General features: G+C 45.6%; 4 protein-coding genes across 4 annotated transcripts; all 4 read right to left on the bottom strand.

Annotated features, from left to right (window-relative positions):
• Positions 1–3,933: 3,933 nt before the first annotated feature.
• LOC133341958 (basal cell adhesion molecule-like) lies at positions 3,934–37,410 on the bottom strand. The gene is made up of 16 exons (XM_061550797.1): positions 37,333–37,410; positions 35,439–35,569; positions 32,824–33,043; positions 31,107–31,171; positions 29,877–29,961; positions 27,176–27,343; positions 25,540–25,661; positions 22,677–22,845; positions 21,804–21,919; positions 20,384–20,525; positions 19,110–19,234; positions 18,583–18,724; positions 18,369–18,474; positions 10,473–10,531; positions 7,692–7,778; positions 3,934–5,643 (listed from the first exon to the last, which is right to left on the bottom strand). The coding sequence occupies exons 1-15, from the start codon at positions 37,397–37,399 to the stop codon at positions 7,711–7,713; spliced, it is 1,785 nt and encodes a 594-aa protein (XP_061406781.1). The 5' UTR covers positions 37,400–37,410; the 3' UTR covers positions 3,934–5,643; positions 7,692–7,710.
• Positions 37,411–38,722: 1,312 nt separating this feature from the next.
• LOC133342019 (basal cell adhesion molecule-like) lies at positions 38,723–61,346 on the bottom strand. The gene is made up of 12 exons (XM_061550886.1): positions 61,033–61,346; positions 58,699–58,847; positions 57,342–57,552; positions 54,882–54,958; positions 53,439–53,520; positions 51,726–51,899; positions 49,792–49,913; positions 48,774–48,936; positions 47,053–47,171; positions 44,619–44,754; positions 43,348–43,504; positions 38,723–42,470 (listed from the first exon to the last, which is right to left on the bottom strand). The coding sequence occupies exons 1-12, from the start codon at positions 61,082–61,084 to the stop codon at positions 42,383–42,385; spliced, it is 1,530 nt and encodes a 509-aa protein (XP_061406870.1). The 5' UTR covers positions 61,085–61,346; the 3' UTR covers positions 38,723–42,382.
• A 6,239-nt stretch (positions 61,347–67,585) lies between these two features.
• On the bottom strand, positions 67,586–86,487 carry LOC133342018 (basal cell adhesion molecule-like). Its single transcript, XM_061550885.1, has 11 exons — positions 86,353–86,487; positions 81,072–81,214; positions 79,771–79,987; positions 78,166–78,233; positions 77,541–77,625; positions 76,777–76,953; positions 75,096–75,223; positions 73,662–73,809; positions 72,006–72,108; positions 70,134–70,191; positions 67,586–69,704 (listed from the first exon to the last, which is right to left on the bottom strand). Exons 1-11 carry the CDS (start codon positions 86,396–86,398, stop codon positions 69,693–69,695), a joined length of 1,185 nt encoding a protein of 394 aa, XP_061406869.1. The 5' UTR covers positions 86,399–86,487; the 3' UTR covers positions 67,586–69,692.
• Positions 86,488–90,916: 4,429 nt separating this feature from the next.
• On the bottom strand, positions 90,917–100,654 carry LOC133342017 (alpha-tocopherol transfer protein-like). The gene is made up of 5 exons (XM_061550883.1): positions 100,354–100,654; positions 96,207–96,340; positions 95,217–95,410; positions 94,439–94,549; positions 90,917–92,940 (listed from the first exon to the last, which is right to left on the bottom strand). Exons 1-5 carry the CDS (start codon positions 100,584–100,586, stop codon positions 92,665–92,667), a joined length of 948 nt encoding a protein of 315 aa, XP_061406867.1. The 5' UTR covers positions 100,587–100,654; the 3' UTR covers positions 90,917–92,664.
• Positions 100,655–121,996: the final 21,342 nt, after the last annotated feature.

The following is a 121,996-nucleotide window of genomic DNA, read 5'->3' as shown; positions in this document are numbered from 1 at the left end:
AATCACTGAACCGGAATTTATAGCTTGAAAGCGTTTAGCGCGGGGCCCTTGAAAGTGCGGGGCCCGTAGCTACTACTACACGTGTAGTAGTAGCTACTACACGTGTAGTAGTAGCTACTACACATGTAGCTACTTTTGCTACTCGATAATCCAGCACTGCCCACCACCCCAACCAACAGAACATCGAGCCCTGTGTTTCGCGTGAAGCCCACGCTGGTGTTTGGTGATAGTCGAGTCGAACGGTAGAGAGATCGCTGTCGCTGTAGTTATCACGGCGCCGAAATGCGCTCTAGAGGTCAATGCACTCGGGTTTGATTCATTGACCCCGGCCTGACATCAGTGGCGAGTGATATTGAACCAACACCAATGTCTTCGCCCCACACCCATCTCAGCAACCTCCACTGACCCGCGTAAGGGGGTATGGTCAAATAATCCCTACGACCAAATAATCCCCATGGCCATGTTTGTTGTAGTACGGAGTTAGGCTGAAGGTTTTAATCTAAGATGTCCTGTGGTTGTTGTTGTTTGACTTGCATCCCACTGGGATTTTTGCACACAGCGTTGGTGTAAGGTGCTTTTTCTGGAAGACTTTCCTGTTTTTTCCTGGATTTTTCTGTTTGCGCATAGTCACTTTAAGATCGAAAGACAGACGCTGTCTTTCCGACAGACCTGTTCTTCACCTGAAGACGGCTGCTTGCGTTGTGGCCGAAACGTCGTGAGAATTGTATTTTATAATGCTTTATTTTTATTATTTTATTATTTCCCTTCTACGTGACTTTACCGAAAGAACCAAGAAGATGAATCCCTGCAGTCACGAACGCTTTGAATCGAAATCACTTTAAGATGTTTTCTTGTTCATGTTTTTTGTTTTTGTTTGTTGCGGTTGTGCCCGATTCAAGAGCCGAATGGCTCACAGGGCTATACCATAATCTTAGTTTTTTTCGGTAAAGTCACGTAGGTAAAAAATAAGTGAAAACAACTCAATTAAATCACAAATACATTTTTAAAAATACAAAATGAGAACAATTAAATTAAAACACGACGTTTCGGAAGCAACACAAGCCTCCGTCTTCAGGTGGAATCGCCACAGCAAAATTACTGTAGTGAATAAAGAGGGCTATACCAAATAAATGAAACTGAACGTAGCCTGAGGCCTTCATCCAGCAGTTGACTCGTAAATTGTGAATCATTAATTTATTGTGGAAGGTATTTAACATTAACACTACATAGTAACGAATGCAACGAATGAGACAGTTAATTTACAATTGATCTTTAACTTTGTTTTTATTTGAGCTATTCATGAAATTATTTCACCAAAATATTCTTTAAATCCTAGCGACTATAAAACAAAACGTCGCAATATCTTGGCATTTTGTTACATTAAATCAGATTAGTTTTAGTGCTCCATCGCAGTTTTTTGTAATAAGTATCAAGAAATCACCATTAATGACATTGCCAATGAAGTGCAATGCATATCATAGGCATAATACTTGTAGGAACCTCTTGGTTACACCAGCCCATAGGGGATTATTGTTTCCGTCCGTCCGTCCTGCATCCAAAAATGGGAGGGGTGGGGCTGGGTGGAGAGGGGAGGGTGGGGAGGGGCTGGGTGGGGTGGGGCTGGGTGGGGAGGGGCAGGGTGGGGAGGGTGGGGAGGGGCTGGGTGGGGAGGGGCTGGGTGGGGAGGGTGAGGAGGGGGAGGGTGGGGCTGGGTGAGGAGTGGCTGGGTGGGGAGGGTGGGGTGGGGCTGGGTAGGGAGGGGCTGGGTGGGGAGGGTGGGATGGAGCTGGGTGGGGAGGGGCTGGTCACCCCGTGGTGCCCTTATAAAACTCAACGTTTAACCTACTCACGCCGGCTTGTGGCCGCCCTCACAGTCGGGCATATTTGCGGAATACACCACGCCGCCGTTGACCCTGGCCATTGACCGAGCAACCCGACGTTCCTACCAGCTCCCTCCGCAGTAGGAATGTGTTCTAATGAGGACAAGTTCAAATTGAGCGGCAACATTATTTATTTTTCATCGTTCATCATAATCTTGTATCCATAAAACCACCGCTATATAAAATCACGTACGTGACATATCACAAAAATGAAGAATGGAACCCTCCTGTAAACATAAATTCGGTACATTCATTTCAAAGATGTTGGATTTATAAGTGTAACGAAATGGACTTTACCTCAGAAAGCCATGTCTGACAACAGAGCTGTTACAGATTTTATTCTTAAAAAAAGTCTTAACATTAATGACATTACCTCACCACAATGCCTTGCATCTGTAATTACAATCGGTCAGTTGCAACTTTTATCTAAATAACAACCCAATACAATTTGTGCGTGGATTGTACTGCCATTTACACTTATTACAGACGTGAATGGCTGCGGCCTAGCAGCATTCAGCCGAAATTATTAAACAACTTGTCTTTTTCACAACTCACAGTCAAGCCTTCATGCCTGATGATCATCATCACTCACATATGAATTCAATCACGCGTATATTCCATGCATCTACCGATGGGTCAACATGCTGCCACACGGGATGTTGAAGCGCGCCGCTGGATAAATCACAAACATTTGCCGCTGCCGCTTTAGGTCCCATATCTAGATCAGCAATATCGATCGATCCTTCGTTTCTCAATCCGCTTGTCTTGGTGAGGGTCGCGGCGCCAGCGTGTTGAGTAGTGGCGGTCCAGACCTCCCATCTCCTGGCGACAGACTCCCCAAGCTCATCCTGGCCAGCCGAGCGACACAGCCCAGCCACCAAACCATGTCCTGGGGTCTATGCCCAGCATTGTGACATTTTCAATGAGGGGCCGTCCATAAATGACGTCACACGATTTTTGACGATTTTTGAACCCCCCCCCCCCTCTCGTCACACGGCGTCACAAAAAGTCAGACCCCCCCCCTCAAATATGACGTCACAAAGCTCTGCCCCACCCCCCCCCCAAAACCATATTTCCATTTTGAAAATAAAACATGCTTCGAATCGCTTTAAACTATTGTCATTGTAGTGCGTATTTAATGTGGCGCTGCACTCTGATGTTGTAGGAGTGTTGTTATAACAATTAATATTGTTATAACAATTCTATATTTATTTAAAGTTGCGCATTTTGATGTGACGTCACATTTCTCAACCCCCCCCCCCTCGTCACACATCGTAACAAATGTCTGACCCCCCCCCCTAGGTGAGTGACGTCATTTATGGACGGCCCCTGACCAAAAATGTGCCCAACTCATACGCATATAAAGAGAGTAATGTAAATTAAAAAACCGATGAATACACGGAGAAATATAATCGCAAATGTACTGTACTTTGCCAATCATAATAACATTTTCATATTTTGTTAAAACTAGTTCAAATTCATTATCAATGCATTGTAGACAAGACGTGTTAAAGCTGCTGGAGGGTTGTCAAGCTCAGACTCTAATTTATGATTCAAAATATTAATCGATAGTCATTTGGAATTTGTCATGGGCAGGCTTTGTTCACTCTGAGAACAGTGCAGAAGAGCAGAAAACCAGTCAAGCGGGAAGGCAGCCATAACTGGCGCCAACGGTTTCCCAAGCTCTGCGGTCCTATATTGAGATGTTTTTGCCAAATCCCAATTAACCGGTCTCTCTCCCCGTGGGGAGGTAACCGGAGCACCCAGAGTAAACCCACACGTGCGAGGAGGAGAATTGTTGAATTGTTAAATAAAACATTACCAAGGGATTCTTCTGGAAGGGCGACAACATTTCAGCAGAGGGTCATAGCGAATATCGTAATTTAATAGATTTTCAAAATACAAATAAATACATATACTGTACTACGCGGAGGGTGGGGGGGGGATGACGTCAGCAGGCACATTGCGTAACGCTGCCGCATGCGGGTGACACACACAAATGTGACGTCACCGCTCCCTTGCTGTGCAAAATATATCCATTATTGCGCCCCCCCCCCCCCCCAAAATACAAAAGTCAATTTTTATACTTTTTGCATTGTGTACAGTCTGAAAGCTACCCACATGCCAAATTTCAAGTTTGTTGCATGTCGGTAAGTATGCTAAACATTTCGAACAGATGCACATATTCACAATTTTTCCTTTTATAGAAATAGATTAGAGTACTGACATAGAAATGTTTTAATCACTCATTTTATACTTGCATCATAAAAACTGCTTCCAAAATATCTGGCCAGCATGGAAGAGCAGCTCAAATACCCTCGAGTGGGGCTCTGGACCTCCCTCTAAGATGTGGAGGCCCTTGTGCGAGTGATGGAGTGAGTAATTGCAGGGCTGTATCTTCACCCTTAATAAAAAAAAATTGACCCGTAAAAACAAAGTTTCTCACTATAAATCCTTTATATGCGTGGCGGCTAGAGTCCTCTCATCCTCTGGCTTGAGATGGCTGCCACATATGGGTCAGATGATTGCCTGCCACCATTAAGCAATTGGTAATGAAATATAATTAATTTTTTCCTAAAAAGTGTAAAATTTTGGAAAAATTTTTTCACGAAAATAAAGTGTCACGCACAACGAGTCTGTGTGCAAAATGTCAGCTCGATTGGATCACGGGAAGTGGGTTAAAAAACGACCGAAAGATTTGCACGGTCGTAAGCGCGCAAGCAAGCAAGCAAGTGAACTTAATATAAAGGATTTAAAAAGGCCTTCTTCTGCATTTGACTACTTGACTCAAACCTGTTCCTACACCGATTGGGACGGATTCTGATTTACCAGAGCTTAATTTGCTAACAATTTCCACCGACAAAGCACACATTCTGCACTCGCTCTCGTCGAGAGAGAACTTGCCTCTCGAGGTGCGAGGAGGAAGCACAGACGAGCAGGAAGGCAGCCACGTGATAAACCGGCCACAACAACTGCCCAAGTTCTGTGGTCCTACATATATATGTAAAATGGTATCATTGGCCAATAAAACGTTTTTAAACTGATGTTTGTGTTTAGTTTGTTGTCCTTCCCCCGCACCTTCGATTAGCACGGTTGGTTACGTACGGTGCGAAAGAAGTTCAACATATATACAATTCATGAGTGTTGACATGTTGGAGGAAACCACGAAATAAAAGGCTTAGATTGAGGATAAGCATACATACATTTCCTGAGAATATACCCATCTTTGTTATACATTTCAGAATTATCGTAAAAAGTTCATCTTAATGGGCAAGATACATTACGTTTTTATGTGTTTAAAATTACAAGCCACGTCTGAGATTGGGCAAGGTTGAGTTTGGTGTTATTCACACTGTTGCTATGCACATGGTGGGTTAACCCATTATTTAAGCAGGTGGCTTCTGATAGCTTCACTCGCAATGTTCCTTGAATGCCCAATGAAGAGTTCACATACGAACCTGCCCGTGTTCTTTGTTTCCGTTAACATCTCATTGGCTTGCTGCTTGCTGAAGCCAATGCATGAAGGGAACTCCACTTTGAAACATCGCTCTTCCCAAAACTATTTTTGTCCTCCCACCACCGCCCCCCCCCCCCCCAGTCTGGGCTGCACGAGCCTTTGCCTGGATCTTCAGAATACTAAACAACCCCAGTGAACACTTGATTAAAGAAAGACCGATTACAGTGATAGGTCCTTCGCGAACACCGCTGCCATGCCCGGCGCTGACGAACGCCGCCGAGTGCAGTTGCCTGGGAACGTCCTCAACTGTTGGGACATTTGCAGCAGGTTAATATCACTGGTAAATAAAAAAAAGAAATTCTGGCCTGGACTTTTGCAGCTGTTCTAGACTAATTTCAGGGTGCCGATTCCAAATCTGATCTCAGATTTGCTCTATCATTTTTATGCTGTCGGCATACCCCATTTTCATTGATTTTACCCGAAATTAACTCTGTCACTTATGATTGCAAGTTGTTGCGAGTCAGTGACTGCTTTAGTGTTAAAATATGGTGCTGTAATTTTAGGACAGTGTGTTTATAATATCATTTTATGTAGATATCCACATTTATTTGATATTTTTCTTCTGCAGTTTTTATTGAAAATGCAATATTTCATATTTCAAAAACCAGATGTGATAGACAAAAACTGATGCCAGATTTGGAATCAGCACCCAAAAATTACATTAGAACAGTTGGAATACCTTATGCCAGAGAAAGTGTGTTGACAAGTGTAATAGCAATATTATACGCTGGCGGTCCCCTGCCAAAACATCAATGTCAGTCGCGAATGGTTCAACTGGGACGGCGAGCGGCTCACTATGGGGAAGTTACGAGTTGAAATCCTGCTAGGGGATTCACTCAACCCATCATCCCTGCAGGGTCCACAATATAGCTACTACTTTGTGGGGGAAGTCAACATTGGTTTTCCTATAGACTCGCCCCCCCCCCCCCCCCCCACCACAAATTAGGAATGTGGAATTGCCACCGCCGGCTCAGGACCGTAGAATCAGGAGGTGCGCACCGCTTCAATGCTCATTCGAGCAGGAAATCACCTTTTTAAAATCCTTTATATTAAGTTCGCTTGCTTGCTTGCTTACGTGCTTGCTTGCTTGCTTACGACCGTGCGAACCTTTCGGTCGTTTTTTAACCCACTTCCCGTGATCCAATCGAGCTGACATTTTGCACACAGACTCGTTGTGCGAGACAATTAATGTTCGTGAAATATTTTTTCCAAAATTTTACACTGTTTAGGGAAAGCAAATTAAATATTTAATTACCAATTGTTTAATACTGCAGACAATCATCTGACCCATAGGTGGCAGCCATCTCAAGTCAGAGGACGAGAGGACCCTAGCCGCCACGCATATAAAGGATTTAGAGTGAAAAACTTTGTTTTTACGGGTTATACTTATTGTTGTTGACTTTCTGAACGTACGCCGGGAGATGCGCTGACACAAGGTCAAGTCGAGGTCGGTGGCGAGCGGCGTGGCGAGCGCTGCTCAGTCGAGGACAACAAACTCGGCCACGTGCGGTAAAGCGAAGGGGCTCGCCGAAAGTTTGAGGCAGCGCTGTGTGGAAGGGGGCTCTACACCCCCTCATCAAGTGCGTACCGTGGGTGGGGTGGGGGGGGGGTTCACATCACGCTGCTGTGCTGTCCCTCCTGGGCTCGTGGCCTGACTCGGGGAGGCGGGGGGTCAACGGTCATCTGCGCAACTAGCGTCTTCTGGTGTTGTTTTTAGACTCAAGTGAAGCCATTCGCTCGGACACCCTTGTGAAAACCCTGGTCTCTAAAAACCAAATAAAAACACATTCCTGTGGAGAGAGCTGGTAGGAACGTTGGGTTGCTCGGTCAATGGCCAGGGTCAACGGCGGCGTGGTGTATTCCGCAAATATGCCTGACTGTGCGGGCGGGCACAAGCCGGCGTGAGTAGGTTAAACGTTGAGTTTTATAAGGGCACCACGGGTTGACCAGCCCCTCCCCTCCCCACCCAGCCCCACCCCTCCCACCCCCCACCTAGCCCCATCCTCCCCACCCAGCCCCTCCCCACCCTCCCCACCCAGCCCCTCCCCTCCCCACCCACCCCTCCCCACCCAGCCCCACCTTCCCCACCCAGCCCCTCCCCACCCTCCTCTCCCCACCCAGCCCCTCCCTCCCCACCCAGCTCCTCCCTGCACGACGGACGGACACAATAATCCCCTGTGGGCTGGTGTAACCAGAGGTTCCTACCAGTAGGATGCATGTATATACCGTAGCTCTTGTTCACCGCAATAATAGTAGAATGTGATTTTAAATCGCACGTGATGTGTAATACTTACAGCAAACACCGCTTTTCCGCTATAGGGAGGATACTATAATAGCGGGGTAGGCAAAGTCGCACTCGTCACCCTCGTGCCCATCGTCATCTGAGAGAGAGAGAGGGAGGCAAACGAAAGCCGAGTCAGTCAGGAGAGAACGACGGAACTTGAATGCATTTCAAAACGTCCCGATCCAACAGGGTCAACTCAAGGCGTTGAAGCTCGCAATCGGATCGGGGACTCTGCGCGTGGAGCATTTCTTCTCTCGAACTTTAGCCACGCAGCTACTGCAATCCAGTTTAATTGTGCAATTAATATTCAATCCAGTCGAATTGTACCATCAATATCCAATCCAGTCGAATTGTACCATCACTATTCAATTTAATCCAGTTGAATTGTACCATCAATATTCAATCCAGTCGAATTGTACCATCACTATTCAATTTAATCCAGTTGAATTGTACCATCAATATTCAATCCAGTTTAATTGTGCATGCAATATCCAATCCAGTCGAATTGTACCATCACTATTCAATTAAATCCAGTTGAATTGTACTATCAATATTCAATCCAGTCGAATTGTACCATCACTATTCAATTAAATCCAGTTGAATTGTACCATCAATATTCAAACCAGTTTAATTGTATCATCAATATTCAATCCAGTTGATTTGTATCATCAATTTTCAATCCAGTTGAATTGTGCAATCAACATCCAATCCAGTTGAATTGTGCCATCAATATCAAATCCAGTTGAATTGTACCATCAATATCCAATCCAGTTGAATTGTGCAATCAATATACAATTAAACGAATGGGAATACTACAAATTTAATCAACGGGGGAATGGGGGGGGAAGCCGACATTAGCAGCGATTCACACAATTCCTGTGCGGCTAACGGCTCAACCACTCTCGCAAACCGACTCAACGCTAATCTGGTCTGCATGCGCCGTGCGCCATTCACGGCTCGTCTTTGGAGCCCCCCCCCCCCCCCCATGTGCCTGGGACCTCGTGTGCCGCACGGCCACTAATAACAAAAACGGAGCGGATGTGTGCATGCATTGCTTGCTCCATTCAGTCTGTGACCCGCATGACAAGAGTGGACGGATTTCACGCCATGAGTAACATTACATCAGACAGATCAAGTCGGCTATGTTACCCATCTGTTTTCAAAACCCCACAGTAAACATTTTATTTAACAGCTTTCAGATGTAATGTATCCGCAGCATGCCGCATACCAAGGCCGTAATTATAATATAAATTGGGGGGGGGACATCCCCCCCAATATTCAAATATGCCTAAAATGCCCCCCCCCCCCAATATATTGCTATAAAAAAAGAATAATTGCAATGCATTGTAAATTAAAACAACACTTTGCTAAACCTTGGCCACAATATCTGGACTTGTCTTCATATAAATCAACGCATAGATTTATGTTAAAATGATTGTGGTTATGGTTGTACTTTATGAATCTCTAATATCTGTCATTACATACAATGAAACAAGAAAAGGTAAAAAAGAAAAAACAGAGCAATGCAATAAAATACACTATTCGACATTATTGTAAAAAATAAATAAATAAAGACCATCCCATGTGTTAGTGAATTGTTTTTATATTTTAGGCAGGAAATTACTTTTCAAATTTAGATATTTTGCTGGGTTGGGATCCCCAGACCCCCAGGAAGATTTGGTCCCCCCCAATGTTGACTCCATGGCTACGGCCTTGCTGCATACACATGTATCTTTCATAATGTACAGTCCTCCGTCAATCCACTGCTGGACAAAGATGTCCCCACGCCATGCCGGCTTTGTGTGGGTGTTCGACCATACTAGGCCACGCTTTCAGCGCTAGAACGAGGCGACCTAGGACCGGTCCAGAGATCAGTCACCCGCTGCTGTCAGCCGTGGTCGGGAATCGAACTCAGGCCGCCGGGGTTCACAGGGCAAGCGTGCTAAAGCCCACGCGCCACCGCTCCCCATATTCCTTGATGGGAACCGACAGCTCTCTGGGGTCAACGTCACTGCGTCGAACTAGGCCGCACACGTGTGTGTGTTGAACTTATTTCGCACGAGTCCGTAGCGTGGTTGGCTACGGAATGCTGCGCTGCAACAGCGCAGCATTTCGAGTAATGCAAAAGATGAAGAAGGCACAATGCACGGAGAGATGTACATGCATGGAGTGACATGAAGAGACAGAACAGTGAATGCACAGATCACGAAATGAAAGACACATCCTGAAACATCAGATTGACAATTGCGAAAAGTAACTGGGGTGAGTTGAAGGAGAGAACGCATCCAAGAGGGTGACCACTGTGGAGATGGATCGATTATATCAGTCCACGTGCAGGATGATGTATGTATGCATGCATGTGGAACTTCTCTTCCACCGTACGTAGCCAACCGTGCGAATCAGAGGTGCGGGAGAAGGACGATAAACTAAACACACTTCGGAAGAAATTAGTTTTCAGTCTAGATTTAAAAGTGCTATAGTTCTAGTGGCTTCCTTATTTCGGAAGAACGTTCCAGACGGCCGCAGAAGCGCATCTGAAAGCGCGCGATGCGGCGACCGTCTTTGTTCGACGGATAGCCAAAAGCCGCTGCGGCGAGGATGACCGCAGTTCGCGTGATGATGGTTTATTGTCCTTGACGAGATCAGCAAGGTTATTGTGGTTAATTTGTGACAAGCGCTTTGTGCGTAATGAGTGCAAAAAGTGTAATCGTGGCAGCATCTGTCACGGTGTGTGGAAGGCCTTCATCCAGCAGTGGCTAGACAATGGCTGATCAGGATGATGGCAACTTACCCATCTCTGCCAGTCCCAGCATTACCGTGTGGAGATTGGTGCCATTCATTCCATTGTGTCTGTGCAAAAAAGTACATGTAACACATTCACGTGTCAATTCCCACGTGTGTTACTCAGACATCGGCTGGCGGCCATGGGAATCGCGAACCTTCCGGAGAAAACATCTTTTCTGATTCCTCAAGGCAGGGCGAGTACAAAACCAGGGCAAGTGACCGGAGGCCATGACTTTTATAGTGCAAAGTTAGCAATGCCGCTCTACTAAAGGTGGCACAGAGGAGCTAAAGGCAGGTCTGAGCTTGAGCGAGAGCGTGTCTGGGAATATCTGGGAGTTCCAGGCGTGGCCTGCGAGGTGGGCCTGGAGATGGCGGCACAGCAATGGGTAGTCGAAGCCACCTGTGTGGAACATTGACCGACAGCCACCTCGTGCGCAAGGTTGGGTTTTCTCCGTGATGATGGGTACCAACTTAGTAATCATTGGAAAGATGTTATTAACCATGCAAAAAATAGCGTGCTTCAGCCGCACCGACCCTCACAAAAATAATATTCAGGGCCTACCTTGGCTCCTCCCACCCTCAACCAGTTTATATACAAGTACTGTGTTCTTGGAATGTCTCTTACTTGATACAGCTATCGTGCTGTGGCGGTTCCACCTGAAGACGGAAGCTTGTGTTGCCTCCGAAACGTCGTGATTTTTATTTTATTTTTATTTTACTTTCATTAATTTTAATTTCTAACCTACGTGACTTTACCGAAAAACCTAAGAATAATGACAATTGTCTCGAAAGAGTCTTGAGACTTAGTGAGGCATTGCTGGATAAAGACCATCGTTGTAGATTCTCTTTTGTCACTCCGCTGTTTGATATAGGGGCTCTCTACACCACGCTGGTAATTATTTTACCAGACGCTGTCTTTCCGACAGACCTGCTTTTCACCTGAGGACGGCTGCTTGCGTTGTGGCCGAAACGTCGTGAGAATTATTTTATAATGTTTTATTTCTATTATTTTATTATTTCCCTTCTACGTGACTTTACCGAAAGAACCAAGAAGATGAAACCCTGCAGTCATGAAAGCTTTAAATCGAAATTTTTCTTACCATACTTTACCAGACTGGACACTGGTTGGTGTGGATCGGTGTACAAAGTGAATGATTATTACTGTACTTCATATTACTCTGAGACGTGTTTTTGGATTGTACTGCGTGTTGTCCGTGATGTCCGACGTTTCACTCCAGCACCCAAAGAGTGAAGCGAGCGAGTTCCTGGGGAAGCTCCCAGCATATCGAGGGAAACGTCAGACATCGCGCTGAACTGCACGCGGTGCAAGCCGAGAGCAAGATAACAGCGCTACGCAACCGCAAAAAATAACCTACGCAGTAGCATTGTTACTTGTATTTTGGTAGATGTTTAAAAAACATATTTAGCAGTTATTTACCCAAATACGTATTTCTAAAGCACATTGTGTGGTATGCAAAGGTGAAACCCATTGAAAACAGCTCGTGCTAAAAAATCCACTTCATTCTCCATTTGTGCACTCCATGGTTCTTTCGGTAAAGTCACGTAGAAAGAAAATAAATAAAATAATAGAATACGACGTTTCGATTGCAACACAAGCAATCGTCATCGGTTTGTCAAATTTCACACTTAACTTCCAATTTAGCAATCTTTGGAGAACGTAATCAACCAGGCTATGCGTTGACTGTGTGTTAGCCGACTCTCTGTGTTGTATTGTAATACATTTTCAAAAATTTGCCAAGTTTGTTCTCTCAAACGGCCTATTTCTCTCTCTAAAATTTACCAGGCTCTCATAGGTCCATTCGCTCTTTCTCTCCCCCTGCCGCCGCGGGGTGGATTTCCACACAACTCTCTCATTGACATGCTAACTTCTCTGCTCCAGCAGACCCACCTCTCTCTCTGCCCCACCCCCTCTCTCTCTATTTAAGGCCTCGACACAGAGGCATTGGGTCTCTGTGTGTCTATGGTGTGTGTCTCTCTCTGTGTGTCTCTGTGCTGTCTCTCTCTGCTTGTGTGTCTGTCTGTGTGTCTCCGTGTCTGTGTTTTGTTTCTCTCTCAAATTTAGTTATACCTGATGACGGTTGCTTGTGTTGCAATCGAAACATCGTATTCCATTACTAAATTAACTTTCTTTCTACGTGACTTTACCGAAAGAACCAAATAGTAATTCCTGCAGTCACGAAAGCTTCAAATTAAGTATTTCTTCATTTGTGTTGATGAGTATTTGCAAAACAACACAGGCGATGCATTTCGTGATTGCATGCAGTGTGTATTGGACATGTTTGGCATGAAATAAATATGTTTGACCAGTACAAGTACACACATCATCATCTCTGCTCAGTTTGAAATTGCACAAGGCACGTGCCACTCACTCCAAGCTGAGCGTAAGCTGAGCTCCATTCTTTCTTTCTGCATATAAATACGAATATTGCTTAGTCCGTCGGCCTATTGGCTTTCCAGACCAACAATAATGAATCAGCATTTGTTGATCAAGAAAACAAAGCGTGGACAACTTTTTCCCTTCTGGGTCTCATCAGCAGATTCAGGTTTGTTAAACAAGTGCCAGCTGGATTAACTTTGTGTTATTGGGAAGAACACTCCGTCTGAATGATGCAACGTCATTCAACAGCAAAAGAATACTGTACGCTAACCCCATTGACGCAGGGTTTGCTTTGCTTAAACAAACACCGCTTTATAATCAGAGATATGATATCGTATTGGCACTCGACATGTATTGCTACAGAAGGTTATTGCATCGAACCTGGACCCAAAGAGTGACTAACATAGCATTAAGTTAAAGGTTGCACATAGAAGAAGAGCTGATGATGCGGACAGCGATGAGAAGGACACGTGTGTAGACAACAGGAAAATTAAAAGTGTTTTGTTCAGTAATATGGAAGGAACCAGAAATAGAGGAAAACCTAACAGAGAATGGCTTGAGGGCAGCATAAGAAGAGGTCGGTGCCAAGAAGGTGTGGAACTGATTGAGCAGATTGGCACAAGACAGAGGGAAGTGAAATTAAAAAAAACATGACGAAACGTGCAGCGGACATGGATCGTGACGATGCCGATTAATCTTGATCTGGAATGTCAATAGGGCTGCTGGATTAAAGCATGTTTGTTTGGAGTTTGCGTGTTCTCCCTGTGGTCGTGTGGATTTATCTCCGGGTCCTCCGGTTTTTCCCTTCACATTTTTGAATCAACGTGCGTTTAAAGGAGTAGTGCTTGACTTTTACTGTAGCCTCGCGTCCCTTTGGTTGTCAATCATAAAAAAGTATAACCCGTAAAAACAAAGTGTTTCACTATAAATCCTTTATATGCGTGGCGGCTAGAGTCCTCTGGTCCTCTGGCTTGAGATGGCTGCCACCTATGGGCCAGATGATTGTCTGACAGTATTAAGCAATTGGTAATTAAATATTTAATTTGTTTTCCCTAAACAGTGTAAAATTTGGAAATTCTTTTTTCACGAACATTAATTGTCTCGCACAACGAGTCTGTGTGCAAAATGTCAGCTCGATTGGATCACGGGAAGTGGGTTAAAAAACGACCGAAAGATTTGCACGGTCGTAAGCAAGCAAGCAAGCACGCAAGCACGCAAGCAAGCAAGCAAACTTAATATAAAGGGTTTTAAAAAATGCTAATAAATAGATAGGTTTGGTGAAACAAAGTAGTTGTACTTACGTGCCCGTTCTTAATTTGTGTTTTCGATTATTTACTTTCTAAACAATCTGGCCGTGTCTCGCCACCCCCAGAAAGGGCATCTCGCACCCTCAGGCGATGCGTGCACCCCCAGGTTAAAACCCGCCGGTTTAGAGTTGTCATGGGCGGCCAGGACTCTTCTGAAAAAATAAAGAGCTGTACAGCTCAGTAGGCCTTTACCTTATCAAATAAAAGTACTTTATTAAATGTTGTTATTCTGCTGTAAAGTTCAACGTGAGGCCCACGATGGCTTTCTCGCTCCAGCACTCTGCCCTGCGCGTCCTCGTGTCGCCCCCTTGTGGTATTGAATCGTAGACTACAATATCACTAACAATTTTTTTTGTTCCTGCGTAGTAAGTGTTATTTCCTAATTGCTTATGCCTAAAAAGTACAGAAAATGGCTATTATTACCCACAAACTTTGCTTTGTGACCAGGACAGTAATATTTTGAAATTTACCTATTTTCAATTAGAAAACGTGGTGTGCATTTGTGTCATTCCTTCACATAAAGTCCTGGTCACAAAAACAACATTTGTGGGGCATAACAGCCATTTTCTGTACTTTTGAGGCACATGCAATTAGGAAATAACACTTACTACCCAGTAACAAAAATCGTGTTACATAGTGTTATCTCCCCAGCGTTGGACAAAAATAAAACCGCTAAATGGATCAAGAAGTGTGGCCGGTGATACTCTGGGCACCGAGAGGTCCTGTCATTCCCCGTGCACTTTGCTAGCCGGTGTCACGCACCCGTGCGGCGCGTGAGTTTAACCGACCCCCACTGGAATAGAAATGACATCGTGATTTGTCTCTGGAAATAGAACTTGACCCAGTTTAACACGTAGTAGTCGGAGGGCTATCGCGACCGATACTATCCATGATAGAGGTTTTTGGGGTTAGATCGGGTAAATATAAATGTGTTATTAAACCCGCCACCATAATGTGCGTGCATCGCGCATGCGCGTTATGCATGCACATTGTTGGTTAACTGAATAACCGAACCAATAACAGAGATACATTGTAATTTATGTGAATGCATTAACCCCCCCCCCCCCTCTTCTCTTCGCACCTGCTTGGCTCACAGTTTTACCCCTCTATTTAAGACAAGAGCATTTCTCCACAACTCTGGCTGTCGCCTGATGAGGCTGGTTGTAATTACGGGCGAAACGTCACTGTATCCGTATGGTAAATGTCGTGGAGTTTACTCTCCAACACACCGGTGTGCTGAACTAGTAAGGAATTAGCGTGTTCTGTTTACGTGACAACCTTTACTGATTGGCTGTGTCGGGTGGTGGCGGGTTTAACGACACATTTATAATAAAATAATAAAAATAAAACATAATAAAATAATTCTCACGACGTTTCGGCCACAACACCGAAACGTCGTGAGAATTATTTGATTATGTTTTATTTTTATTATTTTATTATTTACATTCTACGTGACTTTACCGAAAGAACCAAGAAGATGAATCCCTGCAGTCACGAAAGCTTTAAATCGAAATTTGACACATTTATATTTTTGTCATCTAACCCAAAAAACCTCTATTATGGACAATTTGACCCAAGGTGACAATTGGAGATTCCCCCCCCCCCCCGACTGCATGTTAAGGACTCCGATTCCACCATTGAACCCCGCGTGCTGCCGTGTAGGCCTTCATAGGTGCTCGCTAAAGAGCCGTCGTCGTCCCAGCAGCAGAGGTGGATCTAGGCCTGGGACGATCCCGAAACTCCCAAGAGGTTAATATTTTTTTTCGCACAGGGCCCTACAATAATATACAGACGTTCGATGTATTTTCATTGGTGAATATCAAACACCAATTTTCATGGTCTCAATGGCAAACGGGGTGGTGGTGGGGGGGGGCATCACCCCCCATTGCCCTCAATCACAGCGGTTTGTTAGAGGCTATTGGGGTATATGAGTGTTGGTTGTTTTTTGTGTGTGTGTGCGAGTACACCACACGTACTGCCCGTGCGTTACCGACCCACGCGGTGGAGCATGGTCAAGCAACCTCCGCCGGCCCACTGGGCAATCTCACCAACCGTCAGTGGATTGACAAAGGGGCTGTATATGTACGCAATGCCGTATATGCGCTACGACATTTCTATTCCACGGAATAACTTAACGAGTTGAGTGTGAAGCGTATGTTGTTTTGGACGCGCTAACAAGCGGACAACTGCCAAACGCTGTCCTCTCCACGGCTCTTTAAATGACCACGTTGTGACGTTTACTCACATTGCATTGCGACTCTTGAATTATTATATATTTTTAGACAATTTGATGAAAAAAAATGTCCCTCCTTGTTATTTTGGTTGCCGACCCCGGTACTAGACCGAGCAACTATCTTCACACAAAAAAATACAATAACTTATATGGACACTTGCTTTACTCAGCGACGTGTGTATAATTTACGAGCGCTTTTATAGGGCTCATTGTGCCTGCTCCGTGGGTGTGCGGTGGTGAATTGTCTCGCCGTGTTTTCTTGGTGAATAGTGTATTTGATTACACTGTACCCACGATTGTTAATATTCAGGTGCCCTTTGGAGAAAAAAATGGGGGCCTTGTATGCCGGAGTGCTTTCACCCCGCTAAACAATTGGTATTTAGTCTGGATGTTCTCCCAATTTTGGGATTATATCGAAAAACGTAGGAAAATCAGGCCTAAATATGAAATTTTGGGTTATCCGAATGTCATGTTTTTGTTTCATTCGGATTTATCAGAACAACCAGGAAATGACGTCGCGAATATGACATCACTTCTTGATTCTCCCGCCAAATACATTGTTACGTGGTATCGGGCGACGTCGCTTCTGCTGGCATGCAGGCCCGTAAATTTGTAGCACCATGCAAGTGATGAGAACGTCCAAGAAAGATAAAAGAAAACACAATAGTCCCTACAAATAAAAAATAATAAAAAATAAATAAAAATAACTCATCCCTAAGTGTGAGATGTACATGCTGTGAAGAAGGGTCATTACCCGAAACGTCACCCATTACCATTTTTTTTACTTTTAAGGCCATAGGGTTATTGACGAATCGTGCTTGTGCATCATTGCCAATACAGCAGCAGCATCAAACACTTTGCCTGATCTGTAGGTATCTTTATTTTAATATACACTGGTAGAATGTTTTCAGAAACGTAATTAAAAGGACATTGATTGAACCCACCCCGTGACAATTGTGTCCATCAAAACGTAAAAACTGTGAAATCAAATCCAAAATTATTCCCAAGTTATATTCAGTGTCAATTTGCTAAGGGGCCATTCATAAATGACGTCACGCGATTTTGGACGATTTTTGACCCCCCCCCCGCCCCCTTCGTCACACGGCGTCACAAAAAGTCAGACCCCCCCCTTAAATATGACGTCACAAAGCTCTGCCCCCCCCCCAAAAAAAAAACATGCTTCAAATCGCTTTAAACTATTGTCATTGTAGTGAGTATTTAATGTGGCACTGCACTCTGATGTTGTAGGAGAAAACATTTATTTAAAAGTCTATTTAATAAAGTAGAACGCGTTGTCTATATTTATTTAAAGTTGCGAATTTTTATGTGACGTCACATTTCTCAAACCCCCCCCCCCCTCGTCACACATCGTCACAAATGTCTGACCCCCTCCCCCCCCCCAGGTGCGTGACGTCATTTATGGACGGCCCCTAAATATGTCATCTTTGTTTCTCCAAATGTGATGCATTCTCGCCAAGTGGATTTTACTTGATTATGTGGTCTACAATGGAGCACTATATGAGTCTAAATCTTTTAGTGGGATCACGAATAAATACAACTGGATCAAATGACAGAGCATCGTTTGTATGAGGAAGAGCCCCATTGGGTCCGCATGGAGTTTAGCAAAGTCAACAGTGGGATGGAAAGGCAGCTTACAGTTAAATTTTGCGATATTTCTGGTGCACAGGACATTTCGTGCGCTTGCTCAAAGAAGTTAATGTTTCTATCATTCTATTCGCAAGCACGGGCCCAGTGTCCAACATAATGACCAAGAGTTTGACAGTTACACAGCGGTCCATATTCTTTCCAATAAAATGTGACCTTTATGCACCAGAATATATGCTGAGAATGAAATGTTTTGAATTGTGTCTCATATTTGGGATTTTTTTTTTAGCAATCGAATGATTAAAGACGGCCCACGTGTCGCAATGCAGTGCTCTGATCACGACCACTCATTCACTTTACCTTCTATAACGATGCCTCCTTTTTCGCCACATGATGAACGCAACGGATCCTATTATGAGTAGTGCTGCAGCGACAGCCAGAACGATTATATACGCATCTTCTGCTGCTGTGGAAAGCATGACATCGTACGGTTATGATGCGCATGTGAAACGGTAACAACAATAACAACAATGCAAGCGTTCTTACAGGTGGGATGCACTTGCTCACTGCTCACCTGACGGATGTTGCAAATGAAAAACTTTCACCGCTGCCCCATACTGGTTCGATGCGTTGCACGTGACGTACCGCAGGTCATCTGCTACCCTGACCTTCAGTTCGCTTGTGAGCTTGTTGTCTTTTATGCTCTCGGTGTTGCTCTGTCAACAAGGAAAAAAACACAGAGCTATCACGCACCTCTCGCATCAACTCAACACGCGCATTTGGTAAACAAGGCCGACTCTGCCGTTGAGACCCAGAAGGTCAAAACCTGTCCAGAGTTTGCTCGCTTAACATATGCTGCTGATGCTTGGAATCAAACACATTTGAAAGATCGACTTAAAGCTTTCGTGACTGCAGCAATTCATATTATTTGGGTCTTTCGGTAAAGTCACGTAGATAGGTTCAAAGAAAATAACAAAAAACTACGACGTTTCGATCGCAACACAAGCGATCGTCATCAGGAGGATGGCGATCGCTTGTGTTACCGAAAGACCCAAAGAATAAACATTTTAAAGATGTAAACAGAAGGACGAGGGGGCGTACAGGCCTTCCAGCGTGGCTCCACTTGATGTTGGGCTTGGGGAAGCCGACTGCTTCGCACACCAGGGAGAGGGCACTTCCCTCATTCTGGAGGTACACGTCCTCATCACGCAGGATGTGAGGCTTTCCTGTGGTCGTGCACACACACACACACAAAATAAAGATGCCCCTATCGCTACTAGTACGCCGCAATGGCGAGATCTTAACTACCTCGCCTGGTATGCAGGAGGTCGTGGATTCGATCCCGACCCTGTGTTTAGAGTATTCGGTTACGATAAATGTCTACATGATAAGCCACCATATTGAGCTATAATTTGTGGCCAGGTCGATTCTAAAAAAGAGCAATAGAGCTCAGTGGCCCTTAACTGGTAAAATAAAAATAATATTCTTAGGTTTTTTCGGTAAAGTCACGTAGGTAAAAAAATTAAAATTAATAAAAGTAAAATTAAAATAAAATAAAAATCACGACTGGTCCACCTGAAGACGGAAGCTTGTGTTGCTTCCGAAACGTCGTGATTTTTATTTTACTTTTATTAATTTGAATTTTTTACCTACATGACTTTACCAAAAAAACCTAAGAATATGAATCCTTGCAGCGATTACATTTCTTCACGACACGACCATCAGCCATGATTGTGCCACTGCTGGATCAAGGCCTCACCCAGCCATTAACATCTGCCACGATGTGATTCCATGATTCAATTTCACAACATGTATATTGTTATGCTGAGCACAGGCCCAAAGGTCCAACATGTCAAATGGCCGGAAACAAAAAGCACCGTCAAATTTGTGACTCGACTGATGAGAACCCAGAAGGGCAACACCGGTCCAGAGTTTGCTTACTTATTGTCCTTCCCCCGCACCTTCGATTAGCGCGGTTGGCTATGTATGGCGTGAAAGAAGTGTTACATACATGTAGTACATAATCGTCTGGAAAGCCAATAGGCTGATGGGATAAAACACATTTCAATTTACATGTCGAGATATACAGGATGGAGTTCTGCTTATATTTTTACCCAGAATGCAACACAAAAAACACCCATAATGTAAAGGTAACACATTCTTTGGTGATACTACGTTGGCAGTGGTACACAAGCAAAAATAAAACTTTATTTAAACATTTGTCAAAAATACGGCCTTAAAATTAAAGGTACTGTATATAATAAGCGGCATTTTGGGCCTCGGTCCTTCTTTATAGCAGATGATAACGAGATTGTGTGATACCTTGCTATTGTCACTGCCGTTGGCCACCTTGCTATTGTTACTGCCAGTTGTACCTTGTACGAGCACGCTGACGCTCTCGCTGGCGGTGATGTGCGGGTGAGCCAGCAGCCAGGCATTGCAGGTGTAGACGCCAGCATCGCTGAACTGTGCACTCTCTATGACGACCTTTGTCGAGTGTGACACAGTCGTGCCATCCTGAACGACGACGACGACAACAACAACAACAACACCCGAGAAGACAAACGTCAACAACCATGAACGCTTAAATTTCGATTTAAAGCTTTCGTGACTGCAGGGATTCATCTTCTTGGTTCTTTTGGTAAGGTCACGTAGAAGGGAAATAATAAAAGAATAAAAATAAAACATAATAAAATACAATTCTCACGACGTTTCGGCCACAACGCAAGCAGCCGTCCTCAGGTGAAGAACAGGGCTGACAGAAAGACAGCGTCTGAATGAACGCTTTTGTAGCGAGAGGCGCGGGTGAGGGACTTGGGTGGCTTGGAGGTAACAGTGCAAAGCTGGCACCGCTGGGGTCCTCGGTTAGTGCAATGAATTTATGGTCTCAGCCCGGTAACCAACGACTTTCGTAAAAAAAAAAACGTAATGAAAATTTGAAATTCTGAACTGCATTTGGCTAAATTGCAGCTCATGCGACGAACATTCCTCTCGGTGGCAGTGCGGGTGGGAAAGTGCTGCCCTCTACTGGACCAGAAGTCAGATGAAGGGATCCCAGAGGTAGCTCTGGGATATTCGCTTCCGTGGGACGGTCTCACACACGAAGAGTCGCACTGCTCTGTGAGAGATCTCAAAGGTTACTTCATTCCCGCGATGAGACACCAAGAGCACAATTGGGATACAATTCGGAAAAATTGCAACATTAATAAAAAAATATGGTGCAGGTATAAACCAAGGGTGGCATAGCTCTGCCTATAATCATTTGAGAAAGGGACTTATGTCTGAGGAACTTTATCTTTGCATAAAAAACCATACCGTATTCTCCAGAGTATACGATGCACCTTTGTTGCCTGTAATTTGAAGGAAAGCCTTTTGGGCGCTGCGTCTTGTGATCCAGTAGGCAAGCGGAGTGTGTGTGATGCACCTTTGTTGCCTGTAATTTAAAGGAAAGCCTTTTGGGCGCTGCGTCTTGTGATCCAGTAGGCAAGCGGAGTGTGTGTGATGCACCTTTGTTGCCTGTAATTTGAAGGAAAGCCTTTTGGGCGCTGCGTCTTGTGATCCAGTAGGCAAGCGGAGTGTGTGTGATGCACCTTTGTTGCCTGTAATTTAAAGGAAAGCCTTTTGGGCGCTGCGTCTTGTGATCCAGTAGGCAAGCGGAGTGTGTGTGATGCACCTTTGTTGCCTGTAATTTGAAGGAACGCCTTTTGGGCGCTGCGTCTTGTGATCCAGTAGGCAAGCGGAGTGTGTGTGAGACCAGGTTTGTATAACTGTATTGACACCAGGCAAAAGTTCGACCTTGATCCAGCGGTACGAGAGAGGTCCAGAGCCCGAACTCTGGCAGGTGACGTGAACCCTGACCCCAGCCCTCACGGTCAGCGGTCCGAAGGGAACCAGATTCAGCGGATCAATATCTGAAGCAGGGGTCAGACACAATACGACGACTACGTTAGTAACCTAGCAAATGATGGCATCTTCCTGCTAAGAGAAGCATTTGGCCAGAGATAATTATTTACATTTGGTGGCCATGAGCCAGTGATGGAAAGTCCACCACCGGTGTCGTGAGTTTCAATAAAAAACCATCACCGTTGGACTTTCCACAATCCGTACACATTTTTATTTTTAACAAACATGGAGCAATGAGAATGGGGCTCATGTGACTCTTAGCTGAGATTGGATCTTGTGAGCTTTCAATTGTGACTTGACCAGGAATTGAACGTGTCCGACGGGACATCTTACTGAGGATACGAAGCGATGCGGTTATGTTCGCATGAAGGTAAAAGGTAGATGGCTATTGCTTGGGGAGGCCTTCATCCACCAGTGGATTGATCATGGCTGATGATGCTTCTAGATTTGAAGCTTTCGTGACTGCAAGGATTCATATTCTTAGGTTTTTTCGGTAAAATCACGTAGGTAAAATTTTTTTTAATTAATAAAAGTAAAATAAAAATAAAATAAAAATCACGACGTTTCGGAGGCAACACAAGCTTCCTGTCTTCAGGTGGAACCGTCACAGCACGGTAGCTGTATCAAGTGTTTTTTATTGTACTTTTATAAAAAAAAAATTTTTACCTACGTGACTTTACCGAAAAAACCTAAGAATATGCTGACGATGCTGTTAAAGAGTCTTTGCAGTAAGCGGAGCACAGGGGGAGGGCGAGGCGAGCTCACAGTTGATGGTGACGTTGATGGGCGAGGACATGGCACTGTGCCCCGTGCACTTCCCGGTGGCATTCGCCCTGCAGATGTAGAGTCCGTTCATGTCAGCCGAGACTCCGCGCAGCATCAGGAGCCCGCCCCGCACCTTACCCGCCACCTCCGCCCTGCCATCCGCAAATACCTGGGCATTGGAGGCACCGGGGGAACAGAAGGGCATGGGGGGGGGGAGGGCACAGGGGAAACAAAGGGGCATAAGGGACAGGGGGCATGGGGGGGACAGAGGGCACGGGAGGCACGGGGGGAAAGAGGGCATGGAGGGGGGGGGGGAAGAGGGCAAGGGGGGTGGGTAGAGATGGTACAGGGACCAAGTGAGAAGTGAGGGCACCACACATCTCCATTGGCAGCCGTGACGGTCAGCCGCTGTTGACTTAAAACATTTGATCAGCCAAGTACTACCATATTCTATGAACCATAAGACAAGACAAGACAAAGATCCCCCGTGTAGCCTCAACAGACTTTCGGGGCAAGTGATGTGAGCGAGCACCGATGAAGGCTGCCACAGCACACACGAGGGGTGGCCCACCTTTGTCTCTGTTGTGGTGACCTTTATAAATTGCACCAGGTACTCATGTGAGGCTGAGTCGACCTAGGGGAGGCCCAGGATCGGTTCAGATAAGACACTCCTTCACCTGCATTTCTCTAAGCAACAGGCGGGGGTGTGTCTTTATAATCCATGTAGGTGTGTGTGTGTAACTCATTGACACCGTGCACATGTTTGGGTTGTGTATTAGTGTCCGCAGCATACTTTTAATCTGGAATCTGTGCGTCAGGAGATCACTCCAATATGTCTGTCTAGGCCAGTCGGCAAACTGCAGGCTCCGGATCCACACGCGGCTCTTTGAGGACTGCTTCGTGATGATAGTTATTTATGATCACCGTTTCGTATTCACATTCATTTCTGCGGCTCTTGAAATATTGACAGTTGTTTTACCGAATTTGAAAAAAAAATGTCTCTTTCTTGTTATTTTCCCCCTGGTTTAGGCAATCGCCCCTCCCCGGTCCAGCACGTGTGCCACCCAGCGCAACCGTTTTTGCTGAATTATATCGACAACAACAACAACATTTTCCCTGCTATCTTCTCTTCTGGACTTAAAAAAAAAATATATACATATACATCAAAGTAATCCACCATTTAATCAATCGGCGTTTTTTCATGGTGTCACGATTTCTTCGAAAGTCCAATGCTCATTTCCCAGCTGGCAGCCATGGGAACTCAACTGTCCGTTTAGTTGAACACGTAAGCTTTCGCGACCAATATTACCCATACTAATTGGCTGCGTCGGGTGGTGGCGGGTTTAACGACACATTTATATTTACGCGATCTTATATTCTTAGGTTTTTTCGGTAAAGTCACGTAGGTAAAACATTAAAATTAATAAAAGTAAAATCAAATAAAATCACGACGTTTCGGAGGCAACACAAGTCTCCGTCATCCGTTGCCTCCGAAACGTCGTGATTTTTATTTTATTTTACTTTTATTAATTTTAATGTTTTACCTACGTGACTTTACCGAAAAAAACCTAAGAATATGAATCCTTGCAGTCACGAAAGCTTCAAATCTAGAATTGACACGATCTTGCTCCGAAACCTCCTCTATTATGAACTGTCCATTGCGGGAAGGCCGTCTCAGCGGTGAGAAGATTCGCATCGGTGCCACCAACCAAGCCGGGTTTCTTTTTCTTCTTTCCAATGCTTTACCACCACAGCGTAAAAGAGGTGGCAAGGAAAACAAAAAGTGCCCGTCCGCATGGGACGTTGCTCAGAAAAAAGAAAAGAAGGCCAGGAATTGCGGCAGACGCCGGCGCGGCCAGAGGCAATCAAACGCGGCGTCGCGAAGCGCACCCCTTGTGGTGTTTCGTCAACCCTTGAGCATTTCAAACAATCTCAACCCCCACACGGTAATTCACACAGACGACCGGCCCGCACATTAAAAACGTCTGCCCAAGCCCGAGCGGTGGGCACGAGCACAAATAACGAAAAGGTCGCCGCAATCGTCAATAACACTTCGCCGTGGGAAAAAAAAAAAGACAACATGTTTCAAAAGGCGACGGTGTTTTTGGCCACGGCGCTTCTTCGTGGCGGAGAGTTGCTACGAAGAGGGGGAACATTCGGCCTCGAAATCCATTTGAGTGGCATCAAGATTGGATGGGAAGCACAACTGTCGGAAATCAGAATCTTTATTTATACTAGAGGAATCCGATGAGCTATGCAGCTCTTTTTCACATGTGTCCCAGTAGGGATGGGTCAGAAAGTTACAAATTGTAACTTGCATATCCAGGTGGCTTGTTCGTGGCCACATGCCAGATTAGAAGACACACCACCAACTTTTTAGCAGAAATTCATCAGAAAAAAAAAGATTGCATCTTTAAATACTGAGAATATGATAACACAGCAGCGAACCCCAACACGTGTCAACCACAGTATCAGCAAGTGCAGCAGTTGTGCGGTACGTGCGTCACCAACGGCATGTTTAACATGTGCAACACTAGCATGTGCCTTTTGTGCAGCATGTGCAGCAGCATTTTCAGTATGTGCAGCACAAGCAGTACATGCAGCAGCTTGTGCAGTCCATGCAGCACTAGAAGCATGTGTAGCAGCATGTGCATTCATTGCAGCAGTAGCAGCATGTGCAGCATGTGCAGTATGTGCAATAGTAGCAGCACGTGCAGCAGCTTGTGCAGTCCGTGCAGCAGTAGCAGCAAGTGCAGCAGCATGTGCAGCACTAGAAGCACATGCAGCAGCATGTGCAGTCAGTGCAGCTGGTGCGGAAAGTGCAGCCCGTACAGCGTCCGTAGCAAGTGCAGCAGCAACTCACCCTGAAGAAGCTGTAGTTGGGCGGGGGGTTTGCATCGGTAGTGCATTTGAGCATGACGTCATCCCTCTCCTTGATGGCCACCGTCGGTGACGCGACAGACAGCACGACTCTGTCCGGTGGGTCTGCCCCACGGGGAACACGCGTTCGCACAGAGTCCCATGGGGCCACAGGACGTATTTTGACTTCGTTTCTCACGCGATTTTCTCTGGCTTGGAGTGAGGATTTTTGTCAAAAATATCAACATTTTTTTGGAAACAATATTTCCTGAGCACAAGGCCCAAAACTGCCAGCAGCGAAGGGCACTGTGGAAAGATGTAACGGTTTAAGAGTTGACGCGTTAAATTTCGATTTGAAGCTTTCGTGACTGCAGGGATTCATCTTCTTGGTTCTTTCGGTGAAGTCACGTAGAAGGGAAGTAATAAAATAATAAAAATAAAACATAATTAAATAATTACATTTCTATTTTAAGCTTTCGTGACTGCAGGGATTCATCTTCTTGGTTCTTTCGGTAAAGTCTCGTAGAAGGGAAGTAATAAAATAATAAAAATAAAACATAACAAAATAAAATAATTCTCACGACGTTTCGGCTACAATGCAAGCAGCCGTCTTCAGCTGAAGAATTATTTTATTTTATTTTGTTTTATTTTTATTATTTTATTACTTCCCTTCTACGTGACTTTACCGAAAGAACCAAGAAGATGAAGTTGACGCGTTACTTGAATAGAGCAAGGTTACGGCCAGAGCTTGGGAGCAGGGCGAGGGAGGAAACGCGCCGAGAAGCGGTGCGTGACCTGCCCTGGGTGGTGGCGGAAGGCAGCATGGACGAGACGAAACACTCAGTTTGGTGAATCCGTGGATTATCGACAACTTTTTCGTATTCTTGGTTCTTTTGGTAAAGTCACGTGGGTAGAAAATAAAAATAAAATAATAATAAATAAATATTTATAAAGCAAAAAACCACGACGCTTCTCCGCCTGATGAAGACCGCTTATGTTGCGATCAAAACGTCGTGTTTTTTTGCTTTAACATTTTATTTATTTATTTATTATTATTTTTTTATGTCTAATTTTTTATTCACGTGACTTTACCAAAAGAACCAAGAATATGAATTCCTGCAGTCACGAAAGTTTTAAGTCAAAATTTATTCAACTTTTTCTTCTTCTGTACGGCTGATGTAGACGCAGAGCAATGACTACTATGTCACATTCAGGTCGTCAAGCCAGATAACCGCATCAGGAGCAGCGGAGTGGTGCATCGTCGCTGTGATGTCTCCGTGTTTCTGGATCGGGGCATTGCATCGTTACACGTTGTACGGTCTGTTCTGGATGACCAGAGTCGCACACTACTACTGGAGAGTTTTCATTTTCTATTTGTGCATCAGGTTTCTGCATCCGCCATGGTTTAGTGGATGCGGTTTAGGGTGGACCATTAGTTTCGTGGACGATCAAAACCATTACCGGCGTAAGGCACTACAACTAGAATACAAGGTACACATTTCCATAATTATCCGCCTTTCCGTAACAATTTCTTGTCCTTCCCTAGCACGGTTGGCTACGTACGGTGCGAAAGAAGTTGAACATACGCACTCTATATTATTCTATCCTAAATTCCAAATTTGGTTACAGGCGATACTCACAGTGCAGATTGATCTTCACGCCGTCCGACTGGATGGACTTTGCCTCTGCGTCGGCCCTGTACGACACGGCGCAGTGGTACGTAGCGCCGCGGTCCGGCCTGGTGACCACGTACACCAGCTTGGAGGACAGCGTGTACAGCCCATTGGCTTGCAGACTCATGCTCATCGCTGCGAAGACAGGGGCGGTGGGTAAGGCATGCCTGGAACAAAGCCAAACCCCCCCGCATTCTTAACTTTGGAGCTTTCGTGACTGCAGGAATTATTCTTTGGTTCTTTCGGTAAAGTCACGTATAAAGAAAAAATAATAAATTAAATAATTATGTAATTAATAATTGTTAAATAATTATTTAATTTATTATTTTTTCTTTATACGTGACTTTACCGAAAGAACCAAAGAATAATACCCCCCCGCATTCACCCGCCCATTCATCGTTCGTGTTCCATCCTCCCCCCAGATCTAGACCGTACCAACTGCAACAGAGACACAATGAGACGGGGGGGGGGGTAACTCATTGCGGGGACAAAGCGAAACCTGTCCGCACACACCCGCCCGTTCACTTTTCGTATTCCATCCTCCCCCCAGATCTGGACCGTACCAACTGAGCCTGACACACAATGGACTGACACATGCATTTTTAACTGATGGGTTTACCGACGCATTCATATTTACGCGATCTAAGCCAAAACAAGCCTATATTATGGATGAGAGTGGTCGTAAAAGCCTACGTGTTAAACTGACATTAATTTAGTTTTATGTTCATTTAAATTGATAAATCAACGTTAGATATATATTTATGTATATTCGCAGAATTTCCACACAATTTTTCGATTTAAAGCTTTCGTGACTGCAGGGATTCATCTTCTTGGTTCTTTCGGTATAGTCACGTAGAAGGAAGTAATAAAATAAAAAAATAAAACATAATAAGATGAATTCCACACAATTGTACTTGTGTTTTTCTTCCACGTACACTTTGGGAGATCCAGAGCATGACGGACAGACACTTGCGAATGATATTGATAGATATGCAGTATTCCCTCGTTATTCACGAACTTGCTTTCCGCGATTTTTGGCTATTCGGGAATCGCATTTGGAACGCTACACGACTGCATCGAAAGAGAGAGAGAAATAAAGTGATGAGAGAATGTGATGAGACAAAGTGATGGGATATAGTGATGAGAGATCAATTGGTGAGATAAAGCTTCGTGGTTCTTTCGGTAAAGTCACGTAGAAAAAAAAAACTAATTTAATAATAGAATACGACGTTTCGATTGCGATTGCGTTTCCATTATTTTTCTTTCTACGTGACTTTACCGAAAGAACCAAAAAGTAATCCCTGCAGTGACGAAGCCTCCAAATCTAGATTAAGCTTATTTAGGTAATTCACTAAGAATATACATTTTCGTAGGCCAATATCATTATCAGTGAAAATGTACTATTCACGAGAATATCCGCCACATATTCCTCGCGAGTAATTAGGGAACGACGTGGATGCTACTCGCCGCTACACTTGTCCTTGGCTCCTCCCACAGCGACGTTCCGGCTCGTTTACCACCCCCTGACACCGCTGATATCCTGCATTTAAACACGAGCACACGCTGGCCTGTGATAAAAATGTTTATTCTCCTCTTCCACCTCCAACCCAGCTTTAATAGACGCTCCAAGCCTGGGGTGTTTCAGTCAGACTCTGTCTTCTCGACAGACCTGTTCTTCACCTGAGGACGGCTGCTTGCGTTGTGGCCGAAACGTCGTGAGAATTGTATTTTATTATGTTTTATTTTTATTATTTTATTATTTCCATTCTACGTGACTTTACCGAAAGAACCAAGAAGATGTATTTTCCTGTTTTTTTTATTTTGCTCGTTTACCCAGGAAAGCCTCACTGAATCTCTACTTTATTTTTTTGTCAGGAGAGTACTGCCAAGTTTCCACTATGGGGGGGCAATGTTGCTGCTGCTATGTGTAATCCCAACTGAGTGATGTTAAAGTAACGTTTCAACATTGACACATTACACACGAAGGCAATGACATGGTGAAGTCCACGGTTCTAGGTTTTGACTAAAACTTCCACGGGTTACCATTGACTAGGCTAAGATTCTGACTGAAATAAAACAAGAATAATTTAAACTTGTAATGCGAACAGTGTGGCTCTCTCTCTTTCTCTCTCGAAGAAGCCAGAGAACGACTCTCAGAGGCACGAGGTGTAACCAACAGAGAGGCGGGAAGGCAGTCACGTGGTGAGCTGACGCCAAACAATTGCCCAAGCTCTGCGGTCCTCTATATATTAAGGTGTTATCTGCCGATTAATGGGTGTTTACAATGTGGGGAGAAAAACAGAGTACCAAGAGAATACCCCACGCGTGCGAGGAGGAAACACTCGATCCCATGCGGATGACGGAAACAGGTGGAGTCCACATTTTTGTTGTGCTGCGAAGGATTCTCCTGGCGAGCCAGGGTATGGCGGGCACATCCTCGACGCCCACCAAAAAGTAAATGTCACAACATTCGTGCAACCTCCCGAAACACTCGTCCCCAGAGTTGCCAGGTCACAGGCCACGTGTGCGCGCAGCCGTCGCCGCACCGGCCAAGTGCCGACGACATTAACGCCGAAACACCGATGCAAACTGAGGATGTCACCAGAACTACCTCTGTGCTCCGATCCACCCAGCCAGGGCGGCGTTGTTACGAACCGAACCTCGGTACCTGTGATGCTCTTGAGTTCTATTCCGTTTTTGTACCAGCCGATTTGCAGTTGTGGGTAGCTGTTCTTGGTCTGACACGTAGTGACCTGTTTAACGAAACGGCCACACCGGGTGATAATGTAATACGAACTCGCAGTCGGAACGTGAAATGTTATATCTGGGAAAACACTGCTGAGCAAACAGCCTCCCACATTTGTGTTGACGAAGATCTATCCCCTTCCCCCAATTCAATTCTTTGGTAGGGGTTGGGGGCGGGGGCAGTGTGAATTATTACAATGAATGTCTCTTTAAACAGAAATAAACTAGAATTACATCACTATGTCACTTTTATTCGAATGCCGACTCTTGAGCAATGGCGGTACCATAAACGCGTTTTACGTGAAGCACTTCCACAGCGTGGCCTTGAGCACGTGCAAGTCACCTGACCCTCAACTCCACAAGTGAAATGATCCCATTATTGCCCATTATAAAACATGAGAACGATGATGATGATGAAGATGAGATCGATGATGAGAATTCAGATGAAATTCATGATATTAAATTAGAACTCGAAAATAACTTGATAATTCTCATGCGCAGACGTGTTTTTTTTTTGTCACGAGGTAAATAAATCGGAAATTTAATAAATAAACACTCACAATTTTACATCAAACTGGTTTCCTGCTCATCAATGGAAGGCGGTGCTCATATCAACAAATACACTCCTGAGGAAGTGCTGGAAATTCAACATTGATACGGTGGACACCGATGAATCTATTACCATTTAAAAAAAAATATTTTACCAGGTAAGGCCCACTGAGCTGTACAGCTCTTTTTCAGAAGCGACTTGACCCACACATGATAGCCCAACGAAGTGGCTTATCACGTGGAAATGTATAGCAGCCAAATACTCTAAACACGTGTCGATTCTAAATTTGGAGAAGTAAACCAGATAGCTCGGAGAAAAATCCACGTGACCACGGGGAGAGAGAGAGACACGCAAACTCCAAATATACAGGCAAACATGTTCGTGCAAACCCACGACCTCCTTCATACCAGGCGTGGTAGTTAACATCTTTCCAACGTGGCACCCCTAGCTAGTCTATAAATGTAAGTTGTGCAGACGAATCAGATTGCATGCGCAAAGGTTTTGAGGGCATAGCAGTGCAAGCAAGACACACGTGCACACACGCGTACGCAGCTATTGATAAGGAACGATGCAGGAATAATGATGCGGGCAGGAGTGTTTTACCAATGCTGTCTTGTTGTTTAATGCAATCGGTTCGGGGTTGGCAGTTATTTCCAGGTCTCCAAGTGCTGAAATAGACCATGACCACACACGGTTATCTTGTGTTTGTAATGGATGCAAACAACCCTTATGTGTCGATTTAAAGCTTTCGTGACTGCAGGGATTCATCTTCGTGGTTCTTTCGGTAAAGTCACAGTAGAAGGGAAATAATAAAATAAAATAAACATAATAAAAAGAAAAAATATTTTTTATTTTAATAAAAAATATTTTTTTATTTTAATAAAATAGTAGAAAGAAAACATAATAAAAATAAAAAATATTTTTATTTTAATAAAAAATAGATTTATTTATGTTTTATTTTTATTATTTTATTATTTCCCTTCTACGTGACTTTACCGAAAGAACCACGAAGATGAACCCTTATGTGCCCCCTCTCCTAACCGAAGTGGCACAGTTCCCGGGAGAAACCTGGCACCGTTGGCCACAGGAAACATTCCTCATTCCATTGAGAAGAGGCAAACGGATGGATTGCAAAGCGTGCGCCAGGTCTCGTTGTTATTGCGGCAGTGTCAAAAGTACGGCAATGAAATCCGTCGAAAGTGTCATTTAAAATGTCGAATGAAAACGAGTTTAGGTTTTGATGGACCTCAAAGAGTTAACCGGCACACTCACTTCCCCAAAGGCAAATAAAAGGTTGGGATGACCTTGGCTGAATATCTCCAAATATCAAGCAACATACTTAATCATAAAGCCAGTATTGCCCAATTACAAAATGGTCCCATAGGCGCTATCATCGTGCCTGAGTGATGACTAGACTTAAATAAGACCACCACGACTCCGTGACGCTGCTTTATCGAAAGTGGGAAAAAGCCCGTCTCAAACTAAGAGGTGATTCATAAGAATTAATAAGAAATGTTTTACGGGTTAGACTGCGTAAATATGAAGGTGTCGTTAACCCACCACCATCCGACACAGCCAATTAGTAATGGTTGTCACGTAAACAAAACGTGCTAATTAATGACTACATCAGCACACCGGTGTGTTGGAGAGTAAATCCACAAAATGTACAATTCCAGTACGACGTTTCGCTGGCAATTTCAACCAGCTTCATCAGGCGTTTGCCAGAATTGTGAAGAAGTCCTCCTGTTTAGGTGTTACAGAGAGCAATGGTGATGTCATCGCTGTGAACCAATCAGGCACGAATACTGGAGGAGGGTTATTGCAGTCATATAAATTACAATGGTTCGTATTAATCTGTACCTATAATCGGTTGGGTTAGTCACAGATACTTATCAACATACAGTGGAATGCTTTTGTGTGTTTAAATGTTGTTTGTTGTCCTTCCCCCGCACACACAGCTTAGCATGGCTGGCTACGTACGGTGCGAAGAAAGTTCAACATTCATTATGTCAATCTGAAAATGCATGCATTAACGGCTGCCTGAATTCTGCCTGTCGCCTAATGATGTTAGTTGTCATTACCGACGTAGCGTCCTACTCGAATTGTAAACGTCGTGCGCTTTCTCTCCAACACACCGGCGTGCTGTACAAGCAACGAATTGGCACGTTCCATTCACGTGACAAACCTCGCTGATTGGCTGTGTCGGATGGTGGCGGGTTTCACGACACATTTATATTAACGCGATCTAACCCCCCCAAACCCCCCCCCCCCCCCCTTATGATGGCCCCGTTAAGTGAACGGTTCAAGGATGACGCCTTACAGAAGACTCGGACGCTGGCGGCACCCGCGCCCCTCTCCCCGGCGCTGTCCGTCATCTGGCAGACGAAGGTGCGCTCGTCCCGGAGGCCCGCGCCCTCCACCACCAGCGTCGACGTTCCGGGCTTGAGGCTCGCGCGCTCCACGTAGTCAGGCGCGTCCACGGGGGGACGGAAATTGTTCCTGCGGTACAGGATGGGGACTCGGCCGCGGGCATTGTCCACCTGCAGGGAGAAAGGTGGACGTGGGCGGCAGGGAGGGAGGGATGGATGGATGGATTTGCGCAAAATAAATGAACGACATCGCCTGCCCGGACAGATTTGTTTTTGTTGTTGTTGATCCGGAGCACTTCACACGCGCTCAGTGACTCGCATCGCTTCTCACATGCACACACACACACACACGAAGGTCAGACCCCCTGTGTGACACAAGGCGAGTGGGCATTAGGAGGCTTCCGGTAGGGGACGATGGGTTGCTCGGTGTAATCCAGATTAAATAATCTGCGGATACTTTTTTTACACGTACACAAAGATTCGGCACATTTTGAACAATGAAGCTGGCGAATAACGGCCGACTCGTTTCGCTTGACACCGTGGGATCTTTAACGTCCACTGCGAAGCGGACGGCACCTCTCTTTCCATCTGATACTCACCACAGTAATAACCAGGGTGAGCTGCTGGGGACTGAACCACGAGCCTCAGCAACATATTCGTGGGCAATCAATAGAGGTTGTCTTTTTGCACAAAACGCTAAGCGGTGGTGCACTCGTATGAGAAGATGGCAGGGGAAACAGCAACGGTGAGGCCTGGAACATAGGTAAATCTCATGATCGGAGTGACAGAGTTGCATTTACCACATCTGATCATTTTACTAAAAGCGAACCGGTTGATTATAAGATCGACCTCTGTGCATAAAAGCCTTCACATAAAGGATGTCAATTGCACTGCCAACACTCACTCAATTGTATTATGTTGTGATTCTGTGACACAGGCATTATTCTTAAAATAAAATAATTATACAATTGGAATGGCTACAGGGTCACCCTGGTTGAGATGGCAAATGTATTTTTAATGCCCGTAATTTTCTTTCATTCACTCGTAAACATATCAAAGCAAAGGGAGGCCACAGAGGACGGAGATTTGCAGATATGCAAGAGCGAATGAGGTGAGTGAGATATGGACACCATCGAGAATACATCAATTTAATGCTTATTCAAACCATTATTCGTAAAAGGCTCCCCATACCGTGTCGGTTATGGGGGTTGTTTGACCATACTTCACCAGGCTGGTCAGTGTGGGTTGGTCAAGCGGAATGGGTCGGGACTGGTTGATTTATTGCCCACCACTGATGCTAACCGTGGCTATAAATTTAACTCGGTCTGCCAGGTGCGTAGTGCAATGTGCTAACTGCTAATTCACCCCTCCACGCTCATCAAATATTATGAAATTAAAATCCAAAAGTGGTTTCTCCCGTTTATGGGTCTGAGCCAGTGATGGAAATTCCAAAGTCCTATGGCGTGAGTAAGAACAGACGCTGCTGACTTCCTACAAAATGCAACTCATTTAATTTACCAGAAGGGAAACAAGGGCTGGGCTGAGTCAACCCCTAACTGCTAAAACACTGCGCCAAACCAGGCAGATCAAACATGATAAGGATTCAATACATCCACATTTAAGAGGGGAATCTAATTAAATACTACATTAATAACAATACTGAAATGCCAATTATTGTGGTAAGAAAGTCGAAGTAATTCTGAAGATGCAAATTTTAAAAATCCAAAAACTAATTCTGACCGTTCGATGGCAAGAACATTTGCATGAAAGGGAATCATCACCATCATCGGCCATGGTCAATCCACTGCTGGATGAAAGCCTCCGCAAGTCACCGCACCTCTCACAATCCTTCGGTATAATAATCCACCCAGCACTTTCGCACGAACCGATAAAACAAAAGTCAATAAAGATTCTTAAATCCTGTATGACGCTTCTTCAACTGTCAGTCAGCGAAGGCATCTTGGAGTGAGCTGCCGAGATAAACAGTACACTTTCACCAAGAGATAAATAGATGATGATCGGCGTCAAAGAGAGATACGCAAAGAGGTGAGATACCTGGAGGCACGGGGCACATTGGGTTAGCGCTCACGGGTACACGACCCCACGTGATTAAATACAACACGATGTCGTGACGTCATGTGGCCCACCAACACATTATACAAAATGTTTCTGTGTGGCCTGCTGGAAAATGTAACTTAATAACCCTGCTTCACGGGATGGTACGTGTGGAACCTATCTTTGCCCACGTGCCAAAGGGGGATGGCCGGCAACTACCTGGTGTGGCAAATGCGAGTGGCAAGCACCGTGGGCAGTGTCCACCAGTGGGCAATGTCCACCAGTGAGTAGAAAGTTTAGCTTAGAAAGAGTTTCATAACATCTGCGTGTGATCCACGGTGCTGACGGGGCGTGTGTAGCCACCACCGCCCAGCGATTAAAAAGCTCTACGGTAAAATCACTTTCGGTAATTCGTCACCGTGGCTGGGTACCGAGAAGGCAATATTTATATTTTTTTTGGTTTGGGCCAACGGCGCAGGGACTTGTCTGGTGGTCTTTGGGCTGGGCTTACGAAGAACCACTCGAGCACGGCTTCGAATGCGGCTTCCTTGCCGTCGGCCCGCTTGCACGGCACCTCCAGCGTCTGCCCCAGCTGCACGTGCACGGTGGCTGGCACGTCCAGCTGCAGGCTCCCTGCTGCTCCTGCCGGAATACGTGCAGCAGCACCATGCTACGTATTAGTCAAAGACCCATCCCTACGCCTCTCCCCCCCTTCATAGCTTTGGCAGAAGCTCAATAGACAAAGGTAACGATCCCCTGTGTAGCCTTGACAGAGTGTTGGGGCAAGTGCTGTGAGCGAGTAGCACCTACGAAGGCCGGTACGGCACACGATGACCGGCACCAAGCCAGTCCGCCTTCGTCTCCTGAGTGGCGCGATGTCTACACACCGCACCAGGTTCTCATTTGAGGCTGAATCGAACCCAAGGGAGGCCCAGGGCAGGTTCAGATGATCGTCACTGGTGTTGGCCGTGAGCGTGACTCAGGTTGGTAGTGCAGTGCGCTAGCCGGTACTCTACCGCTCACCACAATGTGACAAGCTGCTGGCAATTGCCTCAACACAGAATTCATGATAATTGGTTTTTCACCCTTCTATCTGGCAACAAAACTGACACCTTTTTACAAGGAGTCATGTTTGCATAGACCACAATACCTGCAGTCATAATGCAAACAAAAAACATAACTCTGATAACGTGCACTGTCCTTGAAGTTGATTGGTCCACACCCAAGACAGCTTTCCTTAGAGCCTAGTCTCACATGGGTTGGACCAGATGACGCCAAAAGGCGCACAACTCAAAGACAGAATTCCTGTCGTGTCCTATCTAGCGAGCGAGGGACTAAGGTCAAGAGCGGCTAGCAGCGATGCACGCACACACCGCGTGTCTCGCCATTCTCAGCCATGGTCAATTGACTGCTGGATGAAGGCCTCCTCAAGCAGTCGCCACCCCCTCACGACCCGGCTATGTGACCGCCTGGCTGGCCGATTTCATTGCTCCATCTCTGCGCTGAGCGTCCTCTCGAATGCGTTCCATTCCTTGGCTGCCGCTCCGTTATTACTCTTGACCCATCGTTCATCATCCCTCGTGTCCTGTTCAAGGCCCGCTTCACCTCCACTGTGCCTACTTCCTATCGACTGCTCATCGCACATTGAGGTGAAGACGCCGACTTGCATCAACCGTGGCGACTGCGACTCAAGACAACAGTGTACTTGCGTATCAAATACAGTGCTGCACTTGATATTTGAACAACACAAATACCGCGCTGTTGATGTGTGTCCTAATGCCGTGCCGCTGTCGTGATGGCAGCAACGCACGGGTGACAATTAGCGACGCATTCGTCAGTAGCACTGCGTGGTCTCAAAATGAAAACAAAAAAATAGGCGGCATTGCGGACAATGGCTCTTGCATTGTGAAGTTGCACGCCTGTTCACACCGTCAAACAAGAGGCAAGATAGATAGTACATACACTACTAACACAAACACGCGTTTTACTTTTAGCGAGGCAACATCCTTTATGAAAAAAATACATCACAATACCGTACAGCGTAAATTTTTTTTTAGATTTGGACATTATCAGAATTTTCGTTCTATAATTGTACTTTACGTCTACATTGATCTTCTTTGGCTTATTATAAAGGTGTTAGTACGAGTATCACACCACGCCACGGCAACAACAATACAACAATACCCAGCTGCCGAAGCGCATGAACAACACGACATAACAACACCGCTAAGATCGTGTTGTTTCAGTGTGGCACCCAACATCGATCACTTACAGCCACTGTGTGCCTATTTACCAAACGGAGTGCCTTTAAAAGAGAAACATATAGATACACAGGCGACGTTTCGGGCAATGGTTCCTTCTCCACAGCACAACGGAGAATGTATCACCGCCAGTGGCATACACACCTGTCACGCATAGTGGCAGGACGAGCAGCGATATGATCCTCGTTGCCGCTGCGCGCGCTGCAGCCATACCTGAGTAATCCCGCACCGCTCACGGTGAATATTGAATAGGCACTGACCCTCCACCCCCCGCTTCCCGCTCCCTCGGTCAGGAGACACGTGAAGCCCGCAACATCACATGGCTCGCATTGAGTGGCCACGCGCGACATGAATATTCATTGTTACGTTCAGCGCGTGTCAGTGGGGGGAGGGGAGGGGCACGGGGCAGGTGCACCTGTGGTGTGCAGGGCCCTCTGGGCAACAGTGCAATGGTACACAATGGAAGGATCTCGAAATTTCCACCGGTGGGTGGTAACGGTGGTCCCAGATATGTCAAGGTTTTTAATAAGGACCCCTTTATGTTAAAAAACTGGCACTGTTCGCACACGTTACGTAGGATGGATAAGAACAGGAGAATTAAAAGTGTGCTGTTTGGAAAAACGGAAGGGACCGGACAGAGAGGAAGAACCCGAACAGGGAATGGCTTCATGCCAACATAAGAAGAGATTGGTGCCAGAACGATGTGGCGACGACTTGAGCAAATTGACACAAGACAGAGAGGAAAGTGGAAACCAACTGACGAAATGTGCAGTGTACACCTACCGGCTATATGCCCATGGATCGTGATGATGATGATATTAATCCATATATATCATTCAATGTACTTTGGTTAATATCCATAGGTTTAGCACGGAGGTGACTTGTTGATAATTCTTAGTTTTTGGTCAATAATTAAACATTTATGCTCATTGCATAACGATTATGGGATATGTTGGCAATAATGACACATGTTGAGCGGATATTTAATATATTGTTGAAAGTATAATAAAAATGTAGGGATGAAACATAACAAATATCAAGCCATAGAAATGTTTTATAATCCCGATATTACAGTAATTTTCCATCTCGGGAGTCCAGTGTGATGCACCCGATGATGCCTTTCACATCATCATCCATTGTCAATCCGCTGCTGGATGAATACCTGCCCAAGCCAGCGCCACCTCTCCGCTATCCTTGTGATGTAATAACATCAGTACACGAATCGATTTCTTCACTCCGATATCCTCAGTCGAACTCCTCTCGAACACATTACATCCCTTAACTGTCTCTTCGTTGTTATCCTTGACCATCAATCAATCAATCTTTCCACCTGGGGTAATTTACGTGTGAATGGAAAGTTCCAATTTGAAATGAATGTCGGTGGTTGGTTTGTGTGGACAGATATGGACCAGGGATGGGCCCTGGGGCCTACTCAGCTTGCCCATCGCGGACGCAAACAAAAACATTGTTGATTAGGCTGGGGCAGGGGATACACGGAGACTTCAACAAAATCAGACGTGACAGAGAATATGGTGACAGATGCATATTTATTCACTTCGTTGAAAATAACGGCACGTGCTCATTATGCAGTACAAAATAAGAATGTGACGGTGTTTACTCCGTCGCAAGTTTTCGCACTTACGAGCGAAAAAAAGATCGCCAAAGGAGGAAGAGACATCCGATGTGAATACTCATACTCCTTGGTTTTTTTCCGGTAAAGTCACGTAGGTAAAACAAAAAATAAAATACATTAAAACAAAATAAATTATTTTATTTATTGGTTTACCTACGTGACTTTAAACCAAAGAGTATGAATCCTTGCAATCACGAAAGCTTCAAATCTAGAATCCGACGTAAACTATCTCTAAAAGTACAGTGCTTAATTAAAATATTTACTCAAGCAAGCTCCATTGGTTTTCAAGACTCTTTTTGTTGCGTTTGGTGATGACTCCAGGATACCTGGAACACCCACCGTAAATACCCCGGCGAAAAACATTAAAACGGTAGAAAAGTTGCTCTCCATATTTGCCCCGTAGGCTTTCGCGAACCAATATTATCCGTAATAAAGGTTGTTTTTTTTCGAGGGTTATAATGGCGTAAATATAAATGCGTCGTGAAACCCGAATATAATGAACGTAGCACTCGAATAGTAAATATTGTGGATTTACTCTCCAACAAACCGTTGTGCTGAAGTAGTGACTAATTGGCATGTTTTGTTTTCGTCACAAAGTTTATTAACTACTGGCTGTATTGGGCGGTGGCGGGTTTAACGACACATTAACCTCTATTATCGATAACCGACGTTTCGCTCCACGTGCTGGGAGCCTCTCCCCCAGCTTCGTCCTGAAGAAGCTCCCAGCACGTGCAGCGAAACGTCGGACATCGTGCCGAGCAAATCAAATGCGCGGCACGACCCGAAAACGCACATCGGAGATCTGCACAGCACAACCACGTGAACTCACGACCAACGGTGCAGCCGCAGAATAGTTTAGAAAATAACAAAGCAATTCTAAGTGAATAGCAGTACGAGCAAATACTGTGGATCTGCTCACGTTAATGGTGCTGGTGCCCAAGACCGGTGATGGTAATTTTAAGACATGAGCAGTCAAATCCGGTATGATGATGAGACATATTATGCTCCTGAGAGTAAGACGCACCCCAGGCTTATGCCCTGTTCAATTAAATTATACCAATCTGGTCGCATGCCAGAGGTCGCAATCGGGTACCCGATACCCGTACCCTACCCGATACCCGGCTACCCGTACTCGGCCGGGTACGGGTACGGGTAGCCGTTTGCGACCCTGGTGCGGCCGGGTACGGGTAGGCCGTGAGTCACTGGTGACTCACCGTTTGTCACTCATTTCGGGTAGGGTACGGGTAGGATACGGCTACCTGTACCCGGCCGGGTACGGGTACCCATTTGCGACCCTGATGCGGCCGGGTACGGGTACGGGTAAGGAATCAAAACCCGTTTGCGACCTCTGACACATGCACAGACACACACGCAAATGCCTACTGCCAATGTTGAGTATTTCATTGTGCTCAAGTATCGCAAACATTAATTTAAAACAACAAAAATAGAATAAGGAACACAGTATGTACAGTCTTACAATGGCAATTATTCCTGGCAGAAGCACAACAAACGCACCGGATGTCTTGGAAGATATAAGGGTACCCACACTTTACCCCATCACAATCGACCTGCCCATCGATTGTGGTTTGTACTCATTTACACTGCTGGCTAAATAGAGAGGCGGGGAGGGAGGGAGGGAGCAGGGATTCAAGAAACGTTCCCATAGTTGCAACTGCCGCGCCCGGAGATCGACCGCACATCCCCCGATTAGCACGGTTGGCTTAGGTACGGCGCGAAAGAAGTCCTTCATTGCAAGGCCACCGTGCGGCCCCTAGTGGCCTTAGGTGCGGCCCCTGACAGTACACAACACGTGACAACACACCCCAAGGACAAAGATCCCCCGTATAGCCTTAACAGACTGTAGGGGCAAGTGCTGTTAGCGAGCACCTATGAAGGCCGGCACGGCGCACAGGGGGGTGGGTGACCAACACCACGCCCGGCCGCCTTTGTCTCCCCAATGGCGATATTTACACACCGCACCAGGTACTCAATTTGAGGCTGAGTCGACCTAGGGGAGGCCCAGGACCTGTTCAGATAATCGTCACTGGCGTTGGCCGTGAGCGGGAATCGAACCCGGATTGCCAGGTTCGTAGGGCAGCGCGCTAACAGCTGCACCACCGCTCCCCACGACAACATAACGCCACCACCATCGTCATCATCATCGATCTGTCACAAACCCCAATGGTTTCAAATGGTGTGGCGGCCCTCGCACTTTCGATGCCTTTCGGCGAAAGCCAACATCCACCACCAGTGGCGGATGAAGCTAGTGCGAGGCCTGTAGCGTTTTTTATTAACGGGCCCTAAATAAAATAAAATACGTAAATATTAAAACACATACATTTATGTAACTTGCATCGTAAAGTAATTGTATTTTTCCATTTGCTATACAGCCAGATAATACGACAAATCGCTAACCGATAACACCCAGTCGTTCATAAAAGTTGCAGGTGGTATAGTACTATAGTAATAGAGCAAGTGCAGAATCACTGAATCGAAATTGATAGCTTGAAAGCATTTAGCGCGGAGCCCTTGAAAGTGCGGGGCCCGTAGCTACTACATATGTCGCTACTTTTGCTACTCGGATAATTCGGCACTCTGAAATATCGTGAAGAACACCGACACACATACAGACCGTACGAACCGGCGACGTCAAGATTGCAAGTCCGGTGTGACACGTTGGCTTTCGCGACCAACACACCGGCGTGCTGTACTAGTGACGAATTGGCCACCTTCTGTTTACGCGACACCAGCAAAAAGACGCCTTCCAAGTGTCACCACACCTCGTTGACGATTGCAGAATGTGGCCACCACAAGCAAATTGCGTCTCGCAAATGTCACAGCAATACGAGCAGAAAAGGTGGCCCTCCTTCAGTGCCGTGGGGATGTTGTTTGTATTTTTGTCAGGCGCACCTTGATGGCAGTCAATTGCCGTTATTAGCACGCTTGTTCACCCAGAAATGCCTCACTGAGTCTCAAACTGGTTCGTTAATTTCCCCCCCAGGAGGGCCCTGCCAGGTCAGGGAGTCGTCAGCCTTCGACTCTGCAACCGCACGCGGTCTGCCTCCTCGAGGACTTTGCCTCGTGGCCAGTCGATTATGGAGGAGGCCACCGACTCGTGGAAATATTTATGTTTTTTTAATTTACTGAATTAGAAATGAATGTATCTTGTCGTTATTTCGGTTGCCGACCCCTATGCGAGGTTTTCACGGCAGGAGGGTAATGGCTGCTGCTGCTGTGATGGTTTTATCAAATTGAGGTTTTCAAATTTTTGGGGCAAAACGTGGTTGTTTTTTTCACCACGACGACGCATTGCATCCGGTGTATAACGAAGCATCGAATCGCCGATTAAAATCGACCCTTACGCCCACGAAGCACGCGTGGAATCAAGCGTGTTGACCATCGATTGTTGTTTATTTTGTGTCTAAGTTCTATATCACCCACGCGGCCTAGTTTAGGCGTCGCAATGCCACACTCATGATGAATTATTCCAAAGAGACGAACGCCCCTGAATTGTAACGACGAGCGAGTCATCGAAGGCCCAACGATGACGCTTGCCGCTGTTTAGTGCGCGTGGTCTTGAGGGATGTTCACCGCGACGCCGTTACCAGCAGCCTCCTTGCCGTTGCTGCTTTCGGGTTTCACTTCGTGCCTACGGAAAATAGAAACGCGTGAAAAAAGAGCCACGCTTATGTGCGTGCGTGTGCGTGTGCTTTTTGTTGTTATCAAAAATATCTCATCGTATCTTATACAGATTTATATAGCGCCTTGTTCCAAGGTGCTTTACACCGATTAGAACATTGCACGTAAGATTGTGGGTAGTGGTTGAGCTAAATAATGGAGTGAATAAAAGTGGTGGTGTAGTTGTGGTAACAGGAGAACAGGTGGGAGTGGTTAGGGTAGGGGTAGTGGTTGGGGTAGTGATAGGGGTTGGGGTAGTGATAGGGGTTGGGGTAGTGGTTGGGGTTGGGGTAGTTATAGGGGCTAGGGTAGTGGTAGGGGTTGGGGTAGTGATAGTTATAGGGGTAGCGACAGGGGTAGTGATAGGGGTAGTGATAGGGGTTGGGGTAGTGGTTGGGGTTGGGGTAGGAGTTGGGGTAGTGACAGGGGCTGGGGTAGTGATAGTTATAGGGGTAGCGACAGGGGTAGTGATAGGGGTTGTGGTAGGACTGGTCGTAGCTGCAAGGTGGGGGCAGAGAGTAGCAGCAGGATGGATATCGGGAGAAGAGATGGATTGTAAGGTAGGCACGGCAGCAGGCTCTGGTGAAGATGCTTGCTCTGTATGCTGCAGTGGGAGTTGGTTCCAGTGAAGGGGAGTTAGAAGGGAGAAAGAACGAGTGAGTGAGACTGGGCGCAGGGCGAGGGAGGCACAGAGAGGGACCGTAGAGATGAAATATGGCAGAACCTGTGCATAAAATAAGGTCACAGTTCAAACCGTGCATCGGTAATTCTTTGTTCATTTCGCTACAAAACGCTGCGCGAGGATTGTATAGTCCGACTAAAGACTTTGACTTTATTGATTAACTTACATTGTTGAAGCAACTTCCGAGCTTTTTTTCCGAGAGCATTTTTTGCAGCAGACGACGGCGATTATGATGGAAGCCACCAAAACAATGAGTGCTCCCCCGGCAATAGCTGATGCTTCTTTCCACATATCTTTCAGCCAAGACAAACGATCCACTGATTCTGAAAATAATAACGCATTTGGAGGAAGAGAACCCCCCAGAGAATACACGGAAATTTAATTTAATTAATTCTTACAGACAAAGCCCAGAACTGCCAGAGATGTCCGTGTCCTCAGCAGATGACGCAAATGAAGTGAACAAAGGCTGGAGCTATGTGAATGTTAAATGCTGTACTCATACTGGTTGGAACCTCCTGGTTACACCAGCCCACAGGGGATTATTCTGTCCGTCCGTCGTGCATCCAAAAATGGGAGGGGTGGGGCTGGGTGGAGAGGGGAGGGTGAGGAGGGGCTGGGTAGGGAGGGTGGGGAGGGGCTGGGTGGGGAGGGGAGGGTGGGGAGGGGCTGGGTGGGAAGGGTGGAGCTGGGTGGGGATGGGAGGGGTGGGGCTGGGTGGGGAGCGGCTGGTCACCCCGTGGTGCCCTTAAACGTTTAACCTACTCACGCCGGCTTGTGCCCGCCCTCACAGTCGGTCATATTTGCGGAATACACCACGCCGCCATTGACCCTGGCAATTGACCGAGCAACCCAACGTTCCTACTAGCTCCCTCCGCAGGAATGTGTTAAATGGGGTTGGGCCAAGCATCCTAATATAGGTCCACAGAGCTTGGGTAATTATTGTTATCAGTGCTGGCTGCCTCTCCGCTTGTCTGTGAGTTTTCAGTGCCAGTCTGAGTCGTCACCTTTCTCTTCCTGAGAGTGAACGAACACTGTGCGTGTTACACATTCTAAATTGTCACCATTATCACATTATTCAATCTTGACTTAAAGCTTTCGTGACTGCAGGAATTCATACTCTTTGGGTGTTTCGGTAAAGGCACATAGATAGGTGCAAAGAACATGATCATATGAATTTTGATTTAAAGCTTTCGTGACTGCAGGGATTCATATTCTTTGTTCTTTAGGTAAAGTCACGTAGAAGGGAAATAATATGAATATGAAACAATAAAAATTCTCACGACGTTTCGACTGCAACACAAGAAATCATCATCAGGTGTGAAATCCACAGAAAGAAAATTTTCTTTCCCTTTTACGTGACTTTACCGAAAAAAGCAAGAATATGATCACGTGTTAACAATGGAAATGCTGCCAAGGTAAGTATAATGGTGGACTTACGTTTTTGGAAGATAAGGCCTTTTGCTGTCCCAATGGAGTTCCTCGCGATGCAAGTAGTGACTCCTGCACTCTCTGCTGATTCCGAAATCACGATTGTATCCATGACCGTCGTTTCATTGATCACTTTAGCTGTTGTCTGTATATGCGGAGAGCACAGGTTCTCTGATGACCCTCCAGTCTCACGCAATCGATTTAACGAGTCCTCTTTATCATCATCGCAATCATCATCATCATGTACTGCTTCATTTATACCGCACCTCCCATGCAGTATCTCGAGGCACCAGGACAAGGGGTCTTTAAGATAACTACTCAGTAAAGAAGCGATCGCAGACCAAACACGGAAGACGCAATGGTGCACGACAAACAAAACACAACAGTGAAATGCTAAACTGTGCACGAGGGGTGACGACCGGTGGACAAGACCGGTGACAGAATGGCAGCCGAATGAGAGGGACGTGCCTCAGGGGACAAGCGCCGCGGACGTGGATTATCGAGATCAGCTCACGCGCAGAAGCGAGATGGGGCGCGAGAGATTGCACCAACGTGGGGAGGCCGTCATCCAGCAGGGAATCGGTTTAACCACTGTCAGAGCAGTCCCCAATTCGTTCAATATCACTGGCCAACAAATTTTGTTTTTTTTTCTGGCCTAGACTTTTGCAGCTGTTTTAGACTAATTTCAGGGTGCCGATTCCAAATCTGGTCTCGGATTTGCTCTATCACATCTAATTTTATGCTATCGACATACCCCATTTTCATTGATTTTACCCGAAATTAACTCTGTCACTTATGATTGCAAGTTGTTGCGAGTCAGTGACAGCTTTAGTGTTAATATTTGGTGCTGCATTTTTAGGATAGTGTGTTTATAATATAATTTTATGTAGATATCCAAATTTATTTAATATTTTTCTTCTGCAGTTTTTATTGAAAATGCAATATTTGATATCTCAAAAACCTGATGTGATAGACAAAAAAACTGATGCCAGATTTGGAATCAGCACCCCAAAATTACCTTAAGACCGTTGGAATACCTTATGCCAGAAACGTGTGTTGACCAGTGTATTTAAATGCAGTGTTGTGCATATTTGTTACGGCGTATTTGTGTTGACATCTGACCACCGGTACGTTTTATACGAGCTGACATCGTCTCCTCATCACTCTTCTATTGCTACTTTCATGATTACTGTTCCTATTAACTTCACTCGTTAAGCTAAAACTCAAACTAAACTATGCTTTAATTTGGCCAAATAAGACCCACTGAGCGAGATGGCTTTTGTTCAGAAGTGACCTGACCACAAATGACAGCTAAACGAAGCGGCTTGTCACGTGGACATTTCTAGCAGCCAATTACTCTATACGTGTGACGTTGATTCTACAAATAAATATAAATTATTAAATGTGGAGGAAAAAACCGGAGGACCTGGAGAAAAATCCAAGCGACAACGGGGAGAACATGCAAACTCCTAATATACATGCGTCAGGATCAGGATCGAACCCGCGACCTCCTGTATACCAGGTAAGGTAGTTAACATCTCGCCACCTTTGGTGAGGTCTCGTCCTACCCACACCGTGTCCGACCACCACAAGGCAGGTAAAAACACTCCTCTCTTCTTCTTTTTTTGTCCTGCGATGGAATTCCCCACCCAAAATAAATTTTCCCAAAGTTTGTAACCTTGCTCGATTGAAGAAATGCATTAACTCTTTGTCATTTAACACTTGAGCATTACCATTCGCTGCTGAAAGCTTGGTGATTTGGGACTTTGGGCCTGTGTGATCAGCAGCCTTGATTTAAAAAGGAAAAAGTAATGGGATAACGAGTACATATGGAATTGACTCGAAAGTTGCATCTTTTTCAGGGGTCAAGCCCAGACACATTTCTCAGTCAGCCCAGGTCTATCGAAACTGTGCAGTGCACTGGAATAAAGTTCACCACAATACCGGTATCAGAACCAATCGATTCCTGCTGCCCGAACACACCGATGCCGATTCATGGATATTCCGGGTCAGCCTCAGCCATGTGGCAACCCTGATTTACACGTGCACATGACCACAGTAGACTCCTGCCGAAAAGAATTTTAACAAGTATAACCCGTAAAAACAAAGTTTTTCCCTATAAATCCTTTATATGCGTGGCGGCTAGAGTCCTCTCGTCCTCTGGCTTGAGATGGCTGCCACCTATGGGTCAGATGATTGCATGGCAGCATTAAGCAATTGGTAATTAAATATAATATTTTTGTCCTAAAAAGTGTAACATTTTGGAAATATTTTTTCACGAATATTAATTGTCACGCACAATGAGTCTGTGTGGAAAATGTCAGCTCGATTGGATCACGGGAAGTGGGTTAAAAAACGACCGAAAGATTTGCACGGTCCTAAGCAAGCAAGCAAGCAAGCGAACTTAATATAAAGGATTTTAAAAGACGACTTCACACATTACCGTTTCTTTGGAGGGATTCCACTCGATGGTAGGTCTGGGATGTCCCACGGCCGTGCAAGAGAAACGCTTCCAACCATTCATAACGGTGGATTCATTTTTCAAAGTGACCACTGGCTGGTCTGAAAAAAAAACATCAGCAGTGCAAACATGAGGACTTCGAACACACAGCAAGTTTTAGAAGACTCCAACAATGGTGGTTTTCCTCTTAGCTACGAAAAAAATAATCATACCCAAATTAATATCCCAGAGCCTGTGGTTTCAAATTTCACATTCTTATTTTGGGTGACCGGTGTCCATTTCACCCAGAATGTACCCAATCTAATAAACTCTGGGAAGCTAAGGAGAGTTGAGTCCGGATAGTGCTTGGATGGGTAACCACCATGCACAAAATAGGTTATTATAAGTCACACGATAGGCAGCAGAGAGCAGTGCAATCAAATCCACTACTGTACTGTACTTCTATGCTCACACGTCTCTGTTCCCCACCTTCAAAAACCCACACTGACCAGCGTGGTGAAATGTGGTCAATTAACCTCCATGATCTGCATTGCATGGGGAGGCATTCATCCAGCAGTGAATTTACAACGGCCTGTACATGTGTTTTCTTTCTCCATAGGTCAATAATTGTTGAATAGTTGAATATACACAAAGTGGAACTCACTTCTATTCACTTCATCGACATGATTAGCTGAGTCAACACCCAACCGGGATTTTAACTGCACATTTCCAATATAGAGTTGACCGCTCCAATCACAGTGTAACGACTCAGACGACGAAGTGTAGTGTAGCACAAGTCGGAGACGAGGCAGTTGCGGGAGGAACCTTCCATCTTTATTTGTAACTCTCTTCGGCCGTTAACACTCACAAGATCGCCTCCTCTCTCGACCACGTTGCCGTACAGCCCGGCTTAGACACAACCCTGACCACGTTGCACCGACGGCGTCGACCGAGACAGCCAACTACTGTCCGGCCGCGCAATGATCCCGCGAGGGCGGCAGCGACGACGAGACGAGTCCACTCCCAGAGCCGGCAGCCCGGAGCTCCCGCTCTACGCTGCTTTTATTCTACTCGGCGTGGCCTGGCTCTGCCCTGGCCGCGCCTCCCTTCTCGAACCCACTAGCGGGTTCCAGGGGCTTCCCGATGGGGTCTTCCGTGACCCTTGCCCCAGTTCCTCCGCCCTGCCGGCACACAGCCGTGTATGTGCTCGACGGCATGTGCGGTACCTGTCCACCGCAGTTGCCGCCGCTGGACAGCAGTCGGCGCTGTGTCACTACAGAAGTACTCGGAGCCACTTTATTCACTATTCCTCGAACGTCCCCTCCCCTTGTGCTGCTACCCTTTTATATCGCTCCAGTCCCCTTTCTCGACTGTCCCCTCACTGCATTTCCCTGAGCCAATTCCTGTCCTTTTCCTCTAACAGATCTCAACCGGCACCTCTGACCTCTGGGTTCCACTCGTGTTTCCCGCCTATTCTCATTCCAACCCTTTTCTCCATCACTCCAAAGTCTGCCTCCCGACCAATTCCTGTGGAGGTATCTTTCTGCCAATCGGAGACCTTGGTTAATCTTTGAAGAGCCGTTAGGCTGCACATTGGCATGGGGTCATTTTCCAGTCATTACAACAGCGCCAACCAACCAGACTGTATTTCGTGTAACCACAGTGCTAACCAGCCTGCAACAGATCTAGTTAGAAAAGCGAAGGCCGTTAATATAAGTACTCACAGGACACAGTGATGGACGCAGTGCCTGGTTCCAGGTTGGTCATGGTCCTATCTCGCCATGTCACCTGGCATCTGTATTTGCCACTCTGTGACCTCGTGATGCCAGCCAGGTGGAGCCGACTTCCATTCACGCCCTTTGTAATCGGCTTGGTTGTATCCGGCATCTGTATCAACAACAGCAGCAGCAGCTTCAGCATCACTTTTCAGATTCCAAAGAACACAGGATGAGATGTTACTATCCTTTGTGCAAGCACTTCCAAGAGTTCATGAACAGTGAGCCTGGTGAAATTTGGGGAGCGCATCGTCAGTAGTGACCCCCATTGAGAACTTTCCGCATCACATTTGTGGAATGCACATCTTTTGGAATGATCATTATGGTCAGAAATGGTCAATCCACCAGTGAGTGGATGAAGGCCCACAGAGGCAGATTTGGGCGCTGTGGCGGCGAGATGTTAACTCCCTCGCCTGGTATGCAGGAGGTTGTCGGTTCGATCCCGACCCTGACGCCTGCTGTATATGTGGAGTTTGAATGTTCTCCACATGGTCGAGTGGATTTTTCTCCGGGACCCTCCGGTATTTTCCTCCACATTTAAAAACATGCGTTGAGAGTATTTGGCTGATATAAATATCCACGTGATTAAAGCCTCGTTGTTGAGCTATCGTTTGTGGCCTGGTCCCTTCTGAAAAAGAGCTATATAGCTCAGTGGGCCTTACCTGGTAAAATAAAAATGTGTTTAGTGTAAATCCTCTGAGATGCCTTCAAGTGATGTCTAGTCCATGCACAGCAGAGGGCAGCACTTCCTATTCGCTCTGCATATGAAGTGTGGTACGTTGCATGACAATCCGAATTTAGCCAAATCGCAGAACCGAAATGAATATGATGTTTTTTTTGGTGCGTGCAGTCAATGGCGATAAAGGCTGAGACAACGTCTACACTTGAGGAACGGGGTTTCATCACTGGATTCGAACCCATGACCTCAGCATTGCCGGCTCGTGGCTCGGACCACGTGTGAGTTCACCTTGTAAAATGTGTAGCTGGGCGGAGGGTTTGCGTTGGCGTTGCATGTGAGCGTGGCGTTTCCATCCTCCTGAACATTTCCGCGTTGAGGCTCCACTGTCATGAACACATTCGCTGGAGGATCTGATAAAACAAAACGAGAAAACGCATTTGAAATCAAGGTTGCCACCACACCTCTTGATTTGCGTCCCTTTGCTAGAATACTCAGCTGGTGAACAGTTCACTACCGAACACCCAAAGCCTGTCCGCTCTTGGTCTGCCAATTGTATTGCAACCGGAACTAAGGCTGTAATTATCATATATATTGGGCACACACACATCCCCCCTAATATTAAAATATGCTCAAAATGTCCCCTCCCCAATATATTGCTTTAAACAATTTTTGTTATGATATGTAAAAAAAAAAATTCTAAACCTTGGCCACAATATCTGGACTTGTCTTCATATAACAATGCATAGATTACTGTTCATATGATTGTGGTTATGGTTGTACTTTATAAATCCCTAATCTCTGTCATTACATACAATGAAACAAGAAAAGGTAAAAAAATGAAAAAACAGAGCAATGGAATACAATACACTATTAGACATTATGTAAAAAAAATGAATAAAAAGTCCATCCCATGTGTTAGTGAATTTTAAATATTTGAGGCAGGAAATGGCAGGAAATTTTTTTCAAAAATTTTTTTTTTTCTGGGCGGTGGGGGGGGGGGCCTAGACCCCCTGGAAGATTTGGTCCCCCCCAATGTTGACTCCATTGCTACGGCCTCGACCGGAACAGTCCGGAATGATGTTCCCGGAATTATTTTGCGCACTCAGCCACATCCATCTCGCCTTACTTTGTCCTCAAGCTGTTGGTAGGACTATAGGGCACAGAAATATAGGATCGTTATGGATGTGTACTTTGTACTCTTGTGGTAGTGCCAAACTCCAACAATATCCACTCTAAGTTGGCTTAACAACGTCAATGTCTCGGAAAATGTTGATTGGGAAATTAAACATTGCCACTGGGGGAGACAAAGGTGGTCGGGCGTGGTGCTGGCCACCCACCCCCTCGTGTGCCGTGCCGGCCTTCGCAAGCGCTCGCAAACAGCACATGCCCCAAAAGTATGTTAAGGCTATACGTGGGATCTTTGATCAGATTTGCACAACTTTATTGACACCGGATAATACTTTGGAGTGCGTCTTACTTTCCAGAACGTCTCATAATCCTGTGAATACAGTATGGAGAACCATTGCCTTGTTTAATTTGGGGGCGTCTATTCTCCTATATTACTTTGCAAGTGGAGGATTTGCCAATAATATTTCAAGACTCGTCAGAGTAACCCCGACTTTAAATCCGGCCAGTCGGGATGCTGGCCAATTAGGGGGCCCTATGCAGAAACAATTCCACCCCCCCTCTTGCTGCCCCCCTTCTAACTTATCAAATTCCTTGTGAGATGACAGAAGAAATAGAGACAAGAGATAAGAGATGTAGCGAGATAAAAGGAAAGTAAACAACAACAAAAATGTGTGGTAAGATGAGAGACCTACGATGCAGATAAGATATAAAAGAGAGATTCATTGTGTTTTTACGTTCATATGAATTTCATATTTACTACAATTTCAGCTGATATCTATTGCATCCATATTTTGCATATATCCAGGGCTCCTTGAGCTACTTGGGGCCCAAAGCGTATGTTTGGTTCGCTTCTGCCTAGTGCAGCCGCTGAACTCAGTATCAACAGAAACCATTTAGTTTTTTTTTTTAATCCAGAAGCCCATGCACACTAAACTACACCAAAAGAATGTATATATGTTTGACTTATTTTGCCCTGTTATGTAGCCAACCGTGTAATCGGCGTACCCTCATGTAAATGAGCGCACGCCGATTTACACGTAGCGTGCCCACACGCAAATCTACGCGGAATATGAATGCACATCAGAGCCACCTACACATCAGAATCAGAGTCGCTTTGGAAGACATCATGGAGATGGACTCTCCAGGAATTTGGTACGACGCCTTGCAGAAGAACTGCGATCCATGATCGTGTATTCTCGGTTTATATCTCAAGGTAGATCGGACGGTCCACTTGCCAGAATCCTCGGTCACGGTTTCAGTGATATTCTCTAAACGACAAACGAGAAAACAAGACTGCGGTGCATTAAAGTTACAAAGTAATTAAGTCCAACTTTAACAGTGTGACAATCACAACTCGTGGCATACTGGTGACTTGCGATTGAGTGCGGGAATTAATCACCACACGCCATCTGTTTTGTCAGCAAAAAAGGTGAAGGTGCAGCCCTGCAATTGCTTGCCTGCACCGCTGATTGCAGAAGGGCCACCACTAAAGGGTGCTCTAGAGATCTCGCGTGAGCTCCATCTAGACCAGGAGTTGGCAAACCGGGAACTCCGGAGCCCCACGTGGCTCTTTAAGGGCTGCAACGCGGCTTTTGAAATTAAACAAAACACATGGCTCGACCTGTTACTTTGGCTGCAGACCCCTGACCGCGGAAGTCCCGTTCACCGTGGGAGCCCAGTTCACCATGGGCAGCGGTCGACAACCTGCGGCACCGGAGCCGCATGCGGCTCATTAAGGCCTGCTTCGTGAGACGTTGGTTATTAAGAACCAGAGGTGGGACAAAGTCATTGTTATGCAAGTCCAAGTCGAGTCTGAAGTCATCAAATTCATGACTCGAGTCTGACTCGAGTCCAAGTCACATGACTCGAGTCCACACCTCAGAGGTGGGACAAAGTCATTGTTATGCAAGTCCAAGTCGAGTCTGAAGTCATCAAATTCATGACTCGAGTCTGACTCGAGTCCAAGTCACATGACTCGAGTCCACACCTCAGAGGTGGGACAAAGTCATTGTTATGCAAGTCCAAGTCGAGTCTGAAGTCATCAAATTCATGACTCGAGTCTGACTCGAGTCCAAGTCACATGACTCGAGTCCACACCTCAGAGGTGGGACAAAGTCATTGTTATGCAAGTCCAAGTCGAGTCTGAAGTCATCAAATTCATGACTCGAGTCTGACTCGAGTCCAAGTCACATGACTCGAGTCCACACCTCAGAGGTGGGACAAAGTCATTGTTATGCAAGTCCAAGTCGAGTCTGAAGTCATCAAATTCATGACTCGAGTCTGACTCGAGTCCAAGTCACATGACTCGAGTCCACACCTCAGAGGTGGGACAAAGTCATTGTTATGCAAGTCCAAGTCGAGTCTGAAGTCATCAAATTCATGACTCGAGTCTGACTCGAGTCCAAGTCACATGACTCGAGTCCACACCTCAGAGGTGGGACAAAGTCATTGTTATGCAAGTCCAAGTCGAGTCTGAAGTCATCAAATTCATGACTCGAGTCTGACTCGAGTCCAAGTCACATGACTCGAGTCCACACCTCTGTTAAGAACCCACCGTCTCGTCATCACATGCATTGCAGAGCTGTCCGGTTCCTTCCATTTTTCCGAACAACACACTTTTGAAATTTTCCTGTTCTTGTCCATCCTACATAACGTGTCCAAATAGTGCCAATTTCCTATTCGCCACTACCTGCATCATCAGGTTGTCTTCTTCTACGTGCGACCTCGTGTTTACTTCAATGAATATGAGATTAGGTTTTGGGTTATTTGGTTGTAGTACAAGCAAAACAGAAATAGAATTGCCTCACCGTGCAGAATGGGGATTTCACTCTTGTACCAGATCACCGATGATGGCTTGGGGTGGCCATTCTTTAAAACGCATGTCCCAATCTGTAAATGAAAGCGCAGGAGGAGCTGTTAAAGTTTTCCAAATAATAATAATGACCTTTGTAACGCGCTAGATTTAGCAGACGAGAGGCGTGGAGCCAAACTCAGGGCTGCTCGAAAGCCTGACCAAACAGATACAGAGGCCTTTAGATGTTGCTTAAAAGTCAGAGTGCATTTGATGCTGCGGACGTGCAAAGGGATTTGAGAGTTCCACACCGAGGGGGGCGGACAGCAGAGAACCGACGTGAGGCTGTCATAGTTTGAGGCCTTGCTGTGTCCATCCATCACAGACTACAGTGTCCATCTATCTTTGTGCCCACATAATATAAAGTACGTATATAAATATATTTGTACAACTTTGCATTAGTATTGGTATGATGTAAACACACTGTACATCTACAACAAGCTATACTGTACCTACTACAATAAACGTGTCCAGGAGCAGGGTAGGCTATTTTGGATAATGCAATATAAAGCCATCAATGTTACCAAGTTCTACAGCTGCTTTACGTAAATCTGACTTCACTTATTATGATGCTCAGCTCAGGGCAGTGGCACGGCTGAGAGGAATCGCGTTTGCTGCTTATGGCAGAGGCTTGCGGTTCAAACATCGCGGCCACCCTGGTTAATCGGGGTGCGTGAAACACGAATGCCCGTCGTCTACTTTACAGTAGACCTAAAATATATTTAGCGACGTTACTCAAAATATTTCAAGCCATGTGCTCTGGCCTTGTAGTTCATATTTGCCGAAAAATTGCCACGTTACTTGCACGTTTGCTTAATTGGGGAAAACTACGTAGCAGACTCCTTCACATTGCAGCCTGATGCTGCTGCAGAGGAACAGCTGCCACTGGGGGGGCCCCTTTGCAAGACTGCCGCAGCGCAATGGGGTGGTTGAGATGTGACGTGGGCACGTTGAGCTGCTGAGCAATTAAGTGCCCTTTTAAATGCAAAATCCTTATCCTAAAAAAACATAAAAGGCTTGTTAAAATTGCAAAGAACGATGAAGGGAAACATGCCATCAATTGTTTGCATTGTTTGCCTTGCAAGGTTGTCATTGTTCTCAAAAGAAGACAAATTAATTCCCCGGTAATTATATTGAGCCATTGTTTCTCAAATAGTTTTGGGAAACCATCCTCCATCGTTATTATAATTATCTTCGGCGAAAGTGTGTCACCTTGTCTGGCTCACGTGTGAGGAGGTATTTATTATACCACGGCACACTAGAAAATATTTTTTTTTTGGATCCACTGCAGACAGTTTACTTTGACGATGTCTGAATGAAGCAGGCATCTCGTTGGGCCAAAATGTGCCGTCACAAGCCGCGGGGAGCGATGGATCTTCGTGCCATCGCGTGCGGTTACCTCCACGCTGTCGTTGGCCTCGAGCTGCGTCAGGTCAACGACTTGGTCCGACACCTCGTGTTCAAATTCTGGTTCGGCTGCACGCGAAGGCACGGATTTGAATAGAGCATTCAGGAGACAGCAATTGCGAGTCACGTGGCGAGGTAGGTGTTGCCCACCTGTTCCACGTAAAAGTGTACAGCAGAGTCCGTTCTCTGAAAACGCGGTAGTTGCGTTCCTGACGAACAACGCGTTAGGGAAAAATCGCGCGAGAATGAATGATATATAATACGGGGTAAAGGCACAGTCCGCGATAACACGTGAGATGCGTCCGCAGGCTGAACAAAGACTGAGTGCGCGTGGGTAGCATCTAGAAGCATCCAGCAGCATCCCAATGTCTTGTGCGACGCTACGCCGAGGCAGCCTTACGACCGCTTATTGCTATTCGCGCGACGTCGTTCTATTCACTCGATCTCGTTATATCCACTTTGCATCTGCGTTATATCCAATTCGCATCCGCTTTATAAAAAAAAAGTGTTCCCCAATACATTCATCGCGTTATATGGGATTCGCGTCACGAAAACAACACGCCTTACAGCAGAACAGAGTGTAATAACGTTCAACACAATCCCCCCCCTCACCCCCCCTCCCTTAAAAAGACCCCGTTACCCGAACCATTGCCCCTACGTTAGTAGAGCAGTGAGCCCAACTATCTTCCCTTTGTCTTGTCCCGTGCGCACCTGTACCCCCTCACTCTCTCCCCCCTTCCCGAGTGCTCTGTGCCGGGCTCTTGTTTAATTGATAAAAAATTAATAAACTAAATTCAAGACAAAACCGATATCCAGATCTCGGTGGTACACATAAATTCCAGCTACGCTTTGGAAGACATGTGCCAATTTCCCAGACCGTTCGGATCAAACCCAGAGAGTTAGCAAACCCTAGGGTGAGGCAAGTGGCAGACTGAAACCCATTTGGACTCGAGGAAACAATGCTGTTTTGGGCCAGGGTCAAATAAGGTGCAAAATTTACCAGGCATTCATGCATCCAAGTGTCACATGAGAGCATTGCCAGTCAAAAATAGACGAAAACCAGAGTATGGTTGCGAAATAGGGAGCGTATCTGTTCCTGTAAGGAAGCACTCTTACTACTAGCGTCTTGTTAATCTACTTCATGACACAACATCAATCATTAGCGTCACTTTGGAGAATATAAGTAACAAAATGAACGAGCAGACAACATATCTCCTTCACATATTTGGCCCTCCGCATAAAATATACACAAGCATGTCCCGTCAAACCACAAGGGCCTCGTGAGAGCGCACAATTTCAGCGGGATTAGTTCACTTTCTCTGGACAAGTAATTATTTTATCTGAGAACGAGTGAATCAGTCCTTAGCCAAGTGTAGAATGAAACCGGATAGGGGGTTACATTTATTTTTTAACATGCACTACAAAAAAAATCTATCTATATGTCATACACTGCATATCAGTGGGTTTCAAATGATGAGAATTTGGATGATGGTTATGTTTTACATTGATGGTCCTCAAGCCCGTGTGTTGCTCCCCATCCAGGGGCACGTGACAGACTTTTGTGGAGGGGGGGGGGGGCACAGGCTGCGGCATGGATACCTTGCAGGAAAAATGTCAAATGTTCGCAATGCATTGACGATAGTCGTGATCTATTTGTGTACCATGGTCTTAGTAACCTGGGGGCGGGGGGGAGAAGAAGAGGGGTGTGGGGGAGGGGGCAGTGACCAATTGTCTCCATTGAGGGTCACGATATCCAAAAATATGAAAAAATTAACCCGTAAAAACAAAGTTTTTCACTATAAATCCTTTATATGCGTGGCGGCTAGAGTCCTCTCGTCCTCTGGCTTGAGATGGCTGCCACCTATGGGTCAGATGATTGCCTGCCACCATTAAGCAATTGGTAATTAAATATTTAAAAAAAATTCCTAATAAGTGTAAAATTTAGGGAAAAAATTTTTCACGAAAATAAATTGTCACGCACAATGAGTCTGTGTGCAAAATGTCAGCTCGATTGGATTACGGGAAGTGGGTTAAATAACGACCGAAAGATTTGCACGGTCGTAAGCGCGCAAGCAAGTAAGCAAGTGAACTTAATATAAAGGATTTAAATAGAGCCGCTGTTTAACTTAGAACGAATAACAGTGGCGAGTTGTTAACTTCCTCGCCTGGTATACGGGAGTTATTGGGTTCAATCCCGACCCTGACGTCTGTATATTTGGAGCTTGCATGTTCTCCCCGTGGTCCCGTGGATTATTCTACGGGTCCTTCGGGTTTTCCCTCCACATTTAGAAACGTGCGTTGAGAGTATTCGGCTGCTAGATTTCCATGCCATAAGCCACTTAGTTGAGCTATCGTTTGTGGCCAGGTCGCTTCTGAAAAAGAGCGTTTTAGCTCAGTGGGCCTTACCTGGTAAAATAAAAATAGTAAAATAGTTGACATTAAATTCACTTACCAAACACTTTGACCTGTGCAGTGGCTTCCGATATTCCAAACTTGCCAGAACTGACCTTGCAGGTGAACTTCATTTCATCGTCAAACCTCACGCTCTTGATGATGAGGGTGAAATCTTTGTCAACATCAAAAGATAAAATATGGCGATTTTCAAATAATTTTATGGGGCCTTGCCTGTAACATAATCTGGTTGCAGGTTTCTGGTCTTTCACCTGTTGAGGACAGACAAATATTATTAAGCTTTGTTTGTAGCTGTGACATTCGTCAACTGAAAGATAGTAATTCATAATGATGACGTAGTTCGTTCGGTATTCACGTCATTCTTACAGCGCAAGAAATTCCACGACACAAAGGGGCTTATGTTTCACAGAGTCTGCAGAAGTTTCACAGCAGGGGGACAACGTTGCAATGTGCAATCCGAAATCAGTAATATGCAGGTAAATTTTAAAATCTGACAAATTTGGACAAAAAACCATTGATGAATGATTCACATACCCCGAAACCTACCTATTGAGACCAAATGCAATCTATAAAGAGGCAAAAGACCACAGAATATCTCCATTCACCCACGTGTTATTGTTTGCAAAACAGACACGGTTTAATGACACGCATTTGTCTAAGTTCGTCGAATGTACAGAGTGTTATCTAAATGTCACCGGGTCTCAAGATGCATTCCTCCGCGGCTGTTTGAAACTAGTTCCTACCAACTGGCCAGGTGGCAAATAGTTCACTGCTTTAGCCCACCGGTGTGTTGAAGCGTGAAACCACAACATTTACAATTTGAGTACGACGTTTCGCTGGTAATTGCATCCAGCATCATTGGGGCAATTCGCCAGAATGGGCAATTCGCCAGAATGGCCATTCTGGCGAATTGGCCACGCTTCAACACACCGGTGGGCTAAAGCAGTGAACTCTTTGTCTTTTGTCAACGTGACACTTTTTTACTGATTGGCCGTGTCGGGTGGTGGAGGGTTACGACACATTTATAAATAACGCGATCTAAACCCAAAAACGTTGATTATGAATAATATTGGTCGCGAAAGCCTACGTGTTAAGCAATAATTACCATAAAATTATCCTCATGGATCATTGCCTTAAGCAAACCAAGTTGCATGCAACCGTTGCATGCAACAAAGTTGTATGCAACCGATTGCCAAGGCGCGGATCAGTCTTCAAATTCACAAGGAGATGCTGATGGTTGAATATGACCGCACTCCTGAAAGAATGATGTTTTGGTTGGAGTGGAATTTCTCCTTAATTGTGTTTACCATCTGCAAAAGTGTTCATACAATTGAATTTGCCACCAGGCGTGGCTCAAACAGAGGCAAGCAGCTTCTCGGTGTACAGCGAGTACTCACGCAATACCACGTCAAGGTTATTTTCGACTGGTCCAGGTGTTCACCATCTGCAAGTCTCCAGTCGCATGGGATTTTGATGTCACTGCCCAGCTTAGTTTCCACCAGAGGTGGCACAGTGACACTCAGGGTCGAGGTGACAGCGTCTCTGACTGTGAACACATGACGCGACAGCACACACACACACACACACTTATCAACGCCTGTGCGGTCTCTTCTCCCCAATAACGCGGTCGCTGAGTACCTTAAGAACACCGCGTTATGGAAAAATCGCGTTATAATAAATGATATATAATATAGGGTAAAGCGCAGTCCGCGATAACACGTGAGATATGTACGCAGGCTGAACAAAGGCTGAGGCGCGTAGGTAGCATCTAGAATAATCCAGCAGCATCCCGCCTTGTGCGGTGATGGTGATGCTGCTGCTACACAACCGCTTATTCCTACTCGCGCGATGTAGCTCCGTTCACTTGATCGCGTTATATCCAATTTGTGTCGTGAAAATAACACGCGGCGTTATTGGAGAAGAGGCTGCATTGTGTGAGCGCTCACGTTCGATTGATAATTATTGACATTTAATAGCTTGACCACCAAACTGATAACAACAACAAAATATGAAACATTCTTGGTTCTTTCGGTAAAGTCCCGTAGAACAGGGCTGTCCGAAAGACATTCATTCATTCGGACACTGTCTTTCCGATAGCCCTGTTCTTCACCTGAGGACGGCTGCCTGCGTTGTGGCCGAAACGTCGTGAGAATTTTATTTTATTATGTTTTATTTTTATTATTTTATTATTTCCCTTCTACGTGTCTTTACCGAAAGAACCAAGAAGATGAATCCCTGCAGTCACAAAAGCTTTAAATCGAAAAATATGAAATGTCGTGTTTCTTAATTTCATATGGTCACATCTCGTTTTGAAAAACACTGCATGTATGATAGTTTATAAATGTTCAATGGTATACAGTACAGAGTATAAGTTTGTAAATGTTCAATGTTATACAGTACACAGTATAAGTTTGTAAATGTTCAATGTAATACAATACACAGTTTAAGTTGAAACACAATAACGCAAGATCCACGTTCATATGGCCGCCAGCCTAAAGTTATCATTCCAAAATAATAATAAATCTACTTGCATTAATACTACGTCCGTAAATTAATTAAATGTCTCAGAGCACGTTGTTTTAGCCTCGGGGATCCCTGAATATCAGCTTATAACCAGTGCGAGACGAATACTGCGATCTGAATTCGAATCTCGCCCAAGGCTGGCATCAAAAGCCGAGTCATATCTCAGATGGTTCTGCCCTGTTTCCTGCCTTCCTTCTCCGAACTAACAAATTAAACGAAACTTTTAATTTACCAGTTAAGGCCCACTGCGCTATATAGCTGTTTTTCACAAACGACCTGGCAATCACAAATGACAGCTCAACGAAGTGGCTGTTCGTGTGTTTCAATGTATAGCAGCCAAAAAACTCTAAACGAACTTTGGTTCATCTTCTTGGTTCTTTCGGTAAAGTCACGTAGTAGGGAAGTAATAAAATAATTAAAATAAAACATAATAAAACAATTCTCACGACGTTTCGGCCACAACGCAAGCAGCCGTCCTCAGGTGAAGAACATGTCTGTCGATAAGACGGCTGCTTGCGTTGTGGCCGAAACGTCGTGAGAATTGTTTTATTATGTTTTATTTTTATTATTTTATTACTTCCCTACTACGTGACTTTACCGAAAGAACCAAGAAGATGAATCCCTACAGTCATGAAAGCTTTAAATCGAAATCGAACTTTGGTTCTAAATGTGCCGGGAAAAACCAGAGGGTCTGGCGAAAAATCCATGCGGACATGCAAACTCCAAAAATACAGGCGTCAGGGTCAGGATCAAACCCACGACCTCCTGCACACCAGGTGAGGTAGTTAACATCTCGCCACTGGGGCGCCCCTACCCACATTGGCCAGCATTGTGAAGTATGGTAAAAACAACCCCCCTAACTGACATGTGCTGGGATGTGGATTTATGAAGGGCTGTGAAGAGGTAACCACTATCGTCTGTCTAATGCAGCTGTTATAGTGACAATATTATTTGTTACCAAAACCCATCTGATGATTATTCACACCAATATTACGTTAAGCTCATTTCAAAAGCTCATCTTGTACGACTTGATTGTGCGACGCTGATTCGTAATCTCACTCTCAACAAGTTTCATCAAGTCAGCTGAACAAACAATTTAACGAGCCTATGTTATACTTTTAAGTCGCGTGCACGTGATTGAATCAAGAGCTTTAAACTGTTTTGACATTTTCCATCAAGCAATGTGACAGTGAATACATATTCCTTACCCAAAATCACGACGATAAGAAGAAGAAGACAGTGGGTAACGTAAAAATCCATGCTTGATGATGATGATGATGCTCAAATCTGTTCTCATCTAAAATATACAACAAAGAAAACCACAGCAGCAATTTCTCAAATTGAATGTAAAATATGAGCAGAACGAAGAGCTGGGACCTTCTGCTCGTCTCGAAGCAGTCTGGAGTGCCGGTGGCTGCAATGACCCCAGGTTGGAATTTCCTGATTACGATTTCGAGCAGTGCAGCGAGGCAACTATCACACTGCAGGCCTCTCAGGAAATCCCCTCATTTCGTTTTTTCTCCTCTCAGAGGCTGTCCCCAGATTGATGTTTTACAAGAAGCTGAGAGGAAATGCATTTTTTGTCCCTTCCATTTATACTCAACAATGTAACTTGGCTGACAACGCAAAACCTATTTATTTAAAAAGGCACAGAGCACAAACGCCAGTCCATACATCCCCTTTCCTTTTTAGAAATGCTTTCGATTTCATGTAACTTCAAAACGCGTGCCAGAATGACGTAAAAAAAAGGGTCAAATAAGAAAAGCAACAGTTATGGCACGAAGTTCAGGAGCTGCGATTATCACGGTCGGCTACGTACGGTGCGAAAGAAGTTCAACATACTGTGCACACATGCCGTACAGCTGAACGCCAATGTTGAGATCCGGTGGCCAACGAGAGGGCTTCAGCAGAGAGTTGGTGGTTTTGATATTCCTCTTCCGTTGAAGGAGTGTAGATTCCAGAGGTTTACTGTGTGGCCCACAGACTTGTAAGTAGTAGATGGGAGCCTTCTCGCGGCAGCAGCTGTTTCGTGTGTTCGTGTTACCAGAAACACAAACTAATAACGAATGCCGCACTGTCATATCGGCGAATATGGACGTGGTTAATTGAAATCCAGATAAAAAAAAACAATAATACACTGGGACGTGGTAATGAATGCAGTGCGAGTGACAATATTATTATTATAGCAGTAATAGCGTGTTAGGTTATCTTTAACAAAAAATAACAGGTGTTGAGCACAGGCTAAAAACGCCAAACTACCAGCAACAAACAGAAGTATTACTTTTTAAAATAATAGTTTTGAATTCAACAGGGTTATAAAACTTTGACTTTACCCATAATTTCTCTGGGGTTGATAAAATAAGTACCACTTCGTGGGGGAAGTCAAACGGTTTCTGTGCTACATATAAGACTCGCCCCCGCCATAGGACCGTGGAATTTCCACCAGTGGCTGAGGCCGTAAGCAGGATATGAGCACCACACAATTGGAGAATTCCCAAGTCGAGTCAGTGCAGGGGGACAGAGCAGATAAGGAAGTGTTTTGACGTTCGGTACTATGGTTGTTTTTTCCTCCAAACCACGCGGTGTTTTCAATTTTCGTAACCACGAACTGCTTCTATAAATGTGTTCCTCTATTCTTTCTCGACTTTACGGAAACACAAATGCACTCCATAATGCCGGACACATCACACAATTAGCAAACTAAAAAGAAACATACGCGGTGGGTTCTGGCGAGTGATTGCATTTGATTAGACAGAAGTAATTAGAACAGTACACTCTTTCAGGGTCCTGTACACAATACGATAATATCCACACGTATAGTACATATTTGTAAAAAGTATTTAATTTGCCTCGGCCATCTATAAAAGGAGAGTTTAAAAAACTCATGGCCTGGGCCTTTTATTTCCTCTCTTGATTTCAGGATCAATTGGGGTGGTTCCCAGTGCCCGCACTTTGTTGCTCACGTAGGACCTTCTTAAATTGGAAAAAAATCCACCTTCCAATCATTTGCAAACACCCCCGGAGAGGTGGATTACCCATGGTTTTCAATTCCTCTCACTCATCGGCTGCTTTCCACGTCGGTAGTGTCAGTAGATTATCATCATTATAATTTTACTCTGATTTTCATGGAGGTTTTGTTGTTGTTGTTTTAAGTGTTGCACATTCCTAAGAGCCTGTCCGCTTCTCTTTGAAATGTGACCTCTGCGGAGCATTTGCATCGTGGAGTTGCCGAAAGGATCATGGACCCGCGGATCGAATCATGGAGCTGCGTAAAAGTGATATGCAGCACAAACAAAATAGCTGCTGGAGATTGGCGGAGGGGCAATAACACAACAGAATAAAAATGGCTGGGGAACCCACTGATAATGTATTGTAGTAGTGAGAGCAGAGTGGAGAGATGACATTAGCTTCGAGTGCTTGGATTAGCTCAGGGGTCGGCAACCAAAATAACAGGTAGAGAAAAAAATTCGAACTCGGTAAAGATAAATATTTCAAGAGCCGCAACGCACGTGAATACGAGGTGGTGGTCCTTGATGAATAACGTCTCGCGGAACAGTCCTTAAGAAAAGCGCGGCTCCTGGAGCCGTAGGTTGCCGACCCCGTGGATTAAATAAATTTAGCCGGGCGGTGGTGGCTACACACGCCTTTAATCCAGCACTGTGGAGGCGATAGTGGGTGGTGGATCGTGCAGATGTTGCGAAACTTCCCGTGAGCGTCGAGGTCCTTTACCCTGGATTTTGGGAAGGCGTTATAGCAAAATGTGGGCCCCGTCTTTTCCGTCTGTACGGGGTAGAGTGTTCTCCCCCTCACATGCGTCGGTTTTCTTCAAGTGCTCCGGTTTCCTCCCACATAGAAACGCTCATTAATTGGCTGATAACACCTCAATTTAGAGAGGACCACAGGGCTTGGGCAATTGTTAGCGCCGGCTAATTGCGCGGCTGCTTTCCCGCTTGTCTGCGATTAATCGCCCACCTGAGTCGTGCTGTCTCTACCAGAGTGAGCGAATGCACGTCACAAGTTGACATTATTGCTATAATTAATTGTAGTGTAGTGTAATAGCGCTGGCTGGTGGACAGCAGTGGCAACTGTGTTGGACAGACAGGACACACGGCGGTGAGCGTGAGCACGGTGTGTTGGCAGAGAGGAGGAACTAGGATAGGGTCACGGAGGATCCCATCTGGAGGCCCCTGGAACCTGCTGGCGGGTTCGAGATTGGAGGCGTGGTCGGAGCAGAGCCAGGCCGCGCTGGGAGCATAAAAGGAGCTGAGAGCGGGGGGCTCAGGGCTGCCGGTTCTTGGAATGGACTCGTCTCGTCGTTGCGGTTGCACCCGAGTCAAGAGCCTCATGGCTCACAGGGCTGTCGTCTCATCGCCGTCATTGCTAAACGTCTCCGCTAGATATTGCGCTACGAAGGATAGCAGTTTGCTATCTCAGTCAGCGCCGTCAGTGTTAGACGGCTAGTGAATGTACAGGCTAGGCCGAGCTACTGTGGGGAGTGTGCGGACGAGACTGTGGAAGATGTTAATAAAGAAAGCGCCTCCTAGAAACTCTGTCTCTAAATCGTTGACACCACCGTAGCATTACAGGCCCTTGAGCGACGGTGCAGACATGGGAACGGCTTTTGTAACGGTGTTGCTGTTGCTGATGTTGACTCAATGGCGTGTCGTGATGACCCGTCATGAACACAGTTACATCTGCAATGCTGTCTTCACACTCTATTCCAAACTTCACCTGCCAATACATTCTTAATAGCCTCCCCATGTACCTGTATTCATAAAGCCAGAAGCTTATTTTCTCATTAAAGAAAAACATTTTTGATGCTGCTTTGACAGTGGTGTACATGCACAAATAACAAAAACAAAACACAACACATTCGTCAATAACGCTGGCTTAAAATAAACAAGATGATTAATATGTTTTGGGCAAAGGTCCTTCTTCACAGCATGTGCCTGGCCTCTGTTTCCAGTTGTTTTGCTGAAGTCCTGACTCGTGCAGTTACCGGGGCCTCATGCTCCACTCATGATGCAGGCTAAGAGCCGAGTTGGCAGAGCGAGGAGGCCCAATCCCTCTTGACCGGTGTGGCGTTGGTGAGGGAGGTTGGCTCCGCACGGTGCGAAAGAAGTTAAACATACATACATACATACGAAGCAGATATCACTGTTGCACACTCGAAATGAAGGATATTGGTAGGTGCTCCAAATCGAGGGCAAACATGTTAATTGTGGTAATCTGTAAAACAGCACGTGTGTCACACACAGCAATTTTCAACTGAGTCGCCATTAACCATGTGACTGGTCAGGTTACTCAATAACCCTGCCAGCCACCTACAGGCCCGACTTAGTATCGCATGTTGGTGTACACAAGTGCAGTGATGTACTGACACAGCACATACGGAACTTCACAAAACCACACTTTACTCAATTGCTGCACGAGGAAATTATTAAAAGAGTGCCAGATCATCCATCACTAATGTTAGCCGTGCCCGGGATTCAATCTGGCAACAGTGGGAGTGCACAGATTCCATACTTTTGTAACTTTTACTGCTCATTCACCGAGTGGCTGGCCTGAGATATTACTCCAGAAATAAGTACGACGGGAGGATACGCAGAACAATCCCGAGCGTTCCATTGTGTGAGAGACACTTTGACCCGAAGCATACACCACAGGAAGAGGATGTGGAGCGAGGCTCGCATCCTGAATACGAGGACTCCGCCGGGTATGTTATCCTTTAGAAGGATGGGTCCCAACTAATTTTATGGGAAAATTGTCACTGACACGTGAAAAAAACAACATATTTAAAATTCACTCCAAAGAGTGTTAAACTCTGTTTCCTTTCATCATCATCATCACGATAATCATCACCAGGATCAATCCACTGCTGGTATCTTCTGAAAGCAACCACCACCTCTCACAATCGAATGGCTTTCATCGCTCCATCTCCTCGTCCTTTTATGGCGCCGTTCCGTTCCTTGGTCGCCACCCCATCGTTGTTGTTGATCACCGGCCATCATCCCTCATAGTAGTGACTTGTGGCCTGCCCGAGCCCGCTCACTTTTCTTAAGGTTGATCGATTCCATTTACCTGTGCATGTTCCCTAATCGAAACATTCCTCTGTCTCGCAACATCATTACAGACATGCACCTCTGCATGCTGCTTTAAAAACATTTTAGACGGCGTCGTTCATGCTAATTGCACGCCTAACACGCTGTACACTAATTATATAAGGGCCAGATCGTAAATATATATCAACTACCAAGCAAATGAAATCCCTCAGAAAATATAAATGAATTAATTAATGGCAGCCAAACAAAAGACAAGCACACACACAGCAAAAAAGTTATTACAACAGATACATTAATCCATTAGGTCACATCCCAGAACATGATGCCAACTTCTAACACAAGCCAGTTCATACACTTTCATATTCTGTACCACACTCTCCATTTTCTTCGTTAATGTTCATTTTTTGTGTGATCATAGCAGGTATTATGCAATATACAATCCTTTAAACTGTGAACACTTTCGAAGAAAAACGCATGTTGAAAAACGTTCTAAAACCCATGCATATGCATGTTTTTTCTTGCTTGATTTCATAAATCTCCAGCAGCCCCTTCAGCTGCTTGGGCCCTTAAACGTTGCTTACTTTGCTGATGCCTAGTTCCGTCACTATTGTAGTGAGCCCAAAGACGAGGGAGAGCCGGTACTTGAGGCAACATTTTTTTTCAAAAAACGAGCTGTACTACCCGGCTTCACCCGGGACTTGGATCCACCACGCCCGGCTGCCTTTGTCTCCCCATTCGCGATGTTCACACACCACACCAGTTACTCGTTTGAGGCTGAGTCGACCTAGGGGAGGCCCAGGGCCGGTTGAAATAATCGTCACCGGTGGTGGCCGTGAGCGGGAATCAAACTCGGGTCGCCGGGTTCGTAGCGCAGCGTGCTGACCACTACACGACAATGCGTTACGCTTCCACGTGCGCGGGTCACATGACAGATTTGACGTCACAGCTCACTTGTCGTGCAAAAAATATATGCATTATTGAGCTCCCTCCCCACCCCCCCAAAAAAAGTGTATTTTCATAATTTTTGCATGGTGTACAGTCTGGAAAGTACCCACATGGCAAATTTCAAGTTTGTTGCATATCGGGACGTACGCTAAACATTTTGAACAGACTAACATATTCACAATTTTGCCTTTTATATATATGGAGATAACTCAGTACAGGATCTCTAACACAATGGGGTAACGGCCACTTACACCCGCTACCTGGGGAGGTATGACCTCCGGGCCTTCGTGCCTCCTCACACAGGGGACCACTCGACACTCAGCCCTCCGGCTAGGGGGCCTAGGGGAGACTATCCTGACCAGACCCAGCCAATGTCCTCAGGTCCCGGCCACTGGCCCACTCAGTCCCGGCTCTTACAAGGACGTTGGGTCTGGGGGTACCCAGGGTCCTACTCTAAGCCCGGTCTTCAGTCTTCGGCTTGAGGAACACTGCCGAACCCGGGTCAGGGTTCCGGGTTTTATACAGCTGCCAGGGTCCCCACGCCCCTGGCCACGCCCCTGGGCCCGCCTCCCTTCCAGAGAGTTCCAGAAGGACGTGGAATCTTCCCCCAGCCCCCCTCTTGGGGTCTGGGGAACCTTGGTGGCCCACACATCACACCCTGCTGGTGGGTGTCTGCTAATGCAGGCACGTACCCCGTGTATCGCGTTGCACTCTCAATCAGGCACACGCATGACGAAAAAGATCTGTTATTTTATTAATTCAGCACGTATCACGTCAATAATGTACATTGCAATTAAAAAAACACATCACAGATTGCATTGAAAGAAAGAACTCCACGAGAATACTGAAACTGAAGAAACAAATGTTCTAGATTTGAAGCTAAATGTTCTATAACTGCTGTTATTACATCGCATATCCGACTCACAGTGGCTTTGTGAAAAAAAGTTACATTCTTGAAGGAGATAAGGAGGAGAGCTTTTGTACACACAATGGTTCACACCTTTGTGTGTTGTTAAACACGTGTCTCCAGCCTGCATTCATGCTTCTGTTGTGATGGGCTTTCCCCGTAATTTACACATGTGGGCAGGTGCTGAAGGGGTCACAATCTTTGATTTAAAGCTTTCGTGACTGCAGGGATTCATCTTCTTGGTTCTTTCGGTAAAGTCACGTAGAATGGAAATAATAAAATAATAAAAATAAAACATAATAAAATAATTATCACGACGTTTCGGCCACAACGCAAGCAGCCGTCCTCAGGTGAAGAACAGGTCTGTCGGAAAGACAGCGTCTGAATGAGCTCATTCATTATTCCCTTCTACGTGACTTTACCGAAAGAACCAAGAAGAGGGGGTCACAATCGTGAAAAGTTGAAAGTCCTTTCCGCGTGTTGGCAACACACAGAGGCAAATGGTAGTGGTGGCCTATTGAGGACTGTGTTGCACCGATGGGGCCTAAACCGGTCTAGTCGGTGGTCTAACGAGCAAAAAGGACACAAAACATGCAGTGAGTTTGAGCTCGTGGTCTGGACCGCATACGTGAACATCGATAGGGAATGACTGCTTGCACACATACGTTGCCCGGCAGGAGAGACTTAACGACTGCTTGAAACGTCAGCAAAACAAACTCGGCCGCACTTGAGAAAGTGAATGCACGCGAGATTGCGAACGTGCAACAGGATTTCCCTTGCCCTACGCGGTCGATGCGTTCCAAAATTAAACAAAAAACCCAATCGGGGGCAGTTGACCTCAGCCCACAATGCACCGCACTAGGCGAGCGGCCAGCCCCGAACCACGTTGAGTGCACGCAGTCCACGCAATAGTCACCCGTATGGGTGACTTGAAAGGACATAGAACAACATGTACAGGGAATCGCATGAAGTGAAAGAAAGCCTCTGAATTAAGAGTGACACGATCCACAGTGCGTCGCCGCACTGGATGTGGGTGGTCGGGGTGGATATATGACGGTCGGATATGCGACGTTGCACTGCAATTGTTTAATACTGCACAACCTAAACAAGCCACTATTCTAACACATTGACCACAGGTCAGCGAACGGTAATATCAGGTGTTAAAATGTTTTAGGCGTATACTAGTACAGTACAGCTTTGCATTTTACATGATCGGTATACAGTAAGTATAAACATATTGTGCCCATTAAGATTATTTGTGTAAAAAAAAGAAATAATAATTTCTTCATCTACTCCTGTGTGTTCAATCCAACCCAAACTCCAACCCTTACAAGTCGGACACGCGTATAAAGGCGCAGCCCTGCAGTTACTCGCTCGAGCCCATGCTGGCAGACGAGACTCCACGAGAGGGAGGTCTAAATCGAGAGAACACCCCTCTATCGAATGTATCTTGGCTAACTTTTCCACGTGCGCTCAGACATCTTGAAAATATGGGATTGCAGTTACTCGCAACTTACCCCATTGGCTGTACCCATCTATAGTGCTTGGTGGACAGAGGAGGTGCGTGGGGAGGGGGGAATTTAAGAGACATTGCCTCGTTGTTTCAGTTGCCACGCTGGGAGATCGAACATAACAGGTGATCTCTGGATTGCAAGCCCGGTGCGCTGACCGTTACACCACGACAGCATCGCGTAACCTCACCTATACGGCGGTGCAATTATAGTTTGGTTTATATTGATGCTGTAAACATATATACACACAAGTACAGTCCTAACATATTAAAGTGCTCTTTGAAATGATACCTCGTAAAAAAAGGGTTGTGTGCACACAACAAAAATCTTCAAAAGTAACAGCATAGCGCGACATATGTGACGAAAGCTCACGAAAGTCAGTCATCATCCATGGGTTTGGCAGCATATTGTTGTAGTCTTCTCACTGTGACAGCCAGCTAAGATTAACAGCATTCCTACAGGAAAAGAAAGACAAACAAAAAATACCAGTGTAAAAATCATTATCATCCTGAGTTATATTTCCGAATTTCAGCACCGTCGTCGCAATCATGGTCGTCTGCTACTTCGTTAAAAAATAAATGTGACAAGCGTGAGATGAAAACGTTTATGAAATAATCACCCGTAACCTGCCCAATCTCATGAGACATCAGAAGCCGAGCAGGTCTGAGCCTGGATAATGTTTGGATGGGCGACCCTCACGCATAATAAAATGTTGTCATTGGGGTTGCGTTCGGTATATAGTTGCAGGCAGAGGAAGGCAGTGCATCAAGATCCTTTGCTGAACTGTGCTTCTATGCTTCCACATGTACACTTTCACATTCTTCAAATTTAAAAGTGGGGAAAACACAACCCTGCGAGTTGGATGCAATGACAGCCGCACTTACCGAGCCTTTGTGAAGTGGATTTAGTGATTTTTCCGCTTCTCCAGGTTTCTCCTTATTTCTGTTTGAAAAAACCAGCGGACAGTGCAGTGATTAGGCATGTCATTGCTTTGATTGCGCACACCTGCAGTGTACTGCATTCATCATGAGCCATGCTCAATTCACTGCTGGATGAAGGCCTCCCCAAGCCGCCACCACCATCACCACCTCTCACGCACCTCCGATGACCACGGTTGGCTACGAAATAAGTTCAACATACAGACATACAACATACATACGGTGTAATATAATCCAGCTAGCGCCTGTACACAGACTGATTAAATCGCTCCATCTCCTCGGTGTGTGTACTCTTGCACAAGTGCCATTTGTCGGCTACAATAGTATATGCAACGTTGAAAAACATCACGTTGAATCTTGACTTAAAGCTTTCGTCACTGCAGGAATTCATCATGCGATCGTAACGTCGTGATTTCTAATTATTTAGTTATTTTTATATCTACGTGACTTTACCGAAAGACCCAAAGAGTGTAACGTTGAATTTTTACAGTTCTCATCCAGCATATGAAGAAAATACTTGACAAATTGTCGGTTAATTGCAGGCAATGCTTGTGGTTAGTGGCTCGCACAGAGCCTTAAACCCCGGTGGGCCCTGAGTTTGATTCCTTGCCATGGCCAATCATTGCTGGCAAGTGAAAGCTGGACCGCACCTACCACCACCCACGCCACCTTCACCAACCCCCACTGACCAGCATGGTGAAGTATTGTCAAACAATGACCGTGAGTGACCGACAACAGTGCGAGAGGAAATAAAACTGGGGAGATGGAGCGATGAAATTGGTTCGTGTGCAGGTGATTGGTGGATTGATAGCGCTACGCTGCGCTACGAACCCAGCGACCAGAGTTCGATTCCTACCCACGGCCAACACCAGTGACGATTATCTGAACTGGTCCTGGGCCTCCCCTAGCTTGACCCAGCCTCAAATCAGTTCCTGATGGGATGTGTAAACATCGCCGCTGGGGAGACAAAGGCGGACGGGCGTGTGCTGGTCACACCACCCCCTCGTGTACCGTTCCGGCCTTCATAGGTGCTCGCTAACAGCACTTTCCCCAACAGCCTGTGAAGGCTATAGGGGGGATCTTTGTATTTATATTACATCGCAGGATCGTGAGAGGTGGCCACAATTTAGGGGTGAGGCCTTCGTCCAGCAGTGGATTGATAAAAGGACTTAACATTTTTATCTCATCTATATAGAAAAAAACGCCTAAATAATTTTAAAGATTCATAATAAAGGTTTTTGGGAAAGATCGCGAAAGTATAAATGTGTCACCTGAGGACGGCTGCTTGCGTTGTGGCCGAAACGTCGTGAGAATTTGATTATATTGTTGAATTTTTATTATTTTATTATTTCCCTTCTACGTGACTTTACCGAAAGAACCAAGAATATGTGTCGTAACCCTCCACCACCCGACACAGTCAATCAGTGAGGGATTTGTCACGTAAACAAAACGCCAATTAGTTACTACTTCAGCCCACCGGTGTGTTGGAGAGTAAATCCACAACATTTACAATTTGAGTAGTACGACGTTTCGCTGGTAATCACATCTAGCATGATCGGGCGATTTGCCAGAATCGTGAAGCAATCCACGTGCTTCCGGCCTTAAATAGAGCAGCAGTAGGACGACGTCACCACCGAACCCAATCAGGTGCAGAGATCAGAGGCGGAAGAGGGGGGGTATTGTAATTATAAAATAGATTAGTAATCAGTTAATTCGTGTTTCCTCTATAAGGAATTGTAATTGGAAGATGTATTACTTAATAATACGCTTCCAGGCCGCGCTAATTCTAGAGATATCCGAACACATTTGAATGTTTACCTTTGACAGCGTTTGATGACAAAAATTGAAATGATGAGCAACACAAGCATGGCGCCTGCAACGCACACACCAACGACCACCTCGATCGTTCTTGTAAATTTATCTGTAAGAGACAAAAAAAAAGACACAAACAAGAATTACGAGACGTCCCCCTCCCCCCCAAAGTGTGAAGCTTAGCAGGACCCTCCTGGACAGGTCCTCGAGACTCAGAGTGCGGTCCCGGGACCGCAGGTGAGCGGCCTGCGACGGCCCTCCGGGTGGTTCGCGTTGGCTGCGACGCAAACGCAGCATCGATCCGGGAATTATGACAATGTTTATTACACTTTTTGTTTGGGGTATTTTCTAAAAAAAATTGTACTTACATGACATTTAATGAAAAAAAATGGTAAACTACCCCTGATTAAACTACCCTAACGCTAAGATCTAAAAACCCTCCCCCCTTTAAAAAAAGCCTTGTAGCTGCGTAACCATTTTTTTAATGTTCCGGTAATGTGAATATATTTTTTACGAGTGGTATTTAGTGAGAGAAGTGAATGCGTTTTGTGACGGACGGATGGGGGGGGGGGTCCACGGAAATGTTTGCATCGGCCAAATAAGTGTGAGAAACAACTGCTCGAGAGCGAGGCTTTCCTGGCTTATTGAGATCGGCTATAGAGTCCTGCAAAGGGAAGTAGGGACTGGCATACAATTACGTGGCTGAATAGGACCTCTTAATAGTCCTTCTTAGGAGAAGTGCACACACTCTGCAGGCTCCTCTTTGTAGGAGAGTCCGACAGACAGTTGCCTCGTTCATTCCTCGTTGAATATTTTGAATTGAGAGATGAAAATGGGGGTGTTTCGGAGATAGATCTCGCACACGAGTGAATCACTTCTGAGAAAATCCAAACAGATAGGTCAGCAACTCAACCCTGACCACCTCGAAAGCCCTGCAGGTTAGGAGTTTCACACACGTGATCTGTGTGTGATCCATCAACCTCACACGCAATGCGTACACCACCACACCCGGCCAGCTCACGAACTTTGGCTTGTAAATAGCTGGGTTAGTGAGCTACCTTCCATAGACGAGGTGCTCATCTCTAGATGCCCGATTACCTGCTGATGAGACCCAGCAAGTCGAAGCCAGTCTAGAGTTTTCTTATACTGTTATAATTTAGCTATGACGCTGCACAGCAGTGCACAATGAGTTTGTGTACGGTGTTCGTGTTTGCCTCGAAAAGGGTCAAAAAGTTAATATCGAGTGCCAATAACAAGCTTGACCTTTTTGCTTTATAATATTGGTTTGGAAGGCCAAAAGGCGGATGGGCATGTTTCTTTCTTTCGTACGGCTGACGTAGATGCAGAGCAATGACTACGATGTCACATTCACGTGGTTAAGCCAGATAGCCGCGTCAGGAGCAGCGGAGTGGTGCATCGTCGCTGCCATGCCTCCTACGTGTTTGTGGATCGGGCACTGCGTCATCATACGTTGTACGGTCTGCTCTGGATGACCGCAGTCGCACACTGGAGACTTTTAATTTTTTCATTTGTGCATCAGTTATCCGCATCTGCCACGGTTTGTGCAGATGCGATTTAAAGCACATTTTTAATCGATGGACTAAAGCACATTTTAAATACATGCGTGGAGACAGAACGGAGTCATGCTTCGTTTGCATTCACCTTTGCGGTACTGTACCACGAACGTCATCTCTCCCCGCCCGTGTTTGTTCCACGCACTGCACGTGACGACTGTGACCCTCTCCGGATCGTTCACGTTCAGCTGCAGTTGACTACTCAGCACATTTCTCTCTCGGTTCCAGTGCTCCACCTGCAAGGAGTCCACAATCCGTCACCGAAACGTGCGAACAAACACGCTCTGATAATATTGCTTGTTCATTTGTGTTCATCATTTTGAGACTGACAAAAAAAGGTCCCAGAGACAAATGATGTCAGGGCTGCGCATTGACGTAAAAAAAATCCCCCCTTCACCAGAGAAGCATCACAAGATATCGAGTTAAGAACACAGGACGTGGCCTTACGTGAACTGCATGCGTGCGCTGTATATGAGGGTTTTTTGAGTGAATTTGATCAGGAATATCTCATGTTGTCAAAACAATGTGGGGGGAAACAACGTGAGCATACCCCCCCTAATGTGTCAGGACTATGGCGAAGAGGTGACCGGGGTGGCGCAGAGGTCAGAGCACTGAGCTGGTACCACCACTTAGTTCGAATCTAGGTAGCTGCCTGTGCGCAGTCATAAATCACTGCACAAACAGCCATCGTATTGACTTTTACTCGACACTTAAGTTGGCTAAGTTGGGTAAATTTTAAACGTTTAAAAAAAATTGACCGGAAAGCGATGAACATTACCCTCAGTGGCAAAGCAAGCTGGGAAAATTCTGCCCCCCTACTGTATGAACCAGAGTTCGCTTTAAGGCTAGTGACATCTGTAGATCTGTAAGATGTGTAAGATAACCACACATTTACCGGTAGATCTGTAAGCTCTGTAAGATCTACAAGGTAGATGTGTGGTACTGGTAGGAACCTCCTGGTTACACCAGCCCACAGGGGATTATTGTGTCCGTCCGTCGTGCATCCAAAAATAGGAGGGGTGGGGCTGGGTGGAGAGGGGAGGGTGGGGAGGGGCTGGGTGGGGAGTGGGAGGGGTGGGGCTGGGTGGGGAGGGGCTGGTCACCCCGTGGTGCCCTTATAAAACTCAACGTTTAACCTACTCACGCCGGCTTGTGCCCGCCCTCACAGTCGGCCATATTTGCGGAATACACCACGCCGCCGTTGACCCTGGCCATTGACCGAGCAACCCAATGTTCCTACCAGCTCCCTCCGCAGGAATGTGTTAATTGCAGGTATATCTCTCAGGTAGATATGTAAGATGTAAGATAACCACACATTTACCTGTAGATCTGTAAGCTCTGTAAGACCTACAAGGTAGATGTGTGGTTATTGCAGGTATGTCTCTCAGGTAGATCTGTAAGATCCATTTGCATGGACTGTTCTCTGACCGAATGGAGGTTTGACGTGACACCGACAGGGCAATAGGGATAACATCGAGGTAAATATATATTTGAAATAAAATGCTTTGACTCGTGTACTTACAGGAGTTCCCGTGATATTCCAACTTATAGTAGGCCTGGGGTTTGCTGTGGCCTCACACAGAAGAATATTGTCAGTTTTCACGTCTGGAATGGATATTTGAACGAGTGTCCTCTGAAACTGTGGTTTTGCTGCAAGAAAAAGGGGCACACATGTTAGGGGTATTATTTAATCCCCGGTATACTCAATGACAGCACGTGACAGCAAGCTTCAAAACAAATGATCACCTATATTATGAAAATATTTAATATGAAACGTACGCAGAGTGTGCGTGGAGTTCGTACGGCAATTACACATATTGCACATTTAAAGACCGGCCCCTGCCGTAGAAATGTGGACATTTCAGATCACTGCCTTCTTATTTCGTATGGCCAACGTAGACGCAGCGCAACAACGAAGATGTCACATTCAGTTGGTCAAGCCAGACAGCCGCGTCAGGAGCAGCGGAGCAGTGTATCATCATCGCTGTGATGTCTCCGTGTTTGTGGATCGGGGCATTGCGACGTTACACGTCTGTTCTGGATGGCCGCAGTCGCACAATGGAGAGTTTTTAATTTTCCATTTGTGCATCACGTGTCCGCATCTGCTATGCTTTGTGCGGATGCGATTTAGGGTGGACCGTGAGCTTCGTGGAAGATCAAACGCAGGGATCGCGTAAGTTGGGTCTTTCACAATGCCAATGCTATACCACATATGGCAGACACTCCTCAGACTGTGATACATTAATCGTCCACAGTGGTGACTTATGCTGCAGGCCACAGTGTCGCTTCAAGCTGCAGTGCTTATATCTTGCCAAATATTGCCCCCTGGTGAATCCCGTGGCCCTAACACAAACAAAAGCTACACTCCGTTATCTAAAACCTTTAAGTGCCGTACTTGACTATCCAAAATGCATGCGAAGTCCGCAATCTGATCGGTGACATTTGACTCAAAGTGCCACGTGTTCAAACAGTCCTGTCCAAGCAAGTTTCAAAGGAGTGGTCAACATTCTTATGCCTGGGATACAGTAGAAAAACAACCTCTCTTGATGTCCCACCAAAGTGGTGCAGTCTCTGCATTCCATGTGGTACTCATTTTATCAAACCCCCCCTACCACCCCCAAAACATTAATGGGTAATTCACAGACGCTTTGTCGAAGCGGATATACATTTATGCACCCACTTAAGAAATATATATATATACAGCAGATGGCTTGTGTGGGTGGGTAATTCAGCCGCCAAATAAGTGATCCTTATGACGGGACCCTGTGGTACCAAATAATACAAACTGGCCGATGGAATTAAATATTTTCTGTCTGGGACAATATTTTTTTTCCAGGGGTACCAATCAATCCGAAATCAGTGCTACTCCGCAATGTCGAAACGCCAAACATTGGCATAAAAAAATCCATTATCTAAAAATTCAACTTTAAATAGTCCATCGTGTACAGCTCGTCGAGATGAAGTCGATTGCCGCATCGCCGACCATCAACAGACTCAAAATGACTGCATCACGGACATTATGCGAGAGCCTGGGGCACTATGGTACTATGGATACCCCAGGGGGTACCGCCATAAGGTTCAATTGGCCAACCGTGGCCAGACGAAACCGGTGTGCTCACTGGCCCAGTGTCTCGTGCTGGCGGCAAATTGAATATTCACGCCGCATGCTGCGACGCAGCCAGCCCGCTGAGCTGCTTACTCACCCTCGTGCACTGCGGTTATTCTGCCCGAGGCGACGGTGCTCGGCCGAGCCGGCGAGCCGTGGTGAACCTGGCAGTGGAAGGTGGCGTTGGTGAAGGAACGCTGCCGGTACAACATCCTCGAGGTGACCGTGTAGAGGTCGCCGGCGTACTCGGTGACCGTCTCCTGAACGATGAAGTCTGGAGGGGTAGAGGTGGAGGAGGTATGTTGAATTAAGTGAAAAGCAACGTTTGAATTGAACAGATGCTGTCTCCTCGACAGACCTGTTCTCCACCTGAGGACGGCTGCTTGCGTTTTGGCCGAAACGTCGTGAGAATTATTTTATTATGTTTTATTTTTATTATTTTATTACTTCCATTCTACGTGACTTTACCGAAAGAACCAATAACATGGTAACGGTGTTGGAATAATTATTTCTGTCTGGACCTCAGCGATATCGAATCTGTGCTGTGAGAGGTTATGATGAGTAAATATACATAGTTATCACATTATTTCTTTCGAACTACTTTTAGTCCTTCCGCCGCACCTCCCATTAGCACGGTTGGCTACGTACGGTGCCAAAGAAGTCCAACATACATACATACATATGGAAGTTTAGTAGTGTACTTCTTTAGACAAATATGAGCCACCTTTGATCCACCAATTGGCAATTTCAGCGATCAATAACCACTGGAACAAACATTTCATTTTCGGAACATATCACTTCGCTTTGGGCACAAGACATCACCATTGCAGAAGACAAACGCGCGTGGATGGAGTAACGTACCGGTTGAAGTGACCACAGACTCATTGCCTCTGTGCCACGTGATCTTGGGCTGTGGATATCCATTCCTCGCGATGCACACACCGACCTGCAAGAAGTGACGAGAGCGTTATGCGGAAAGATGCGCACTTCAAAATAATATTCGCTAGCATTGGTTGCAATGAACTCCAAAGACCTAAGTTCAATTCCCAGCCACAGATAACATCAGTGGTGAGCATTAAGCCTTAGTTATTCACAATCAGGCGACAACTCATGAGACCAGGGCAGTCTTATTTGCCATATACAGTCTCTGAAATAGTCACGTGCTCCTCCACCCTGCCTCCATTCCCCAACCCATACTGACCGCTTTGGTGAAGTATGGTCAAAGAGTCCCCATGACTGACTCAAAATGGGTAGGCTTTTATTCAGTAGTGCATTGACTCCTGGCTGTAATCTATTACGATTTAGGTTTTAAGTTCATCGTTATAATTACAAGCCACTGTCTTGTCCACGTCAGCCCCTTGACCAATGCACTGATGGATGAGGGCATTACCAGACTTGTGGGTGGTGGGGTTATTCTACCACGCTGTATATCGTACTTCCCTGCACTGATAAGTGCGGGTTGTCGAAGAGCCACCAAATTACTTACCTCCGCATAAGTTTCTTGTGTTATAACGACAGACTTGTCGGGAAATTCAGTCTCTGGAGGGACCACGTCTAAAGCAGAAAGAAAAGCACTGTTATTATTATCATCATCGTTTTACGAGTAATCTTATAGCGCGGCATCATTATATATATTTTTTTATCCACCCAGGTTATCTCAGCCGTAGAGTGTGGGCACGCAATGGGAAGTTTTCTTTTATTCAAATCCTGGTTGTAGGCGGACTCAGTCCACCAATCGCTCTGCGGTTCGTGAGATGATGAACAATTAATGGGGGAATCATCAGTTGTTGGCCGACGGAGAGACTCAGCCACACCATAGGAATGTAGAATTTCTATCACTGGTGCCGGGATTTACGCAGGAGACGAGCACTGCCTCAATGCTCGTTTGAGCAGGACATCACTTTTTTTTTCATTACGTCTTTGGGACAGTTTAAAAAATAATCATGATCGAGTAAGTTGAGTAATGAAGCCCTGTAGACTGCATTTAGCAATGCCATACTGATGAAGAAGCAGTGGCATCTGTTTATATTAATTTGCACATGCTGCAATATATCCATTTGTTTTGAAGACGACACAATTAATTTACAGCATCTTATTTTGCATATCAAAACAATGATGGCATTTCAACAAAACACAAACCATTAATAAAAAAAAAATTGTACAAAAATTTACTTTCTCATTTAGTTTTTTTCAAATATGGTTTCTGTTGCCGATGCGTTTTGTATGAGTTCAGAAAACTACCAATCTCATGACTCCCAGTTTTTAAAACGGTTCCGCTTTCATAACACACTTCCCCAATTCCTTCGTCGTTATTCTTGCATGTCGGGGAAATGCGGAAAACTGCAGTAATGTATTATTACGACTGCAGGTTTCAAGATTATGTATGTACACTGAATTTATTTCGCACCACACGTACCCAAGCGTGTTAATCGGAGATGTGGGAGGACACCAAAGTATGCACAATTACAGGCACGCGCATGCTGCTAACAATTACTGCTGAGCCCCATCAAAACTGGCTTGCAAGGGAAAGAGGGCTGGTGTTTATTATGGACAGGGCTACTGGTAGGGAGTGTGCAGCGCGATTTCTCACATCAGCAGGAGTTTACACGAAACGTCAGTGCCAAGGCCTGCTAACTTCAACACACTCGGATGAATGCTTTTGATCGCTTGCTCTGACCCCAACAGCTTCGCTAACCTAACAACAATGGACCTCCTGACATCAGCTTTTACAATGTCAAGTGTCAATACAAAACCACGTGTACATCACAGCGATTATCGACTGCTTTGATGCGGGCAAATACGTTAAAAGGAGCCCTTATTGACCTGGAATCTGGACTGAACACGGACACACGTGCTCAGCGTGATGCGGGTCAAACCGTGTTCCCTTCCCCAACCTGCAATGACCAGCATGGTGAAGTATGCCCAGTGGGGGGGGGGGGGGAAGGGAAATAGCCAGAGCCGCGAGAGGGAGGGCAGCGGTCGAGAAGCGACCATCCCACGGCGAGCGGAGGTCGACAGCGGAGGAGGAGGAAGATATCGAGGGCCCCTCGTTGCCGGCACATGTTTCTGGCTTCACGGGGGAATCACTCACCTCGCACCGTGACGCGCGCGGTGCTGTCCTCGGTGCCACCGGCTCCCGCCGTCACCTGGCAGATGTAGCCCCTGCTGTCCTGCCGCGTGACGTTCTTCAGGAGCATCGTGAAGTCTTCCCCCACGAGCATCTCTCGCGCGTACCCCTCCGGCTTCTCTCGCACCTGCAGGCGGCCTTTCTTGTAGAACACCCGCCGCCTCTCGCCTTTGTCCGTTTCCTGCGGGGGCCGTGCGGCAACGGGTGCGAGTTGCAGCGGTGAACATCGACATGCTTAGATGGGTTTTTTTTGTTAAAGTCGTTTTTTTTTAAACGTGTGTTGGGATTACGCAGAGGACAGCGATCGTTGCTCGCTACTGGCAAACGAATGCTCGCTTACTGGCGAGGGAGTGTGGGTGCCCTTTCAAATGTGTTGGGACGGGATGCCGCGTAAGTTGTTTTGTCGCGAGTAAAGCCCTCTCTGAGACACTCCGGGCAATTACGGGTGCTATTATTGATAACAAATTATTATCATTATTATAATAATCATCATCACGGGCGGATCTGATAGCTCAGATAGATGAAGATACCAATGGATGGTAGATACACATTAAAGCAAATCTATTACATTGCGAATGTTATATCTGCGACATTTCATAAGACAGTGTATTCATTCTAAATGTTGGCTAAGCAGTGCACGGCAGTGTCGAGAGAACGATCTGTGGAACTAGATCCCATAGCACTACTTCTGAGATCCAGTCACTTGCCACTATCCACACTAGGTGACGCACCTTCTTACTTGCCCTGGTCTAAATGGTATGGTGATTAAACCCTAACTGTTGTCAGACCCAGAGCTCAAAATATATTGAATCAAGTAAAAACAAATCTAATGTGTGCGTGTGTTTTTTTGTACGCAGCCATTATTGACGGGGCTGAGACAAATGACTTGCTACACTTGAGAACCTGGTTTAACCAGATTCAAACCCAGAATCAGATTATTAATTAAACTGGAGAAATCCGATGAGCTATAAAGCTCTTTTTTACAGATATCCCAAGACTTCAGTCGTTCTGGGTCAGTTTTCAGGCCCTTGAGGCGCCCTCCCCACGCTAAATAAACCACGATAAGATGATTCATGCATTTTGTTCGAAAAGGAAAGTATGTACACACGTAGAACTTATTTTAAACCGTACGTAGCCAACAAATGCTAATCGGAGGTGCAGGGGAAGGACAACAAACTAAACACAAAAATAATTTTTAAATAAAATGACATGATATGAAAGAGACATAAATTTTAAGAAGTCATACAAAGAGGCAGGTCACGTACAATGAACCACTGCAGAATGACGTCACTGTCACTTGACTTTCCGTCTCCTTGAGGGACATTCCACTGACACGGAATTTCCAAGTCACTGCCCGTGATGACGGTGAGTTCAGTCGGAGTTTTCACGGAAAGGAGGGTTATCATCCCTGAAAGGAAAAAACACGTCCGCACGGTTATTCGTTCTGATCTCCCTCGCATGATAAGCAGGATGTCGTGACTTCAATCCCGACCCTGACGATGCCTGTTGTATATTTGTAGTTTGCGTGTTCTCTCTCCCCGTGGAATTTTCTCAAGTGTTTCCCTCCACGTTTGGGCACGTGTTGATGCACGTACGTATGTTGAACTCCTTTCGCACCGTACGTAGCCAACCGTACTCATCGGAGGTGCGGGGGAAGGACAACAAACTAAACACAAAAAGGAGTTCTTAAGGAATGAGTTTACAATTAAGATTTAAAAGTGCAAAGCTCCAGTGGCTTCCTAATATCGGAAGGAAGAGAGTTCCAGACGCCCGCTGAAGATACTATGAATTTCCACATGCGATGATCATATCAGCCACGACGTTGAGCTATGTGTGGTCAAGTCGCCTCTGAAAAATAGCTAATAGCTGAGTGTGCTTTACCTGATAAAATGTAAGTGTTTCGTTTATCACTCATTTATTGAGGGGACCAAAACACGACATTGGTTTACTCAGTCCTGTGAACGCAATCAGTAGGTTAATGTTTAAACGTTATGATCCGGTAACAAGTCACTGAGACATGTTTCTTGAAATAAACAAACAGTCAGCGCAGAATTGAACAAATAATGAACAACGCATATTAAAGCCAATGATGCATGTTCAGCCAAAAATAAGATATTTAATGAACACAGAATTCACAGTAAAAGTATGCTTGAACGAATCCATGGCACAACAAGAAAAATGCAGGCTGATGATACAAGGTGAAAACATTGGTTGTTGAATATATTTTACGAAGCTTGCTGTGTAAACAGAAAGTTAAACTTTAATTCTCATTAACATTTGCCATGTTCTGTGTCTCATGCTGTAATTTCACTGCCGCAGGATGGACAATGCGCTTTTTTACACACCCATTGTGAATCTATTCCAACAGTTCATTTACAGCAATACTGGTAGGAACCTCCTGGTTACACCAGCCCACAGGGGAATATTGTGTCCGTCCGTCCGTCCGTCGTGCAGGGAGGGGCTGGGTGGGGAGGGGAGGGTGGGGAGGGGCTGGTTGGGAAGGGTGGGGCTGGGTGGGGGGTGGGAGGGGTGGGGCTGGGTGGGGGGTGGGAGGGGTGGGGCTGGGTGGGGAGGGGCTGGTCACCCCGTGGTGCCCTTATAAAACTCAACGTTTAACCTACTCACGCCGGCTTGTGCCCGCCCTCACAGTCGGCCATATTTGCGGAATACACCACGCCGCCGTTGAGCCTGGCCATTGACCGAGCAACCCAACGTTCCTACCAGCTCCCTCCGCAGAAATGTGTTATCCACTGCTCACAGGGGATTTCTTTGTAACTGTATTAGTTATCCACTGTTCACAGGGGATTTCTTTGTAACTGTATGAACTATCCACGGATGGGTATTTGGCTCCATCACCAATGGAAGTGACCTTCTGTGGGATATCACCGGCGACAGTGCCTCATGCTCTTCTCGAAGCGAGTCACGGGATCTTTAATGTCCACAGGGTATCGAGAGCCTTGACTTAACACATCATTGTCCGGCAGAGAGCGCACCATTGTTAACAAATGTATCCAACAGATCAATAAAAAAAGTTCAATTTATTTCCTACACAACACATTTAGGCAGTGAGCATCTCCTGCTTAAAGCTCGAAGCTTTTTAAAGTGTGCACATTGAACACCGTGCAATTATCTCGAGTTTGGACACGTCTCAATAGACAAAATAAATAATATAAGTGTACTTCCGTCACTTCGTCAGTAAGTGGGGGTTTTTGTTTTTGAAACCTCACGTCAACGTTTTAGGGCGTACTTTTATTGAGAAATATCTGTGCTGGACAAACAGCGTCGTTAATGGTGAATGTGTTTCATGCGTGGGTGTTTAAAGCAGGAAGTTCACTCACTGTGCTATTCGTATAAGCCTGTTGTTGTACTTGGAAATATATATTGTTCGTGGCATCAGCAGAAAAAAAACACACGCATCACCAATCGACTTTGCTTTCGAGAAACCCAGTAACACTCTTTATTTTAATGTGCAAGTCATTCAATTAGCGGTGCCTCCGTGGGTCCGCGTTTCGTAGGTGTTTTTTAGCCGTGTGACTAAACAAACGCCGAAGATTTCCAAAATTTGCACATGGGTAATCCCCCCCCCCTCCTCATTTCCTTATTGCCGATTTTACAAAAATATTAGTGTTTTCTTCTGCAAGGAGAAGAGGAGTGTTTATTGCGTTGTGTCGCGGACAATTGGATGCACCGCATAGAGCACCCCCCCCCCCCCAACACACATGAACGCGGATTAGAGGAGTTGTACTATTCAGTACGCTACAGTACTCTTATTCGGTTCAATTCCAAATACCCTACGTCCAACATTGTGCCCTCTTGTGGGAGAGGATTCCGGTAAATAAATAAACTATTTTATCGAGAGGCGAGTTTATTCCAAGGTGTAAACAATTGAACTATTGAGGCTATTTTAGTCCAGTCAAGCACGTGGGACTTCTGCAACTGAACAATAACGACTCGACAACTCATTCGTCAGTAACGCCGTCTTAAAAATGTCTAATATAATCGGCCACGTTTCAGACGGACGTGTTGAGTTAAAGTGTTATCAGACACGTAAATGCATGCTGCACCTTACGGAAATTCCACTGAACATGCGTGGACAGTGCTGGCAAGATTTAAATTGTCACATGAACATGACTGGCAGTGTTATATCAAGGATGTGCTTTTTTGTTACGGATGATTGCCAGTGCAGAGTTTCCCACGCCGTGATAACTAGTTCTAAGAAGGGATTTTTTTAATAAAAAAAAGGAAGTCATCATTGGATCCTTTAATCTGGGTTATACAAAACAACACCACGTGACTTTCAGTAAGTGCAAAGCCAGCCTGGAGCATTTCCCCTTCCCTGATGTTGAAAGTGCACGTTATGTGAAGCTGCGTGCGAGTCGATGCCACTTCTTACAAAGCAACTTCAACAAGCTTTAGAGCCGTGACTTTAACTCCGTCTTATTGCATCGCTAAGCGCAACGAAAATGTGATACTGTACTGGCGGTGTTGCACAAAGTTCACGCGCTGCAATTAAACCTTAACACATTCGGTCAACGTAGAACTATACACCAGCTGACGTTTGGGGCAGTGGCCCTGTACGCTTTGGGTGCACGTACATTTCATAACCTACATGTTCTGCCGCCTCTAATTGGCAATTTTTGTGGCCAACAGGATGGAGACTCACGTGCACTGAATTTCTGTGTGATGATCTACCAACAACATCTCCGTAATCAAAAGATTTCACAGGGTTGTGTTATAATGCTGAAGAGGGAAATCGATCCATTAACGTATGATTCTACATGGCTGTGCCCTCATTTATTTTCTCCTTGTTTACCCAGAAAATCCTCACCGAGACCCGCGACTCTGCTTTAGCAGGAGACAATTTTTCACAATTATGGGGCGATAGTTGCTATGCAAATACCTATCGAGTAGTTTTGCAGGTCCGCTAGCTTTTCAAATTTCGCAACATTTGGACGGTGATACCAGCGCAAAAATGGCCTACTCTTGCAAATGATAGCACGGAATCTTTAAGCCCCACTGTGAAACAGACGGCGCGTATATTAATGTATGGATGTTGAACTTCTTTCGCACCGTACGTAGCTAACGGTGCTAATTGGAGGTGCGGGGGGAGGGAGGACAACCGCAGTGTTAATCAGGGCGGCCCCTGGAATCGAACCGTGAGCATCTGGAACAAACGACAGTACTAATCTTGATTAGAAGTTTTCGTGACTGCAGGCATCCATACTCTTTGGTTCTTTCGGTAAAGTCACGTAGGTAGAAAAATAAAATAAAACAAAAAATAATAGATCACATATTATAGATCACATTATTGTGATACTTTTTTTTTCTTCTACCTACGTGCCTTTAATGAAAGAACCAAACAGTATAAACTACAGTATTGTATGACATAGGGAATAGGAGCCTAGCTCTTCTGGGGAGGTCTGTGCCAAGATGACTGCAATTAAAATGAGCCGAGATCCTCCTGTCTGCTGATGTGGATAATAGATTGTTCAGCACTACAGTACCGTATTCGAAAAAAAACATACCGTATTGCATAGGAGAGAAATAAGCATGACATAGCCATGCATTTAAAGGGTTTCTAAGTGAAACACTGTGATTCAAATTGACGAGAAATTTCACTGTGTTGCTAAATACATTACAATAATTAACACCAGTTACAAATACTGATTTAAACCCCACGGAAAGCATTGCTATAACGAATAGCAATCCAGTAGTCCACCCAGCTACAACATTGCCATCAATGCACCAACACAGAATACTATAGAGCATGTTTACGGTGCCATTAATGTATGTAACCATAAAAAAATTATTCGGTGACACTGCATTTGCAGCGGTGCACAAGCACGAACACCATAAAACCCCAGCAACATTCGTCAACAACAATTGCCTTACAAGGGAGGGGGAATGTAGCAGGTGACGTTTCGGGCGATGGCCCTTCTTCGCGACACAAAGATAAACAGAGCACGTGCCAACAACAGTTTCCGTTTTTCTCTGTCAAATGTGATGCATGTTTATTTTAAATGCCTCGTTCACGGGTTAGTGTCGCAAATCAGTGCACAACAGTCAAGTTGCTGTGTTTGACCAGACGAGAACTCCTAGGGACCAGGATTGAGTTTAGTCTCATTTGCGGCTACGGCTTGGGTCCCCAACATGGCAAAGGCAATGGAGCAACCCAGAAATCAGAGCTAGAACAACTGCTTCACGGGAGAAATCGACAATTTTTTAAAAAACATAACGGAACGTAACGCGTGTTAATCGGAGGTCAAACAATACGGCACTTAAAATTAAAACTGCACGGTAATACACCCTTAAAACTAGCAAATAAGTTAACATATTCGAAAACGCATGCTACATCATAAAACGAATGTCCAAAGCAAGACGCAGTTCACCGTACAATCAATAGACATCACGCGACGGATGAGGCAAGCGCGGCTGGAGCACAGAGCGGGTGGGTAGGGACCCACGAGATGGATGTGGCTGGCTGGCTCCGTGTGACAACGCAATAACAGCAGCATCTGGGGACAGCAGCAGCAGAACAGGACTCACCCGGCAGCGTGGCAAGCAGCATGCATGTGACACAAAGGGTCTTCATCTCGACTAGCAAGTGGCTGAGAGCCAAACGGGTTACGGTAAATGGGTTTAGTTCCCCGACGCAAGCAGCTCGTGGCTACTTATACACGGTTCACGTGGGGTTTTCCCGTGTGCGTTTTAGTTTCACATCATGTTTTGGTAGTCATTATTTACGCGCGCTGCTGGCTGGACACTGCAACTTCATTTCCTGGCAGGATTCGCTGAGATCTGACGAAGAAGCAATATAATGAGCCACTTACCAGCGAATCTACAGAATAGGAAATACCCCTTTTTACGATGCACTAATCTACCCACCGCCACCGCTCCTCCTGGGTATTCAAATACTGTACAACGTGGGAGTACCTCTTATAATGTCATCGCTTTGCGTGGCTAGTTTCGTATAGCTGCATTGACTCCGGGTCGCACATTTGGGGTGCGTCTTATATTCGAGTGCGACCAATAATCCGATAGGCTCGCGTGTGTATGCCCAGATGTGTATAACTATTGACACATGGCACAAGGTTGGGGTGCGTCTCCCTTTCCGGAGTGTCTTATAAGAGCGACACCACGCATCATCCTGTATGTAGCGCATGGTACATGCAGCGAATTGCGTGTGTAACAATCGAAGTTTATCTTCTTGGTTCTTTCGGTAAAGTCACGTAGAAGGAAAATAATAAAATAATAAAAATAAAACATAATAAAATTATTCTCACGACGTTTCGTTGTGGCCGAAATGTCGTGAGAATTATTTTATTATGTTTTATTTTTATTATTTTATTATTTTCCTTCTACGTGACTTTACCGAAAGAACCAAGAAGATGAATCCCTGCAGTCACGAAAGCTTTAAATCGAAATCGAAGTTTACATGTGCATCTGTAGTGCATATGTTGTATGCACCACAGAATGACAAATGCACTACAGATGCACATGTAAAGATCACGTGACCCCTCCAGCCACAAGGCACTTCCATTTCTTCCAATTTTCGAACCGCAATTGGAAGGGTACTGCATATGATATTGCGATAACATTCATCATAAGCATTCATATCTGGCAACAGCCAATTTAGCATCTTCATACGTATCACAAGCAGCAGAAAGAATACTAGAGCAACAGCAGTCATTATCATCTGCAACTTCCATTTATTTATTATTACCATCACCTACGATTTGAAGCTTTCGTGACTGCAGGAATCCACACTCTTTGGTTCTTTCGGTAAAGTCACTTAGGTAGAAAAATAAAATAAAAAATAATATATATAACGACGGAGACGTTCAATTGCAGAGTTCGATCTTGCCTCGTTATATCATAAAGCTGTGATTTGATTTGACATTGCGTTGTCACATGCAGTATATGCAGGCCGTTGCGATGAGGCCCTAACCAATTCCCTTGGCTCATGACTCATTTTGGCACAAGCTATGTTGTCACATTGCAGTACTTGCAAATGCAATGTGCTTCAACGTTAGATTGCAATGAAAGATACGCAAACATGCAAATGCGTTGACGTCAAAACCGACTTGTCAGTTACACAAAGTTGTACTTCCTAAAGTTTCGCGTGAGAGGAAGAAGCTACGAAGTCGTCTGTCCCGGTACTCTTGTAATCTGTGTTAATATTAGAAACTTTGTCATTAAAAAAAACCTAAAAAAACTACTGGGACATACTGAACTGGTGTGTGGTAAATCACGTGTTTGTATACCATCATATTACAAGCAACTATCTCAACCCGGTAATATTTTAGATAGGGGAATCCGTTGACTGTGATAAACCCCCAAGGGGTTTTATTTTGATTCCTGTAGATGTGTGTAGTTTGTGGTGGCGATGATGATGCATACAGCATACAAGGTCAATCAACTCAATCCATTTCTCCAAATGTTTCACTTGAGGAAGATGAAGTGTCAATGCAAATGTGAAAGATGATGCGTGGCGTGCAGCAAGTGGCCCATTGAACTCAAATATCTTAAGTGATACTTCACCTGTAGATGCAAATCCGTGTGAACCAAGGGGCATTGTACAGGTTGCTATTTGACACGCGTGAAATGACCGAACCCGATGAGCTCGTGCTGTGATCGAGTCGACTAAGCGAGGGCTCATAAACCTCTCCGTGCGGACGGGTTTCGTTTAGGTGCTGTGGTTTCTTTCCAAAAACACTGCTTCAGTGTAGTACTCTCGCGATAAGGGGTTGAGACCATCTGAAGCTGTCCTCGATATATACTGTACGTTATTATTATCATCATCATCATGGGATTTTTATGTAATGGTGTGACATTTTAACAGCAGGATATTTTGGCGTGAACATTTTTCATTTGCAATAAAATTTGCGTTCAAATAATGAACCTATTAACAGCTGAGTCATATGGACCTGTAATGTAAAAGGGTTATTTCCCAGCACAACAGAATAGTGGAAGTGACAAGTTAAGTGTTGAATGTTCATGGAAGTTGATGCTTTAGGTCATGTGTCATATTGAAACAGACAATTTAATTATTCAGCTTTGCACCAACTTGTTCCTTCTTCAGGAAGTGAAATCAATTTGTAAGCCTGCTTTTCGGAAGCACTGATTTGAGGTGAAACACCTGTAAATCAAGGGCATTTATGGGAAAAAGGCTCTCTGATTATTAAATTTATTACTGATGATGAGTTAAATTACTCGACTAAGTGGAGAACGCTAACATAGTTGGAACATGCCCGGAGCATCTTCCAAAGTAGTGGTTCTCAAATCTCTTTGGGCAACTGTTACCCTCCCTTGTTGCATTATGTTTCAACCGAGTAACCCGCTCCTTGCCTGACCCAACAATGGTTCTGAGAAATAAACGTACGGATTGATAAACGTCAATATTTTAACCAATCGTCCATTTTGCGAGGTATCCTAACTAGTGAGTAACTGCAAGCGAATAACAAAAACGCAAATGTGTTCGCGTTCGCTGGCCACTCGAGGAAGCCACATTGTTCACGATCGATGGGTTTCGAAAGATATTTGATGCCCTTCTATGTTACCGTATGGATTCAAATTGTATCTCGGTTATTTTATATTGGCAGATTCTATACGTGCCTATTCGCCAGTGACTCTCGCGTGTGATATAATTTCACACGTTTTATAAAGGGGCCGTCCATAAATGACGTCACGCGATTTTGGACGATTTTTGACCCCCCCCCCCCATCGTCACACAAAAAGTCAGACCCCCCCTTAAATATGACGTCACAAAGCTCTGCCCCCCCCCCAAAATAAAACATGCTTCAAATCGCTTTAAACTATTGTCATTGTAGTGCGTATTTAATGTTGCGCTGCACTCTGTTGTAGTAGGAGAAAACATTTATTAAAAAGTAGATTTAATTAAGTAGAACGTGTTGTCTATATTTATTCAAAGTTGCGCATTTTGATGTGACGCCACATTTCTCAACCCCGCCCCCCCCATCGTCACACATCGTCACAAATGTCTGACCCCCCCTCCCCCCCTAGGTGCGTGACGTCATTTATGGACGGCCCCAAACCACCTCACGTAACCCCCTGGCACATTGCCCCCGGCTGACAACCACTGCTCTGATGAGCGGCAGGTTAGCACAGTGCCGATATCAGCAGAGATAGCGGGGATTCGCTGTACAATATTCTACAAATCCTATTCCCTCCTGTGTTTTATGTACGTGTACATCGATGCGTTGTCTTGTGGTTGTTGTTGTTGGTTGTTTGACTTGCATCTCACTGGGATTTTTGCACACAGCGTTGGTGTACGGTGTTTTTTTCTGCAATATTTTGCTTCCTTTTCTTGGATTTTCTGTTTGCACATAGTCACACATTCACTTTAAGATGTTTTCTTGTTCATGTTTTTGTTTTTTGTTTGTTGCGGTTGCACCCGATTCAAGAGCCGAATGGCTCACAGGGCTATACCTAATAAATGAACTTGAACGGAGCCAGCCAGCCACATCCATCTCATGGGTCGAGTGATGTCTGTTGATTGTACGGTGAACTGCATCTTGCTTAGGACATTCTCTTATGATGTAGCATGCGTTTTCAATTATCTTACTTTCAGGTTTTTTCGGTAAAGTCACGTAGGTAAAAATAAATAATAAAAATAATTCAATTATCTTAACGTATTTACTAGTTTTAGGAATGTATTATTGTGCAGTTTTATTTTTAAGTGCCGTTATAATCTTCCCAGTATATGAGCGCCGGACAATAAAGTGAGCAGGTAATATACAAAGGCATCTAACAACAATATTTCGGTTTTTTTCAGTGTCATTTACGCAACTGCATCACGCAATGTCTGGGCCATCTGCAAACACGGAGGCGCGCATATTAAGATGCATTCAGCCAACTCAAGAGGCGTCTATACGTGTGGGAGGAAACCGGAGCACCTGGAGAATAAATAATGTAATTTTTTTTAAAAACACGCTTTAATGAAATGTACCGTACGAGTCATGTCAGAACTCCACGACTCCAGTAAGTGGCCCCGAGGCTTGCCAAAACGTAAGGGACCGTGTGAAATTACATCCGATGGCAGTTGAGCGTGGACAATTAGACCCAAGCCGAAACAAAACAAATACAAAAAGATTGTTAATTTTTTTTATTATAGATTATAGCATTGTCATCATAAGTATACAACGTTTGCAGTCGATACCACATTGGGAAGTGGGTTAAAATTGAGTTACAAGATTTGAGGATAACACAGAGTTAATTGCAAGTGTGTAAAAATAAGTAATATTTAAGAATACTTTTTTTAATAACACACTTTAATGAAATGTACCCTACTCGTAATGGCAAAACTCCACGACTCCAGGAAGTGGCCGCAAAGCTTGCCACAACGTAAGGGACCGTGGTGATTTACAGCCAACGCCAGTTGAGCGTGGACAATTAGACCCAAGCCGAAACATAACATGTAAAAATGAATGTTTAAAAATATTTTTGATGATAGAATATAGTATTGTCATCAGTATGACATAAGTATACCAAGTTTGCAGTCGATGCCACATTGGGAAGTGGGTTAAAAGTGAGTTACAACATTTGATGATACAACAACAGAGTTAATCATAAGTAATATAAAAAAAAAACTTTTAAAAAACACACTTTAATGAAATGTACCCTATTAGTAATAGTAGAACTCCACGACCCTAGGCAGTGGCCCCGAAGCTTAGCATAACGTAAGGGACCGTGGCCAATTACTGCCGACGTTAGTTGAGCGTGGACAATTAGACCCAAGCCGAAACATAACATATAAAAAAAGATTGTTAATTTTTTAAATCATTTTTTATGATAGAATATAGTATTTTCATCAGCATGACATAAGTATACCACATTGGGAAGTGGGTTAAAATTGAGTTACAAGATTTGAGGATACGACAACAACAGCAGAGTGAGTTAAATGAAAGCGTGTAAAAAACAACCCCAAGCTTGAAGGGGGGCAGCCCCTCTTATCACAGAAGGGAGAGACAGATGTTGTCCAGTTTTTTCCATACCGCCTTCTGGCAAGCCATGGTTACGGTATCTCGACGCCCGCGGGAGTTGCACAACATTTGCGTGATCCACACACACACCTGCGTCTCAAACAACCTATGGTTTATTTCATTTGTAAGGACAAAGCCCTCATGCAATGGCCACCCACCGGCATAAGTAGGTGCAACCACAGTTAGCCAACCCTCAAGTACTCTATATTGGTGCCTTTACACACAAATATGTAGTTTTCAACAATTATTTTGCGTTACTATTTATTATTGTTTCCGAGTCTGTGGCTGGAGGATTTTTCATTCTATCAGGCTCTGGTGAAGCACATTACCAGTACTTTTAATGAACAAGGGGGATTCAACACAAAGGCTCAAATAGGGAAGGAGTATTGGGGAAAACAGGAAAAGCCAGGAAACAATAGCTGGTTTATTAGAAGGGCAGAAGTGTTCGTTAGGAAGGAGTGAACACAATTTTGACAATAACTTTTGGACTGTCCGTCCCTCCCAGCCAGCAAAGCTGTAAATCGTAGAGGCCTGTCTCTCTCCACCTGTTGTATCCCTCTATTTGCGAAAGGGATGCATTCTTAAAAAAAAAGAGCGTAAAACGAAATTTTGTCAAATGGAATGGCTTCTCCCATACATTTTTATAATGATTAGGGATGTTTCATGAAATTTCGTAAACGAAACGTTCGTAAATCGAGGAATACCTGCGTTTCTCTCTTAATCTGCCCCCTCTTCTGTCGCTACCTCCCTCCCTCTACATTTCCTCTACTGCCTTAAATCATCGTGTAGCTCAGCTCTACTTATTTCTGACTGGCTCGAGGTGCAGGCCCTCAGGCCACACGCGAGTGTAGGCGACCTACACCTTGTTCCACTCGTCGGGCTCTACCTCCTCAATGACCCGCCTAAAATCTTCCTGCAGCTTCTTATCCTCGTCTGTGAGGACCTCCGGGGCCAAATCCTTCTTGAAGACGATGCCTCCAAACGCCTGAAGGAAGTAAGGCTCGGCGGAGAGCAGCTCCTGGGCCCAGCTGTCGGCGGCGATGTCAGGCGCCGTGCCCCCGTACTCTGCTGGCAGGATGTCGGGAGAGAGTTGCTTGTGCAGCGACAGGAAGTCCCTGCCGTGGAACATCATCTGTAACAACAACAACAACAAGAAAGCGACCGCTTAGGTGCGGCTGGAAGGGTCAAGGAAGACAACTTCATTATTCACATTTTACCCAGGTGATGGTGGAGACGCACGCGCCTGCAATGCAGCACCGTGGAGGCAGTGAGTGTTGGTGGATAGTACAAATGTTCTGAAATGCCCTTCGAGGTGCCATACCCTGGCTTTGCAGAAGGCATTACAGAAACAATGTGGACTCCAATCTGTTCTACCTGTTATCAGATAGTGTTTCCCCGTTGCACGCGTGAGTTTTCTTCCGGCTCTACGATATCCTCCCACGTGTAAACACGCATGACTTGGCCAATAACACCTTAATAAATAGAGGACCACAGAGCTTGGATGGGAGTTTGGCACCAGCTCACTGCATGGCTGCCTTTCCTACTTATCTGTTGTTCCTTTGGCCTCTGAGTTGTTCTCTCTATACGAGAATGAGCGAAGATGGTGTGGCACATTAGAAGGTGAAATTATGATTATGAAGACGCTCTGGAAAGTAAGATACATCCCAAACTGGTGCCCGGTGTCAATAGTTATATAAATATGGCCACACAAGAAAAGTGCATTTTATAACCCAAATAATATTGTAGTCATCGCTTGTCAGAAAGAGTGAGCCAGCGCTGCTGAGGTGCGCAGTGGAGTGAATTGATCTCAGCCCAGTCACCGATGACTCTACATATAAACCCGTAGTGTTACATTTTGTGTTTCACTGAGTTTTGATTATTTCAATTCTGAGAATTTGAAAACATACGAGACTTGATTGACATGCTAATATGAATTCTGTACTCAGGAGGGCACAGAAAAGGCGTGCCCCTAGTTTGTATAGAGAGGTCTATTCAGGTGACCTCAGAAGTAGTTCTATGATGTCATCTTCCAAGACAATTATCGGACACAAGGTGATGTGTCAGAGACATTTCTTCGGCCGGTTACGTGATGCAAAAAAAGCACAATTGAAATACAACCGAGTAAAGAGAACAGGGAAAAATAAATCAAAACATCATGATTAGTCTTTTACCATGAAATCAAAGTGACTATCTGCCCAAAAGAGCATTATGATGCTCATTTCAATTGCCATAAGCAACAGGTCCCATGACGGGAGGCAGGCCCTCCAAAAAGTAGTGAAAATTTTATCCACCACTAAGAGAGGATGGGCTGACTTTACCCCCAAAGTGGGATTTGAATTCACGTCTTTTTTGGCTGTGAATCAAGGCCTCTGGCACTCTGCCACTCTGTCAGATATTTTTTAAGTGCAGAGAATTTGTGCCAACTATAGCAGCCATCGAATGGTGGACTTAAGTGTACAGTGCAGACAGCAGCAAACCACCGGTGTTTATTTCTATATAAAAAAATATTCCACTTAAAACTCTAATGTGCTGCAATCACAAAAAAACCTACACCATTAGTACAAGGTATTTGAATGCCGATTCAACATCCACATTTATCAGTGTCAACAAAGTGATTTCATTGTACGCACCAGCTTTTGCATCTTCTCATTGAAAAAGGGCTTCACCAAGGCGTACATGGCTTTGAAAATCGATGGCTCATTAATTGTGTTATGTCCTTTTAATTGAATTGGAAATGCATCCTGGGAAAAACACACATACACACACAAAGATCAAACAAAAACATGAACAGAAAAAAACCACAGTGTTTTTAGATTCATTGAAATTAGGTGTAATAATGGCCACAACCCGATGTACAGACACAAGTGAATAAATGTTTTATTTAAATGTAACAGTAACTGACCGACCTTTGTCAATTTACCGCGGGATGATGGCCTTCCACGTGCAATGTTAGTCAAGGGGGCTATTTGACCATACTTCAACATACTGGTCAATGCTGGCTTGGTGAGTTGCTGCCAAAGTCTCATTCAGATATCACGTGCCACTGATGTTAGCCGTGGCCGGAAATCAAACTCGGTTTAGAGTATTCACAACACAGTGCATTAACCACTGCACCACAGCTGTCCGCAAATAAGTAAACATGCATAAATGATTGCAAATGCATTTAAGTATATAGCAGATATGAGTTTTGGATGAGAGGTTTCTGTACGTTGAAATTTGTAAGGACAATTTTTTTTTACCTTTTTTAGATCATTAACATTACGTACACATGTAAACTGTCGCCGTGATAATGACAGTGCTGTCCACGAGACCACGTGACACGACTTTTGGCGTGTTAGGATTAGGGTTAGTCGTATCTCGGCGTGATATTTTTTTTTCTTCCCTATTGTGCCTTCCACTGTAACGTACCTGTATCACGGTGGTTATTTTCTTCATGAGAGAAGGGGTGAAGTTGATGACGTGGGCAAGGCGCATGCCCTTGTGGTCTACTAGGATGGTGATTCCGTTCACCTGCGTCTCCTCGGACTGGATCAGCAGCTCCAGAGTCATGTACATCGCTCGGATATTATCGATGATGGGAGTCGTCGAAGGGTTGCACTTTCCTGTTCAAATTGACATGGACGTGATTCACCTCGTGCCAGAGCTGTGCGTTATTATATTCTTAGGTTTTTTCGGTAAAGTCACATGACTGTTCCACCTGAAGACGGAGGCTTGTGTTGCCTCCGAAACGTCGTGATTTTTATTTTATTTTTTATCTTACTTTTATTAATTTAAATTTTTTACCTACGTGACTTTAACGAAAAAACCTAAGAATATAAATCATTGCAGTCACGAAAGCTTCAAATCTAGAACTGTGTGTTATTATTATTGTTATTACAGTAGTGTTTATCAGGAGGGTTCTGATAAGTTTTAGGAGCAGAGAGCGATTGCTATGGATTTCCCATTTTAATAAATTGCATATATGTATTCAAATTTGGACCATGATGCCGTCACACTTAGCCTACTATTTTTAGAATAACATCACCAGATCTTTAACACCCACTGTGAAATACAGGCATGTGTTTTCACGGTTAATACACCGGTAGTAGTAAACTGGCAGCCGTGGGTTCGAACCACAAATCACTGCAACAAATGGCAACCGCCGCTACCACTCTATGTACTGTATGTTGAACTTCTTTCACACTGGACGTAGTCAACCGTGCTAACCGGAGGCGCCATGCATATACCTAACAGTTGGGCCATTCCACGGTTTTTGGCGTGCGTGTCGGACAAGTGAAATGAAAACTCAGTACTTGAAGAGGCTCCCAACACATGGAGCCAAATGTCAGACGTGGCACCAAACAACGAGCGGTGCAGCCTGAGAGTGCAACGGAGTGCTTGAGCAGCGTCCCCGCTCACCGGGACTCTGGATGACGACGCGTCTGCCCTTGTAGTCCCGCTGTGGCAACACGCGGATGAAGCCACTGTCCAGCAACTCTTTCACTGCGGACGGACGGAAGTTCTGGAAGATGTCTGGCCAGGTCTCGTGGCACCTCAAGCAAAAGGAGTCAACAGGGGAGTAAGACCGCAAGCTCGCAAATTTGCATGACGGACATTCGTGACGTGAAGATTATTCGCCGATTCAAAGCGTGGCACTGTAATGTGCGCAAGGGTGGAATGTTGGCGGAGAGAGGTAAGCACACGGTGCTATGAACAAAACGACCTGGGTTAAATAAGTTAAATGTTTCGCCACGGATAACATTTAGTAGCGAGTGATATCTAAATCGGTCAGTGCTGCTCTCTCCCTGCTTCACCAACCTGCACTAACCAGCAAGGTGAGGTATGGTGAACCCATGGTCAAACAATCTCTACGGTGAGCCCTTTCACCAACAACGAACTAACCAAGCGCTGTCCATTAAATACTGTGTAACAAAAAAATTGCTCCTGCGTAGTAAGTGTTATTTTCTAATTGCTTATGCCTCAAAAGTACAGAAAAGGCTATTATTCCCCACAAACTTTGCTTTTGTGACCAGGACACAAAAGCAAAGTTAATAATCCACTCCATTCATAACACTGCATATCAAAAAATACGTATAAGTTTGTGGGGAATAATAGCCATTTTCTATACTTTTTAGGCATAAACAATAAAAAAAATTACACTTAGTACCCAGAACAAAAATCGTGTTACGTAGTGATATTACACACTGTGTTTGCTGAGGTATGGACTGTGCATGGTTTGTACTTTACCACAGGACTGAGTTTTGGCCAGCTGTGGGCAGTGCAGCGAATTCCATTGTTGGACTGAACTATGACCACGCATCAATCCCCGCTATCTTCACTCACCGCCACGGTGATGTATAGTCAAATATAACCTCGTGACCTGCACGGCGTGGCGGAGGCCCTAACTGGGGTATACCACCCTCCCGGATTGGCAGAGAGTTGACCGGAATTGGCATCGATCTCCAAGTAACTATTGAAAGCAATCCAGGAGATTTTAATAAGAGGGTATTATGATAAATTAAATGAATAGGAATAAAAACGTCCCGGGAATAGCTTCAGTGAGAGTTGGAAACCCTTGCCATAGAGTTGATCAAAAGAGCTGCACAATTGTTCATTGTGGTGTGAGGGTGCATTGCGAGTTCAGACAAAGTCCGTACAGTTTTACAACTTCATGACCGTATGATAATTGGTTTCTTATCCTTTTATCTGGCAACAAAACTGACACCTTGTTTACAAGGAGTCATGTTTGCATAGACCAAAATACCTGCAGTCGTAATGCAAACAAAAAACATAACTCTGATAATGTATACACTGTCCTTGAAGTTGATTGGCCCACACCCGAGACAGCTTTCCTTAGAGCCTAGTCTCACATGGCATCATCTGGTCCAACACCATGTGAGACTAGGCTCTAAGGAAAGCTGTCTCGGGTGTGGACCAATCAACTTCAAGGACAGTGCATACATTATCAGAGTTATATTTTTTGTTTGCATTACGACTGCAGGTATTGTGGTCTATGCAAACATGACTCCTTGTAAAAAAGGTGTCAGTTTTGTTGCCAGATAAAAGGGTAAAAAACCAATGATCATATTTTTCTACTGGCAAATGAGGTTCCAATGGTGTTCATGACCGTAGTTTACTATCCTCGCGAAGCCTTCAGCTTACACTGAAGGGCAATGCAAACATGATCACTGTGCACGCCTGCACCCTCCAACCACCCAGGCAATGTCCACGCAAGGGCAACCTCAACCTTCACTCCTTGCAAACTTTCGAAAATAAGTGGCGACCAAATGTGATTCAGCTTGTAGTGTTTAAAACGTCTGCATTGCCCCGTTCGTTATTACAACGGATGTCAAGCTTGCCAACAATTCGACGTACAGCACTTTCCAGAGGTGGGACAAAGTCATTGTTATGAAAGTCCAAGTCGAGTCTGAAGTCATCAAATTCATGACTCGAGTCTGACTCGAGTCCAAGTCACATGACTCGAGTCCACACCTCAGAGGTGGGACAAAGTCATTGTTATGCAAGTCCAAGTCGAGTCTGAAGTCATCAAATTCATGACTCGAGTCTGACTCGAGTCCAAGTCACATGACTCGAGTCCACACCTCTGGCACTTTCACTCCTGTACACACGCGTTGTTGCAAGGTTTGTTTATGCAAGCGGTCTTTTTTTAAAGACAACTTCATACTTGCAAAACCAACTGTATTTAGCAACAACACACGGAAAAATATGTACTCGGCGACGTTTCGGGCGATGACCCATCTTCAAACGAGAGGCTGCCGATTTTAAACCGGACTAAAAACACATCCCGTAAAAAAATAATGTTATCCCAAATTTTTTGCAAAGCGGGACGTGCTTAGGGGCCGTCCATAAATGACGTCACGCACCTGGGGGGGGGGGGGGTCAGACATTTGTGACGATGTCTGACGAGGGGGGGGGGGGTTTGAGAAATGTGACGTCACATCAAAATGCGAAACTTTAAATAAATATAGACAACACGTTCTACTTACACTATGGGGACCTCATTTGCCAGTAAAAATATGATAATTGGTTCTTTACCCTTCTATCTGGCAACAAAACTGACACCTTTTTGCAAGGAGTCATGTTTGCATAGACCGCAATACCTGCAGTCATAATACAAACAAAAGAACATAACTCTGATAATGTGCACTGTCCTTGAAGTTGATTGGTCCACACCCGAGACAGCTTTCCTTCGAGCCTAGTCTCATATGGGTTGGACCAGATGACGCCAAAAGGCGCACAACTCAAGGACAATGCACCATCAGAGTATACTCTGATGGTGCATATTATGACTGCAGGTATTGCGGTCTATGCAAACATGACTCCTTGCAAAAAGGTGTCAGTTTTGTTGCCAGATAGAAGGGTAAAGAACCAATTATCACGTTCTACTTAATTAAATATACTTTTCAGTAAATGTTTTCTCCTACAACATCAGAGTGCAGCGCCACATTAAATACGCACTACAATGACAATAGTTTAAAGCGATTTGAAGCATGTTTTATATTTGTTTTTGGGGGGGGGCAGAGCTTTGTGACGTCATATTTGAGGGGGGGGGTCTGACTTTTTGTGACGCCGTGTGACGAGGGGGGGGGGAGTCAAAAATCGTCCAAAATCGCGTGACGTCATTTATGGACGGCCCCATTGACTGTGAGTGACCGCGGTGTCTCGAGCCACGCCCGGGCACGCGCGCGAGACAGTTAGATTCCCGCTCACGGCCAACATCAGTGACGATTATCTGAATCGATCCCTGGGCTTCCCTTTGGTCTACTCAGCCTCAAATGAGTACCCGATGCGGTGTGCGTAAAACATCAGCACTGGGGAGACAAAAGCGGCCGGCCGTTGGCCTTCATAAATCTTCGCTTACATTAACTTTCGCCCAACAGTCTGTTAAAACCTGCCCGGGGTGCCTTTATCTTTGCGTGTGTGGCTCTTGCCATTGTGACCACAATGGCACAGCAAGAAGCCGCGCTGTGTGTGTATGTCGGAGTGTCAATGGCCGCGCTGTGTATGTATGTCGGAGTGTCAATGGCCGCGCTGTGTGTGTATGTCGGAGTGTCAATGGCCGCACTGTGTGTGTATGTCGGAGTGTCAATGGCCGCACTGTGTGTGTATGTTGGAGTGTCAATGGCCGCACTGTGTGTATGTCGGAGTGTCAATGGCCGCACTGTGTGTGTATGTCGGAGTGTCAATGGCCGCACTGTGTGTGTCGCAGTGTCAATAGCCGCACTGTGTGTGTATGTCGGAGTGTCAATGGCCGCACTGTGTGTGTATGTTGGAGTGTCAATGGCCGCACTGTGTGTATGTCGGAGTGTCAATGGCCGCACTGTGTGTGTATGTCGGAGTGTCAATGGCCGCACTGTGTGTGTCGCAGTGTCAATGGCCGCACTGTGTGTGTATGTCGGGGTGTCAATAGCCGCTCTGTGTGTGTCGCAGTGTCAATGGCCGCACTGTGTGTGTCGCAGTGTCAATGGCCGCACTGTGTGTGTCGCAGTGTCAATAGCCGCACTGTGTGTGTGCCGAGCGAAGCAGCAGCAGCAAAGCACGCTACTTGTAGTAGCTCTCCACGAGCTTGAATGTCTCCTCGTGGTCAAACTTCCTGGCTCGCAGGAACCGCAGCAGGAAGCCGTCGTCTGTCAGGGCCGGGATGTCGGGGCGGAGAGCGAGCGCCTCCCGCAGCTTCTGCACCTCCTGCGCCCTCGTCTCGGGGTTCTCTCCCAGCTCCACGCGAGCTCTCTCCACCATCTCGGGCGACAGCGAGCACACGTAGCTCCCCCCTGCCATTGCTGTGTGTGTTGTGTGTGGAAGCGAAACGGAAGCCGTTTGTGGTGTTGTGCGCTCTGAGACTGGGAAGTTGTTGCAATGTCAACGTGATGTAACACGCGCACACCCCCCCCCCCCACCACCGTTATGTCTGCACCGTGTGTTGTTGCCTGACCGCAAGATGTTCTTTCAAATTATATATTACATTTTTTTTTAAAACGCGCTATTCACATGAATGTACTGTAGAAGAACTCCAAGACTCCGGGAAGTGGCCCCGAAGCTTGCCGTAACATAACGGACCGTGGGGAATTACAGCCAACTTCAGTTGACTGTGGACAATTAGACCCAAGCCGAAACATAACATGTAAAAAATAATGTTACAAAATATATTTTTATTATAGAATATAGTATTGTCATCAGTATGGCATAAGTATACCCGATACCACATTGGGAAGTGGGTTAAAATTGAGTTACAAGATTTGAGGATACAACAACAGAGTGATGTTAATAACAAGGTACTGTAATTGCCTTAACTGGTTGTGATTGTTTCCATCCGACCTCCCGTTTACTAGGACACATCCCCCCCGTGTCCCACATCCCCCCCCCCCCACCGTGTCCCCCCCCGTGTCCCCCCCTACCCCAGTGTCCCACACCCCCCCCCCCGTGTCCCACACACCCCCCCCCCCGTGTCCCACACCCCCCCGTGTCCCACCCCCGTGTCCCACACATCCCCCCCCCGTGTCCCCCCCCCCCACCTCCGTGTCCCACACATCCCCCCCCCCGTGTCCCACACATCCCCCCCCCGTGTCCCACACATCCCCCCCCCGTGTCCCCCCCCCCACCCCCGTGTCCCACACACCCCCCCCCCCGTGTCCCACACATTCCCCCCCCCCCCCCGTGTCCCACACATCCCCCGCCCCCGTGTCCGACACATTCCCCCCCCGTGTCCCACACCCCCCCCCCCGTGTCCCACACCCCCCCCCCAGTGTCCCACACACCTCCCCGTGTCCCACACCCCCCCCCGCCCCCAGTGTCCCACACCCCCCGTGTCCCACACTCCCCGTGTCCCACACTCCCCCCAGTGTCCCACACTCCCCCCCGTGTCCCATACATCCCCCCCCCCGTGTCCCACACCCCCCCCCCCCAGTGTCCCACACACCTCCCCGTGTCCCACACCCCCCCCCCCGCCCCCAGTGTCCCACACCCCCCGTGTCCCACACTCCCCGTGTCCCACACTCCCCCCAGTGTCCCACACTCCCCCCCGTGTCCCACACATCCCCCCCCCGTGTCCCACACCCCCCCCCCCCAGTGTCCCACACACCTCCCCGTGTCCCACACCCCCCCCCCGCCCCCAGTGTCCCACACCCCCCGTGTCCCACACTCCCCGTGTCCCACACTCCCCCCAGTGTCCCACACCCCCCCGTGTCCCACACATCCCCCCCCCTCGTGTCCGACACATTCCCCCCCCGTGTCCCACACCCCCCCCCCCCCCAGTGTCCCACACACCTCCCCGTGTCCCACACCCCCCCTCCCGTGTCCCACACCCCCCCCCCCCCAGTGTCTCACACCCCACGTGGCCCACACTCCCCGTGTCCCACACTCCCCCCAGTGTCTCACACCCCCCCCGTGTCCCACACACCCCTAGTGTCTCACACCCCCCCCGTGTCCCACACACCCCCCGTGTCCCACACCCCCCCCCAGTGTCCCACACACCCCCAGTGTCTCACACCCCCCCCAGTGTCCCACACACCCCCAGTGTCTCACACCCCCCCCGTGTCCCACACCCCCCCCGTGTCCCACACTCAGCTTCCCACTTCTAGCCCCGCCCACTTCCCTCCCCAGCCTCACGTCTTCTCTCCCCCAAGCGCTCACGCGCGTTCCGCCACTACACTTGTACTCTTAGGTTTCACGTAGGTAAAAAATAATAAAATAAAATAATAATAAATGAAAATAAATCAATTAAATCACGACGTTTCGGAGGCAACACAAGTCTCCGTCTTCAGGTGGGACCGTCACAGCTAAATTTACTGTATCAAGTGAGGAGAAATCCAAGAGACAAGTTATTAAATACAAGTTAAGGGGATGGGGGAGGGGCTTATCTAAATCAGAGGTCGCAATCGGGTACCCGATACCCGTACCCTACCCGATACCCGGCTACCCGTACCCGGCCGGGTACCCGTACCCTTACCCGGCCGGGTATCGGGTACGGGTACCCGTTTGCGACCCTGGTGCGGCCGGGTACGGGTAAGGAATCAAAACCCGTTTGCGACCTCTGATCTAAATGTGGTAGTCAGGGACTGGAACGGTGGGGGGGGGGGGGCTAGAAGGGAGGGTACAATTGGAGAACCTCAACCGTGGGTTATGGCCGATGTTGGCTGCCAAATCCAAAATAGCAGCACTGTTAAACGCTGGGGATGTCAACACTCGGTAAAATAGACTAGTACCTGTCAAATAAGATGTTACAAATATGCGTAGTTAAATATTTCAATTATTGCTCAATGTAGTGTAGTAGCGCCGGCTGGTGGACAGCAGCGGCAGCTGGGGTGGACAGACAGGACACGCGCCGGTGAGCGTGTGCACGGTGTGTTGGCAGAGAGGAGGACCTGGGGTCAAGGGTCATGGAGGACCCCATCTGGAGGCCCCTGGAACCTACTAGCGGGTTCGAGAAGGGAGGCGCGGTCAGGGCGGAGCCAGGCCACGCTGGGAGCATAAAAGGAGCTGAGAGCGGGGGGCTCAGGGCTGCTGTTTCTGGGAGTGGAATCGTCTCGTCGTCGCTGTCGTCTCGTCTCCATCGTCGCTAAACGTCTCCGCTAGATATTGCGCTACGACGGATAGCAGTTGGCTATCTCAGTCAGCGCCATCAATCTTAGACGGCCGGTGTTGTGTACAGGCTAGGCTGAGCTGCTGTGGAGAGTGTGTGGACGAGACCGTAGAGAAAGTGCCACCGAGAAAATCTGTCTACGAATTGTTGACATTACACTTGTGTTGGCCCGCAGACCGCTCAGCCGATGCAATCATTTCTACAGACCACCCAGCCAGTCCCCCACACCACTGATGGCAAAACACATTCCACTTCTCTCAAAATACCAGTCATATACAATTATTTATATTACCGGAACGTAAAAGCATTATTTCTTTAACGCAGCTATACGGGTTTTTTTTACCGGGGGGAATTTAGATATTCGGGTTAGGGTAGTTTAATCAAGGTGTTTTACCTAACTTAATTTTTTTTATTAAATTTGAGTGAAATATGAATGAATGTCTGAAACAAAAGGTATAGACATTGTCATTATTTCTTGATTAACCTGCACGTGCATCACAGCCCCGCGGCCCTCCTGGAGGATCGTCGCAGACCACTGCTGATCTGGGCACTGCACTTTGAGAACCACTGCGTTAGGATAGAGAATCAGAAATCTCTTCTTCTGTCTCCACAACCTATACGAACGTAATGCATTCAAGACAATTGGCTTCCCAGGCCAACATTATTAAGCAGCAGCAGCAGCAGCAGCATTTCTTTAAACAAAAAAACTAAGGACCAGTTTCAACCTTCTCTATCTCATCAGCAGAGTCACGCTTGTTACACAAACGCTGCTGGATTACCAGGCGTCGTTTGAAAAGGGAACTCCTTTGACAATGTGAGGTGGTTTCCCTTGAATGACCATGCATTGCTCATGTTACAATACGTGTATGAGAAGTTCAAGGTTCACATACACAATACCCAGAAAATGAGCACACAGGAAGATATGTCGCGTGCAGTGACTGCATTATATTGTTTACATAACTCAACTTCATTGTTACCCCCCCCCGCCAGCATGATTAATTATACGAATGATCCTCACTGTGATGAGGAGCACAGCTGTCAGATTTGGATTTTTGTGCAAAATTTTTGCGTTTTTTAAAGATGTTGAAAGAAATTCAACATTCGGTGCATACTAATAATGGAGTGGCAGCCAAAGGTGAAAACACACCGAGAGCATGTGGAGATGGAGCGTCAGACAAGCGCATGTGCTGATGCTAGTTGGTTTGTTGCATGTCACAACTGTGAGAATTGTTGATTGCTTGGTGAAGGCCTTCATCCAGGAGTGGATACAAATCGGCTGGTCCCGATGATGATGGTGATGGAAGAACTCCACGCACGACTGCTGATGATAATCAGGTATTTCTTGTAGGTAGTTTCCCTTGAGCACAACAAGTATGACTGTATATGATGAAACTGTGGGCATACACCTTATGAAAAATAACCTTAGCTAAAAAAATAAAATTGTCCGATTGCTCTGCCAGATTGTGGAATTTTTCTTGAAGTTATTGCTAAAGGAGTCCAATGGTCAACACCACCTAAAAAGTGTTTTGCTCCACTTCGTAAAATTTACACCGGGTGACTCGATACGATCATTTGAGATGGACGTGGAATCAAGACCTTCATGGAACTAAACGCAATGGTATTTACAAGGTGTTTTTTTCGTTATGAGCTGAGCCGATAAACACAGGTTCCATATAAACAAAAAAACTCCCTGACGAAGGCATCTGTTCGTGTTTCGTCTTTAGTACGATGCAGCGCTGCTGATAAGAGTTGATCAAAATAAGATACATTGTCTTGGAGCTTCCTGTTTCGGACACCTCTTTAGACAACACCCCTTCCTTGATTTGCAATCTTCTAAAAGAAGCACACGTGGACACGCGAGGTCTGTTTTTAAACGCGAGACATGTCCCTTTGCTTTGTGCATGATTTCTTCGAAGAAAAAAAGAACTCAACTCTGCAGATTGCCCTGCTCGTGGCACAGAGGGCTGCGGTGAAAGCACAGGGGGAGCTGGAGTGGAACATTGACATGGTTCAGTCACGTCAAGAACCTGGAAACGGTATCGATCCCAAGCGAAGAAGGCTTTTGAAACCTCTTCGGTTTGATGACCCCTGTGGAACGCTGCCGGTCAACAGTTGCCTCTTTATCTCAATGCCGCGTGTTGGTTTGTCACTTCGCTAATTTGTTATTCATGGCGACTTAAGAATTTTTTTTCAAAATGCGGTTCTTGAGGACAGTCGGGAACTTGCAGAATGCTTAAGACGTGTGAGGGCTTGTCGTACAGACGGTGCATAGTTTTGCTATGTTGGACCCAGTATCGTCTATCTGCACTTCACTTCACAGAAAAAAACGCTTAGTGCGTTTTGTGTTTAGTTGGTTGTCTTCCCCCCACACCTCTGATTAGCAGGGTTGGCTACGTACGGTGCAAAAGAAGTTCAACATACATAAAGCGATGAAGGGGGTTATAAACCCACAGATGATATCTACCCATTGGTACAATCCTAACATAAATGCCTCCTACTGATGAGGGCACGATTCTTGTAATAGTTACAAAAACAAATCATTCATGTATGTATGTGGTTGCGAAATATCGTCCATCACTTTACAGAGTAGTAAAACTCCCTTGAGGTCAGATCATAGGTTCACGTCCCAGGCCTGGGCCACTAAGATCATCATCATTATCATCCCTGTGGCAGAGGTGGGTGTCGCACAGCACCCTTTTTCTTTGCCCAATCTTTCGTGATTCACAAATTGGATTTTATTTGGGTGAGGCCACATAACGATCTCAATAAAACCCTCCAACACCAGACGCAGCCAAACAAATTGAATTTCTACGTGCGCTGGTGCAAGCATTTAATGCGCCAATAAAATGTTTTTCTTTCAGTGCACCGGTACGCCGAAGACCAATTGTCACAACCAAATATCGGAATTTTATTTAAGACATTTCTTTTGACAGAGCATCAAACATCATCAGGACAAGATGCAGGAAGTCAGCTTAATCTCGGGCAGGGGTCGACAACATGCGGCTCCAGAGGCCGCATGAGGCTCTTTAATGACGGAGTGTGCTCCTGTGATTCGAAAAAAAATCGTCTCCGACCCCTGACCATGGGAGTCCAGTTCACCATGGAAGTCCAGTTTATCATGGGAGTCCAGTTTACCATGGGAGTCCAGTTCACCATGACAGTCCAGTTCACCATGGAAGTCCAGTTCATCATGGAAGTCCAGTTCACCATGGGAGTCCAGTTCACCATGGAAGTCCAGTTTACCATGGGAGTCCAGTTCACCATGGGAGTCCAGTTCACCATGGAAATCCAGTTCACCATGGAAGTCCAGTTCACCATGGAAGTCCAGTTCACCATGGGAGTCCAGTTCACCATGGAAGTCCAGTTCACCACGGAAGTCCAGTTCACCATGGGAGTCCAGTTCACCATGGGAGTGCAGTTCACCATGGAAGTCCAGTTCACCATGGAAGTCCAGTTCACCATGGGAGTCCAGTTCACCATGGACGTCCAGTTCACCATGGAGTCCAGTTCACCATGGAAGTCCAGTTTATCATGGAAGTCCAGTTCACCATGGAAGTCCAGTTCACCATGGAAGTCCAGTTCACCATGGAAGTCCAGTTTATCATGGACGTCCAGTTCACCATGGAGTCCAGTTCACCATGGGAGTCCAGTTCACCATGGAAGTCCAGTTTACCATGGGAGTCCAGTTCACCATGGGAGTCCAGTTCACCATGGAAGTCCAGTTTACCATGGGAGTCCAGTTCACCATGGGAGTCCAGTTCACCATGGAAGTCCAGTTTACCATGGGAGTCCAGTTCACCATGGAAGTCCAGTTCACCATGGAAGTCCAGTTCACCATCGGAGTCCAGTTCACCATGGGAGTCCAGTTTACCATGGGAGTTCAGTTCACCATGGGAGTCCAGTTCACCATGGAAGTCCAGTTCACCATGGACGTCCAGTTCACCATGGAAGTCCAGTTCACCATGGAAGTCCAGTTTACCATGGGAGTCCAGTTCACCATGGGAGTCCAGTTCACCATGGAAGTCCAGTTTACCATGGGAGTCCAGTTCACCATGGGAGTCCAGTTCACCATGGAAGTCCAGTTTACCATGGGAGTCCAGTTCACCATGGGAGTCCAGTTCACCATGGAAGTCCAGTTTACCATGGGAGTCCAGTTCACCATGGGAGTCCAGTTCACCATGGAAGTCCAGTTCACCATGGGAGTGCAGTTCACCATGGGAGTCCAGTTCACCATGGAAGTCCAGTTTACCATGGGAGTCCAGTTCACCATGGAAGTCCGGTTCACCATGGAAGTCCAGTTCACCATGGGAGTGCAGTTCACCATGGGAGTCCAGTTTACCATGGGAGTCCAGTTCACCATGGGAGTCCAGTTCACCATGGAAGTCCAGTTCACCACGGAAGTCCAGTTCACCATGGGAGTCCAGTTCACCATGGGAGTGCAGTTCACCATGGAAGTCCAGTTCACCATGGAAGTCCAGTTCAACATGGGAGTCCAGTTCACCATGGACGTCCAGTTCACCATGGAGTCCAGTTCACCATGGAAGTCCAGTTTATCATGGAAGTCCAGTTCACCATGGAAGTCCAGTTCACCATGGAAGTCCAGTTCACCATGGAAGTCCAGTTTATCATGGACGTCCAGTTCACCATGGAGTCCAGTTCACCATGGAAATCCAGTTCACCATGGAAGTCCAGTTCACCATGGAAGTCCAGTTCACCATGGGAGTCCAGTTAACCATGGCAGTCCAGTTCACCATGGGAGTTCAGTTCACCATGGAAGTCCAGTTTATCATGGACGTCCAGTTCACCATGGAAGTCCAGTTCACCATGGAAGTCCAGTTCACCATGGACGTCCAATTCACCATGGAAGTCCAGTTTATCATGGACGTCCAGTTCACCATGGAGTCCAGTTCACCATGGAAGTCCAGTTTATCATGGAAGTCCAGTTCACCATGGAAGTCCAGTTCACCATGGACGTCCAGTTCACCATGGAAGTCCAGTTCACCATGTAAGTCCAGTTCACCATGGACGACCAGTTTATCATGGAAGTCCAGTTCACCATGGGAGTCCAGTTCACCATGGAAGTCCAGTTCACCATGGGCAGGCGTCGGCAACCTGTGGTTCCAGAGCCACACGTGGCTCATGAAGGAATGTTTCGTGACGTCATTTATTAAGGACGACCGTCTCATTCACATGCATTGTGGTTTTTGATTGAAATATGGGGGGGGGGGGGGGTGTTATTTTATTGAATTTCGGAAAAAAATGGCTCTTCTTGTTGTTTTGGTTGCTGAATCATGATATAGGAATATAGTAGTAGGGTTTTACCCTTTTAAACTGGTACAAAACTGACACCTTTATTCAAGGCATCATGTTTGCAATAACCACAACGCAAGTAGTCAAACAAGCAAACAAAAAGAAGCAACTCTGATAAATGATAATAATATGCACTGTTATTATCATGATCAGAGTTGCTTCTTTTTGTTTGCTTTTTTGACTACTTGTGTTGTGGTTATTGCAAACATGATGCCTTGAATAAAGGTGTCAGTTTTGTACCAGTTTAAAAGGGTAAAAACCTACTACTATATTTTGCCACTGGTAAAAGAGATCTCATAGCATGATATAGGGAGTCAGCGGCTAGCTATTGTAAATCTACCTTGTTGTAGTGGCCAGATATAGTGCACCTCACTCACCTCGCACAAATGCAGGAAGGTACTTATGTTAATGCGATGCAAATATTTCCGGGGGAAATACTACGACGAATGTCATAACGACTTTTCAAACTGAACAGGCTGACATAGCTGCACAAGGAAACTTTAGAGATGGGTAAGCAAATCACCATCAGCCATTATAAGATCAAGGCCACCCCCTGAGACGTCGCAATCTCTCATGATCCAGTGATGAAACAATCCACCTACCTCGTGCACGTGAGATAATTTCGTCACTCCATCTCCCCAGGAGATAACCTCTCTCTGTTGTGGTTCATCACCTGCGCAACAGCCACACCATCTGGCACGAGGACGTGATGGCGAGATGTGATTTCAAGGACATCGGCTTCAATGATTTCTTCACATTGCCCCTGCATTCAAATTATGTTCTTCTGAATCATTTCGTAAAATCTAGAAATGGGGCAGTTTTTCCCCCCTATTCAAATTGTGTGTCTGCTCTTGCGTAATCTAAGGTACCACCAGCACACACATCCTTGTATATATATTTTAAAAAAAACATGTGACTGGCTTCATGAGAGCAAGCTGAGATGCTCGCTGAAACTCACACCAATCCACAAGTTCCTGTTCCTGGCATGAAATCAATTTTCCAACACCCACACGTGCACACGTTAATTGAATGAGTGTTCATTTGCCTACTGATAACCTACATACTGCTGAGTAGACTTGCGCATATGGAACAGTTGTATAGGGCAAGGTCGGTGAGTCGAGAACTCTTGGGCGTGATGGAATCTTATCAATAATTACATCAACAGTGGCTTGCCTCTCCACGTGGTTAGGCTCAAACAAGTTTTCCCAGCCTCAGATCAGGCCCTGGCATGTCTGGGGTGGAGCAGCCAGTTCCCACCTCACTCGCTCTGCTTTAGAAAATTCGACGTAAAGCAGTCCGGTTTATTGAACAAGCCCAGCATTAATTCTAGATTTGAAGCTTTCGTGACTGCAAGGATTCATATTCTTAGGTTTTTTTCGGTAAAGTCACGTAGGTAAAAAAATAAAATTAATAAAAATAAAATAAAAATCACGACGTTTTCGGAGGCAACCTGAAGACGGAAGCTTGTGTTGCCTCCGAAACGTCGTGATTTTTTATTTTTTTTTATTTTACTTTTATTAATTTAAATTTTTTTACCTACGTGACTTTACCGAAAAAACCTAAGAATATGAAGCCCAGCATTGGCCGATTTACTCCAGTCACGGGCTCAACCGGCAGTCGGTGGCCTCCTCCTTACCACTCTTCTATCGCTACTGCCATGATTTCTCGTGAGCTTCACCCGTTTATTTCTCAACCCATGCTGAGGACTCGATCAGACTGCTACGTTGTATTTCTACCGTGTTCAACCACCACGCTGCAGGTCACAAAACGTCTCGTTCTTCTGCTTCTTCCCTCGAAACGCTCGATTTTGGAATCCCTTCCCATCGTCTCTTTCCCCAAGTTCATATATTCTCACTGAATTCAAGAAGCAACTTAATTCTCATGAAGGGCAACTTCAACAGCACTGATCGTTCGCTCTGTGGTGTTGTAGCTTTGGGCTCATGCTCAGCAAACACGATAACAAAATAAGTTCCGTGACATCCACCTTTTATTATGCTGCTGGCTGAACACAATGAGGAAGGGCAGCCAGACACGGCAAGAAATCCTCTCCATTCGGTGAGCGCGCGCAGCAGACATCCTGTAGCATTGAACAAAACGTGTGACATATCCTTCGTATGCTTACATTTTTTTGTTGAACATTTTTTTTTACCATATCAGTCGTATTGTTGACTGATTTGCACCAGAAAAAAAATCATTCCCACGCATGTCCCTTGGTAAGTGTTTTGCTCAGATGAATAACGTGACCACAATTCCCACTAATACCGTATTATCCGAATTCTGACACACTCACTTCCCACTGTATCTTGAGGCAAGAGTCGAGGGTCCCCCTGATAGTCCTGGGAATACCGCAATAAAACACGATGATTCTATCTATGGGACCCTGTACGATTGATGAGCGTTCGTTAATCCACTGCTGGATGAAGCCCCCCCCCCCCCTCACACCCACGCTGTGTTTGTCATGTAGGGGTTGTTTCATCACCCTGGTTAGCGCAGGTAGACGAAGCTATGGGGTTCAGGACCAGAGCAGATATCACCCATCATTGGTGCCAACCGTGGTCGAGAACTATAGTGCAGGCCGGAACACCGTGCATTTCAGACGACACGCGGAAATACGTACAAAGTGTATTTGTGCGCTTTGTCAAAAAAAAAAAAACCCCATCAGTCGTTCCTGAACAAGGACATTGTGGTCGCTGGGGTCACCGACAACATCGCTGCTGCCCGATAGTCGGTCATCATTTGCTGAAATGTATTTTGATTGTGACCTCAGCCAAGAGGACCACAATACACTTCCTCAGGAACTGCAAAATGCACAAAGGCTCAGTGGCTGTTAGCCTGATCCATAATAGAGGTTTTTTGGGGGGGTTAGATCGCGTAAATATAATGTGTCCTTAAACCCGCCACCACCCGACAGCCAAATCGTAAGGTTTATCACGTAAACAGAACAAGATTGTAAAAGTTGTGGGTTGGCTCCCCAAACACATCGGTGTGCTGTACTAGTAACGAATTGGCATGCTCTGTTTACGTGACAAACCTTACTCATTGGCTGTGCCGGGTGGTGGCTGGTTTAACGACGCATTTATATATTTGCGCGATATAACCCAAAACACCTCCTGTTTTAGCCACTGTGCTGCCGCTCGACCGCTTGAGGCAACGCTATTCGCATAATGTTCATTGAGTTTGGTTGTGCAAAGAGAAAACGCGTACACATCTGAGTTCTCTATGCTGTGTGACTTTACTCAAAATACTAATGTAATAAAAGACTCGGACGCTTCTCTCTGACTCCGTGTCCTTTATTTGGGTTCGCATTCTCCTTCCCTCACGGCACTCCTCCTGAGACTCTCTGCCTGGCAGCTCCACAGCTGCCTTCGCTCCCGTAGCCTTCCGCGCTCCTGCAGCTCCGCTGCAGGCTCTTGGTGCAGCCCTCTTGGCTGCTCTCACAGCAGCTCCACCGCTGCTCCCTGTTCCTCCGTGTTTGGTCACCGCTGGCCGGCGGTGCCGAGTCTTACCGTGTGTGGCGATCTCGCCACTTTCCCAACCTCAGCCCTCCGTGGCCTCTGTGGCTATCTCGCCATCTCCAATCTCAGCCCTCCGTGGCCTCTGTGGCTATCTCGCCATCTCCAACCTCAGCTCTATCCCCAACTCTCTTCCACCCCGCTGGCTGGCGCCGTCATGAGCCCCTCAGCCACCAGGCTGAGGCACGGCGACCACCCAACGTGTTCACCACCCTTCACTCCCCCGACTGACCCAGATAGCTTCCTGTCTCCCCGCTATAACTTCTCCCCCACGTGACCCTGACTCCTCCCTCTCGGATCGTCATATCCGCCCCGCCCATTTACGCCCGCATTACACTAAGATGAAGGTGACTGAGCCAGCATCTCCAATATACAGGAAGTGTCGGCACTTTATTCTGCCAAATGCAACCTTGAGATCAGCGAATGCTGAACTTGTGGTGGTTCCTAAAAGTCATTTAAGTTGAGGAGGGGGAGTGGGTCTTCTTGCGTATCACTGCTGCTGACCCAGGGGCATTCACGGTAATGTCAGTCTCACTCGGCGCGTCGATGCCATTTTATGCCGGATCTGTTTGGGTAGATTTTGTCGGAAATGAAAAATTGCAAATTCACGAACGTGAGTAGTGGAGCAGTGAGCCCCGCTCCTCGCGGAATGACTATGCTCCCCCGCTCCCTGTCGTTTGCACTCTGTACCACGCTCTTGTTTAATAAACATAGGTGGCAAAAAAATTGATAGGAGGTTGTTTACTCTCCCTGTCCTTTCGAAGTCAAGTCAGCAGGTGTAGTCGAATCTTAAGTCAAAGTGAAAACATGTTTTTTGCAATAGCTTAACCTTGAGCGGGATTGAACTAAACTATTTTTTATTTTACCATGTAAGGCCCACTGAGCTATTTAGTTTTTTTTCAGAATATGTGAAAAGCTATTCTAAACGCATGTTTTTAAATGTGGAGGGGAAAACCAGAGGGAAAATGCACGTGACCAGGCAGAGAATATGCAAACTCCAAATAAACAGGCGTCAGGGTCAGGATCCAACCCACGGCTTCCTGCTTACCAGGCGAGGGAGTTAACATCTCGCCACCGAGATGTTAACTACATCGCCAATGAGTTGGATTAATGTCAGAGAGTTGTTTGTTTAAATGCAAAGCACACATGGATGCCACGCGTGAAGAGCAACATATAAAATCTAAAAGTATCACACAAGAATCGCATTCGAATTTCACACCCACTGTGAAGACAGACAGAACACGGTTCAACGCAGGAATGTTTTCGTGTTAAGGCAGCGCAAATACACAAAACCCAGTTCATGTGAAATGCATTTAAAATAACTCCTCCCAGAAATGACACTTTTCTTCACAGGGGTGTACTGTAATCAGCTTTGATTACACAGCAATCGTTCCGAAGCCACGAAACTAATAACGCATGCTATTGTAGAACATATGGCAAATTATTAAGCCTGCCTAATCTAACATACACAAAGCGCAGGGACGTGTCTATTTTGGGCTGTGTTCTGCTATAATAAGTAATATTAAAAACAAACTTTTATGAAATGTACGAGTAATGGCAGAACTCCACGACTCAAGGAAGTGGCCCCGAAGCTTGCCACAACGTAAGGGACCGTGGCCAATTACAGCCAACGTCAGTTAAGCGTGAACAATTAGAAGCCGAAACATAACATATAATTTTTTTTTAATATATATTTTTAATTTTTAATGATAGAATATAGTATTGTCATCAGTATGACATGAATATACCAAGTTTGCAGTCGAGACCACATTGGGAAGTGGGTTAAAATTGAGTTACAAGATTTGAGGATACGACAACAACAGGTTGAGTTAATAGAAAGCGTGTAAAAAGAATGTAAAAATTTATTTTTTCATTTTTAATGATAGAATATAGTATTGTCATCAGTATGACATAAATATACCAAGTTTGCAGTCGAGACCACATTGGGAAGTGGGTTAAAATTGAGTTACAAGATTTGAGGATACAATAACAACGACAACAACAAGAGACAGAGTGAGTTAAAAAAAAGCGTGTAAAAATAGGAAAAACCATGACCATTCACAAGAACATTTACAACCGCAGTTGTAGAAAACGTTAATTGATATAATTAACAACACAATGATGTGCGTTGCATGTGCAATGGGTGCTCTCGTCATGTACTGATTTTAATCAAATTTTAAGGGAATAGCGTAGTATGTATATTATAAATTAATGTACCGTATATTTAGCATACACAATCTGTTTAGTCAGGTTCAACAGTACAGAATTTCACAGATTGTTCATTGATATTTTAGATTTGCACAATCTGAACATTTTCCCATATTTGCCTCAATGTCAAAGTTAGCACAATTCCCGTTGTCTCCCCATGTAACAAATACTTACCATGGGCTCTGTTGCTTATGAAACTCAGTACTTACCTTTTGACGGAACAGTTTGGAACGCTATTCCCGTTAATTATTTTACAACGCCAAATCCATATTGCATTATTTTGTCCCAGTAATTCTTCGAAACCTGTTCATACAATTATAGAAATATCGCCGATAATAACATCGAATTATATGGCGATGCATATCTTGTACTCTCGTGCTAGTGCCTTATACTGCTAATGCCTACTCTGTGCAGGCCTAGCAGAATTCTAGAAAATATCCAGTGAGAAATTAAGCCCTGCTACGACTTACTACCACGACGACACACGCATGTGTGTGTGTGCGTGATGCCAACCTGGATTGTACTCATGACCCTTGCAGTTATCACATCTGTTCGGGATATGTCCACCGAAATAAGTGACTCTTTCAAAAGCAGCACACAGATGCCTGGACACACACAGGGGCTTGGTAACAGGACATGGTGGACCCCCTGAATACACAGTTCCCCGCAGTGCATTTTCACGGAGGGGAACCAATGCCAACCTCTTCCTCCCCAGAGATCAGTGAGGATGTACAGCACACAATGTTATTATTATTACTGCTCTGCTTTTTTACCCAGAAAAGCCTCACTGAGCCTCAAGGCTCTTTTTCACGAGGGTCCTGCCAAGTTTTTGCAGTCGGGGGCAATGTTGCTATGTGTATGTATGTTGCACTTCTTTCGCACTGCACGTAGCCAACCGTGTTAATCGTAGGTACCGGGGAAGAACAACAAACTAAAAAAATAAATCAGTTTAAAAAAAAATAGTTTTCAATCTAGAGGTAAAAATGCATAGCGCCAGTGGCTTCCTAATATTGGAAGGAAGAGCGTTCCAGACGGCCACAGAATCGCATCCAAAAGCGGCTGGACAAAAGCCGCTGTGCGGATGACTGGAGGTCGCATGATGCTTTGTGTTCGTTGACGAAATCAGCAAGGTATTGTGGTTCATTTGTGTAATGAGTGTGGTATTATAATGTATTCGTTCAGCAACCAATGCAGCTCGGCTAGCACTGGACGGACATGGTTGGATCCAAATTGAGTAATTTACAGGTATATTTTTTTCATTGAGTTGCTTGGCCAATACCATTGACAGTGTATGAAATATTTAAAGCTATAAAATAATCGGGTAACCTGGAGGAAACCCAGGCAGAACAGGATGAGAACACACAAAACTCCACACATTCACACGCACTCTACAGAACAGGGGAGAACACACAAACTCCACACATTCACTCTACAGAACAGGGGAGAACACACAAACTCCACACATTCACACGCACTTTACAGAACAGGGGAGAACACACAAACTCCACACATTCACACACACTCTACAGAACAGGGGGGGAACACACAAACTCCACACATTCACATGCACTCTACAGAACAGGGGGGGAACACACAAACTCCACACATTCACATGCACTCTACAGAACAGGGGGGGAACACACAAACTCCACACATTCACATGCACTCTACAGAACAGGTGGAGAACATATAAACTCGGTGCACGCTTCGAGTCAGGGTTAAAACCCAGGCCCCTCATGCTGTGAGACACAAGTGTTACCACTGCGCCACATGCCTCACTTCCTCTTTCATTGTGACCTCGGCTGCCACGGTGTTGGCACCGGGATGGGAGATAGACCAAGCTGCCCTGTGTGTAAACACCTAAACACCAACTAACAACAAAAAGGTGATCAGTATTTTGGTTGGACATTCAAAATGTGACCAATATTCTGTTTGGTTCGTGATAATCACTCTCCGCAATGAAAATTGTTATTTTGTATAATCTATTGTATCGTTTTGCGGCAAGCTAGGATCCATTTCTTGCCTATGAACATTGGGTGATGCACCAGCAATTGGATCAAGCGAGCCGAACCCTGCTGATGAGACACTGCGTGTCAAAACTAGTCCAGTGTTTGCTTGTATTGAACGATTGCCGATAATAAAATGCACTTCCTCAACGCCATGCTGCTGATGGGTTGTGTAAAAAAAATACATGTATACTTGATGTGGGGAGACAAATATGGGAAATAGGTTCATAATAAAGGTTTTTTGGGTTAGATCGCGTAAGTATAAATGTGTCGTAACCATCCAGCACCCGACACAGCCATTAAGGTTTGTCACGTAAACAACGCGCCAATTAGTGACTACTTCCGCCCACGCGATCTAACCCAAACATCTTTATTATGAATAATATTGGTCGCGAAAGCCTACGTGTTAAATGGGAAATAGGCTTTATTTATCTTGTTCATATTGTATTCTGGTTGGATTAATTAATTGCTGTTTTTTTATCACTGTCTTTGGATGCACCCGTTCATTTGAAAGTATGTGCACAAGAAAAACATGTTTTTTTTTAATCAATTATCTCCTTCACTATTAAAGAAATGTCACAAACACAAATAATATCATGGCACGGTGCTTTATTCATAACATCGAATCAATGTGTTGCATTAAATGTAAAAATAAATTCGGAAATTCCTGAGCTGTACCACCACCCACTTGGCACTAGAAAATGCATAATCTTTCTGATCACAGTCTTGGTTGTGTTCAACATTTTCCAAGGTGCACACATCACGAAACAATCTCCAGTCACCGCTTCCAGAGAAGTTTACTCAGAATGGCAAGAATCCGGTGATTAAGAGAACATGTTATTCATTTACGAGTTAGTAGTTTTTTTCCACTTTGGGTAATGTTGTTTTTGCTATAATCGTGATCAACCTTAACTATTTTCTGCATGGCTCTCACGCGTAAGTATAATTTACCACTGTCATCACTCAGAGTACATTTCCTGCCTAAAATGCCATAGAGCCACTGGTCACTTATTTAGAGCCCTGAGCCAATGGTGGAAAGATGAGGGGTGAAGTTTTCCGTAGAATAATCGTGTTGACTTGCACAGTGTGGTATCAATTTAATCGACCCTGGACGGATGATGGGCTGAGTTAACTGACAACCAGGATTTGAACCCCCAACCATCCAATTGTGATTCACTTACCTTACCGCTGAGCAACCGGCCTTCCTTTATACATTAACATACTTCACCACTGCCACAACTAACACTGCCTAATAGCTAAATGGATAAGTTTGCAGAGCAGGGCTCAGATAGCTGATTATTTTTTTACTTGGGGAAACATCGTGCAATCTGTTGACTCAAATGCAATACTGTGAAATAAATAAAGTGGTAGATATATTTGTTTCATTTTAAGATATTTGTTAACAAGTATCCAATGAAAACGATGACAAAAATATATACTGTACAATAATTGTTTTGAGGTTAAAAGAATGTATGACTTTGTGGGATGTCAACAGTGGTTGTGTAATGAACAGACCGGTCCCTGCCCATAGGATTGTGGAATTTCCACCCCTGACTTAGGACTGCCAGGAGAGACGAGCACTGTCTCTAACTTGTTTTTGTGTCATGGCGACTTGACACGCTTCTCTTGAGATGGCACTTTATTGAAGACACGTTCGCTTGACATCAGGCGGAGACCCCCACTGCAACAGCCCCGAGTCTCCTGCGCATCTTCCTTTTATATACCAACACGAAGCCACGCCCCCCTTCTCGATCATTCTCGCTGACTCTGGGCACTCGCTCCACCGGCAGACTCCACCGTCCTCTTCTGTCACCTGGCCACGCCCCCTTCTCGAACATTCCCGTGGCCACCAGTCCATTCACACTCACTGATACCCCTGTCATTACCTCCCGTGGCCACCAGTCCCTTCGCACTCACAACTTATACCCCTGTCATTACCTCTCGTGGCCACCAGTCCCTTCGCACTCAAAACTTATACCCCTGTCATTACCTCTCGTGGCCACCAGTCCATTGACACTCACAACTGATACCCCTGTCATTACCTCCCGTGGCCACCAGCCCCTTCGCACTCACAACTGACTCCCCTGTCATTACCTCTCGTGGCCACCAGTCCCTTCGCACTCACAACTGATACCCCTGTCATTACCTCCCGTGGCCACCAGCCCCTTCGCACTCACAACTGACTCCCCTGTCATTACCTCCCGTGGCCACTAGTGCATTCGCACTGTAGGCTGCCTCCCCTGTTATTACCTCGTGTGGCCACTAGTCCCCTCACACTGCATGCAAGCTCTATTGTCATTACATCTGTACACTATAAGGATACTAACTTGAAAACAAACACACGTACAAAGACGAACTTAAATCTATACGTATTGGTGCAGTGTATTGTGTGGGAGACAAATTCGTGACATTACTGATTGCCCTGCCAGTTAGTGATAACCACTATCATTACTGCACAAATGTTAACGAAGTGCTGTGTTAGCACACTGCACTCTAAATCCAGAAACCTTAATTAAATTCCCAGCGACCACTAACATCGGTAGTGAGGGTCTCACCCCTTAACATCTCGCCACCGTGGCACCCACCGTGACGAGATGTTAACTACCTCGCCCAGTATACAGGGTCATGGGTTCGATCCTGACCGTGACACCTGTATATTTGGAATATGTGCGTTCTCCCCGTGGTCGTGCGTATTTTTATCCGGGTCCTCAAGTTTTCCCCTCCACATTTACGAACAACATGCATTTGCAGTGTTGGGCTGCTGCTATAAATTTCCACTTGATAAGCCACTTCGTTGAGCTATCATTTGTGGCCAGGTGGCCTCTGAAAAAAGCGATGTAGCTCAGTGGGCCCTACCTGGTAAAATGAACAGTTTCATATTTTTTAGTTTCACAGTTTATCGTAGTTTATAGTTTTTACATAGTTTCAATAGTTCCATCAACATGCAATGGCCAGCGTGGTGAAGTATGGCTTAACAAATCCCATGACTCAGATTACACGGCGAGGCCCTCATTCAGCAGCGCCGCTGATGCTCCCCACAAACATTTGAAATGTGGATTTAAAGCTTTTCGTGACTGCAGGGATCCATCTTCTTGGTTCTTTCGGTAAAGTCACGTAGAAGGGAAGTAATAAAATAATACCTTCACCTGAAGACGGCTGCTTGCGTTGTAGCCGAAACGTCGTGAGAATTATTTTATTTTATTATGTTTTATTTTTATTATTTTATTACTTCCCTTCTACGTGACTTTACCGAAAGAACCAAGAAGATTTGAAATGTGTCTTGCACTGTATCCATGCCGCAGGTTGGTATTCCCGCAAGAGCTGCGATCTTGCGCCCTTCCAGGCCAGAGAGGGGGAAATGATGTCACATGTGACACTCATTCGCAGAATGCGCACACGAGGGAGTGGCAGTCATGTTCGGAAAAGGCGAGGCAGCAGGAACCCCCTTGCAATTGTCACGCAATTGTTAAACAAATAAATAGCAAGAGATTCAAGGTGCAGCTCTGCAATTGCTTACTTTTGTTAACAGCTGATGATGCTGGGTGTGATCTGCAGCGAAACCTCGCGTAAACAAATTGTGTCGTAATTTTAGCTTGCTTTCCAACATTCCGGTTTTGCTAACGAATCAAATCAATTGGCATATTTGCCCACACGACAACTTCATTTCATTGATTCTGTCAGGTGGTGGAGGGTTTTCGTTAAAATTGGCAGTATGCCTCGACACGATCTAACCAAAAAGAAACTAATTGTGAATGTGGCGCACCCGTTGAAACTTCTGGGTTGACAGAGGTTGGGGAATTGCAACAGCGATCATGGCTAACGATGGCAACAGCTGAACACATAATCACATCACAAACGCGGCACGACTGCTTTTCATTGTAGTTTCTTCAAACGTGAAACACGTCTGACTATTCAAACTTTACATGTAAAACATTACGAATTCATTTGACACAGTTGCCGCAATACAAGCTGCATTGACTCGTGTTCATTTCCATTGTAGCAAATACGCACTGTGCACCGCTGCATACATGACTATTTTAGAATCTTTAAACGTTTTTCCACAATTAGGGGCCGTCCATAAATGACGTCACGCGATTTTGGACGATTTTTGACCCCCCCCCCTCGTCACACGGCGTCACAAAAAAGTCAGACCCCCCCTCAAATATGACGTCATAAAGCTCTGCCCCCCCTCCCCAAATAAAACATGCTTCAAATCGCTTTAAACTATTGTCATTGTAGTTGCGTATTTAATGTGGCGCTGCACTCTGATGTTGTAGGAGAAAACATGTATTAAAAAGTATATTTAATTAAGTAGAACGTGTTGTCTATAAATTTTGATTTAAAGCTTTCGTGACAGCAGGGATTCAAATTTTCGGTTCTTTGCGTACAGAACAGGTAGAAGGGAAACAATAAAATAATAAAAATATAAAACAATAAAATTCTCACGACGTTTCGACTGCTACACATTTTATTGTTTAACGTCTACGTGACTTTACCGAAAGAACCAAGAATATGTGTTGTCTATATTTATTTAAAGTTGCGCATTTTGTTGTGACGTCACATTTCTCACATCCCCCCCCTTCGTCACACATCGTCACAAATGTCTGACCCCTCCTCCTAGGTGCGTGACGTCATTTATGGACGTCCCCTTGTACTATATAAAAGTGCACGTCTAACATAAAGCAATAATTTGTCATAACTGAAGTGCAGTACCACCGCGTTGCGGTGCAGCATATTGATTAACAATTGGCGGCAAATTTTTACGGCTCGTTGTTGTCGTGCGCACGGCAGAAAAATAAAGCAGAAAGCACGTGGGCGAACCGCGTCGACGCGCGCTAACGAGCTGATTGTGACGTCACGGGGACCACGTGTCTGTGCGCTGCCGATTCCAGAGAACTGGATAAGTGGCTCTCTCGTGCGAGAGCCGCGCTAACGCCACTATATACATATATATTTGTTCTACGAACTAACAATCAAGTCGCAAAAAAAAGAAATGTCCAAAGGCCTTATGACCTCATTTCAACCACGTCATTTTGTCATTCGTTATTTGGTATTGGGTTTTCCAAAGCCCCTTGTATTTGAATAAATACCATTGGAATACCACATAATAGGGCAGATATATATCTTTCCAATACACTTATCCCACTCATTGGAACAAGATACAAACGTAGACATTAAAAAAAATATTTTTCAGTAAGTTCGTTTACAACTTTGTGAATGAATTCTACATTACCGTAAAACTACACTTCAATCCAAGCACGTGACGCCAGTAGTGGCTATTAAGGAGAAATAATGTACGTTTGTATAATGGTGAGATATTTGACCCATTCATGTAAACGTAAGCGAACTTCGATTTAAGTACAGTAAATAAGTGGCGAGATGTTAACTACCTTGCCTGGTATGCAGGAAGTTGTGGGTTCAATCCCGACCCTGACGCCTGCATATATGGAGTTTGCGTGTTCTCACCGTGGTCGCGTGCGTTTTTCTCCGGGTCCTCCGGTTTTCCCCCCTCCACATTTAGAAACAACATCACGCGTTTATAGTAGTTGGCTGCTCTACATTTGCACGTGATGA

The sequence above is a fragment of the Lethenteron reissneri genome, chromosome 13, assembly GCF_015708825.2.
Source record: "Lethenteron reissneri isolate LAM-NWPU_2019-01 chromosome 13, ASM1570882v1, whole genome shotgun sequence".
Classification (NCBI taxonomy): domain Eukaryota; kingdom Metazoa; phylum Chordata; class Hyperoartia; order Petromyzontiformes; family Petromyzontidae; genus Lethenteron; species Lethenteron reissneri.
Note: the sequence above shows the minus strand (reverse complement) of the source record. Positions and strands in the feature narration are given on the sequence as shown.

Excerpts from the sequence above, each read along its gene's own strand:
- LOC133342019 (XM_061550886.1), bottom strand. The coding sequence starts at position 61,084 with ATGGATTTTTACGTTACCCACTGTCTTCTTCTTCTTATCGTCGTGATT. Across the intron at positions 47,172-48,773 it reads TGCGTCCATCACTGTGTCCT|ACCAGCCAGTGGTCACTTTG; the intron begins GTGAGTACTTAT and ends TTTTTTTTTCAG. Across the intron at positions 44,755-47,052 it reads GGAATCCCTCCAAAGAAACG|ACAACAGCTAAAGTGATCAA; the intron begins GTAATGTGTGAA and ends CCGCATATACAG.
- LOC133342017 (XM_061550883.1), bottom strand. The coding sequence starts at position 100,586 with ATGGCAGGGGGGAGCTACGTGTGCTCGCTGTCGCCCGAGATGGTGGAG. Across the intron at positions 95,411-96,206 it reads CGTCGTCATCCAGAGTCCCG|GAAAGTGCAACCCTTCGACG; the intron begins GTGAGCGGGGAC and ends CAATTTGAACAG. Across the intron at positions 94,550-95,216 it reads AAATAACCACCGTGATACAG|GATGCATTTCCAATTCAATT; the intron begins GTACGTTACAGT and ends TGTTTTTCCCAG.
- LOC133342018 (XM_061550885.1), bottom strand. The coding sequence starts at position 86,398 with ATGAAGACCCTTTGTGTCACATGCATGCTGCTTGCCACGCTGCCGG. Across the intron at positions 79,988-81,071 it reads TCATTCTGCAGTGGTTCATT|GAAACGGACAAAGGCGAGAG; the intron begins GTACGTGACCTG and ends CGGCCCCCGCAG. Across the intron at positions 73,810-75,095 it reads GGAATATCACGGGAACTCCT|GTGGAGCACTGGAACCGAGA; the intron begins GTAAGTACACGA and ends GACTCCTTGCAG.
- LOC133341958 (XM_061550797.1), bottom strand. The coding sequence starts at position 37,399 with ATGGCTGCAGCGCGCGCAGCGGCAACGAGGATCATATCGCTGCTCGTC. Across the intron at positions 20,526-21,803 it reads TCTCGTACCGCTGGATCAAG|GATGGCACGACTGTGTCACA; the intron begins GTCGAACTTTTG and ends GTCGTCGTTCAG. Across the intron at positions 18,725-19,109 it reads GGAGCCACGCTGGAAGGCCT|AGCAACACCGAGAGCATAAA; the intron begins GTACGCCCCCTC and ends CCTTGTTGACAG.